Source organism: Chlorocebus sabaeus, chromosome 14 (assembly GCF_047675955.1).
Source record: "Chlorocebus sabaeus isolate Y175 chromosome 14, mChlSab1.0.hap1, whole genome shotgun sequence".
Taxonomy (NCBI): Eukaryota; Metazoa; Chordata; class Mammalia; order Primates; family Cercopithecidae; genus Chlorocebus; species Chlorocebus sabaeus.
In genome coordinates, this window is record NC_132917.1 from 63,912,379 (window position 1) to 64,056,557 (window position 144,179).

A 144,179-nucleotide genomic window follows, 5' to 3' on the forward strand; every position below is an offset into this window, starting at 1 on the left:
ACTCAGACTTTGATCATCAATGCTTTCAAGAAGAAAGATTTTTGATCAAAAGGGGGAAATGATAAAGAAAAGAAACTTAATCTGAGGAATGCAAGTCTCCTTTAAATGATCAGGACCACAGAAGCATTGACATATGATGACAGTCGCATCCCATCTCCCCCCTCCACTGTGCCCTTGAGTTTAGTAATCATTTCATAGTTGCCTGCTGTATGGGCTCTAGACGGAGTGTTTCCAGCAATAGCTATAAATTAATCTTGTAATGCCATATACTGGACACCATAACTCTTACCCTATTGTACAACAGTGTATAGCCAATCACATATCAGTGTTATTTCTGTAAACCAATGAGAATTCCTGACCAAAAACTTTTGTAATTGCCCCCTCTCCTGATTCATCCTTTTTTCTTTAAGACCTTGAGCCTCTCCTTTTCCTCTGGAGCACTTCCTAGTGTTTCCCAGGCTGCAGTCCTCAACTTTGGGCCAAAAAAACTCTCAGCCTATATTAATTTTGCCTCAGTTTCTTTCTTTCGGTTGACAGACTCTTAGTGTCTCCCAGGGGCTCTCCTTCTCTTGCCCTTGAAAAATAGGACCTCATAAATTTAACTGGGCACATCGTCATTCATGATAAAGACTATATTTATCAGCTTCCCTTGTGGCTAGATGTGCCATGGGACTAAGTTATAGTCAATGGATTTAAGTAGAAGTGGCATATGTAACCACCTGATAGATTCGTCTTGCACACTGCCCAGATAGAGCCAATTATAAGACAGGGGAATTGCAATAGAGAAAGAGTTTAATTCACAGTGGTGGCTGAACAGGAGACCAGAGTTTTATTATTATTCAAATCAGCCTCCCTGAAAATTCCAAGGCTAGAATTTTTCAAGGATACTTTGGAGGGCCAGATAATGGGTGCTGCTGATTAGATGGAGGTGCAATCATAGGGATGTGGAAAATAGTTTGCTTTCAGGTGAGACCACAAGACTGCTTGATGGGTTTGCATGGAGCTATTGTGGTCAGAAATGCAAACCTGAAAAGACATCTCAAAAGGCCAATCTTAGGTTCTACAATAATGATGTTTTCCACAGGAATAATTGAGGAAGTTGTAAATCTTGTGACCTCTGGAATAATGGCTGGAAATTGTTTACATAGACAGCTTAGCAGAATTGATGCTCCTCTTATCCTCCTAACCTGGTGGTCTTTTATTAGCTCACAGTTTAGATTTGGGGAGAGGCTATTATCATTTAAGCTATAAACTAAATGTCTCCCAAAATTAGGTTGGCCCAAACCCAGGAATGATTAAGGGTGGTTTGCAGATTAAAGGAAAGATGGGGATTGGTTAGATTAGATCTCTTTTACTGTCGTTAATTTTTTCACTGTTACAATTTTTGCAAAGATGGTTTCATTATCATCTTTATTTCAAAGTTAAACTATAAACTAAATTTCTCCCAAAGTTAGTTTGGCCTGTGCCCAGGAATGAACAAGGGCAGCTTGGAGGTTAAAGGCAAGATGGAGTTGGGTTAGGTCAGATCTCTTTCACTGTCATATTTTCTCACTGTTATAATTTTTGCAAAGGCAGTTTCAGATATGCCCATCTTCTGATACTTCCTCCTGTTGGCTGAATGCAAACAAAATGAATAGAGCTGGAGAAATTGTATTGAACCACGACATGGAAGCCAAACACCAAGGATGGCAAAGAAAGGAGCTAGAAAGAATCTGGATTCCTGACATCATAGACTTCCATTCTAGCCTTATTCATCTACCTGGAATTTTATATAAGAGAGCAACTAACCTCTTTCCTGTTTAAGCAATTCTTACTTGGACTTTTCTGTCATTTGTAGCCAAACACAACTAATATGATAATATTGGGCCAATCTAACTGTCTCACACCCCAATATGGGGAGTTCTAAACGCTGATGATCAAATCATATGACTAAGCAGATCAATTCCAATATCAGGTATGTTCACCAACCTCAACTGGGCCTTCAGTGCTGCATAGCAGTCTCTCCAATTCTCTCTGGTAGCCACTTCAGGCATTTATGTTCCTCAGACTTTTCACTCCTCCTTCTCCCACTTCTCAGCAGTTGACCTCTGCTTATTTCAGAGGGAAGATATAAGAAGTCATTAGATAAGAACTTACCCTTTCAGGCCGGGCGCAGTGGCTCACGGCTGTAATCCCAGCTTTTTGGGATGCTGAGGCAGGCGGATCACGAGGTCAGGAGATCGAGACCATCCTGGCTAACATGGTGAAAACCCATCTCTTCTAAAAAATACAAAAAATTAGCTGGGCGTGGTGGCACGCGCCTGTAGTTCCAGCTACTTGGGGAAAATCATTTGAACCCAGGAAGTGGAAGCTGCACTGAGCCCTCTCTCTCTCCTTTTCTTCCCGACCATAGTCAAACTACTTGACTTTTCTGGGTCCACTTCTTCATCCTTAAGGATCTTCTCAAAACCTCTGAAGTATGGCTTCAGCTTCCGCCACTCCATGAAAATGCTGTCAAGGTTGCCAACTTCCCTTGTAGCTAAATCTACTGTACATTTCTCAGTCCTCAGTTTACTTTGCTCCTCAGTAATGTGACACTGCAAACCATCTCTCCTTAAATGATTCTTGTCTCTTGGCTTCTGTGTCATTGATCTCTTCTGGTTTTCTCTCTCTCCTTTTTTCTGACAGCTCTTACCCTTGGTCTTTGTTATGGGTTTCTTTTCTTTCATCCTACCCCTTAAATGTTAATCTCAGTCTAATCCTAATCACCCCACCCTAATCCTCTTATTATGCAAACGAATTTTCTACTTGGCCGGCGCCATGTTGTCTGCTCCTTACTGTACATGTGGTCAGCAGGGAAAAGGGAAGATGGAGCCACCATGTTGAACATGCCAACCCACAGGTAGCCTTTCCCTACTGGCACAGGTGCCGGCATTCACCTGTGCAAGCTTCCAGTTTGTCTTTGTGTGTCTGCAGCTTTATTTCACAGGCTGCACTCTGTTAGAAAAGAAAATGATGTGGGGGCTGCTTTTCATTAAAAGGAAAACCTTATCGAGGACTTTCTTACCCTCACTATCTGCCTAAATAATTTCTTTTTAACTTCTATATCAAAACTACCATCCATCTAATTGCCCAAGCCAGTCATGGCTCCACTTTCATCTAATCAATCATAAAGCCCTGCCAAGTTTATTTTTACATATGTTATATATGTTTCAGACCCATTCATCTCTCTCCATTCCTACTGCTACTTCCCTTATTCCAGTTCCCCATCATCTCTCACTTGGGCTATTCTGTAACTTTCTCTCTCTCTGCCTCCAGTCTTCCATACCCAGTCTCCACAGTACAGCCACAGTGATCTTTCAAATGTGGAAATTTATTTATTTGAGACAGTTTCACTTTTGTCACCCAGGCTGGAGTGCAGTGGCATGATCTCTGCTCACTGCAACCTCCGTCTCCCAGGTTCAAGTGATTCTCCTACCTCAGACTCCTGAGTAGCTGGGATTACAGGTGCCCACCACCACGTCTGGATAATTTTTGTATTTTTAGTGGAGACAGGGTTTCACCATCTTGGCCAGGCTGGTCTTGAACTCCTGACCTTAGGCGATCCACCCGCCTTGGCTTCCCAAAGTGCTGGGATTACAGATGTGAGCCACCGCGCCTGCCTGAAGCACTGATATTTAATCACACCATTCTCTGATTCCTTATGGCCCATAGGATAAAGCTCAACATCTAGACTTGGCTTACAAAAGCCTGTCGATGTGTCTTCTGCCTGTGTCTTTGGCCTTTTCTTGCCACTCACCTCCTTTTACTCTCCATTTACCCACATTCAATTCCATTTTCTCAAGTATGTACTACTCTCTATTGGTGCTGAGTCACTGCAAAAACTGAGCCATTCCTTCTGCTGGGAATCCTCTTCCCACTTTCCCCACCTGCTACTCTGCCCCCGTCTTTAGCTTCTCCCTTTTCCTTCAAGTCCCTGATTCCTATCATTTCCTTCTACAGCATCTTCTCTGATTTCCAGAGTCTGGTTCAGCACCCCTTCTATGTGCTCCCAAAGGTCTTCTTCCTCTTTTTTAAAATTAATTTTTAATTTTTGTGGGTACACAAAAGGTGTATGGATTTATGGGGTACATGATATACTTTGATACAGGCATGTTAATACGTTATAATCACATCAGGGTAAATGGAGTATCCATCATCTCAAGCATTTATTCTTTGTGTTACAATCCAATTTTGCTCTTTTAGTTATTTTTAAATGTACAATTATTTTTTACTATAGTCACCATGTTGTGCTAGCAAATACTAGGTCTTATTCATTCTTTCTATTTTTTGTACACATTAACCATCCTCCTCACTTCTCCCCCATATCCCCACTATCCTTCCCAGCCTCTGGTAACCATGCTTCTACTATTTCCATGAGTTCAGCTGTTTTAATTTTTAGCTCCCACAAGTAAGTGAGAACATGTAAACTTTGTCTTTCTGTGCCTGGCTTATTTCACTTAACATAATGACTCCAGTTCCATCCATGTTGTTGCAAATGAAAGGAGCTCATTCTTTTTTTGTGGCAGATTAGTACTCCATTGTGTATGGGTACCACATTTTCTTTATCCATTAATCTGTTGGTGGACATGTAGATTGTTTCCAGATCTTGGATATTGTGAACAGTGCTGCAATAAACATGGGAGTGCAGATATCCCTTTAATATACTGATTTCCTTTCTTTTGGGTATATACCCAGCAGTGGGATTACTGGATCGTCTGGTTGTTCTATTTTTAGTTTTTTGAGGAACTTCCAAATTGTTCTCCAAAGATCTTTCCTTCTGCTATAGCACTTACACCATATTGTAATTGCTTATTTACCTTCTACAAGACTGCAGCACTGTAAGGGCAGGGACCATGTCTATTTTATTCATCTTTTTATTTCCAGAGCCTCTCAGCTCAACGTATTTTTACTGAATAAATGAACCCAAAGTAGGTATTCAGTTTTTAATACGTGCTTCACTTTCCTAGTAGATAAACATGTCTGCGTAGTCAGGCAATTAAGAGATATTCTGTGTAACAACCACTCTCATGGTGAGTGAAAAGAAAGAATTCCCCTCTAGACATCTTTAATGTTCTTTTAAAAAATCACTAATTTTAACAGAGCATTGTAAATTGTGATACTCAAGCAGAAAAAAAGATCAAATTAAAATCAGCTCTTGCTTTCCAATTTAAGTTGTCAATAGGCCTCCATGTTTGAGGTTTCCCCAGGAGTCCCACAGGACAAGGAGAGAGAAAAAGGCTTATCACAACTGTCAGTCCAGACTCTTCCTACTTTCCTTCTCCACTCGAGTGGAGTTCCTCTCCTATCCAGTGATCTTAAGGTTGCTAGAAAATTTAAAATAGTTCTTCAACACATGCAGGATGAAGGCTCCAGTTCTAATCTGCTCAAATATTCAATGAATATTTAACTGCAGGCTGACTGTATGCAAGACATCTTATTTTTCATAATCTCCTCAGGTCTCCTGTAAGTATTTTATTCTCTTGGAAAGACCTCCATTTAAGAGAAGGAGACCCTTACTTTATTGACAAAGCCCCCCTAGCCTTTAGGAAGCAGAATAACATCTGATAGTTTAACTTCCAATCATACAAGTACCAATCACACTACTAATTTAAAATACCAAAAAAGAGATTTTGGTGACAGCTAATGGAAAGGTGTCTTGGGTCAACATATAATTAAATTCCAGTACAAATACAAATACAAAAAAAAAAAAAAAAAATTCTGGTATCTTAAATTATCAGATAATTTTGCTCTGAACTGTTTTTCTAATCAGATTATGATGTATTGCATTATTCATACTCTTTTATCCATTCATTCTGGTATATATTAGTCCCAATATATGTTTGCAAGATTGCTGGTCATAGGATAGTTTTTCTTCAGGAGAAAATAATTGGTCAACAAAGGGGATCACATTTTAGATTTATTAACATAATAACTACCTCAAACCCCACTTCAAAAAGAACTGATGATCTGGCATTCCATTAAAAACACAGCATTATCTTCTTGGCACCCATATTAGTTTGCTTAGACACAACACCAGAAAACAAAAAGCAAATGCTGGCATTTCAGAAATGCTGTGTTAGCTGGAAATGAACCATGCAAACAGAAGCACATAAAGAACCTCAAGAGTCAATGTGTTTTTTCCAGCCAGGAAAATAGTGTCACTACCTAAGATTCCCTTTTGTTTAATTATACCTAGTTCTCTAAATAAAGCCTTTCCACCTTTCCACATAAAGGGAAACTTTAAAGAAACAAAGTAACAAAATAGATGTTTTTGAAGTATTTTCACTCAATGAGGTATGAGCTTCTTGTTGCAGACCCTCTCTAGCAGACACTCGGTCCTGTGGTTACAGATGTACTTACAAATCAGGCCAAGGATATCTGGAAATCCAGGTTAATCAGTAGTCCAAAATGTCAGTCATAACAACAATAATGACAAAGTCAAATTAATGTAATATTCTCAGAGTAAAAGTATGTATTTCTCCTTGTTATGTCAATTATTTTGCTCATGTTCCTCTCATTTTGTAGGACATTTCATTGGTCAGCAGGCTTAACTCATCATAATGAAGGAATGAATTAAAAGGTGAAGATCAGCTTTCTATTTTAATTCCCATTATGACAAAACATTTTTGCAGATCAAAAAGATGTTTGAACTAGTGTCACAGATCAACACAGAATTACATTCCAATACAAGCTAATAGGAACAAATTCCTTGGAATTCGTTGTTAGAGAATTTGATATGTTGGATCATTGCTCTGTACTCTGTCCTCCAAACTATATAACCTTTTAAAAGTGTTTCAGCTACAAATAATTTGGATTATCCTTTCCATTAACCATTGAATGATTAAAAAGCTCCTTAGACTGAAGATAACTTTAGGATTCATTTAAGATGCTCCAGCTGGGTGCAGTGGCTCATGCCTGTAATCCCAGTACTTTGGGAGGCCAAGGCAGGTGGATCACCTGAGGTCAGGAGTTCGAGACCAGCCTGACCAACATGGAGAATCCCTGGCTCTACTAAAAATACAAAATTAGCCAGGCATGGTGGTGCATGCCTGTAATCCCAGCTACTTGGGAGGCTAAGGCAGGAGAATCGTTTGAACCTGGGAGGTGGAGATTGTGGTGAGCTGAGATTGTGCCACTGCACTCCAGCCCAGGCAACAAGAGCAAAACTTCGTCTCCAAAAAAAAAAAAAAAGCTCCAATTTTGTTTTATTTCAAAGAGCCTACTGAGCTCCCAAAATAAACAGGCTGTAAATTTGTTAGTCTGAGACCATCTGCTGTTACAAGTCTAATTCCATACATAGGGCCAGCACCAAAGACCCAAGGAACTAAAATAGGGTAGAAGTATTAATTCATTGATGCCAAAGGGTTGAATTACTTTGTTCCCATAGAATGGCCAGGTAATGAGATTCATGACCACAGAGCCAAGGAGTTAAAAATAAAAGTATGTTACAAAAAAATAGGAAATGCTGGCTTCAGTATAACCGAATCCTCTCCGAAGGACAAACTGCTTCTCTTGATATTTTCTAACTCCCCTCACTCAGTCCCTAGTTTATTTACAATGAATAACTGCCCATTGTTACCTACTTTGATAAAGGAACATTTAAGGACTGGTATCTGAGGCCAGACTGGATTAAGGCTTGGACCCATGCCTTATCTGAAGAATTCCTTGTATTTGTGAAATTCCACCCAGACAACATTTTCAATGGTCCTTTTGTATTTAAAGAAGAATTAAAACACTTTGGTAAATAAATATGGCTATAATTGAAGTCAGTAGCAATAATGAAACCATAAAAGCAGCTGCAAAGAAACTCTTGATTGTTAACTCTCAAACTTTAAAAATCCTATAGCATATACCAAAGCAGAAAAACATTCTTTTAATGCTTCTCTGCAAAAGGTTACATCCCAAGAGTCATATCTTTGATTTTAATTTCATCATGACAAGTATCACTTCACAGTTATATTAGCTCTGCAACAAGATACCAACTTTGCATAGTATACTTAATTCAGGGATTCCTGTCACAGTTGAGTTCTTTGAATAAAATCAATGAAAAATAGAATCAACATTTGCATTCATGCAATATGACTAATATAGAAATGACACTAAGAAACATGTTAGAATTCACACACTCAAGTGAACACTGTTTCTTTCAATCTGGTCACCTTGAGAAGCTATACTTATTCCAAAATTTGGAGGGTTTTTTTGGTGGGTGTGTTCATGAGAGAGGAGAGGGAGACAGAGAAAAAGAGGGAGATGGGGCTTGGGGAGAGAGACCAATCTCCAAAAAACTGCTTGTTCTCTCTTCCCAACCCCTGTGCAAAACAACTTTGGAAGACTCACAGTGGGGGATTCCTCCCACTACCCCTCCGCAGCTACCACCTGAGCCCATACTACTTTGGGAGCTCCTAGCTGTAGATATCAGACAGCCTGTGTGAACCTGTCATTCTCTTGTCCCTATATACCTGGTCCAATTCACCTCCTGCCCCTCACGATTCCAGATTTTGATAACTTTGTTTTTTTGTTTTGAGACGGAGTTGCTCTCTTCACCCAGGCTGGAGTGCAGTGGCGCAATCTTAAGGCTCACTGCAACCTCCGACTCCCTGGTTCAAGCGACTCTCCTGCCTCAGCCTCCCAAGTAGCTGGGATTGCAGGCGCCCACCACCATGCCTCGCTAATTTTCGTATTTTTTTGAGATGGTTTCACCATGTTGGCCAGGCTGCTCTTGAACTCCTGAACTTAGGTGATCCCCCCACCCCTGTCTTGGCCTCCCAAAGTGCTGGGATTACAGGCGTGAGTCACTGCACCAGGCCCAAATTTAGACAACTTTATGGTCACTACGGTTCACGTTACTATTGTTCAACTACTTTGTGAATTGAGACAGATTTTTTTGAATTGCTTGATAGTAGAGTAATTTTAACATTTTAATGAGACGTTACCATCTCCATTTCAAATAACTAATTTCCCAAAGGTCATTTGACAAAGAAGTCAATTGAAAGTGAACAGTATCTGAATGCATTGCATTACTGCAGAGGTATGGTATGTAAAACAACTGTCCTAACTCCATAACAAATAGAAGAGTAAAGTAAGATCCTTGTCCCTGAATGAGCACTCATATATTAGCTGAATGTTTTATAATGATTTATATAGCGTACCAAAGGACTGTAAGTGAGTCTACTGGACAACTCTTGATTCTCTTTCCCTGCTTTTGTCTTTCATTTCCAAACTAGGCAGTCTTTAGTTAAATGAAATCTGAAGCAGATCATTCCTTACCTTTGGGGGAATCATTGTTTACATGACAACAAGAGTTGATAGTTTTACTCTGCAGACACTTATAATTTAAAAACAAAAACTTAAAATGCAATGTTCTTACCTCTGCTTCAACAAACAAAACATGGAAATATAACTGAGTCTTGGTGACTCAAGTTTATGCTAATCAAAGTATGAGGATAGACATAGGCATGGAAGTTCTAATACCAGATCTGTCAGTCAGTAATCAGTTCATCTTGGCCTTCATTTCCTCATCTGTAACTTGATATCCAATATCCTCTCTAGTTTATATTTTATAATTTTTATTAATAGTTATGCAGTAATACGACATAATACAACTCCAGGAAATCTTAATTTTCCCTTTAAATATTGGCTGCTTGTTGTGCCTTTCCTCATCAAAATAGGTTCTTAAAAATTTGAATGTCTGGATGACATCCTTTTTGGCTATCATTGATATTTCTTTTTTTTCCAGGGTAATCCTTTTGTTCTATCCTGGCACCATCGATTTTCTTCTTGTTGCCTTGTCAACTTTCCAGTTAGTGCCACTTTTTCTAGTATCTTCGCCTTTTTCCTTCCTGTTTTTCAGCCGATGAAAGCATATTTTCTGATCAAATAAAGAGCTTATACATAACCTTTATTCTTCTATTTTTGTTAATGCTTCTACTCAGTATTAAGTAGCTTAAAGGACCAGAGTTCTCAGTTTTCTCCAATCATCCAATAAATGGTTTTTGAACATGTATCATGTGCCAGAAATCATACTTATTTACCAACTCGCAAAAGAATTCCTTCAATGTGTTCCATCATTGAAATGCGGAAGCAGCAAAATGTGGCGGTTATGTACACACAAATTGCGTGAGACTTCCAAAGTTCAAATTCCAAGTTCCCCATTTAAAAGGCAGGTGAATCTTGGGCAAGTTACTTTGCTATGGCTGGTTTCCATTGTAAAATGGATGTAACAGTTCCTTCCTCACAGGGATGTTTTGATTTTTAAAATATCAGTAATATTCCTAGGAGGGCACATTTAGAATAGTGCTTGACACACAGCAAACACGCACATGTTAGCTGTAAGGAATGCTTGTATGCTGTGGCTTAATATTCACACACATAGCTGAGTTGACAATTTAATGCCAACCTAAAAACTCAGCATTCCTATTGCATCATCTAACACAATGTATGGACGTGGTATTTTACGGTGATTATTAGGAAAACTTTGGATCTTATTACTGTTTTTTTGTTGATAATTATCAAATACAGGCCTATTTCCTTCAGGGAAACTGGACACTAAAATCTGGACTTACAGGTTTAAGAATTCTGTTTTCCATAAGCACTCAAATATTTTTTCAAAAATTTATTTATTTATTTATTTTTTTTTGAGACGGAGTCTTGCTCTGTCGCCCAGGCTGGAGTGCAGTGGCCGGATCTCGGCTCACTGCAAGCTCCGCCTCCCGGGTTTATGCCATTCTCCTGCCTCAGCCTCTTGAGTAGCTGGGACTACAGGTGCCCGCCACCTCGCCCGGCTAGTTTTTTGTATTTTTTAGTAGACACGGGATTTCACTGTGTTAGCCAGGATGGTCTCGATCTCCTGACCTTGTGATCCGCCCGTCTCGACCTCCCAAAGTGCTGGGATTACAGGCTTGAGCCACCGCGCCCGGCCCTTTTTTCAAAAATTTTAAAATCAAAGCACAACCTGTGCTCTGCCACTGCCAAAAAGGATTTGAAGCAGCAAAATATTAAGATTCAAGAAAACTGAAGACCTTTTTTTTTTTTTTAAAGGCAAGAACCAAGGAAAAAGGTATATATGGTGAGGAGGAAGAAAAACTTTATCAGAATACTTTGGCTAAATGAAAGGATTATGGTTGAAAACAAAACTTCATTTCCTTAGAAGGAAGCCAAAGCAAAGAGAGAAACATGAGAGGTGTCCCAACTCTCTTCAATGAAAGGAAATTCAGCATTAATCAGTTTCTAAGCTAGCGTGGGCTATATAGAGAACACTGATCATAATGGTTGAGAACTTTGATAGTAGTTAAAAGTGGAGATGTCCTTCCTTTGCAAATGTCTTGTCTAACAGCTGACTCAGTCTAATACTCAGGACTGAGTTCCTGATTCCTCCACCAGTGCGCCTCATCCCCTAAACAGTTCTTCCTATAATCTCTACTTCAACAAATGGCAGTTCCATCCCTCTAGTTGCTGAGGCTGATTGAGTGGAGTCATCCTTGATCCCTCTTTTGTCTTTCAAACCCTGTAGCTGATCTGCTAGCAAAGGCTGTCAGGTCTGCCTTTAAAACACATTCAGAATCTGATCACTTTTCAAACCACCACCACTGCCACCACCTTATCCAAACCATGGTTTATCTCCAGGATTACTGCAATGCTTTCCCTGATCCCACCTTCAGTGTACTTAGATCCTATTAAAATATGTCACATCAAGTCACTCACCTGCTCAAAACCCTCGTGTCCCAATCTCATTCAGAATTAAAGCCATAAATCCCAGGGGGCTCTCCAAAATCTATTGTCATCCCTATCTCTCACTTCAATTCTGTCATTTTACTTCAACCTTACCTGCTATTCTTCCTTGATTCATACCACTTGGCATCACATGCTTCTTTGCTATTGTAGACATATCCCAGACATGCTATTTCAGGGCCCTTTTAAGGGCCTTGTAGAGCTCTCTGCCTAAATGCCCCTCTAAGTGGCTACTCCCTTCTCTCTTCAGCTCTTTTAGAGCTTTATTCAAATACCACCATCCCAGTGGGGCTTTCCCTGGCCTTCCTGTTTGATATTACAAACACTACTCCTCCTGCCCCAGCATATGACATTTTGCATCTGCATCTCCTCTTTCTGCTTTATTTGCCCCCTCAGCACAGTTCACTATCATATTGTACATATATACATATTTACTTTTACATATATACATATTCACTTTTTCTTGCTCATTTCTATCTTGTCCACTAAAATACAAACACGATGAAGGCAGGGATCTTTTTTTTTTCCTGCTGTATCACCTAGTTTAGGACAGGGCTTCGTGCACAGTGGGTATACAAAAATCTGTTTTAAGAAAGGAGAGGTAAGGCGCAGTGGCTCACGCTTGTAATTCCAGCACTTTAGGAGGCTGAGGTGGGCGGATCACTTGAGTCCAGGAGTTCGAGACCAGCCTGACCAACATGGCAAAACCCCGTCTCTACTAAAAATACAAAAATTAGCCAGGTGTGGTGGTGGTCACCTGTAATCCTAGCTGCTTGGGGAGGCTGAGGCAGGAAGAACTGCTTGAACCCAGGAGGTGGAGGTTGCAGTGAGCCGAGATGACACCACTGCACCCCAGCCTGGGCGACAGAATGAAATTCCGTCTCAAAAAAAATAAAAAAAAATTAAAAAGAGTAGAAAAAATTTGAGGACAAAACATTAAAGAATACTTATACAAGAGTAATTCTGAAAGTGGGGGTGACATAGAGTAACGGAGTTCAGTGATGTAGAGTTTTGCTGTTCTGATTTGCTATAGGTGCTTAGAGAAAAAGAGAATGGAATGGAACATAGGTTTATTAACCAGTGGTCTCTAAAGTGCAGTAGCACAGCAGGGTGTGGTGGCTCACACCTGTAATCCCAGCACTTTGGGAGGCTGAGGCGGGAGGATTGCTTAAGAGCAGGAGTTTGAGACCAGCCTGGGAAATCTAGTGAGACCGCGTCTCTACTGAAGATGAAAAAAATTAGCCAGGAATGGTGGTGTGTATCTGTAGTCCCAGCTACTCAGGAGGTAGAGGTGGAAGAATTGCTTGAGCCTGGGGTGAGCTGTGATCGCACCACTGCAGTCCAGCCTGGGCAACAGAGCAAGACCCTATCTTAAACAAACAAACAAAAAGTGGTAGCACAAGACGATCCACTGCAATGAAGGGCCAAAGTATTAGAATTATGTTGATCTTATAACCTTAGAGACATAACAAGTGGATTTCACCGGTGCCCTCAGTCTGGGTCAGAAGGGAAGAGTGAAGTGGGACACTCAAATGTTAGAAGTAATCCCAGCACTTTGGGAGACCAAGGTGGGCGGATCACAAGGTCAGGAAATTGAGAGCATCCTGGACAACATGGTGAATCCTCGTCTGTACTAAAAATACAAAAATTAGCTGAGCATGGTGGCGCCTGTAGTCCCAGCTACTTGGGAGGCTCAGGCAGGAGAATGGCTTGAACCTGGGAGGCAGAGGTTGCAGTGAGCCGAGATGGCGCCACTACACTCCAGCCTGGCAACATAGCGAGACTCCGACTCAAAAAAAAAAAAAAAAGAAGTAATTACATACTTTATTTATTCCTACCCTGCTTTACGTGTCCTGGAAGACTTTTACATGAGGGAAGTGAGCAAAGAAGGCTGCAAGAGGATAACCTAGCAAAAGAACTCCGATGTCCAAATGGCTGCCCTTCATGTCTTGCTTCATTACCCTACCATGTTAGATAAAGGGAAATTTAATTGCTTGAACAAATTAAGTAGCATTTAAATATGAAGATTACTTTGATAAAAGAGTTAAGCCATAAAGATTATCTTTCTTGAGAGTGATTTCTTGGGGAGACCTAAATACAACTTTTTCTCCTCCTTGGCCAGAATACTGACATTCCCTTAATACAACTGAGTACTTACAAGTAAAAGTGTGCTATTAGGCCATGGCAAAATAACAGATCCAGTATTCAAAATGCTTGAACAGCAAACACCCAACTGATCATTTAAACTGCCTGAGTTTTCAAAACTTGAATGTGACAGAAAATGAGCCAGGTTTTTTCCTGTTAGAAGAAATTGTCTTTACCTGTTAGAAGAAAATGCAGGCAACTTTAGGAAGGGCGTGAAACTTTTACGGTTATGAAGGCACTATTTAAATAGTCTAACATGCAACTTACAGGTGCCAACTCCCTAGCAAGGCTTAACTTAGACAAGTCCTCAATTATTCAACCACTAACAAAGTTTCTTTATTAATAAGAGATGCTTTTCAAAAAGAACCAGAGACTTTAAAGTGTTACATTAAATGCAAACTCTTCATCTGTTTCAACTGAGTATTTTTGGAGTGTGGAATAGAGTTGTCCACATTTTTCACTTCTCGTTAATCATTCTCGATTATGCAAAATGAACTCACAGAGACAAATTCAAATACCTATTTTGAAAAGTATTTACTTAGTTTAAATAAATTAATGGCAAATAAAAATTAAGCTACAATATATAGTCTGAATAGAAATGACTAGAACAAATACAACACAAGACTTGCTTTCTTGCATTAGTCACAAAGCATGTGACAATCTAGAAAACTTCAAAATCAATTATATTTCTTTGAAAAAGGGGTAACAGCAGTTACTGATACATCACAACTAATAAACTTATAATACAAGTTCCTGACATGCATTTCCTGAGTGAACCCAAATGATCATTTTTAAAAACAAGGAAGTTTTGACAGTTGAAGTAAAATAAAATAGTTCACGGCTTCTAAGCAACAAGTTTTGTTTTTTAAAAACCAAAAGAAAATTCAGAACAGTTTTGTAAGAGGATAAATTAAAGCTATGCTAACATATATAAAACTTTGCTACAGTCAATTAAGTATTATACAACTTCTCAAACTAAAGGAAAACAAATCAAAATATTAAAAAAAGATACTGTCTAAAAGTGTACTGGTTTCTACAAGTGTCAAAAACAGATTTGATGTAGTGCAACTGTCTATACTTGTGGTGCCTTTGAAAAAAGGGTGGGAAGGAGGAGAGAGAAGAAACTTGTTCTTGCTTTTGGAAGCAAAAGACATATTGGAATTAGAGAATAAACAGACCATGCAGTGCGTCACTCCACGCTGCAGTCATTGGTGCTCATCTGCCAAGCAAACATTTACTTAAGTCTCACTGTGGCAATCTCCTTAGGATTCAAACCCAGAGTTAAGGCTGGTCTGCTAGAAAGGGGGGCACTATTGTCATTCAACCCTTTAGATCTCTAGATTTCCTTATGCCTGAATAAGGCCAAATACAGAATAATTAATTAAGCATTTCTTTTTCCAAAAGCAAATCAAGTCACTCTCCTTTCTTGCTAATTTATACTTTTTCTTATGGGAATGATTTTTTTCTAGGAACAGTGAACAGATGAACCACAGTTTATATCCAAAAAAATAAACTTGCCAAATGCTGCTGATACTAAAAACAGATTAGTTATCATGGGAGAAAAATAGATAATCTAGATTAAATTGCATATTCAAAGGAGCATATAAAATGTTTCTTAGCATTAAGTTTTTGTTATAGTACTACGCTCGAGAGAAACATTAAGAAAAAATCTTTCCTGATTATCTTTAATGTGGTTAAAAACGAACACCTTTCACACAATGGTAATTAATATGAAATTGGTCTTACAAATTACAAAGTATTCTAATTTACCAAATTCCATATTTAGACTGGGGTGGGGAGAGAGGTTCTCTTGTCCTTCTTCCTAACTTTGCAAATCCTTGAGCTAGGTGTGCTCACTAAGCTACCATTCACACCAAGGGTGTGACACCATCGTTACCATGCTACTCTATCAAGAACATTCTAACGTAAAATAGAAAAAAGTTAATATACATGTTGCTATATTTTACAATGTTTGCAACAAACTGTAAACTAACATAGTTTGAACCAACAGTACCCTCAGTTATACAAAACAATTTCAGCACTGAGGATGGGTGATTCAAAAACACTAAAAGGAAGGCATCAAATTAGACTATGTCTTTTTCTCCTCAAAATATATTTTCAAAACTCAGAATTCAGAATACTGATACTTTCAGTAATTCCTTTGCTTGAGTTTCCCAGATTTTTGCTCAGAAATTGCTATTTATTATAAATGTTTTAAAAAATTCTTCATCTTAATGCAAATGACCAGAGCAGAAAAACTGTGACGTGGACAACAGGTTCGAAAACCCAACTCACTTAGCTTATAAATTTATAATGTAGTCCTGGAGGACAATGGTCTGTTAGTCTAGAGGTCCTTGAAAAATAAGTCTGATGTAGCCTTGTTCACCAGCCAACTGATGTGCACAAAAGGGACAGGCTGCATGAAAAGTATGAGTACCATGAGGAAGCGGGATCTGGGACCAATAGGCAGTTGTCTTTTCTGAACACACATGCCCACAAGGGCTAAACGCATGGGTTGGAGGGCCGGCGTCCACATAAAATCCAGCTTCACATCCAAGCCACAGAGGAACATAGGGACCGACAGACCTACACATAGGACATTCACGATCTTTTCCATCACGTTCTTCTTTGTTTCCCCAGTTATGATAGCCATGTACATGGCCGCAGTTTAGATATACCCATGGTTGTTTTTCATCTACAACATCTTTCCTCTTCATACTAGGAAATGCTAGTGTGTTGAACCCTACAGGGCACTGAGGTCGTGCTGCATTGATTTCCTGTCTTAAAGCCTCCAAATGCTTCACGGTAGGAGTGTGGGAAAGGCCTTCTGCAGTACGCCATAGCAATGTTGCACCACAGAGGTCAATTAACGAGCCATCTTGTAACTGATTGGTTTCAATTTCCACCTAGAGAAGACAAGAGTTGAAAAACATATTCACCACTCTGTTTTGGATTTTTACATAAGCCTTTTGGTTTTAAGTACTCCTTACTCAAGAGACGAGATTTTCTAGGATTTTCACTAAATATTCAAGAAACGGACAGTAGTTACCAAAAAGGTAAGTTTGAAAATCAAGGATAAAATATCAAACATTACCATATTTCTTTTTAGCCTTATGGTAATGACAACTTATGATTAAAACACCTGGCTAATCAATAAGTCTAATATTTTTAATGAGGTAAATATGGTCAAAGATATACAGATGGCTGAAAAGATCAGAGCGCTGTTTAGTTTAAGAAAGCTTAGGTTTTAAAATATATTAACATGATATGACAGAAGAATAAACTTTCAGAGTTTACCAATTTTTTTTTTTTTTTTTTGGAGACAGAGTTTTGCTCTTATTGCCAGGCTGGAGTGCAATGGCGCAATCTCAGCTCACCACAACCTCCACCTCCCATGTTCAAGTGATTCTCCTGCCTCAGCCTCCCGAGTAGCTGGGATTACAGGCATGCGCCACCATGCCCAGCTTATTTTGCATTTTCAGTAGAGACAGGGTTTCTCCATGTGGGTCACGCTGGTCTCAAACTCCTGACCTCAGGTGATCTGTCCGCCTCGGCCTCCCAAAGTGCTGGGATTACAGGTGTGAGCCACCGTGCCCGGCTACTAAATGAAATATTAACATACTGACCTCTAGTATAGAATCTGGTAGTCAGTGTTTGATAGCTTTAGTATTCTGTGTTGGCAATAGATTTAAGAGTTTTCTGGAATGTAGGTAATGCATTCAGTTCAACTCATCCTATGTGTTTATTGTAGCTAATTAAGAAAATACCATTCAGTATTTACCATTTTTCCTCTCTGCTGCGCTGATCTGGTTTCACGCAGGCTAAATACGTTTCCACACACCGATATTTCTCTCCATATTCCAGGCTTGGAGTCTTCTGTGAATCCATTGCGTGGATGCATCACAAGAACACCATTAGTGGTCAAACCATCCATCTGCCCATCTGATGTCTTCCATTTGGCAGCCTTCTCCTAGTAGAAATAATAGAAGTGAGCTTCCAATTACTTGTAATTTGGAATGAAAGCTAGTATAAAAGAAAGCATCATTTAGAAAAAAAGCTTTTTACCCCAAGAAAGATGTTTTTTGATGAGTCAAATCCTGCGGCATAAATCCGTGCTGTAAAGGGAGGATTCCGTTCACATATGATTCTACAGGCAAATCTTGATATAGTACTTTGTACTGACTGCGTATCAGAATTACTTTGACTTCCAGGAACTGTGTCAGTTACTACAAAATCAATGGGGCTTTCAGTCGACCGGCCAATCTGAGGGAAAAAAAGTATCTATAAACCCATTCAAAGAACACAGTGGAAAATCCATTCAAGAAAAGCACAATAAGGAGAAAACATTAGGCCTTTGAAATTTCTAAAGTTGAAGCTTACCATACTTAACGTTGGGGGCATCTATACTCTTGAAAACTAATCAGACTGTCTCTGATGAAGTAATCACTTAGAGCATGGAATTAAATGAGAACTTACAATAATATACGAAACCCTCAGGAAATGAAGAGTTCAGGAACGGCTGAAATTTCTAGATGGCTGCAGATTTTAATTTTAACCCTTTTGGATGGAAATATGTGTATCATGTAGATTTCTTCTCTTTAGAGATATTTAAAGAGATATTCTACCTTATTTAACAGAATATAGTGAACATATATAAGTAAATATTTTAGGATGACTGCAGAACATTACACTATAAATACCATTTACATTAAGCTGAAATGCAGTGATGTCTTCAGGTGCTATAAGAGGTATACAAGACTGCTGCCCCTTATGTCAAGGGTTTACACAGCCTTGCTTTGAGGTCTTATATATACTTCATATATTTTCCTGTTTCTTTTCTGCCAGGTTGTCAGCTATCACTCCTTGTTTTTGGTCAAGCCTGTATCCAGAAACAAGCCCCTCTTTCAACTGGCTACTCTTACTCTGTTATGGTTTGAGAAATCAAATAACCTACTTCAGAGAAAAGTATTTCAAAAGGTTCTGGTGAGAGCCTAAGGGATTCTCTAGGGAGCACAGAAAAGGAATTTCACTGCATCAACTTTGTGGCATTTATTTTATATATATACTCTTCCTGGTTCTTGGGGATATTTCAGAGAGACAAGGCTCCCAGATAAGAGTTCTGGATGGGTGAGGTGTCAGAGATTTCAAAACATCTTCAGAGGTACTAGCTAGTAAATAAGTTAATTGCATTTTGAAAGTTGAAAAGAAAAAAGGAAATCAATGGGTAGATGACAATAGTCACAAGTGTCACAGGGCTTTAAAGCAAACATTTGGAAATTATCAGTTCATGAATGTATTTGTTATAAAGTAGTATCATAAAATTGAAGAATGTGGGTACTGAGAAAAAATACTGACCCTCTACAAAGATAAAGACTCTTACTCTTTACATATTTTAGCCTCAAGTTCCTTGTATCAGCACACTTTCAGATAAACTTCTTTAGTGTTTTTGTCCAACTGTCAAGTATAAAGTCTTTATATTTAGATTGGATAGTTTTGGAGGGAAACTAGTTAACAAATACAAGGTTGGATATTCCTTTTCTTTATTCTTAAAAATAAACATATCTTAAATGGCCTCAGATCTTTGAAACTAAAAATATTTCCCCAAACACAAAGGCTCTTTAAAGGCTAAAAGATACAGGCCAAGGATTGAACTAATATTCAGAATCAACAGAAGTAGCACTTATTTGGAAAGAGACTGTTCCAGAGAGCTAACATTTCAACTTGGTCTTGGAAGAGACTATTTAAGACACTGAAGCAATATTTGTAATGACAATGAGAAGGAAGAAACTTAAGTATCTATAAAGGGAAAAAAAACCCACCATGAATGTGATCATATGCCAAAATCTGATTGTTACTAATTCTACCCCTTTCTAACTGCTATTATTAGCATTAAAAATACAGCTCTTTTGTTACTCTCCCTCACCCTCACGAGAAAACTCAATGGTTCCTTATAGCTTATCCAAAATTTGTATTTATTATTTCTAATAATAGTTAGAAACTGACTCAAGATTTGCCTCCCATCTACCAATCCAGCCAAATTTCCTGCTATTTATGTATATTAGCTACAAGTAGCTTATTCATCAATCTTTTACCACACTGTGTACTACTTCTTTGCCATCTCTTTTGCTAGAATGTTTTTCTACTGGTTGCTGGCAAAAATCCTACTTAACCTGATAAAAAGATCTACATGAAAAGACACCAGTATAAAGTCTCTTCTCCATCTTTCCTCAACACAATCAATGTGCTTAAAATTTAGAGGGTCAGTACAGCGCCTAGACATGTAATCTGCTTGTAATGTCTCCCTTACTTCGTAGTGCCAAACAATGCATAGAGTTGGAGTTGGAACATCTGATGACTTGAACAACAAATGTTCTTGTTCAGTTTACAGGGTAGACAATCCTAGAATGTTTCTAATACAATTCCTCAAAGACTGCCTAGTTTATCAAGGTAGTTTCTGATACATCACAGTCTTTTTGATGCTGAAATGTTTGGATTTTCCAAAGGTATAATACCTGTAGAAAGGACATAATCAGTTTATGATACTGGGAAAAATTCTCTACTTTATGAAAAAGACAAAACTCAAAATGTTAAAACTTATTTAAGGGCCTTCATTAGATGGTGAAGACATTGTTTCAGAATTCAGGATGCCTCGTTTAATTTCAGTTTTGCCCCCAAGTAACTCTATCATCGTTAACTCACAAGATTTCAGTTAACTTAATCTACAAAAGATAAGGGGTAAACAAATAAATATAAGGTACTTTCTGAAGCTAAAATTCTAGCCTGTGACCAAATATCTTGGAGATACACACACACACACACACACATACACACACACACACACACACACACATATTTATCTACATTTTATTAAAGAGACGAAGTCTATGTTGCCCAGGCTGGCCTCAAGCTATTCTCCCACCTCAGCCTCCTGAGTAACTGAGACTACAGGCCTAGTAGCACCTTGACTTTAAAAAAAGCTAAGCTCATTCATTTTCACTGCTTGTCAGTGAAACAAAATGTGAAAAATCATCCTAAAGCTTTGTGTTAGGTTTTTCTTGGATCTAAACATTAATCTTCATTAAAGATGTAATTTATTTTTGGTTAAAGAGAGGAAAACACAAATGCCCACATTCTAATATTAACTAGAGAAAAGAAATTCAGTATCTCATCTCATTAAAAAGGTTGAGCAGAGGGAGTGACTTCAAAGAAATATTTCACTATTGACTGAAATTAAATATATATCCAGGCCTTTTCACTTTTATTTGCCTTGTAAAATAAAGAAAAATGGAAAAGTCCATGTGACAATAATTATAAAAGCAACATTATCAGATAATTTATGTTCTACTTAAGTTTGTTTATAAAAGGCTAAGCTTTGGAGAGCTCAATATTAAGGGAGAAGATCAAAGATTCTATTTACATCTTTGGAATTGACTGTCCTAAAATCTACCAGTTTACAAAAATATCAGCACTGGACCGGTACAAAAAGTAGGAGAAAAATACTTTTATTGCATGAGTAGCACTGACCAAATATGTGCTGAGAAAAAGGTTTGATTTCACACAGATAATAAAATAGTTAGCAAGTGCCTGGATTGTTTATTGCCTAGAGAGGAAGGTGGGAGGTAGTGGTAGAAAAAGTCATACATGTGTGCAGAGTATTTATTGTTTTCTTTTTTTGGATAATAGCTACTATTCACTAAGTGTTTTTACTAAGTACCTGGCACAGCGCTGAGTACTCTACGTGTACTAGATCATTTAAGCCTCTTAACAGTCATAGGGGAGAGTCTATTATCTGCACTTTACAGAGAAGGAAACTGAGGCATATAATGGCTATGTAATATTTACCAGTAATTCTTATTCCGGAGCCTATCTCAACTGTGCTAGACTGACTTCTATTTATGAAGGTTAGCAATCAATCTATATTTTAATAAAATACAATATAAATATATGATAATCCTTTATCTGATCTCAGCAAAACTCACCAATATATTTTTAACTTTTTTGTTTTTAAGAAAAAAAATTTTAGATGTTATAATACCTGAAACATATCGGTGTTGCTGTCATGAGTATATTCAACCACCACAGTCTGGGCCCGAGATAAAGTATATGATATGCTATGCTGGTCCTTGTTGCTTATTGCCTAAGAATGAAAAAGTTAATAGCAAAAATTAGTAGGCAGGTCAATCCAATCAGATAATCTTTTCATTAAAAAAAGGGAAAACTATTTATCAAATACATGACATACTTATATATTTTCCCCCTGAAATCTAGAGAGGTTAATAACTCCTGTCAGTTGTGACAGTAGTTTCTTGGGTTGAATGGGGTATCGAAGAATATTTAGAAGCAGTTACAGAGTAAAAACATAATTTTCTTTTTTTTTTTTTCAAAGATGGAGTCTTGTTCTGTTGCCTAGGCTGGAGTGCAGTGGTGCGATCTCGGTTCACTGCAACCTCCGCCTCCCGGGTTCAAGCGATTCTCCTGCCTCAGCCTCCCAAGCAGCTGGGACTACAGGTGCATACTGCCATGCATGGCTAATATTTTTGTATTTTTAGTAGAGACAGCATTTCACCATGTTGCCCAGGCTGGTCTTGAACTCCTGAGCTAAGGCAATCCGCCCGCCTCAGCCTCCCAAAGTGCTAGGATTACAGGCGTGAGCCACTGAGCCTGGCCCATAATTTTCTTTTATCAAACCACTACACTCCCTTATTAAGTATTTTAAATTATAAAATAATCAAAACCAAATCCCACATAAAAACAGAAAACAACAGTACTACTCTGATAAGAAGAAAATGCAAAATCTTGCAAAATAAGAGGAATCTTATTTTTGAAGTAATTCAGAGAGCTATAAAGTTCACTCACAAGCCAAGTTAACTGGTTTTCTAACCATTTTGTGACTCTACAGATGACAAATGTTTGCCATATGCTGGGTGAGATACAGAAAAATGCATTTGGGATTTGGTCCCAGGAGATAAAAGAAAAAAATTCTTTAAAAAACAAAAGAAACATAGAATGATTAAACATTACCAAAGGAAAGGGATGTAATGCTTATGACTGTATTTCTGACTTATCTCAAACTAAAAACATTGCTAAAAAGAACTTTTCAGTTTTGTTTTCAAGTGTTTTCTATGTATATGAGTTGAAGATAATATCAAAGAAGGGGAAAAATCTAGTCATCACACAAAGGAAGTAGAAATGGGCTGCATAAAAAGAAAACAGACACAAAGACAGAAGAGAATAATTATATACAGCAAAGAAGCTGAATGAAAAAATCCTTCTTAATTAGAAGTTTGGCATCATAAGCTTTTACTTGGTTTCAATTTGCAGCTAATCTGTAATAGATAAAGCCTTAAAACAACAGCTTTAAGATTGTCAAATTTCCAAATATCTACAAACAGAATACAGAAATACACTATTTCCAAATATACAGAGACCACACTAACGACTCAGCTTTATCAAAGCTTAATACTGCCACTTTTGCTTCTGATTTTTTTTTTTTTTTTTTTTTTTTGCGACAGAGTCTCGCTCTGTTGCCTAGGCTGGAGTGCAGTGGCGCTAACTCACTGAAACCTCCGCCTCCCAGGTTCAAGTGATTCTCCTGCCTCAGCCTCCTGAGTAGCTGGGATTAAAGGTGCACGCCACCATGCCCGGCTAATTTTTGTATTTTTAGTAGAGACGGAGTTTTGCCATGTTGGCCATGCTGGTCTCGAACTCCTGACCTCATGATCCGCCCGCCTCGGCCTCCCAAAGTGCTGGGACTACAGGCATGAGCCACTGTGCCTGGCCTGCTTCTGATTTTTTTAAGGAATTAAACTACAGATACGATCGAGGCTGCCTACATGTCCCTCCCAATACCCTTTTCTCCACAGAGGTATCCAACCTCAAGAATGCAGTGTAGATCATTTACATGCATGTTTTACATATTTCTTTCTACACATTTAGGTATTCATAAATACTATATAATTGTTTTATAGGTTTTAAACACACACACACACACACACACACACACACACACACACACACGTTTTAAGAGACCAGGTTTCGCTATGATGCAGAGGCTGAAGTGCACTGGCTATTTATAGGCAGGAAAACGGCACACTACAGCTTTACCCTGTGCTCAAGTGATCTTCCTGCCTCTGCCTCCCAAGGAGCTGGGACTAACAGGCATGTGCCACTGGTTAAACAGCTGACTTTTCAATGAAATAATTACTCAGTATTTTAAAATTAATTCTTAGTGGCTAAAGAGATTTTAAAACATTGGTTTTTTTGTGCTTTGAGATTGTAATCTTTGTTTGTTAGTTATTAAACCTACTCTTAGACTGAGAATAAAAACTATGTCTAGTTAAGTTTGGTTCTCACTGGTCTAGAACGCAGGGTTTTACCAACTCATCCCAGATGACTGCCAGACTAAATGCTTAATTTTCGCCATGACCTCACAAATACATTCCTCCAAAATTTAAAGAGGAAAGAGTCAATCTTTTTTCTTTTTTCTTTTTTTTAATTGAGACAGGGTCCCACTCTGTCACTCAGGCTACAGTGCAGTGGCATGATCTCAGCTCACTGCAGCCTCTGCCTCCTCGGCTCAAGTGATCGTCCCACTTCAGCCTGCCAAGGAGCTGGGACTTCGGGGCATGCCACCACACTTGGCTAATTTTTTGTGTGTTTGGTGAAGATAGAGTTTCACCATGTTGCCCAGGCTGGTCTCGAACTCCTGAGCTCCAGTGATCTGCCCACCTTGGTCTCTCAAGTGCTGGGATTACAGGTGTGAGCTACCGCATCCAGTCAAGGGTCAATCTGATCCCTAAGATTTTTATTGCCTAGTAAAGATGAAAGATGAAAAGGAGATAACAATGAAAACATGAGGGCATGGCAGAGTAAAATAGGAAGAAAAGTACAGAATATGGTATTATAGAGGTAGGGATTAGAAATATTTTCCCTTATAGTGGTTTTCAACCAGAGGTAGTATTAGCTGTCTAAGGGGCATCTGAAAATATTTTGTGCATTTTTTGGCTGTTATGAGGATTTGCAGGCTCAAATGGCATTTTGTGGGTGAAGGACCCCTAAATGTCCTGTAGTACGTGGGAAAGTCCTGAACAATGAAAAAGTGGCACACCCAAAATGTCAAGAGAACTCCTGGGGGAGATACTTAAGAAGCTCCTCAGATTGAATCAATCTGAGGATTACTTCCACCACCTGCTTAGCATATTCCTTCTCTCCAAAGGAGCAAAAAGAAACTGTCCCCTTTCTGCACTAACTGGTTCCCAAATAGTAACAGAGGAGTCCTAGTCAAGGCCTAAGGATTCTTTCACAAATCAAACTGGATATAAAACAAAGCTGAGAAGCCAATTACCTTCAGACACTGAAGCTGTGACCTAAAACCACATCATATGCCAATTTTTCTGTCTCTTGTTTATTTAACTTATAAAGATATGCTTCAGATGGTATAATATTAATGTACATTCTAGGGCTACTTAGCTAAAGATACAGGTACTTCCAGGAGTCAAAGAACTCTTTGTAATTTTTCTTATTTGCTCATTACAATATCAAATTCTTTATAACATAAAGTCTGTGTTATAAAATTGGAAGCAGACAAATTCACAGAAAATATAAAGATGTGAAATTCCCCCTCCTTGTCTGTCGCTCTAGGAAAAGCCCAAGTATCCTGAAATGGTGGTCCAGCTTCTGGAAATTTTGTTAGAAGACGACGACAGGGCTAGAAGCATGAAATAGGCTGGGGGTTGAGAAGTTATATTGTAGATGTAGTTGGATATTGCTTTCATAACTTTGATTCAATTTAATAATTACTGAGGTCTACTTTGTGCAAGGTACTATGCTAAAATATATGAAGTTATAAACCAAAAATGAATACAACCAATACACAGAATCTTAGGTAAAGACTCTTAGTTTGAAAATTACCTCACCCAAACATGCTTCTAATACCTGAATACACATATTATACATCACATTCTTCATCCAGCCCAGGGAGGCTCCTCTAGTAACAGAGTGGGAACTTTCCACTTCTCAGGGCAGACAGCTGCATAATTCTAGGTACTAGATAAAGCCCTGTCCCCTACCCCACCTCTTAATAAAGAAAGAGAATATTTCCTTCTAATTTCCACCCACTGATCCTGGTTTGTCTTTTTTTTTTTTTTTAAGTCCAATTCCCCTTCCATATGGCAGCTTTTCAAATACCATGTCTCCAAAGTCTCTTCTCCAATCCAAACAAAAGGAAATTTCTGAAACAGAAATGTGAGGGGGAATGCTAGAGAATATAAACAACACATAAAAGTCTTTCAATTTCTCCAAGTTAATTTATGTAGCTTTTTTTTTTTTTACCTTTGCAGCCTGAGGAGTACAAGCAATATGCACAGTGCTGGGCTTCACCCCATTTGCCTTAGGTCTTTTAAACAAAGCAAATCTACTTTTCCTCCTTCCTCTATCGCCATTTGGGAGAGACCCATTATACCTGATGGGGGGAAAAAAAGTATAGGTGATCTCTTGCAAGAACTGCACAATTATAAAACAAATGTTTGACTATGCCTTGCAGAATCAATTCCCAATTAATTATCTATTAACACATTATAATTATTTAAAATTCCTTTGAGCAACTGTTGATCTCCATACCAGGTGCCAGTGTGTGAAACAAAATGAGATTCTTTTTCTGGCTTCATTCCAAGTCACAGAGAACCTTTTGGATTATACACAGATTCAAGTTATCTCTATTTTTCTCCTTCCCTCTTTTACAGAAGATAATTAAGAGCTGATTAATGGCATGTCTGACTCCTTATGACTCATTCTGTTTTTTTTAAGGTGAATCGTTTGCATGTGCTAATACAACCTTTAAAAAGTATAGTATGTATTGTTTAAAACACAATCTCCTTTATTTGTGAACCAAACACTTTAAACAGCTGAACTTTTGAAGTAAGGAATTTTTAGACTTGTTAAGTCTTAGCTACCTGAATGTACAAATGCACTCTCATTATATTAGCAGAACTTGTCCAACAGATATGTTTGCTAAGTAGTAAACATACTTTTGTTTTTCAGATCTTATGAACATTTCTCTATAACATGTACACACACACACACACACACACACACACACACACACACACACGTACATCCTAAAGGTAAGCAAGTACTAAACCAATGGAAAAAAGTTAAAAACAAAATAAAAATATTTGGGTGTTTACTATATACCAGGCACTACTGAATGTTATCCCATGCACATTACCTCACTAAATCTACCCTTGCAAAAATTCTACCAGATTGAAATCACTGTCCCCATTTTTACACGTTAGGAAACAGGCTCAGAAGAATTATATTCTGAAGTGACACAGGCAAAGCCAGAATTTGAATTTAAGTATGTTTGTCATGTGTTTATGTCATTCTTTACTGCTTCACTGAGGCATGAGCAGTAGCTTAATAATAATCTTTCCTCATTCACTGTCCACCTCCCCTGCCCCCACCCCCTGATAAATCTTTGGTTTGATGATCTACCATATGTCAATCTAGGTGGAAATGAAGCAGGGAATAGGGACAGTTTTGAGGTTGGAGGAAGAGTGATTATAAAATGGCCTGTAAATGTGGCTGGCAAGGAAGAATGTCTTAAAGCTGAGAAGCGAGTTTACTCAATGACTGCCATATATAGAAACTACACTGACCCTTTACAAAAAAATAAAACACTTTGTATTGGAGAAAGCCCTTGGTAATGTTGCTAGCCTTGCTGTAAGTCCAAAGTACAGCCCCTTAGCTAATAATTATTTTAGCTATTCTAGGCTTTGTGTTGCCACCAGCCCCACTGTCAATTCCTCACTGTCCCTTAACTACTGTCTCCTGAGTTGCATGACTCATCCCACTTCTGGATCTCACTCTTTAGTCCCATATTGCGTTCCTGTAGTTCAAAGCTCTTTTCTAAGTAGCAATAGCATGAAACCTTGTCTAGCTTCACTTCTAGAGGGTTGAGAAGAAAAAGTATTTGCATTTTAGGACACCAAGTACCAGACAGAGACAATTACTGTTGCTAATGATTAACTGAGGAACCTATAGGCTAAGACTGGCAGTTTAAAACCATAAGCTAAATTTTAAACTATTCTTCAAATGACTCTCAAATTTCCTGCTAGAAGAATTTAATCTGGAAAAGTTTTTGGTAGTTAAGAGCTGTTTGTCACTGATACCATTAAAATCTATGTGATTTGAAGTTCTAATACTGAAGTTACTATGCTAAATTTATCATCTTTTAAAGTTTTGTTTCTGAGAAAAGAATTTTAAGTCTCAAAGGGCCTTAGAAGATCTTGTCTAATTGTCATTTTTACAGAGGAGGAAACTAAAGCCCAGGATGGTTCAGTGACTTGCCCAAGGTCACACAGCTAGCAGTGCTGGAACAAGCACTGGATTCTAAGATTCCTAACATCTAGTCAAGCTCAGTAACTCCATATGATTTCCCCAGTTTCTCTAACTCTCTCATCTGAAACAACACATTCTCACTTTAACCTGACTCTCAAACATACTGCAATATCTTGAGTTGCTTTTTAGGCAAAAGCAGAGCAACAGCAGGGGGAAAATAAAATTAGCAATTTTCTTTTTTCTTATTTTTTTTGAGACAGAGTCTCGCTCTGTTGCCCAGGTTGGAGTGCTCGGCTCACTGCAACCTCCTCTTCCTGGGTTCAAGTGATTCTCCTGCCTCAGCCTCCCAAGTAGCTGGGATTACTGACATGCACTACCACGCCCAGTTAATTGTTGTATAAAAAGTAAAGATGGGGTTTCACCATGTTGGCCAGGCTGGTCTCGAACTCCTGACATCAGGTGATCCACCCACCTTGGCCTCCCAAAGTGCTGGGATTACAGGTGTGAACCACTGCACGCAGCCTAAAATGAGCAGTTTTCTAGTTTCTGAGATCTCTAGTTAAGAAAGGCTAATACTGTGTCTCCACTTTGATAGTTACGACAAGTTTAAGTGGAACAAATTGAAATAATTTGGAATAACAGAATCATCTATTCCTCAATCTTCAGGTTCTATTTCTGTGAGTTACATGGATGAAATTACTTTAGGAGCTAAGAAATAGCTAGATTCCTGGGCTTCAGAGGCATTCTGCTGTCACCATATACAACTCCTTTAACCAAAATGTGCAGCACAAAGCAATAACTACCTTAGATGGGCAAAAGAATAAATGAAGACTAACCTACATGAAATGACTTAAAGCAGGCAAGGGAAAGGGAATTTTTGGTAAAATCAGCTGAGACAAAACATGGGATAGGGAAGACAAATGGCATGACTGTGACAGTGGACAAATACACTTTTCATTTCATTTCATTTTTATCTTTTTTTTTTTTTTTCGTGAGACAGAATCTCACTCTGTTGCCCAGGCTGGAGTACAGTGGCGCAATCTCAGCTCACTGCAACCTCTGCCTCCAGGGTTCAAGCAATTCCCCTGCCTCAGCCTCCCAAGTAGCTGGGATTACAGGCACGCGCCACCACGCCCGGATAATTTTTGTGTTTTGCGTAGAGACAGGGTTTCACCATGTTGGCCAGGCTGGTCTTGAATTCCTGGCCTCAGGTAATCTGCCTGCCTTGGCCTCCCAAAATGCTGGGATTACAGGCGTGAGCCACCACGCCCGAACCTTCCATTTCATCTTTAAGAAACTTTGCCCTTTCTGCGCGTAAGGGTGAGACAAAGTTTATGTCATATTTGAGTGCTTTTAAACAATAGCATGAATATGAGAATTAAAAGAGTTTCTTGATTTGGTAACATTACCAATTCCAAAAAAAAGTACTTATAGCCTAGATGCCAAAGTTAGCATATATTATTAAACTGTGTGTCTTATCAAATGGAGAAACCTTACCCTAAGACAATGAGTTCACCATATTTTACTGGTGCTTTAGATGGATGATTTTCTTGATCAGGAGAAAACATGAGCTTGGCTGTCTTTCTCAAATCTTTGTTCACTGGTCAGGAGCCTTGGGACACCTTTTGCATTATTTCCTAGAGGGGAAAAGTTTTCATTAATAATGTGAACAATTCGTTTCAGTTTAAATAAAGATGTTATTTTCCAGCAGTCCTCTTGAACACAATATTATGCAAAGCATCACATGGTATATACATTTTATGGGACATTTTGCCCAATAATGATTATACATTTTACAAAACTGTTTAAATGAGTCAAAAAGGCAAATTTGAAGACTTCCACTTACAGAAGCATACAGCAGATAAAACTTTTCCCTTTCATTTCTGCTAAGGATAACGAAAGACCCTGGATATTATATACAGAACATGAGAAGACTGTGAAAAGTGGAGAGAAGGCAAACTAAGTAAGGGACCTCAGGACCCATGGAATGACACGGTGGTGTAAATTCTCTGGGTTTTCTTTTTGCCTAATATATCCCAGACTTGGAGCTAAAGAAGGCAGCAACCTGGAAATGCCAACTGGCACAGACAAAGCCACAACAAAAGCTTGCTCTCCCTAGCCAAAGAAACAAGAAAGGGACAGCCTGGCAAGACGGAAAACTTTTGACAGTAACTGCTCCACTCTAGCCAAACCCAGTAAACAGTTTTGCCCCACCACCACCCACACCAACGAAAGCTAAGTGAGGAGCCTTGACTTCCAGCTCATAAACCATAGTGAGGAGTTCCAATGCCCTACTGGGGCAAAGTCAAAGTCGGCCAAGTAGGGAGCCAGAATTTTCACCCTGATGGCTGGGCATGCCCCAACACCTATCCCAGTGGTGTCAGCTAGACTTCTACCCCCCACTCACCAAAAACAAGAAGGATCCTCTTCCTGGGGCGTCAGTAGAGGCTGAGTAGGGACCCCTGACTTCTACATCCACCTGGAAGTAATGAGGCACCCCCTATGACCTTGCCAAAGCAATGCCAATAAAAGCCAGTGGAAACAGAAGGTTTAGATAATATCCAGAGTCTAGGAACATAATATGAAAATATCTAGTTTTAACAGAAAATCACTCATCCTAGCAAGAACAATATTTAAAACAATACAAAACATAGGCTGGGTGCAGTGGTTCACACCTGTAATCCCAGCACTTTGGGAGGTCGAAGCAGACGGATCACTTGAGGTTGGGAGTTTGAGACCAGACTGACCAACATGTAGAAACCCTGTCTCTACTAAAAATACAAAATAAGGGGGGGCGCGCCCAAGATGGCCAAATAGGAACAGCTCCAGCCTCCAGATCCCAGCGTGAGCGACACAGAAGATGGGTGATTTCTACATTTTCAACTGAGGTACCGGATTCATCTCACTGGGGTGTGTCGGACACTTGGCGCTGGTCCACGGGCGCAGCCTGACCAGCAAGAGCTGAAGCAGGGCGAGGCATTGCCTCACCTGGGAAGCGCAAGGGGGAAGGGAATTCCTTTTCCTAGCCAAGGGAAATTGAGACACACAACACCTGGAAAATCGGGTAACTCCCACCCTAATACTGCGATTTACCAAGGGTCTTAGGAAACGGCACACCAGGAGATTATATCCCACACCTGGCCCAGAGGGTCCCATGCCCATGGAGTCTCCCTCATTGCTAGCACAGCAGTCTGAGATCTAACTGCAAGGCGGCAGCGAGGCTGGGGGAGGGGCGCCGCCATTGCTGAGGTTTAAGTAGGTAATCAAAGCTGCTGGGAAGCTCGAATTGGGTGGAGTCCATCACAGCTCAAGGAGGCCGACCTGTCTCTGTAGACTCCTCCTCTGGGGACAGGGCATAGCTAAACAAAAAGCAGCAGAAACCTCGGCAGAGGTAAATGCCCCTGTCTGACAACTTTGAAGAGAGCAGTGGATCTCCCAGCATGGAGGCTGAGATCTGAGAAGGGACAGACTGCCTGCTCAAGTGGGTCCCTGACCCCTGAGTAGCCAAACTGGGAGACATCCCCCACTAGGTGCAGACCAACACCTCACACCTCACACAGCGGGATACACCCCTAAGACAAAGCTTCCAGAGCAAGAATCAGACAGTAACACTCGCGGTTCAGCAATATTCTATCTTCTGCAGCCTCTGCTGCTGATACCCAGGCAAACAGGGTCTGGAGTGGACCTCAAGCAAACTCCAACAGACCTACAGCTGAGGGTCCTGACTGTTAGAAGGAAAACTAACAAACAGAAAGGACACCTACACCAAAACCCCATCAGTACATCATCATCATCAAAGACCAAAGGCAGATAAAACCACAAAGATGGGGAAAAAGCAGTGCAGAAAAGCTGAAAATTCAAAAAATCAGAGTACATCTCCCACTCCAAAGGAATGCAGCTCATCGCCAGCAACGGAACAAAGCTGGATGGAGAATGACTTTGACAAGCTGAGAGAAGAAGGCTTCAGTCGATCAAACTTCTCAGAGCTAAAGGAGGAACTACGTAACCAGTGCAAAGAAACTAAAAACCTTGAAAAAAGAATGGATGAATGGATAACTAGAATAATCAATGCAGAGAAGACCTTAAAATAACTGACAGATGAAAACCATAACATGAGAACTACGTGACAAACGCACAAGCTTCAGTAACCGACTTGATCAACTGGAAGAAAGAGTATCAGTGATTGAAGATCAAATGAATGAAATGAAGCGAGAAGAGAAGTGTAAAGAAAAAAGAGTAAAAAGGAATGAACAGAGCCTCCAAGAAGTATGGGATTATGTGAAAAGACCAAATCTACATCTGATTGGAGTGCCTGAAAGTGATGGGGAGAATGGAACCAAGTTGGAAAACACTCTGCAGAATATCATCCAGGAGAACTTCCCCAATCTAGTAAGGCAGGCCAACATTCAAATTCAGGAAATAAAGAGTATGTCACAAAGATACTCCTCAAGAAGAGCAACTCCAAGACATGTAATTGTCAGATTCACCAAAGTTGAAACGAAGGAAAAAATGTTAAGGGCAGCCAGAGAGAAAGGTCGGGTTACACACAAAGGGAAGCCCATCAGACTAACAGCAGATCTCTCGGCAGAAACTCTCCAAGCCAGAAGAGAATGGGGGCCAATATTCAACATTCTTAAAGAAAAGAATTTTAAACCCAGAATTTCATATCCAGCCAAAGTAAGTTTCATAAATGAAGGAGAAATAAAATCCTTTACAGATAAGCAAATGCTGAGAGATTTTGTCACCACCAGGCCTCCTTACAAGAGACCCTGAAGGAAGCACTAAACATGGAAAGGAACGACAGGTACCAGCCATTGCAAAAACATGCCAAAATGTAAAGACCATCGAAGCTAGGAAGAAACTGCATCAACTAATGAGCAAAATAACCAGTTAATATCATAATGGCAGGATCAAGTTCACACATAACAATATTAACCTTAAATGTAAATGGACTAAATGCTCCAATTAAAAGACACAGACTGGCAAATTGGACAGTCAAGACCCATCAGTTTGCTGTATTGAGAAGACCCATTTCACATGCAGAGACACACACAGGCTCAAAGTAAAGGGATGGAGGAAGATCTACCAAGCAAATGGAAAACAAAAAAAGCAGGGGTTGCAATCCTAGTCTCTGATAAAACAGACTTTAAACCATCAAAGATCAAAAGAGACAAAGAAGATCGTTACATAATAGTAAAGGGATCAATTCATCAGGAAGAACTAACTATCCTAAATATATATGCACCCAATACAGGAGCACCCAGATTCATAAAGAAAGTCCTTAGAGACAGAGACTTAGACTCCCATACAATAATAATGGGAGACTTTAACACCCCACTGTCAACATTAGACAGATCAACGAGACAGAAAGTTAACAAGGATATCCAGGAATTGAACTCATCTCTGCAGCAAGCAGACCTAATAGACATCTACAGAACTCTCCACCCCAAATCAACAGAATATACATTCTTCTCAGCACCACATCACACTTATTCCAAAATTGACCACACAGTTGGAAGTAAAGCACTCCTCAGCAAATGAAAAAGAACAGAAATTATAATAAACTGTCCCTCAGACTGCAGTGCAATCAAACTAGAACTCAGGACTAAGAAACTCAATCAAAACCGCTCAACTACATGGAAACTGAACAACCTGCTCCTGAATGACTACTGGGTACATAACGAAATGAAGGCAGAAATAAAGATGTTCTTTGAAACCAATGAGAACAAAGATACAACATACCAGAATCTCTGGGACACATTTAAAGCAGTGTGTAGAGGGAAATTTATAGCACTAAAGGCCCACAAGAGAAAGCAGGAAAGATCTGAAATTGACACCCTAACATCACAATTAAAAGAACTAGAGAAGCAAGAGCAAACACATTCAAAAGCTAGCAGAAGGCAAGAAATAACTAAGATCAGAGCAGAACTGAAGGAGATAGAGACACAAAAAACCCTCCAAAAAATCAATGAATCCAGGAGCTGGTTTTTTGAAAAGATCAACAAAATTGATAGACCGCTAGCAAGACTAATAAAGAAGAAAAGAGAGAAGAATCAAATAGACGCAATAAAAAAATGATAAAGGGGATATCACCACAGACCCCACAGAAATACAAACTACCATCAAAGAATACTATAAACACCTCTACGCAAATAAACTAGAAAACCTAGAAGAAATGGATAATTTCCTGGACACTTACACTCTCCCAAGACTAAACCAGGAAGAAGTTGAATCCCTGAATAGACCAATAGCAGGCTCTGAAATTGAGGTAGTAATTAATAGCCTACCAACCAAAAAAAGTCCAGGACCAGATGGATTCACAGCCGAATCCTACCAGAGGTACCAGAAGGAGTTGCTACTATTCCCTCTGAAACTATTCCAATCAATAGAAAAAGAGAGAATCCTCTCTAACTCATTTTACAAGGCCAACATTATCCTGATACCAAAGCCTGGCAGAGACACAACAAAAAAAGAGAATTTTAGACCAATATCCCTGATGAACATCGATGCAAAAATCCTCAATAAAACACTGGCAAACCGAAGCCAGCAGCACATCAAAAAGCTTATCCACCATGATCAAGTGGGCTTCATCCCTGGGATGCAAGGCTCGTTGAACATATGCAAATCAATAAACGTAATCCAGCATATAAACAGAACCAAAGACAAAAACCACATGATTATCTCAATAGATGTAGAAAAGGCCTTTGACAAAATTCAACAGCCTTTCATGCTAAAAACTCTCAATAAATTCGGTATTGATGGAATGTATCTCAAAATAATAAGAGCTATTTATGACAAACCCACAGTCAATATCATACTGAATGGGCAAAAAACTGGAAGCATTCCCTTTGAAAACTGGCACAAGACAGGGATGCCCTCTCTCAACACTCTTATTCAACATAGTGTTGGAAGTTCTGGCTAGGGCAATCAGGCAAGAGAAAGAAATCAAGGGTATTCAGTTAGGAAAAGAAGAAGTCAAATTGTCCCTGTTTGCAGATGACATGATTGTATATTTACAAAACCCCATCATCTCAGCCCAAAATCTCCTTAAGCTGATAAGAAACTTCAGCAAAGTCTCAGGATACAAAATCAATGTGCAAAAATCACAAGCATTCTTATACACCAATAACAGACTAACAGAGCCAAATCATGAATGAACTCCCATTCACAATAGCTTCAAAGAGAATAAAATACCTAGGAATCCAACTTACAAGGGATGTAAAGGACCTCTTCAAAGAGAACTACAAACCACTGCTCAGTGAAATAAAAGAGGACACAAACAAATGGGAGAACATACCATGCTCATGGATAGGAAGAATCAATATTGTGAAAATGGCCATACTGCCCAAGGTAATTTATAGATTCAATGCCATCCTCATTAAGCTACCAATGACTTTCTTCACAGAATTAGAAAAAAGTGCTTTAAAGTTCATATGGAACCAAAAAAGACCCCGCATTGCCAAGACAATCCTAAGCCAAAAGAACAAAGCTGGAGGCATCACGCTACCTGACTTCAAACTATACTACAAGGCTACAGTAACCAAAACAGCATGGTACTGGTAACAAAACAGAGATATAGACCAATGTAACAGAACAGAGCCCTCAGAAATGATACTACATATCTACAGCCATCTGATCTTTGACAAACCTGACAAAAACAAGAAATGGGGAAAGAATTCCTTATTTAATAAATGGTGCTGGGAAAATTGGCTAGCCATAAGTAGAAAGCTGAAACTGGATCCTTTCCTTACTCCTTATACAAAAATTAATTCATGATGGATTAGAGACTTAAATATTAGACCCCAAACCATAAAAACCCTAGAAGAAAACCTAGGTAATACCATTCAGGACATAGGCATGGGCAAGGACTTCATGTCTAAAACACCAAAAGCAACGGCAACAAAAGCCAAAATTGACAAATGGGATCTCATTAAACTAAAGAGCTTCTGCACAGCAAAAGAATCTACCATCAGAGTGAACAGGCAACCTATAGAATGGGAGAAAATTTTTGCAATCTACTTATCTGACAAAGGGCTAATATCCAGAACCTATAAAGAATTCAATCAAATTTACAAGAAAAAAAAAACCCCATCAAAAAGTGGGCAAAGGATATGAACAGACACTTCTCAAAAGAATACATGCATACAGCCAACAGACACATGAAAAAATGCTCATCATCACTGGCCATCAGAGAAATGCAAATCAAAACCACAATGAGATACCATCTCACATCAGTTAGAATGGCAATCATTAAAAAATCAGGAAACAACAGGTGCTGGAGAGGATGTGGAGAAATAGGAACACTTTTACACTGTTGGTGGGGCTGTAAACTAGTTCAACCATTGTGGAAAACAGTGTGGCGATTCCTCAAGGATCCAGAACTAGAAATACCATTTGACCCTGCTATCCCATTACTGGAGATATACCCAAAGGATTGTAAGTCATGCTGCTATCAAGACACATGCACACGTATGTTTATTGCAGCACTATTCACAATAGCAAAGACTTGGAATCAACCCAAATGTCCAGCAGTGACAGACTGGATTAAGAAAATGTGGCACATATACACCATGAAATACCATGCAGCCATAAAAAAGGATGAGTTCGTGTCCTTTGTAGGGACATGGATGAAGCTGGAAACGATCATTCTCAGTAAACTATCGCAAGAACAGAAAACCAAATACCGCATGTTCTCACTCATAGGTGGGGACTGAACAATGAGATCACTTGGACACAGGAAGGGAATCATCACACACTGGGTCCTATTGTGGTGGTGGCGGGGGAGGGATAGCATTAGGAGATATACCTAATGACGAGTTAATGGGTGCAGTTAATGGGTGCAGATGTAAATGACGAGTTAATGGGTGCAGCACACCAACATGGCACATGTATACATATGTAACAAATCTGCATGTTGTACACAGGTACCCTAGAACTTAAAGTATAAAAAAAAAAAGTGGACATTCTGATTTTATCAACATAGTGATTTTGTTGAAATGAAGACAATAAAAATAAATTTTATGAAACAAACAAAAAATAAATAAATAAAATATAAAAATATAAAATTAGCCTGGCGTGGTGGCACATGCCTGTAATCCCAGCTACTCGGGAGGCTGAGGCAGGAGAATCACTTGAACCCGGGAGGCGGAGGTTGCAGTGAACTGAGATCATGCCACTGCACTCCAGCCTGGGCAATAGAGCGAGACTCCATTTCAAAACAAAAACAGAAACAAAAACAAAAATAATGCAAAAGATAATCAACAGGTGCCAAAACTTAGATGACAGCATTACCTGACAAAGATTTAAAAGCAACTATGATAAAACTGAACAGTGGAAATTACTTGATCTGAACAATAGAGAGAAAACAGGAAAAACAAAATGAAACAAAAAACAAAGCCTTACGGACCTGTGAGACTATAGCAAAATCTAACCTGTGTGTCACTGGACACACATGTCAAAAAGAGAGAAGAAAGAGTCAAGCTGAAAAAGCACTCAAAGAGGCTGGGCACAGTGGCTCATGCCTGTAATTCCAGCACTCTGGGAGCCTGAGACGGGTGGATCACTTGAGGTCAGGAGTTCGAGACCAGCCTGGGCAACATGGTGAAACCCCGTCTCTACTAAAAATATAAAAATGAGCCAGGCGTCGTGGTGTGCCTTCTAGTCCCAGCTACTTGGAAGGTTAAAGGGGGAGTAATTGCTTGAACCTGGGAGAAGGAGGTTGCAGTGAGCCAAAACTGCGCCACTGTACTCCAGCCTGGGCGACAGAGTGAGACTCCGTCTCAAGAAAAAAAAAGAAAGAAAAGAAAATATCCTGGAAGCAGAGAGAGAGAACACTGCATTTATAGGAGAAAAACAATTAGATTGACAGTGGAGTTCTCACCAGAAACCAGAGAACCCAGAAGATAGTGGCATAATATTTTTCAGGTGCTCACAAAAATGGAAGGGAAGTCAAGACATTCTCTGAAGAGGAAAAATTGAGAGAATTTGTTACCAGCAGACTCACTACAAAGAATGGCTAGAGGAAATTAACTAAACAGAAAATGAATAAAATAACCTTAAAATATCAGAGAAGATGTAAAAACATGGTAGCAAAAATATGAGTAAATACAATAAACTTTCCCTGTCTTGAATTTTCTAAATTTTGTCTGACGGTGAAAGTGAAAACTATAATACAGTTAGATGTGGTTCTAAATGTATGTAAAGGAAATAGTACAGAAAGGCTAAGGTGGGAAGAGTACTTGAGGTCAGGAGTTGAAGACCAGCCTGACCAACATGGTGAAACCCCATCTCCACTAAGAAGACAAAAATTAACAGGGCGTGGTGGTGTGTGCCTGTAGTCCCAGCTACTCGGGAGGTTGAGGCAGGAGGATCACTTGAACCTGGCAGGCAGAGGCTTCAGTGAGCCCAGGTCGCACCACTGCACTCCAGCCTGGGTGAGAGAACAAGACTCCATCTCAAAAAAAAAAAAAAAAAAAAAAAATATATATATATATATATATAAAAATTTGACACAAGTATGACAAACAAAAAACACTTCTGATAAGCCAGAAAAATCACTACAATAAATAATCCCCAAAATATTATCATGTCTATTTCATCCTCAGTTGAATGGGATCAAGTATTTCCTGTATTTATTTCTCTCCCTAGTTTCTGACAGACCTGTTACAAAGCAAAACTCCTACTAGCTAGCCCATAAAAGTCTCCTCATTTTATACCTCCACCAACAGGTTTCATAGGAATCTCAGGAATGAAAAAGGTCTACTTGTCTTCTTCTACAGTACAGTGAAATACAGCCTGTGCAGTGGTACTTCTGGTGAGAAGGCAACAGGGAATGTATGTATCCCAATGAATAAGAATATGTCAAAGGAAAAGTCAATGAATAAAACAAATCATTCTGACCCCTACTAATCCCTTGGAAATGACATACACATTTAGACCAGTCATCCACACTAACACACAACTTCTGTCATCAATAAATTCAAAAAATTAAATTATTTTAAAAAAATGCTTCAGAAATATTTTAAGAACATTTCCATCATTCGAATACACTAAAAACACCTCTCGTCTCCCTAGATATCTTTGCTTTTGCTGAAGAGATTTTAATTCATCACAGTATTTAAAAGGTTACAGAAACCAGTATATTGCTATTTCACCATAACTGTGATACATTTGAGTTGTGAGGCAATCAAATTCCTTATTTAGAAAAATAAACTTATGCTAACTAAAACCTTCAATGTAAAAATTGAAGTTTCAAGAACAATTACATCAACCAAAGAATAATTTTGGTTCCATATAATAAGATCTTCCGACATACATGAAATATACTTTAGTATATAAACATGTATTCATGCCCTCTCATTTCCCCTCTAAGAAGCATTTCATTTTAAAAAGTTATACAGAAGCTTAACTACAGGCATTAGCTGTGCTTTTTCTGTTTAGACAATTAAGGAACTGCCATCAAATATGAAACCAATGCTTTGACACATTTCTGACCAAGAACAGCAATAATTAAAAATTTAATAACCATTAAATTTAAATTAATTTTAAATTAAATTTTAATAACGTTGCTTTGTTTTGATTTGAATTCCTATTTAGAGTTACTATTTAAAGGATACAATGGTTTTCTATTTATAGTAGCAAAAATTTCCTTTAAAATAAGCTTACTTATTTAAAGGAGTCAATTTAAATTGTATTAAATAGAATTAGTAAGTGCACAGATACGGCAAACATCTGAAAGTGTAAATGCCTGTATTTGGCTGACATTAGTATATCGCATGGCTAGCAAGTATTAGCCTGTGTTCTAGTTCTTGCTGTCTTTGAACAAAGCAATCTGTTTCCTCATCTCTGAAAACGAAGGGACTAAAGTAGAATAAAGAGAATTTGGGAGCTGGAAAAAATATAAGCAACCATCTGGTCCTGACATAAGAATTTACAAGTAACGTGCATAACACTATAGATTTAGTTCTATTGCCTCTATAGCAAAAGGAACAATTTTTTTTTTTGCTTAGACAAGAAACTAAAAAACAAGAGGAGGGCTGGCATGGCACCCTCCATATACTTTCTAGAGCCCTTGGTCAAATTAGCCAAGAAAAGCAATGTATTTCCAATCAGACACATTCTTACTCTGCTTAGATCCGTTAGAAGGTCTTATCTGGGGTTATTTTCTCAGTGACATCGAAGTTTCAATCACAGGAACACATTCAATCTTGGCTTCTACTTCTGTATTTGATAATCTAAAACCCAAAATAAAACACTTTTGTAGTACCAGTTATTTATATACATAAATGACCCAAGATAAAGTTTTTAAAATTTAAAAATGGCATATAATCAATCAATATACAACTGGCATTATTAAACTGCAAATAAAATGTGCTATGACAGCTATTCCTCCTGGAACCCTTTTTTTTTACGTGTTCTCTGAAGAAAGATTCATGATCTTCCCAAAGGTTTATAGTCTTTAACAAAGTCCAGTACACCTAGACAGTGCTTTCCTACTCACTCTCTTTATATATTCTCTCTATATTTTAAAATCTGAATAAAAGAATTCTTCAAAATGAATTCCTAGGCTGGGCATGGTGGCTCATGCCCGTAATCCCAGCACTTTAGGAGGCCAAGGTGAGAGGATCACTTGAAGCCAGGAGTTCGAGACCAGCCTGCACAACATAGTAAGACTCCTGTCTCTACCAAAGAAAAAAAAAAGTAAAAACAGAAAAAATTAGCCAAATGTAATGGCATGCACCTATAGCCCCAGCTACTCAGAAAGCTGAAGTGGGAGGATCACTTGTGCCCAGGAGTTTGAGGCTGCAGCGAGCTCTGATCCTACAGCCTGGGTGATGGAGAGAAACTGTCTCAAAAAAATAAAAAAAAAAAAATCCTGAAGTAACGTACTTGAGAACTTTAAATGAGTATGTAGATAAAAAACATCCAAATGTTTCAATTACTGGCTCCATTTGTTGGTCTTCAATTAAGTTAGTTTGACCTCATGTATTCAGCCCTATTCCAATGTTATCTAGCACCAAGAACATGAAATAGCACCATTAATTCCACTCAAGACTAGAAGAAATGCTAGAGAAAATCTTCCTAATAAAACTGTCTTCTATTTTGTCTATTACTTTAAAACTCTGCTTGAAAGCATGTTGCTCTCATCAGCAGAAACTAAATTTCCAGAGTTAAAAATTTTTTTTAAATAAATATATTCTGGAATAGTGTTATTTTCTTTGTGGGTGGGGAGAACATGAAAAATAAGTCATAAAATATATATTTATTAGGAATAGTATTATTAATTTGACTGTTAAACATTCTACTCATTTCTTCTTTAAGGGCCAGTGAAATACTATTATTTTCGTATCAAGTTTTCCCAAAGGAAAGACTTTCTATAATATCTTGCACTTTCACCCATAAGAAGAAAAACTGAGAAATCAATCTTTGTCCCTCAACATAACAAATGTTTTCTTTCATTATTTACATCACACACAGCCTTCTGCTTACTACCTACTAAACACAAGTACAAAATTCCTGCCCTAAAAAAAAAAAAAAAAAAGGCAAAACAAATACTAAGCAAGGGACAAAACAAATCTTATGCAGATTGTTTACACAATCTTCTGAGCACTTCTATTTTGGTGGGCAAGTGGGTAGGCATAATGGGGTACTGAGAAAAAAAGGAAAGGAAAATGTTTTAAAACATGAAAATGTTACAACATTTCTTTATGATGAAAAACAATGTGGACTGCATATATTATCTCAGATAAAACAGATTTCCATCTATACTAGAGTTTCCTTGTGGCTGATTTCAAAAACATGACTCAAACAGAAAGAACTGCTTTAGTATGTTTGCGGTGGAACCATTTTATGAAACCAATTCAGCTGATGACTGGAGTTTAATTCACAGCAGTTTCTTGATAAGAGTGAAAATTTAATCACCTTCTTCCTTCTTTTGCAACCAGCAGGAGTAACACACAGCATTTTTACATAAAAGGAAAAATAATGGTGTGCAGTAGTAGTTGGAGGTTACTACTTTCTGCTAGTGTCTTTTAGCTTCTCAACACAGCGGTGGAGGAAGTGAAGTCTATGTTCCCCTTCCCAAGATACAGGACACCACCTGTTCAAATTCCCAGCCTCCTCTCTTAGAGAAGCCAAATAACATGCTGATAGTCTATCACCTACAGGGATAACTTATTTTCATCCGATGGAAAAGCAATTAACATCTTTCCTAGGGACAGTATGTGTTCCTTTAAACTGGGGTTTCTCAACTTAGGCTTTACTGACATTTTTATATTGTGGGGTACTGGCCTGTGCACTGTAGGGGGTTCAGCAGTATCTCTGGCCTTTCTGTTCTACCTAGATGCCGGCAGAACATTCTAGTTGTGACTTTAAAAATGCCTCAACTTCCTATCTCCCCACTACTCACTCCTCCACCTTGTGAGAACCACTGCTCCAATCTTGAAGACAACATACTTTGTTCTTGGGACAGAAATTTCCCCTTTTTCTGGCATACTCCTTGGCACATAGTAAGGTACTTAATGTTTGCTTACTAACATTATACTGATACTGATAATAAAAGGTTATTTATACTAAGACTTGTGTTAGTAAAGGCCATGGCTTTGAAGGTGGGTGTAGTTTCAGTATTTTACTAGAATTTATAAGGGGCTGAGAGTGAGAATGAGAATCTTGCCTTGATGGCAATTAATTATTAATGTTTCCATGCATTTAAAATATTTTAATACTGTGGCTACCTCTCTCAAATGGTTGAGGAAAGCGACTAGAGCTGGAGTGGCCAAGGAAGTAGCTATAAGGCTAGTGCTGGGTAGCCTGCTGTTTAGAGAAAGGCAAATATTTAGAGGCTAGGTAAGTATCTTCTGGACTAAGGGACCCATATTTAGAAAAATTAAAAGCAGGTTTTGGAAAGCATGGGAGAATTCTTTTAGGTCAAAAGAGGGTGTCAATTTGAATCAACCTTGGGGTAAGGTCTATCTTGCACTTGCATAGAATGGTAATTAGCAAAATGCTTTCACAAAAGATTATTTTATTTGGCCCTCATAATAACCCTGTGAATTGGGTAGGAAAGCCTTAACTCTATTTTCCAGATAAGGGAACTGAGTAGGTCAGAAAAGCCAAGTGACTGTTTGAAGGTCAAAGAATTCTGGCAGAGCTAGGACTGAGATCCACATGTTAACTCAACATACATTAACCCATTTAATTTCTATTACAACTATAAAGTACAATCATTTGTCCCCATTTTATAAATGGAGAAACTGAAGCTACCAGAGATAAAGTGGTCCAGGTTTTCTGATGTCATTACTCCACACCCAGACAAGGTAGAATGGGGCTAATTCCTAAACAGACTAAAAGACCCTATTATAGAACCATTTAGAGGACTAGAACGTATTCACGTGTAAAGTAAACCCTAAAAAAGTTATACTTCAGCATAGATTAGTAACAACTATTCAACTATGACTAGTGCTTTTTGAGACTATTTGAACCTTTGCCACTTCCTCAATGTTCACTGTACTTGTCAACCATTTCCTGGTAGTGGCCAACAACAAATATTTCAGTAAATAAAGTGGACTTTGTGTGCTTATTTTAAAAATAAGGACAGAAAGGAACCACCCAAGGGGGGAAAATCAGGGTATTTCACAAACGTAAATTCCTGGTACCACCAGGAAGAAAAACATACACATTAGAAGTGAGTCCAGACAGCTTAGGAACAGACAGGGTCAAGTGCTCCCTGATTGCGGAAGGAGAGCTGTTTACATCGACTTGCAACCTTACCCACAAATAATCACTTAATTCCCCACACCTAGAAAATATATTTTTAAAGACACAACTAAGAACCCAAACAGTTTTATTGTCTCTGCCCATTCTTAGCTTGTATTCAACAATTTTAGATTACCAAAGTTCCTAAAATGATAAAATGCTCCTCAGAAAGCAAGATTAGAAAGTCCTCTAGGTTTAACCATTAAAGTCGCAAATAAAATTCTGCAAAAAGCAGCAAATTCAGTGGGATTTGACAGTTATTTGGAACAAAAACATGGGATAAAAGGATATTCGGGGGAAATCCTATCATTTTCTAAAGTCAGCATCCCACACTGGTAGTCCCTTTTCATAATGGCAAACACTGAATTCTGTCTCTGCGCCAAGCACTGTTCTAAGCACTTTACATGTATTAAGTGATTTAATCTCTGGGACAACCTTATGAGATAGGAACTATTATAACCCACATTTTACAGATAACAAAACTAAGGTTACAAATCAGCACTCTGGAATTGCTGAAACAATTGAGTTTTAAAGTACAGGCACATCTGGTTTTATTGCACTTTGCTTTATTTTATTGTGTTTCACAGATACTGTGTTTTTTACAAATTCAAAGTTTGTGGCAACCCTGCATGGGCAAGACTATTGGTGCCAATTTTCTGACAGCATGTGCTCACTTCATGTCTGTGTCACATTCTGGTAATTCTCTCAGTATTTCAAACTTTTTTCATTATTATTATTATTATTGTATCTGTTATGGTGGTCTGTGATCAGTGATCTTTGATGTTACTGTTGTAACTGGGGGTGTCCTGAATTGTGTCCATATAAGGTGGTAAACTTAATTGATAAATGCTGAGTGGGTTCTGACTGCTCTCCTGACTTTCTCCCATCTCGCTCACTCTCCTTAAACCTCCCTATTTCCTGAGACACAATATTGAAATTATGCCAATTTAATAATCCTACAGTGGCCTCTAACTGTTTAAGTGAAAGGAAGAGTTGCAAGTCTCTCCCCTTAAATCAAAAGTTAGAAATGATGCTTACTGAGGAAGGCACATTGAAAGTTGAGACAGGCTGAAAGCTAGGCCTCTTCTGCCAGTTAGCCAAGCTGTGAATGCAAAGGAAAAGTTCTTGAAGGAAATTAAAAGTGCTACTCCAGTGAACACATGAACGATAAGAAAATGAAACAGCCTTATAACTGATATGGGGAAAGTTTGAGTGGTCTGGATAGAAGATCAAACCAGCCACAACATTCCCTTAAGCCAAAGCTTAATCCAGTGCAAGGCCCTAACTCTCTTCCATTCTATGAAGGCTGAGAGAGGTGAGAAAGCTGCAGAAGAAGAGATGAAGCTAGCAAAGGTTGGTTCATGAAGTTTAAGGAAAGAAGTCACATCTCCACAACACAAAAGTGCAAGGTGAAGGGGCAAGTGCTGATGGAGAAGCTGAAGCAAGTTATCCAGAAGATCTACTAGCTAAGGTCATTGATGAAGATGGCTACACTAAATAAGATATTTTCAATGTTGACAAAATAGCCTTCCTTCTATTGAAGAAGATGCCATCTAGGATGGCAGATAGCATTTCATAGCTAGAGAGAAGTCAATTCCTGGTTTCAAACTTCCAAAGGACAGGCTGAGTCTCTTGTTATGAGTTAATGTAGCTGGTGACTTTAAGCTGAAGCCAATGCTTATTTACCATTCTGAAAGTCCTAGGTCCCTAAGAATGAAGCTAAATCTACTCTGCCTGTCCTCTATAAAGGAAACAACAAAACCTGGAAGACAGCACATCTGTTTACAACATGGTTTACTAAATATTTTAAGCCCACTGTTGAGAACTACTGCTCAGGAGAACATTCCTTTTAAAATACTACTGCTCACTGACAATGCACCTAGTCATCCAAAAACTCTAATGGAAATGTACAAGGAGATGAATGCTTCCTTATATGGAATCTATTCCTGATGAAGATGCTGTGAACAATTTTGAAATGACAGCAAAGGATTTAGAATATTACATAAACTTAGTTGATAAAGCGGTAGCAGAGTTTGAGAGGATTGATTCCAATTTTGAAAGAAGTTCTACTGTGGGTAAAATGCTATGAAACAGCATTGCATGCTACAGAGAATCTTTTGTGAAAGGAAGAAATCAATGTGGGAAACTTCATTGTTGTCTTATTTTAAGAAACTGCCATGGGCATCCCAACTTTTGGCAACCACCACCCTGATCAGTTGCAGCCAGCAAAGATCACAACTTGCTGAAAGCTCAGATGATTGTCAAGCATTTTTTTTTTTTAAGCAATCAAGTATTTTTAATTAAGATATGTACTTTTTTTTTTTTTTTTTTTGAGACAGAATCTTGCTCTGTTGCCCAGGCTGGAGTGCAGTCAGCCTTCTTCCAACTTAAAGGTGTGAGAATTCCATGTTGTACTGGCCCTCCCAAGTCATAGTACTTGCCAGGTCTCATGTCCTTTTTCTGACGTGAAACTGTCAGGGACAGTTGGTACTACACAAGTGTGACCACTCACTGGACTGAGTGATACCTAACCAAAGTGACCTAGCCACACACTGGCAAGAATTTGGCAGAACAATACTTTACGGTGTTTTCTTAAAAATAAAAACAAAAAACACTTGTGACATATAAAGGGCAATTTTACTACTGAATGCTCCTGGTAGTTTTATTAGAAAACACTTTATATATGCAATCATATTACAGCTTCTGAGTTAATACTATATACCAAAATCTTTAAGAATATTTGAACTTATTTCAGTTCTGCCACCTACCCACATCAATCGTACTCTTAAGAGTTTATGAAGGGAAAAGGAATGAGGGCTTGGAGGAAGAATAAAGAACAAGCAGCAGCCATGGGTAATTTTGACACATTTCATTTAAAAAGCTTTAAGAAAAATATAAATCTTGAAAAGCCAGAAAGTCATTTTATTGAATTATCACTAATTATTTCATTACGATTGTGTTTTCTTTAAACTAGAAGAGACACTCATGAAGGACTAAGCCATGACTGTACTTAGGGCCAACTGAGAACTTGGGCCCTTGACAGTCAGGAGGGTCCTTCACAAATTCTCAGATTTACAAACCAGCTCTGTAGCACATGATTTTCTCATCCTATAAAATGAGAACAACGCTTCCCAAACCTCATAGGATTTGTTGTGAGGACTGAATGAAATTCAGTTTGCTTCACTCACTAAATACACTCTTTTTTTTTTCTCTCTTTTTTTATAAACCAACCTCATAGCACAGGACTCAACTTGTGCCTCAGCAAAATTTCAAATGACTACAAGTCAAAGACTTTTGGGTATCTTAAAGCTATTCTCAAAAAAAAAAAAAAAAAAATCAAGCATTTATTAAATACCTACTACGTATTTAGTTGGGCATACAAAGTTCGTCTTAATAAATACTTGGTTGATTTATGGTGATGCTGCCCCATCACTTAATATTTAATTATTTTCTTAGAGATTCATATTTCTCAGTATCTTAAAAAAATGTTTATAATCTGTTCTTTGTAGATAACTTTTGATACCATGCAGAAAGTTCTATTTTTTTTTAACCACTCTTAATATATAATAGACCTGGAAATATAATCAAAGACCTCAAAAAACATTACACTTAGTTTCAAGGTTGAATGCTGTATGAACATTTGATTCTCCATGGGGGGGAACTACATCTAAATCAAACATCTAAATAGAGCATATATTCTCTGCTCTTTTAGAGAAGCTAACTTTAAGTCTTAGTTTCGAAATTTCATTATAAGCTTCATTCAAAAGGAATGAAAACAGAAAAATGTAGTTGAAAAATCAAATTACAAATAAGTCTCTAATACTGTAGTAAAGTCGACTACTAAGAGAGAAATCGTTATTAAAAGATGACAATTATTACTACTCTAATGAACAAAAGTTTCATCTTACGAGAGTTCTAATTTTCTCTTTGGGTCATGAAAAGTTTTCAAAAGTAGCATCTAATCTTTTCTTAACCAAATCACAATGTTTTCCCAATAATTTTTTTTTGGGACGGAGTGTCGCTCTGTCACCCAGGCTGGAGTGGAGTGGCATGATCTCTCTCGGCTCACTGCAACCTCTGCCTCCAGGGTTCAAGCGATTCTCCTGCCTCAGCCTCCTGAGTAGCTGGGTCTACAGGTGCTTGCCACCACGTCCAGCTAATTTTTTGTATTTTTAATACAGAAGGGGTTTCACTGTGTTAGCCAGGATGGTCTCGATCTCCTGACCTCGTGATCTGCCTACCTTAGCCTCCCAAAGTGCTGGGATTACAGGTATGAGCCACCATGCCCAGCCCCTTTGTTTAAACAGAGTGAATATTTTAAATCACTCAATATGGTATTCCTATTTAGCCCTTTTCATTAGCAAAACAATAAATACATACAGCTGGGATATTTCTATGAATTCCCTCTTTATCCACTCTTGACTATTGTTATGCTAGCACATTAAAAATACCCCAATTAGGTAAATTATTATGATCAACTTTCTTTCCAAAATTACAACTTTTCTCTTGTCACTAACTTAACATCCATTTTATACCTACACAAGAGAATGAATACTTTCTCCTCACAAACAGATTAGAAAATTGGATCCAAAACAATCATACATTACTGAGCAGCATGTCTGTATTCTAGAAGTCAGATTAAGCTTTTCATGAATTTCCTATAGAAAGAAAAACATTTTCAATTACACTTTTTCTTCTGGTGAAAATAAAATGTTTCAAAAAAGAACACTGCTGGGAAACTAATTATTCATTTTTTAGCGGAAAGAGTCCCCCTCATCAATCATTAGACCTAAAATTATTAAATCTCTTCCAACCATATCAGAGGAAGAACAAACAGAATATTCAGGTAGAAACATTACTTAAAATCTCTATAAAGCATGACTGTCAATATTTTTAACAAATTCTTCATAATTTTTCCCACCTTATAATATTTAAATATTAAATTGTAGTTGTCCCAAAGGTCTAGATCTCTTTTTTAGAAGATCTTGGGAAAAGATTTATGGCTGAAAAACTATGCTTCTGAATAAGTTGTCCACAGCTAATTAAAGTACAATGACAGCATCACCATTCTGGCTACGAAATAACATAATTCTCAAATTTGTAACAATGAACAACATTAAGTTCTAAAACATGGTTTTTTTGTTTTTTTTTTTTAACCCTAAGTACTGTAGCTTGGATTGCAAAAATATTAAAAACGAACAGCTTTCAGTTCTCTGTTGACCAATAATCAACAGGCAATAGACACCTGTAGTGATATTTCTTAGGCTTTCTTTAAGACTGATGAGAGATGAGATTCATAGTGTAAATATTCTCTAAGAACACAAAAGCCTTAGACCTTGAGATTTACTTAACTCCTTCCCTAAGATGGAAGGAAATTTAATCCATACAACATACTTCCTAAAACTGAATATGAAAAAATAAATGTGAAAAGTTAAATAGAAAAGATCTGATGAATTATGCTTCAAATCATTCCTTTTGCAAGCTTACTTTTAACCTGAAGCATTGACAATGTGACACTTAAAATGAAGCCACAGAACACCTATCTCTATTTCATCATTATCACCACACACTATAAAGACAACCTTCTCACGGAAAAATAAAATCCAGATAGCATTAAAGCATCTGCCAGTTACAGTTGGAACTACACACTGAATAGCTGGCTGTCTGCTCACGGTTTTTTCACTTAAGCACCTCATAATGTGTGTGGGTGGGCCTATGCTACGCAAAATAGGTAAACACTACAAAATTCTAGATTCCACTGACCGAAGTGACAATTCACTTCTCCCTCACCTCCTCCCTAAGGAAGTCTGTGCCCCAAAAGGGAAGAAATGGAAGAGGAAGCACAGAGCAATTTTTAACACAGGCTTAATATCAAGTTATAGAGTAAGGTACTTCCAGAAAGAGTATTGATATTCCATTTCTTAAAAAGCAGCCTGAATTAACTATATATTCTATAAATGTCAGAAGTATAACTATAATATTGAAGCGCCTTTTCATACTAGTAAACCTATTTTTACAGATTTAGTATAGTACTCAATTCGTTAAGTGACACTACATTTAAAAAAACACAAAAATCAATACAATTCATATGTAAAGAAGGTGGCCCCTTTAGTACTATTAAGTGAAACTGATTTTTGTGGTCTGGTTATAAAATACTATATTATCTCAGGCATAAAAACAGGTGAACATTCAATCACATTTTCAATTGATCACACTTGTTTATTTCCAGCTTTATTCTTTACAACTTTAAAATAAATTAGATACATTTGATGCTCATGAATATGGAGAAACTACAGCAGTACCCAGAGGTAAGCTGGGATTGGACAAGCTTAATCAAATTGCTATGGAAAGCACCAACTTACTGACATGTGCTGTTCTCAGATTATCCCACTTGTAAATTCCATTCTAGAAAGTACTGCCTGCCACTCCAAATTTCCCCACACGCTGTCTCAGGAAAAGAACTGTGTTTTCTTATGGTGAATGGTTACACACAGGGCTTGTCTAATCCTCCAAATAGTCAAAGGCGAACCTGATTAATTACATTTAGGATTATTTAAAAGAATACTAAAATTAAGTCACAATAGTAAATGCTTTTCATACTTGTTCAATAATTTGCCCATGCAAATCACTGATAATCTCCACCCATTAAAGTTCAACTTCAGTCTAGATGCTTGACATTCTTTTAATAAAGTTCTTTAGCAGCCCTCAAGTGTTCAACCCTATTGTAAAAAGTTACTAGTTATCACAGCAGAGCCCTAAAATTAGTATTGAAACCCACAGTTCTGAGCCACCTAAGTAAATGGCTATCTAGACAATTTTAGCCTTAATTCAATTACGCTATACTGAATAATACATGCTAATAAAACCTGACTGGAGACTCAGTAAGTGTCCTTGGTGACCTTAATTGGAATCATTCAAAGTCCCACCTATAAATACATTGATCTTTTTTTAAAAAAGTAGTATAAAAATACTTTTGGTAGCCCTAAGTTTATCTGCAAAGCCTTCTTACAATGTGTCCACAGGACAACAGTTCTGTTTCACAGTAGGGCTATCATTTTTAAGAGAACATCACTATAACAGTACGTAGTAACTTAATGCCTTGGCACAAAATGAACCACCCTCTATCACACAGCTACAAGTTTACTTCTGTTGCTTCCCAGCGTTCTGTAGCTGTCACATCCCCTGAAGCAGTTCTGTAAATCTGTTTAATGTTTCGTTTGCTCCTTGTGCTGGCAGCAGGCCCACTTAGGTTACAGCGAAATAAATCTGCACAGATAGGCTGCTTATATCCATTGTTGATACCTGTTCAGTCTAGGAAACTGCAAAAATGATTAGGGCATATTCTAGGGTTTGTTATTTGATGATCCTGCCTTGTCATGTGATTCTGGGCTGATGAGATTGCTCAAGAAGCCGGACATGACAAACTTTATACTCATACTAAATAGAATGTAGTTGCAGCTGACTCTCAATGCCTCATACTTGATTCCATAACAAAACCTGAGGTCCTGTCATTCTTTGAACCAACATACCAACTCTCTTAACTTTGGAAGCATATCTCCTGTTTAACCCTAGGGAAACCAAGATATCAATAGTTCTTATATCATCATTACTATCTTGATGATTAAAAACAGAGCACTGAGAGTATAAAAATTCCTTATGTCTTTAAAGATCTGTGTTTATATCAAATAATCTCTTGAGGAAATACATTTTTTTCTTAAAAAGTTCTAAGAAGACATTAAAGATAAAATCTCCATATTTTCTAAGTATCATAATGAGCTGGCCAGGTGCCGTGGCCCGCGTCTGTAATCCCAGCACTTTGGAAGGCCAAGGCAGGTGGATCACCTGAGGTCAGGAGTTCGAGACCAGCCTGGCCAACATGGAGAAATCCTGTCTCTACTAAAAATATAAAATTAGCGAGGCATGGTGGCGCATGCCTGTAATCCCAGCTACTCAGGAGGCTAAAGCAGAATAGCTTGAACCTGGGAGGCGGAGGTTGTGGTGAGCCGAGATCGCGCCATGGCACTCCAGCCTGGGCAATAAGAGCAAAACTCTATCTCCAAAAAAAAAAAAAAAGAGTATTATAATGAGCTACTTTTATAATGGAATAAATAATCAAAGAAAAAAGGGTTAGAATTAAATTTCCAAACTTTTCAAAATTACATTTTTTTAAAAGAGAACTTTCTTTTTACTTCTCATATACCCTTTATTTACAATGATGTTTAATTAATAACATCATGGAGGCCAATTGATACAAAAACAAAACATAACCAAAACCTGAAGTAGTGTTCTTGGTTGGAATCAAAGTTACCAAACTTTGGCAAATGAACCTGAATCTCAATGACCTTTCCCCTACTCTTCCACATCCTGCTTGGCTTACAAAAGTTTTAAACTTCCTTATTTTCCTCTACAATGTCTGAACCTCTAGCAATTATCTCAGTTGAGCTCAGGAAAACGATAAACTTTGGTACTCTGAAACTTAAAAAAAAATAACTCCAGAAAAAAAACTGAACAAAACAAAGTGTACTTACCTCACAATTTCTAGGCCTTTTCAGAGGTTTCTTTTCTTACTAGGTTTGTTTCACCCGGAGATAAAATGACCTCTGAGAACGTCCTTCTTCTTTAATGATCTCTCAATACTTCCAAGAAGGCAATCAAGGACTCATTCCTCACAGTCCCTTTACCTCTAGCCACACCCTCAGCAGGTGCATAAATTATTTCTTCCTTTAGTTCCACTCCACAGGTGACTCTTAGGTCACGTTCCTCCACCTCACAGTGCAAATTCACGCAGATGGCATTTGCTATTCTACAGTACATTTGTACTGAGTATCGACACATGTCCAGTTTTTTACTTATCAAATCCATCTAACTCCAATCCTTTCGCGAAAATGTACATTAGGCCTAAGATTTTTCAACAAGGTTTAAGAAGAAAAATAATCATGGTGTGACTGCATTATATAATTACATTTTAAAGCTGGAAAGAACCTTAAAGAATATACTGTGCAATTTGTTCAGTTTTCCTTCCAATTTCATTTTATAATAGATGAGAAAAATCTGTATTCAGAGAGGGTAAGTTATTTAATGACAGTCATAGGGCTAAGTAGTGCAGCTAGCTAACTGATCTTGGGACTCCTATGTTAGAGTCTGTTTCATTAATTTTGGAGGCAATACCACAAGCACTAAAGAACAGGGCAGTCAGCCAATAAGTAACTCCTACCTTGTACTGTGTATTATTACAGGAGATGGCCAAGTGTTCAACTTTAGCTCCACTCTTTTCTATATGTTGTTATAACTGTATACCACAAAGAAAAAGCCGAAAATGAGATACAAATTTAATGACAGGCATACCATGAAGATTTGTTTCTTTTTGCTCACCAGATAGAGCACTGCCTCCCTAAATTGGCTGTTCATACTCTGGCTTTGTGGGCTTTGTTTACCTGGCAGTCTCCTTAAACAAACAAAATAAAACTAGGTATCAAAAGTATTGCCATAGGTAACCCACATAATGAGAAAAATTATTTGCAAATCATATATCTGATAAGGTACTTATATCTAGAATATCTAAAGATGTCTCATAACTCAATAAAATATAAATGAAATTAAAAATTGGTAAAGGATCCACTTATTTCTCCAAAGAAGATATACAAATAGCCAATATGTACATAAAAAGATGCTCATTAGCCATTAGGGAAATACAAATCAAACCCACAATGACCACTTCAAACCCATGGCTATTATCAAAAGGTCAGATAATGACAAATATTGGTAAGGATGTGGAAAAGCTGGAGTCCTGAATCATGGCTAGTGGGAAAGTAAAATGGTGTAGTTACTTTGGAAAACAGTCTGGCAGTTCCTCTAGATTAAACATTAAGTTATCATGTGACTCAGGAATTCAATTCCTAGGTATATACCCAGGAGAAATGAAGACCTATGGCCACACACAGACTGTGCATTAATGTTCATAGCAGCATTATTCATAATAGCCCCAAAGTAGAAACAACCCAAATGTCCATCAATGGTTGGATAAACAAAATGTGGTATATCCATACAATGGAATATTATTTTGCAATAAAAGGGAATGAACTACTGATATATACTACAACATGGATGAATCTGGAAAACATTCTGCTAAGTCAAAGAAGTCAGTCACAAAGGATCACATATTGTATAATTCCATTTATATGAAATGTGCAGAACAGGCAAATCCAGAGACAGAAAGAAAGTAGATTAGTGGTTGCCTGGGAGGGGAAAGGAAGGGGACAGAATAGGAAATTGGGGAATGATAGCTAAAGATTATGAGATTTGTTTTCTGGATGATGAAAAATGTTCTAAAATTGATTGTGCTGCACAACTCTAAGACTATACTAAAAACCACTAAAGTGTACCCTTTAAGTGTTTACATAAACGGCATGAAAATTATACCTCAATAAAGTGGTTACAAGAAATAAGCAAATAAAGCTCTAGCACATTAAAAATAAAACCCTGCTATGGACTCAAGGTTCACTGGATGCTGGCACATACCTCTGAAATTCAAATATATTCCTGATCTTATGCAACTTTATAACCTACATAAATTTTAAAAACTCTAAATACTGTTAACTCCTACTTCTTGGCCAGAGAAACTGAGGGAAACTAATCATTTGAACATTCTACAAGATAAGTTTTCACAAGCAGAACTGAAAACTTTCCCAAATGAACTGCTTTTTGTGCCAGAAATTATGAAATTGACACTTAGGTTTGGAATTTTAAATCTCATAATCTGTTGCAGATTAGCTTTAATCATAAACATGTGCTTTTTTGTTTATGTTTTTGCTGATAATCTCGCATCATGTTCAATGAGTGTTCTCTCTGACATCAACCACCAACTCTCCAATTCTGACACCGACTAGGCATCCAACAAATCAACTCAATTCTGACATTATCATCTACCTGGAGTTAGCGTCAGATCTCACAAGTTAAAGGGCTCATGCCACAAGACTCCCCTAAGTTCAGATGGCAATCAAAAGTCCCAAAAACCTGACTTCTAACCAACTAGCTGTAAATTGAGGGTTCCCACAACCCCCTCCTCAGGTTCCATAATTTACTGGTACAGCTCACAGAAGAACAAGAAAACACTTCTTTTATGTTTACTGGTTTATTACAAAGAATGCAACCCAGGAACAGCCAAATGGAAGAGATGCACAGGGCAAGGGCAAGGTATGTGCGGGGGAGGGTGGGTAGGGTAGGGAAGTGAAGCTTCCATGCCCTCTCCAGGAATGCCACCCTCCCAGCAACTTGATGTGTTCACCAATCGAAAAACTCAATCTCCAGGCCTCTGTCCCTTTCCCAGTGGTCACTGGGTGAGGACAAAAGTCCCAACCCTCTTAATTTCTTGGTCCTTCTGGTGACCAGCCCCATCCTGAGGCCATCTCAGGACCCCATCCTAAGTTACCTTTCTATTATGATCAGAGAGGGGGTTGTTATAAATAATAAAAGACATCCTATCACTCAAAAAATTCTAAGCGTTATAGGAACTCTGTGCCAGGAAGACCACGTGGTAGAAAGACCAAACAGATTTTTGTATCATACCACAGCAACAGCATCAAAGAAAGTTGAATATTCAAATGCATTGCTCAATATAATCCCATGACCAATATAGTTTCACTTGATTCCTCTGAGGACAAAGACATTACCAAACCAACAGATCTGGTATTTAATCCAATGACTGGCATTTAATGTAAATATCTAATGTTTTAATTAATTACCTAGCCTGTCCCTCTAGCTAGCTAACAATCCTATTTGGTTAAATAGCTAAAAGTCAAAATTTTCTAATAACTAATATGTCTAGGTTACCAGATGATGATATCCCTCCACCATAGAAGTACCTAGGTTAGTACAGGTTGAACAACCCTAATCTGAAACTGCAAAATGCTCCAAAATCTGAAATTTTTGAGCAACACATGACATCATAAGTGGAAAATTCCACATGTAAGTACTTAACACAAACTTTCACGCACAAAATAAATAAAAATATTGTATAAAACTGTCTTCAAGCTAAGTGTATATGAAACATAAATGAATTTTATGGGTCCCATCCCCAAGATATCTCATAATATATATGCAAATATTCCAAAATCTAAAACACTTCTGGTCCCAAGGATCTGGTTAAGGGATATTAAACCTATACTCTCCACAAAATGCTCATTAATGATTTCTTCTATTAATAACCATTGTGAGCTTTCTTTGCAGTTTAATTAGTTTTGATGTTGGAGCAGTTTTTAAACCAAGGGCTGTGGTCTCCCTATTTTTTTTTTTTTTTTTTTTTTGAGACGGAGTCTCACTCTGTTGCCAGGCTGGAGTGCAGTCGCGCAATCTCAGATCCCTGCAACCCCCATCTCCCGGGTTCAAGTGATTCTCCTGCCTCAGCCTCCCAAGTAGCTGGGACTACAGGCATGCGCCACCACGTCCAGCTAATTTTTTATGTTTAGTAGAGACGGGCTTTCACCATGTTGGCCAGGATGCTCACGATCTCCTGACCTCGTGATCTGTTTGCCTTGGCCTCCCAAAGTGCTAGAATTACAGGTGTGAGCCACCGCGCCCGGCGGGTCTCCCTACTTTTAATTTAGTGCATCTAGAGTCACCAACAATACAATTACTAAGTCAACAAATATTACTGAGCATTCAGTCTAAGGTCAGAAGTTATGGGAGTATTCAAACTAATGCAAAAGGTATGGCTCCCTATACCAAACATTTGTTTACTTATATTTACTAAAAAAGGGTGTAAATCAAATCAGTATAGAACAGATACCATATTAACGCAAAAGACCATAAATACTGTAAGACTTCAAAGAAAAGTGTTACTACTTAGGAGGAAGAAGAACAAGAGGAAGCTTCATAGAACGAGAGGTATTTGATTTGGACCTTGAGAGACAGACCAGACTTTGATAAGTGGAAAGAAAACCAGTTTAGGTGGAAGAAACAATCGCATGACAATAAAAAAGACAAGGGGGAAAAAGTATATTGTGTTCTCAGGAAAGAGTAAGTCAGGTTCAATGGAGTTTGCTTAGGAAACAAATGAAAAGTTTGTAGAAATCATGAACCACGGCTTTGTAAGCTCAGTGATTGTCAGGAAGTGCTGAATCAATGTTTAATAGCTGAGTGAGACGCATCTGGAAAGGTAAAGAAGTGCCTGTAATAGTGGGCCTTAAGAATCAGGATAGAGACTGAACTTTATCCTAGAGTTAATGAAAACCCTTTAAACTTAGGTTTCAGAAAGGGGAAGAAAACACCCATGTATATAGTAGGTACTAGGAACTGTCACATGTTAATCTTTACAATTGTCCTATGACAAATGAGGAAATTAGACTAAATAATTTGTTCAAGGTCATTTAGAAACTAAGTGGCTAGAGCTGAGATCTACATTTAAGCATGTGTTCTTTCTACCATTCCATACTGCATGAATAAATAAATCAACCAACCAACCAGTGGCAGAAGTCTGGAAACAATGTTTAGGACAGAAATAATGTACTATGACAAATTTAAATTTTTAGTCTGTTTATTATTACATTATAGTAACTTACTTTTTTTGGACAAATTTGAGTGGAATACTGAAATAGTGTGACCCAAAACATAGGCTGTGTAACCCACATAAAATTCACTTTTGCAACTCTTGGGAAGTCATCTCAAATAGAGTTACCTTTCAGAACAGATTAACTGATAGATGAGAGGTCAATCTAAAGGTGGAGAGAGAAAGATGTGCCATATATATTAAGATAAGACAGACGAGGAAAGCTATAAATTGGAAGCCACAAAAGACACCCACAGCCTGGTTGTCTTTCTAGTTACTGATTCTCATTTGTCTTTGTAATTTTTTATTGTTTATTTGTGAAAATCTATGTTGATGAATACAGGAGGCTCATGTGGCCTCCCTCAGTATTTGCATATATTATGGTTTAATTTCTCCCAGGAGAAAGGCTCTTTCCCTAAGGAAGGCAGGAGATCCTTGGAATCACCACACAGAGATGAGTTTGCACCCATCCTTTTTCTCTGGGTAAATGGATCAAGAACAGATCAGTAATGTGGCTCTCTCCTCAAGTAAAATGGGTTGCATGAAAATGTCTAGAATGCAATTATGTTAAAGAAGAAGCTGTATATAAAGCTGGAGGATGCTTATTAAACTATGTAAAACTAGCCCGGACAAAATTAATCAGAAGGAATCTCTACAGATGTTAGATATGGTCTTCCTATTTTTAGATACTGAGAACAAGTACAAATTAGATCAAGTATGAGTTTACTTAGAGATGGGGGGGAGAAGGGGAAGGTGGATTGGAACAAACCCGAAAAAATTATTCAATTACGATTTTTAATATCTGTGTAACAAAATATAAAATCTTACTTGAAAAAATTCAGTTTGGTGTAAACGAAAAGTATGACAATTATTAACTCCTCTTTACATCTGCAAAGAAAAATCTTCTTTTTTTTTTTTTTTTTTTGAGATGGAGTCTTGCTCTGTCCCCCAGGCTGGAGTGCAGTGGCGCGATCTCGGCTCACTGCAAGCTCCCCCTCCTGGGTTTACGCCATTCTCCTGCCTCAGCCTCCCCAGTAGCTGGGACTACAGGCGCCGCCACCTCGCCTGGCTAGTTTTTTTTTTTGTATTTTTTAGTAGAGACGGGTTTCACCGTGTTAGCCAGGATGGTCTCGATCTCCTGACCTCGTGATCCGCCTGTCTGGGCCTCCCAAAGTGCTGGGATTACAGGCTTGAGCTACCGCGCCCGGCGAAAAATCTCTTTATACTCTTAGAAAGATAGATAGACTACCAAGACCAGAAAAAACATTCCCTTAACACATATTAATTTGCAAAAGTCCCGGCTGTTATATAACACTTTTGCTAATATTTATTAAACAACAATAAAATAAACGAGAATGAAGGCACAAGACCTATTAAATTCCAAGCCATTAAGAGTTTATTTGAGGCCGAGCAAGGTGGCTCACACCTGTAATCCCAGCACTTTGGGAGGCCTAGGCAGGAGGATTGCTTGAGCACAGGAGTTTGAAGCCAGCCTGGCCAACAGAGTGAGTCCTTGTCTCTACAAAAAATTTAAAATTTCGCCGGGCGCGGTGGCTCACGCCTATAATCCCAGCACTTTGGGAGGCCGAGGCGGGCGGATCACAAGGTCAGGAGATCGAGACCATCCTGGCAAACACGGTGAAACCCCGTCTCTACTAAAAAATACAAAAAATTAGCCAGGTGCGGTGGCGGGCGCCTGTAGTCCCAGGTGCTCAGGAGGCTGAGGCAGGAGAATGGCGTGAACCCGGGAGGCGGAGCTTGCAGTGAGCCAAGATCAGGCCACTGCACTCCAGTCTGGACCACAGAGCCAGACTCCGTCTCAAAAAAAAAAAAAATTTAAAATTTCAGACAGGCATGATTCTGTACGAAACGTGTTGGGCTACCATGCTTTAGTAGATCATAACATCACAGTTACATGTTGAGTGAGGTTTTCTTATTTTTTAAGTTTATTTTATTTTTCCTCACACTATCAGGGAGAAGAGTAAGAAGAGTAAAGTTTTTAACATTGATGAATATGGCTTGAATTTGAAGCGGGTATCTTCTGGGAACTTTTGTTATGTTAAAAATATATTCATTTAATGCTGTTTTACCTTTTCCCCAGCCCTCTATTACCAACAAAGACCTTGACTGTGATAACTGCAACTTTGCTAACTATAGTTCTTTTCTTTGTTGTCAAAGGATTACTGTACTTGAAATTGGAACTAACTTGGAAAATCTAGGTGGTTGTCTCAACTGACCCCTGAAAGTTGAAATTTAGTTCCCCTTTAATCACACTGTTAGGACTGACCACTAGACAGGACTATCTTTTCCTTTTTTCAAATCAGCTCTCCACCTTAGTTATCTACTCTTTCTCCAATCAGCCATCTCAGATGAAAACAGACTCCCTCCCATTCATAATTTAGTCCAAGTCCTTCTTTCTGAAAAGAAGGAATTCTCCTAAATCAAGTTCCCTTTCAGGCAATTTCAGCTCAGGCCAACATTTAGTAGATTAAAAAATATATCAACTAGTCTTCTTCACACCCAAAACTGAGAACCTATTTGTATCAAAACTGAGATTCAAAGGTGTGTACAAGGGGAAGGAGGAGTGGTACAGTTTTAAAGCCTGGAAAAATAATTCTGCTTTACACCCTGGTATTTCTAAAATTCAGGTTAGTTCAGTAAACATTTATGGAGTGCCTACTATGGTTCAGATTTTGTGCTAAGAGACTAATAAGAAATGTTCCTATCTCAAAAGGAGCTAATGGAGTTAGAAATAACACTTTTACCTTCTAGAATTTTCCAATATTTTCTATTTTTAATCATGTAATAATAATAGTATTAAAAGTAAATAACATTACACATGATATAATTCTCTGCTTTTGAACTAAGTGATTAGAATTGCAAATGTGCTTCTTAAATATACTATATACATTCTAATTGCCAGAAATATTTCTTTCTCCCCACATCCCACCCCAAAGTAGATTCTTTTCTTTCTTACAGTACCTTGAAAATCCCTAAAATTTTACATTTCTGACCAGAGTTACAGACTGAGTCAGACTAATGTGACATCCACTAGGTTTTTAAAAAATTCTTATTTTGCTTCTACTGTTATCTTTGTCCTAATTATGCCACCTGCCTTTACTGGAGTTTACTGTGAAGTATATGACACTAAGTTTAAATTTCTACACATATCTATGAATTTCATGCAGCTTTAAATTCTCAGCAAGGATCTCCTCTATTAATATTTTCACATAGTAACATTTGTCAAAACTCTTGGGTTTTACGTAAGTTAACATGATTATTTTTTCACAACAGAAATTCAAATGAGATCCTAATCAACATATTGCTTCTTCTTTAAAGACCTTGACATAGACATAAAATTGCTGACATCTGGACCTATTAAGTTTGGTGGGTTTTTTTGTTGCTGTTTTGTTTTACCTTTCACCGTGGAAAATTTGGTCTATCACCATCACAATGTTTACTGAGCCAACTATCTACAAGGACAAATAGCAAAGCTTCTTATTCATTCCAGCTAAATCAATTAGGCTATTCATACACTTACTGAACATTTGCCAAAGTGCCACCCTTTTTTAGTATCAATAAAAAGCAATCTTGTAATAAAGGTTTATTTTGTTTTGGAAAAAAGCTAGGGTTCTCAAATTCACTGCATTACTGTGCAACTCTTGCTTCCCTTGCCTTCAACATTGTGTGGGCGGAGGAAAGAAACCAAGATATTCAGAACAAAATGTGAAGTCAAGAGAAATTTTTAGACAGCAATAAGTTGTGAAAATAACTTAAACTTATTGTCAGAACAATCTTTTGTACAGAAACATAAATGGAGGCATTTTAATATACCCCTGGCATTCAATGAAAAAATATGAGGCTCAGAATACCATAAACCCATATATTCTATTTGTTTAAACTAATTGGGCTCTTTTATATATAACTCAAACTGCAATTACAACCATATTCAAACAAGTTTTGTCTAATTCCTCTTAATACCTTTTCAAAAAGAGGACTTTATTTAAAGACAAATTCTTACTAATTCATGAAATATATTATTCCTTTTCTGTGATTATGAAATGTTCTTCAGTACATATTTAGACTATTAAGTTTTCTAAGACCATTCATTTAAAGTTACACTGTATCTTCAAAAGCCCACTTTAAACAAACCATCCTATTATTTATAAAACACACTAAGACTTATGTAAACACCAAACAAATACATACACTGCTGATTCTAGAATATGTATAATAGAATATAGTCTACAATTGCTTGTATTGCTGATCCACATAAAGTCACAGGAATTTCTTATATGATAGAAGATTAAAGTAACACTTTTTAAGGCAATGCATGTACTATTAAGTTTTCATGCAAATCACTGATTACCTCTCCAGAGACACAACATAATTTTTGTTAGAAATGATTCTCAACTCTAGTATATACTACAAAAAATTATTGTGGTGGCTACAGTAGAAAGCTTCTCACTTGATGTGTACCAATAAGCTACGTGACTTTTGATTTTGAAATTTCTAATCATGTGTCTTTTGAATTCACCATAATTCCAGATTCTTCCCAACTTCCCCCCCGCAAGCAATTTAAAGTGACATGGTTATTCCTCTCTCTATCACATATATCAAAAAAAGAATTTCTTTTGAGATAGGGTCTGGCTATATTGCCCGGGCGAGTCTGAAACTCCTGGGTTACTCCCATTTTTGCCACTCGAGTAGCTGGGACTACAGGCACATGCCACTATGCTATGTTCATAATCAGACATTTTTGACAAAAATGAAACTAAATATGTAATAAATACTCAGCAAATAAGTGTTGTTAATGTTACCACTATTCACTTGTAAAAACTTCTAATAATATTTCAAGGCCCATTTGATGTTCTTTTCCCAGTCTGAAAGTTTTTCCTTATACCCTAAACTGGGTATAATCTTATTTGAGCTCCCATAGTTTATCTGCAATTCCTTTATGGGCCTTACCCAGTTTTCTATTATAGTTACATATGACCTTGTGCTATCTTCTATTAAAGCTGAACACTCCTCCAAGGGAGAAACTGTCTTGCTCATTTTGCAGCACTTAATATTGAAGAAATAAAGGAAAAGACATTAAAAATAGTTTGCTAAATTAGATCTTATGAAGTCTTCATTTTAATTTGGTGCATAAAAAGGCATAAATATTTCTATAAAATTTATTCAAGAAATTTAGAAGAAAAAAATAAAATTTCCTAGAGACTATAGAATGTTACAGCCTTTGGGGAATAGATGTGCTTATTCATATACACAGTAATATAACAGAGGAAATAGAAGAAGCTATATAAATGATATTAGAGGCCATATTATTTTTTATTTCATTTCATACTTTGGGTATTAAAAAGGAAGAGTAAAACACAATGGGCAACTTATATTCCTTTTTGGTAAGAACTGGGTTTTCATTTTCAGACTAAAATCAGTTCTAGAAATCAACATGTAAAGACCCTGTTAGTGTCCTTCACAACCCTTTACTCCTCTCTCTCCTTGAGGCCCTGAGTATCTAGGAGAGAATCTTCGTTTTCATGGTTCTTTATGAATTTCTTGGCCCAAAAGCATGGTCTGCTTAAGACATTAACAAACTAGCTATCAACAAATTTCATTACTAAAGCTAACAGGAAAATCAATAATAAGATGTTATATTAAACTTGTTAAAGTAGTGCCAAATTTTAAAATTCTGATACATTCTTAAAGCTCTCAGGGTCAAAAAGTTCTAGTAATTCATATATATATAGAGAGAGAGCTTTAAAACAGCAATGTAGAAGGAAACTCATATAAATCCCAAATTAGTACTAAATACTAAATAAGAAGGAAAAAAAAGAAAGAAAAACATGAACGTGTCTTTCCTAGTTGAGTGCTACCCCTTAAAATAGAAAAGGCACTATCAAGCATTATGGGCATGTTTCCTGCTGCCCAACAAATATTCCTCCTTTCTCTCATATAATGGTATCTTCATTTCCTTTTTGGAGGAAACCCCTCTTTTATTCTCAGTTTATATATATCTGGAGTTGACTATACCCTCAAACTTGATGGTTGGACATATGGCTCAGTCTCAAAAATCAGAGCTTCACAGTCTCCTGGCCACAAGGGAGTGGGCCAGTCAGAGCCAATGAAATGCACTGAGACTTTTGCTGGGACTTTTAAGAAAGATGGTCACTCTTTCCAGCTACACATGACACTGGGTGGATTTAGGTGCTAAGGGAACTGAAGCTATCTTGCGCTCATGTACAGATGGATCAGAAAGCCAACACCAAGAAAGCAGCACTAAGAAATGTACAGAAATTAAGTCTTGAAGACATCATGAGAGCCTTGGATGGAGCCATTCTTTAAGCCACACCTATCCTGAACCAATGTACACAAATCAATACATTTCCCTTTTCCCTTTCAAGTCTGTTTGAGTTGTTTCTGTCACAATAGAGTGTCTTAACTGACACAACAACTATTTCAAGTATGTTTGTTTCCCCAAAAGTAAATACACTGGGTCACAGAATCCAGTTTCAAAACCAAGGTAAAAACAGACTTTTCTTCATAGATGATTCTGGTTTTTCAAATCTGCCCTCTTCTCAAAGACTATTAGATATTTGTATCTTTTGTCTTTATACCGTCTTAATACAAAGGAAATTCTTTTGCCACAAACGAATAAAACATTAACAATGGAAAAAAGAAATTAGTAAGTAATGGGGAATGAGGTGGGGGAGAGAGCAAATCATCTATAGAAACTTTAAATAGTAATCAGATGTGCTTTTTATTTTTACTAAAGGCCTAAATGAGTGTCACAGTCTAAAGCTTGTAAAATTAAGCAGATTCAACTATATACAGCATCTAATACAAAGACATCAAAATACTAAAATCAAAGTTTCTATTCAAAAAGCAGCTGATAAAAATTAAAATTCACAGAAAAACTAAAAACAGACAAATCACTACACAATTTCAAAAGAGGTACCAGTTAATCATATTCATAAAAATTCTTGATTTTAAGCACACTATGTAGTTACAACATGATAATGAGCGCCAGTCATTCTGAAAATGTTTAGCAAAAGAAGATTTAACAGACCAAGTAAATCACGACAACTAAAGTCATTATATAGTAATGTAAAATTAGTACTTCCACTTTCTAGGGATTTTGGTGACTGTTAACAAGAAATGGAGAAAAGCAAACATGAAATAAAATAGAATTAAATATATATTCTTATATTTCTCAGATCGTATTAAAGTGAGCTTTTACCTGCATATTTTAGAAATTCTACATTTTAAGTACCACACGTAACTGCTAGAATGAATTTTATTACTCCTATGATCACAATGAGACCATTAATATGGAGGCTGTATGCAAGAGGATAAGATAAATTATTACTACTTGAGATGAAGTAAAATAGAATGGTTAAGGGAGTTCTGGAGTCAGACTGCCTATGTCCAACTCCTGGCAGTATCTTTTAATAGCTGTGAAACTTGGACCAACTTCACTGAGTCTCAGTTTCCTAACCTGTAAGACTAAGATAATAAATAACAGTAACTAACACATATGCAGTGCTTATTATAATAAATGACAGGCATTTTTCAAAGAGCTTTTTAAAAATCATTTAATTCCTAAAAATGTTCTTAGGAAATAAGTTATATTATCATCTATTTTATATAGGAGGAAACTGAGGCTCAGACCAGTCCAGTAAATTGCCCGTGGTCAAACAACTAGTAAGGGCTGACATCTGGGATTGAAACCTCAGAAATTTTGGTTAATACTTGCAATCATTTACCCTATTACCTTTTAATATAATATTACCTACCTCAAAGGATTGTTATGGGACATTAAACAAATGTCTAGTACACTATAGTAGGTCAATAAAGGTTTCCTGTTAGAGTTTTTCTGACAGTAAATTCCTACTGAATTACCTGACTATTTCTATTATCAATTATTTAGAAATGATTACTTCAGTACAGAAACTATTTTCTGCTAAAGAGAATTTTTTTGGGAAAGGGACAATGATGGAAATTAATTTCTATTAAGGGTAATAAATCACTTTGAAGACTTGTATAGTGTGGTATTCTTGAGGCTCCCATAGGTTTGATCCGGGGCATGGAAATGGGAGGTACTTTTGAGGCATCCATGGGGAGAGTTAGAAACAAATATAGAGTTATCCCTTAGTATCTGCAGACTTTTCTCCAATACCCAAATCTGCAGATTTCCAAGACTTTTCTCCAATACCCAAATCTGCAGATGCTCAAATCCCTTATATAAAATGGCATAGTATTTGCATACATCCTCTGGTATACTTTAAATTATCTCTGGATTACTTATAACAGCAGTCCCATTCTTTATGGCACCAGGGACCAGTTTCATGGAAGACAATTTTTCCACCGATGGGGGTTAGGAGTGAGTGGTTGTGGGGGAATGGTTTCAGGATGAAACTGTTCCACCTTAGATCATCAGGCATTAGTTAGATTCTCATAAGGAGTGCCCAACCTAGATCCCTCGCACTTCCCAACAGGGTTCACACTCCTGTGAGATCTAATGCCCTGCTGATCTAACAGGAGGTGGAGCTCAGGCAGTAATGCGTGCTCATCCACCACTCGACTCCTCTGTGCGGCCTGGTTCCTAATACGCCACAGACAGGTACAGGTCAATGCCCTGGGGATGGGGACCCCTGACTTATAATACCTAATAAAATGTAAGTGCTATGAAAATAGTTGTTATACTGTACTTTTTATTTGTATTATTTTATTGTTATATTGGTATTTTTTACTGTATTTGTTTTCCAAATATTTTTGACCCATGGTTGGTTCAATCCTCAGATGCAGATCCCATGGATATGGAAGGCCAAAGGCAGAAACAACAGGATCCTAACCGGCATGTACTGATTGAAACAGTAATCTCTCTCTTTTTTGTTTTTTTTTTTTTTTTTTACATTGAGACGGAGTCTCAGTCCATTACCCAGACTGGAGTGCAGTGGTACCATCTCGGCTCACTGCAACCTCCACCTCCTGGGTTCAAGTAATTCTCTTGCCTCAGCCTCCCGAGTAGCTGGGATTACAGGCACACACCATCACGCTCAACTAATGTTTGTATTTTTAGTAGAGACGGGGTTTCACCATGTTGGCCAGGCTGGGCTCAAACTTCTGACCTCAAATAATCCACCCACCTCGGCCTCCCAAAGTGCTGGGATTACAGGCGTGAGCCACTGTGCCCAGGCAGAAACAGTAATCTCTACCAGTATTGAAGGAGGCAGAACAGATATGGAAAGAAAACAGAGGTCTTTTTCACTATGGAAAGTTTGAAGAATTTTAGTTAATATGTCTAATAAGCAGTTGAAAATTTAAGTTGGCACACAGAGAAAGGTCCTGAATTGGCGACAGATCTTTCCCACTCTTTTTTGTCTTTCTACTAGAACAAGTCAGGATGCCAGTAGGAATAAAAAAAAAAATAGCTTCCAATTCTTGAGTACCTACTTTATGCTTGACATTGTGCTGATAACTTTATATATTATCTCTATTCCTTTCAACAACCTTACCAGGAAGACACAGGTTGAGCATCCCTAATCTAAAAATCTGAAATCCAAAATGCTACAACACCTGAAACTTTTTAAGTGCTAACACGATTCTCAAAGGAAATGCTCTTCCAAGTATAATGCAAATATTCCACAATCTGAAAAAATCTGAAATCCAAAACACTTTTTTGCCCCAAGTATTTTGGATAAGGAATTTAGTAAGTCCTGGTGAGGCTTGTACTCAGAACTTTGAGATTAAGTAAACTGAGTCAACTATCCAAAGCAACAGAGCTACCAATTAGTGGGGGAGGCATCCGAATAAAGTTTTCTTCTTATTAAAGCCTCTTTCTATTATACTACCTTAGCTTTAACTTGAATGACCACCTACGTCAAGTTCATTCTGGAAAGGGAAAAACAACAAAACTAATGGAGCTCTCAGACTGAGAAAATAGGGAATGAGTCTAGGAATATGTGGCTTCAAAAAGTACAAGTTTAATAGTGATACAAAAGAGCTGGAGAAAAAGAAGTGGACTTATAATTTAAAGACCCTTTAAACCCGAAGGAGCCTTGGAAATGGCCCAGTACTTTTATAAGTGTGGTCCATGGTCTATAGCAGTAGCACACCCAGAAGCCTGCTAAAAATGAAGAATCTCAAGCCCCAGTCATACTTACTGAATTAGCATATGCATTATAATATGATCCTTAGGTAATTTATACAATACATTAATGAAAAACACTGGCCTGATACCATTACAATAGATGAAGACACTAACCAGGTTAAAAAAACAGTTTGCAAAGCTAGAACTCAGGCCTCTTTATTTCTCAGTCTAGGATTCCTATGTCTTCATTATGTGCCCTCCAGACAAATACATCACTTCAAATTTCACTAACCTGAGGTCTGTGCCACAAACATTTAGAACTTAAAATGAGTTTCCATCAAATTAGGACTAAAAGTTTTTATTTGTTACCATTTCATTTGGAATTTTAAGTACCCCCATGAGTTTTCTTCAATCATTTGTTTTTAACATCACTAAATGAAACATAAACATGCTATCCCTGACTACAAAGAATTCTTAAGCTCAAACAGTAAGTTTCACTTCACTGAACACTCAATGTGAAAAGACAGTATAGAAGACAGAGACTTTCCATAGGCAAATTATTTAAAGTCATAGAATCCTGGAGCTGGAAGAGACCCGATATAACTGAGATGATAAAGAGATTTCATCAGAATGGCAATTATATATATAGTTTCTGACAGTGCTGTATCAAAAAGTTATCTGAAGCTGGTTTGGGATACAGATACAGATACAGCTAGCAGCTGTATCTGCGATGGGTTGGTTCCAAAGAGGGTGTGAGTTCTGGAGTTACTGACCTTGTAAAGATAAGGAAACTCAGGCTCAAAGAGGTTAAATGATATATATAAAGTCACATATTGAGAAGATGAACCAGAACTCCAGGTCCCCTAACTTCTGATACAGCGGTTTTTATCCTGTATCATATTGCCTGTCCTATTTATTCAATAAAGAATATAAAATCCTTTTCATGTAATAGATAATAAAAACCAAACCAATTAGAAATTAACAGGGAATAAACACCTCAGATGGTTTTATAGGCATTATAGGATTCACAATCCTATAATAAGGACATACATGGAAGTACATTAAAAGATTTAAAACGAAGCCCACAACCTATAGATTGTATCATTGTGATCAATGAATGATCTCTGACTCAGACTGCTGACATTCTCCCTTCATGGAGAGTTTTTCCATATGACAATTCTTCTTTAGAGTTTATCCATGATGACTCAGGGTACCTAGATGGTACGAAGGAGCCTTCAATTTAAGGAGTAGGAGGAAAATGAGGGTGCCTACTGAATCATTAGCAGCCTACTCAGTTCTGAAACTCAGCAAATCCTTTTGGAAGCCATTTTAAAGTCAGCTTTAGGAGACAAATTTTGGCTAAAGCCTTAAAAGACTGGTCCTTAAGAGCTGAACTATATGCAAATAAATAATGTTATTTCTAAAAGAGACACAACCAAAAGGCTTTAGCAAAATCTGATCTTCTTTTTGTTGAATAAATGTCAGTGATGAATTTTTTAAAATGTCTGCTCTCAATGAAGTTACAGATCTGCTCAATGTTAAACAGTTTAAGAGCCCCTGCTCAAAATTCATCCTAGTTCCTTTGAGGAACAGACAGGGTTAGTTCAGAGACTGAATCATCCTATTTTAAATGAAAATAACAGTAAAGCAGTAAGTATATTTAAAAAGCTTTTTGATACATAAGGTATGTCTATAGGACTAGTTTCTAATTAGAAGCAGCCACTACTTTACAAAAGATACATATTTAACACATTTTCTCATGAATGATGAACTTAACTAGTTTTGTAATTTGGATGTTTTGATCCTTTAATGGTGAATTTAAAGAATGACAGTGAGAAACAATTCAAAGAAAAATCCATCATGTTAATTGTAGTCTAAAATTAAAGCCAATCAGCTTTTAGTGCTTCCAGTACATGCAGTTCATTAAATCTGAAATAAACCCAGAGGAACATGAAGTACTATGGATAGTATCTGCCAAGAACCAGAAATTCAACATTAAGGTTTTGAAGAATCAACAAAGCACTTTCAATTGTTTTCACTTATTGTTAAAAAATAAAATTAAACTGTGCCTTCTAAAGACTAAGCCAAATGATATGTTGAACACTACAATGAGTTACTAGAAAAATATTAGGGCCAGTCACTTCATACTTCATTCTTGTGGAAGGAAGAAGTTATAACCTTCTTTACCACATTACTTATCTTTTTATCTTTTCCTCTTGACTGTCAAATAGAAGCTCAACAGAAGTACAGTCTCCCTCTAAGGTCATATATGATTATTATTACAGTAATGATGAAGTCCCCAATTGTTTGACATTTTTGGAAAAGACAACAAACATCAAGAGCTGAAAATAGCTTTTGAAATTCCACTATTACTATCAAACTTTGCTAATTTAGGTATGTAGGTTCTGGATGGATGCAGGATTAACTCAATGAGTATGAGTTTAAACTCCCTGTTTCCTACTGTTTCCTACATTACTGAGTTTAAAAAGTATTGCATCCTACAGTTCACGTAGTTATCTCTTAGTGTCTGATGAGAGATCTTCACAACGGCACACAACAGAAATAGACAAGGAAAGTTTAAGATTAAATATGGCACAAATAGGAAAAGTATTGTACTTGCCATCCACAGGTTTCTACTTTATACCCCTAATTCATTCCAAGTCTACTTTATAAGTATAAAAATGGTAGACAAACATCGAAAACGCTGTTGAAGAACAATAGGCATGACTAAAGCTGGCAAAGGATGATAAAGAGAGCTATTGGCAGAGTAATGAATAGATGAAAGTGAGACAGGCAGGAAATGAGAAGTATCTTGCAATGCACAAGCTGAGAAGAATCATCTTGAACCTGTTGCTGTAAAAATCTACAAAGCTTAAATAATAGACTGAATTTTCAAATAATTTCTCAATTATTATTACTCATTACTATTTCCAAAATTAAGTATAGATTTTATCATGGTCATAAGGTTTAAGTCAACATGAAATGTAAGATGTCCTTTAGCAAAGCAACTTCTCTTCAAACAAAAGTTGTATTATTACTTCTATTCTCTACTTAATTTACAAATTTGAGCCTTAGCTCATTAGGTCACAGACACTTATGCACATCCAACTTAAGAGAATTTTCCATAGTCATATTTACTGTTTTGTGAGATCGAATTTTTTCCTTTCCTTCCTTCTCTTCCTGACTTCCCTCTCTTTCTCTTCCATCATAAGTTACTCATTTATTCCACAAAAATGGAAATGAAAAACAGATTCATGATCCTACCAGTAAATCAACAGCCTGAATGAAAGCTATTTCTAAAATAAGTCACACTTCAGTATGGTCATCATCACAGAACTTCAAAGATCGTTATGAAAAACCACTGCCACTTTTTTTTTTTTTAGATTAATCAAAGGTTTTAAAGGACTTTCAGAGTTAATGGAAAGCCCAGGAATTAAATATGGGCTCAGTTGTTCCATGTTAACAGACTAGTGTTTAAAATACATTAAATAATCTGGTCCAGCAGCTCAGTCCTGATAGTATGTGCAGTATACAGTAAGAGAGTCTGGCTGTCTATCTCTACATACACATGCATATATACATCTACATACACTACAGGGACAAAAACTCTGAGTGAATTAAAGAACTAGATTCCTAACAATTTACTGAAAAATGTTTAAAATAGGCAGTTTTGTTAAAGTATTCCTTACACAGTTATATACTTATATTCTTAGTGGTCACTATGTAATTTACTACATGGTAAAAGTTCATAAATTCTACTTCATGGCATTAAATTTTAAATATGATTGGTTAAAAATACAAATGAGGCTGGGCGCAGTGGCTCACGCCTATAATTCCAGCACTCTGGGAGGCCAAGGCGGTGGATCACGAGGTCAGGAGATCGAGCCCATCCTGGCCAACATGGTGAAACCCCGTCCCTACTAAAATACAAAAAATTAGCCGGGCGTAGTGGTGTGCGCCTATAATTTCAGCTACTTGGGAGGCTGAGCAGAGGAATCACTTGAACTCGGGAGGTGGAGGTTGCAGTGAGCCGAGATTGCGCTACTGCACTCCAGCCTGGTGACAGAGCAAGACTCTGTCTCAAAAACAAAACAAAACAGAACAAAAAAACAAATGAAAATGTTGTGCTCCCCCACCACTGGACATAAATAACAAGAAAAAGAATGGCTTTCTTGACTCAGTATTATCAGGAGAGTAAAAATCACTGAAATGTTTAGTTTCTCAGGTTGGAAAAACTGTACCTCTAAAGAATGAACTAGTATGGTAATTGTTCAAAGTAGTAATCCTACATGTATATTGTCCTGAGAGTAGATTTTTACAATCCATATTTATTGACGTTTTTGGGGGCATTTAAACATTTAAATGAGATCCAATTTTTTCTATGCCTTTATTAATAAAGATTAAAAGCAGTTCTTTAAGGTAAATCAGAATGTTTTCAAAACAACTACTAATCTGAGAAATGAAGCATGAATATAAGAAGACTTAAGAGCCAGATTCATCTCTTAACACTAACATGTGATAGTCTTTTAGTTTCCCAAGTATATGCCATAGCGACAAGAGTTAAACAATTTCACTGCGTTTTAAATACCATCCCTTTAGTCTTGAATGCAGAAATGAAACTTACCTGAAATGACTGTTTTGAATACTTAGTATTAAGAATGGTATATGATCTTGTATGTGTGTATATGTGTGTGTGTATTTTGTGAGACCTTAAATATCCAAATGAGTATGGTGCCTTCCATACTAGTCTTTCTCAGAAGTTATATACCCTTATTCCAAATGATGCTACAATTGTCCACAACATTATTAAAATTCCTTTTTGGTCTACGGGTGATTCTGACTTTTACAAACAATAACTGCCTTCTCAGACTGGATCTGATTTTCAGAAAGAGCCTCAAGTTACTTTCCATTTTCTTTCTGTCAAGATCCTCTGTGAGTCATTATCTGATAAATAACATGAAATATCACATGGCCAATCACCCCACTTTTCCTTAAAAACAAGGAGCAAATACAAAGTAATGAGCTATTTTCACGTGTGGCTCTTAAGCTGGCTTAGAAAACAACAACAAAAATTTCTAAAAGTCTTGAGTGATGCTAGTATTGTTAAGTGTACAGCTTCCACGGTGACTATTCTAAAGTAGAAGACTTATTTTAGATAAGTGTATAAAATATTTTTACTTTAAAGCAAGATGAACAACCAGCCCTACACAATGTAAGTCTTCTCTAACCTTCCTTTCCCATGCTGATGCTGATTTTATGTATTCATGCTCACCCTGATTTAGTGATCTAGTTACACTAGTTTTTTGTTGTTGTTGTTGTTGTTGTTGTTGTTGTTTGAGCGGAGTCTCGCTCATCGCCCAGGCTGAAGTGCAGTGGTGTGATCTCGGCTTACTGCAAGCTCTGCCTCCCGGGTTCACGCCATTCTCCTGCCTCAGCCTCCCGAGTAGCTGGGACTACAGGTGCCTGCCACCATGCCCGGCTAATTTTTTGTATTTTTGGTAGAGATGGGGTTTCACTGTGTTAGCCAGGATGGTCTGGATCTCCTAACACCGTGATCCGCCTGCCTCGGCCTCCCAAAGTGCTGGGATTACAGGCGTGAGCCACTGCGCCCAGCCGTTTTTTTTTTTTTTTTTTTTTAGACAGGATCTGGCTATGTTGCTCAGGCTGGTCTGGAACTCCTGGGCTCAAGTGATCCTCCCACCTCAGCCTCTTGAGTAGCTGGGACTACAGGTGCAAGTCACTATGCCTGGCTCACCCTTGTCTTCTTGTAGTTTCTTGCAGTTGTAGGCATGCTGCCATCTCAGGGCTACTGTACTTACTATTCCCTCTGTGTATAATGTCTTGCTCCAAAAAGTGACGTGCAAGGCTTGCTCTGCTACCTCCTTCAGGTCATTATTCACTTTCTCAACTATTTATCATCTTCTCAATGAAGTCTTTTCTGACTACCCTTTAAAACTGCATCTTGGCCGGGCATGGTGGCTCACGCCTGTAATCCCAGCATTTTGGGAGGCCGAGGTGGGTGATCAACTGAGGTCAGGAGTTTGAGACCAGTCTGGTCAACATGGTGAAACCCTGTCTCTACTAAAAATACGAAACTCTGTTGGGTGTGGTGGCGTACGCCTGTAATCCCAGCTACTCAGGAGGCTGAAGTAGGAGAATCACTTGAACCCAGGAAACGGAGGTTGCAGTGAGCTGAAATCACACCACTGCACTCCAGCCTGGGCGACAAGAGCAAAACTCCATCTCAGAAACAAAAAACAAAAAACTGCATCCCCCTCCCAAACACATACTCAAATCCCATTTATTCTCCCTTCCCCTTCCCTGCTTTATTTTCCTGTTTGTATGTAAAACTGTTTATTAGGGGAAATTTCAAACATACACAAAACTAAAGAGGAAGTAAGAAACCTCATGTATCCATAGAGCATCTACCTTCAGCAATTTTCAATATATGGCCAATCTTGTTTCATCTATGTTCCTCTCCCTTTCAATATTTTGAAGTAAAAACCCACACATCATATTTTAAATTGTAAACACTTTATTATATATCTCTAAAAGAACACTTAAAAAAAATACATTCTCACACCTGAAAAAATGGACAAATCCTTTTCATTAAATATCCAGAGTCTAAATCTCCCCAATTTTGAATAAACGTCTTTTTACAGTTAGTTTGCTCAAAGCGGGATATAACTAAGGTTCATACATTGCATTTGGTGGATAAGCCTCTTAAGTCTCTTTTAATCTTATAGTTCTCCCTCCCTCTCTTATTTCTTGCTATTAACTTTTTGAAGAAACCAGATCATTTTTCTTTTATTTTTTTATTTTTTTGAGGCAGGGTCTCGCTCTGTTGCCTAGGCTGGAGTGCAGTGGAGCAATCATGGTTCAAGGCAGCCTCAACCTCCCAGGTTTAAGTGATCTTCCCACCTCAGCTTTCTGAGTAGTTGAGACAGTGTACAGTTCATTTTTTTAAAAATTTCTTTGTAGAGACAGGGTCTCACCACGTTGCCCAGGCTGATCTTGAACTCCTGGACAAGAGGCATCTTCCCACCTCCGCCTCTCAAAATGCTAGGATTACAGGTGTGACCCACTGCGTCCAGCCATTTTTCTTAAAACGCAATGTATTTTACTTATTTTATGGTTTGTGTCTTGTTATTAGAATGTAAACACCATGAAGGCAGAGATTTTAGTCTGTGAGGTATCAGCGTCTAGACCTGTGACATGTAAAAGGTATCAATAAATATTGAATGTATTTGGCATCCATGCCAAAAGTCCACTGCTCACCAACAGCAGAAATTGCTAATCACAGTAGTCTTTTCTCTTAAGTTTGAATAAGGACTCCCAGTTTTCTAAACATGGCACTCTAGGCAGCCACCACTAAACAATCAGATTTGGTACCCCAAATGAAATTTATTTGCTGTACCTGCTTTATCCCCTTCAAAAGTGTACGGTCTCTAAAACAGATTTCATTGCACCTTGGATGTTGAAATTTTAGCATGATAAATTACTGTGTTTCTTGTCAACTACATTTAAACATTTCTTAGCTTATTTTAGACAGTTTAGGGGAAAAAGAAAACTGTAGCCAAAAAAATAATAGAAAAAGAAACTGTAGAAGATGGTGGGAACCCGGGGGTATTACATATTTTTAGAATTAGCAACATCCCAAGAGACTCATAAAATAAAAATTAGCAACAAATTTTCTGAAAAGGAAGTAAATTACATGTGTGTTGAATTAATTTTTAAAAAATCTACATGAACAGTCAAGATTAACTGGAGGATGAAGACAGATGTCAGGATTTTCCCATTTATAGGCATCAGCAACACATTCTATTTTTCTGCAACTGGTATTTTGAGGTGTAAACGTATTACAGGGGTGATACTAGAGTACTATGCAGAACCTCAGTTCTCTGAAGTGGAGTTTATGTGGCAAAAAGAATCTAAAACATCTGGTACAACATTCTGAAAAAATTGTCAATTCTTTTAAGAGTCATTTACAATTCATTTCTGTTAAACTACCAGATGAAGCTCTCTTTCTCTAGGCTTATTTCTGAAGGTAACTATGCTAATTGAAAGACTCCAATCAGATGTTTATGTTTTGATTACTTTTTTCTATCAAAAAAGAAAAAAATTAGAAATTCCCTGACATCCATTCAAGAAACACTGTGCTTTCTCTTTATTACCTGCAAATTCATTAAACAACAAAAAGTATTTAGGACCTACTAAACATAGTATGTTAGGCAGTTATTTTCAACCTTTGAAGGAAAAATAGAAGTGATCTATTCAAGACAATTTGAAAAAAAAAAAAAAAAAAAAAACAAAGCTAGTGGCAGAACTTGAAATCATATCCAGATATTTCAATGACCAGTATTTCTTGTCTTGAGGTTCCCACACATTAGTCTAGGGAAATATTCTATGGCACAGGTCACACTTAAACTAAGAAAATATAATAAGCACTCCCCTCCCCCACTACCACAAGTGTAAAAAAACTCCAAGAACCCAAATCCCTTGAAAGAATGACTTCCATTTACTTTGCTTGTGTAATATATTCAGAGGGAATCTGGAAAAGATGGCTAGAAATCTATAAACAGAAAGTGCTAAGTGGAATTCACTGTTTATAGACTTCAACTAGAATTTTGTCCCTTATATATGAATATTGCCAGGAAACTTTATATTGTATTATTTAAAAACATCTTCATCAGGTTTTCTTCACTTTGTTGATTTTCTTCCTTTTTCCACTGGCTTTTAAATCTGCTTTACTCTCCTCAAAGACATAAATGTAACTTTTAGAATAACAGGACTTTTTTTCCCCCAAAAGGAGCACCTAAAGCCACCTCAGTGCCATCATATATTAGTCATTAGGAAATTTTAATATATACAGTTAAATATATTTGTATAATAAAATCATCCATAAAATCCTTTCTAATCTAATAAATACTAGGATAGGTCTACATTGGTGTATTATGGTAAAATGTACACATATATGTTAGTTTTCAATTCTAAGTCTTTGGCTTAAAATCTTTATCAGCTGTAGAAGCTTCTGCCTAAAAACATTAGTTGTCTATGAAGCATAATGACTATCTATAGTCCTTATCACCTGACCTACTAGAAAACCATAACGAATCATATTCTGAAATGATAGAACTCTTAAAGTGACATTCTGACAACCCAGAAGAGTCTGAAGCTAAATCAAACGGAAACATCCTTTGGCTTCCTCTTTGAAACTTGCCTCAATGGCATTTGGCAGTACTAGACTAGCTTCCTACCCCGTACTTTTCAGTCATTTCCTTTAAGGGGTCTCAAAGAAATTATAAAACCTGCAAAGCCAGACTTCGCCAGTCAACACTAACTTCTGCCTGCGGACTCCAGTGACTGAGCCAAGACAGTGTTAGTAGCTTCCTTAAAGTACAAATGTCCCCGGTAAATCTGGCTTGAAAATACCACAGAAAAAGTTCAACATAACCAACTGCAAGAACATTTAAATGTCAATCTTAAGGAAAGGATGGATTCTCTCCCCCTACAAACTCCACTGAGGCAAATTTCCAGCTTGCTTTTTAGAAGTAAATAAATACCACTACTACTACATTACAGCACTTCTACCATGCCAATAAAAAGCTAGGTGATAGTTTCCTCTTTAAAACCTGTAAATTCACTAGATGAGACATTATAACTACTTCACTACATGCAACTTTCCATACATATAATTGTTCTACTTTCCAATTATTTATGTTAAACTCAAGATCTCTTTTAACATACTATAGAAAGGGAACAGGTTAGAAGGCTCTGGGAAAAAAAAAAAAAATAACGAACATCTCACTTTCATTTTCTGATGCAACCACCAAAATCTAAAATGTAATGACAACCACAAAATACAAAATTAAATGTAAGAGAATTTAGAGTAAGTGAAACTATTCACTGTTACTACAGTTCTGATCATTATTTACCTGAGGAAAGAGCTAGTAGAAGTGATGCTTGATTTAAATTTTTGGTACTTTCCAGTTTGGTACCGAAGAAATAAAAACTCACAAAATAAATAAGGTCCTCAGAGTTAAAGATTTTTATCCAGAACAGGTTGTTGATATAAATAAAGGAATTCATATGCTGTATTTGTACAGTAAGAACAATGTTTTGAGACATGTAAATCTGATCACTCATTAAATATTTTCTGTTGGCTATAAAGAAGATGCATCGTAAACTGAAACAGAACTGAACAAAGTGAACCTTTTCCACAACTAAAAAATTTTAAATTCACTCTATTAAGCAAACTGAATAAAAAATTCATTTCTCCTTAAGTGTGAGAGTAATACATATTCAACACAGTAAAGGACAATGCGATTTCTGAAACAAAAGATCATGTGCAAAGAAAACAAAGTAACATTTTGCAGAGTAAGAAAAAGTAAAGAGCCTGTGAACCGAAACAGATGACCTTTTCTTATCTATAAAGTATAAAGCTTCAGTTTTTAGCACAACCAGCATCTTACGAATAAAGTTCTCAATAATATTTGTTGATATACTGTTTGATGACTAAACGACAGGAATATTGTTGGTGATGTTAAAACCAAGGCACATTTCCTTCTGTGTAGTGATTAAAATCTGTTAAATGTACATTTTTAAAAAACCTATGACCTCTGTCCCATTCTTGCTGTCTTGCCTCTAAGAGACCTACACGTACAAAAATAAAAGTAGATGGTGACGTGACTTTATGATTTACATTAATTTCCCTACTCGAAGCATTTCTCAGTAAGTCTTTAAAGGTTTTAAGATTCAAACACTATGTAAGAAGAATTATGGTTTGAACTACTTAACAATTACCTAGATATCTTTTGGACTTCAGATAACCTGTAAGTAAAATGAGCATCTTTAACTTTTCCACGGGGCATTTGAGAACGGGTTCTTCCTCATAAACTCTTTCATATCCTCAGATACCAGGCGCGGTAAAAGATCAAGCGTATCCATCAGAGAGCTTTTCACGACCTCAGTTTACCCACTTAGGGAAACGGGCGTATTAACTTGTTTCCTAGGGGACCCAGGGGTGAAATTAATTAGCGTGTTTAAAATGCTCTGAGATCCGAAGATGAAAGGAAATGTGAAAGACGCGCAGAGATGATGACAACAATCATAACAATAAAAAGAATGACTAACTTGGAAGTCTGCGTTATGTAAGGGAGGAAAAGAAGTTATCAGATCCGCACAAACAAAAGGGAAACCCACCGCCCCTTTTGTTTCTCCCATTTCCCTCTCCTACCCGCCACCCGCAGAGCTCCCCTCTCGCAGCCCGAGCGCACGGCCAGCCAGGCGCCGGGCTCGGAGTTGGCCGCCGCGCGCCCGGCTCCCGGGCGGAGGGGGAGGCCGCACAGGGCCGGTTCCTGACAAAGGCGCTTCCTCCTGCCAGGGCGCGGGATGGAGGCGCCGCAAACTCCGCTCCCCGCCGCCGCGGGGGCGCGCAGGCGGGCGGGGAGAGCTGGCTGGCTGGCCGCCGGAGAAGCCGCCGAGGAAGTTGCGCGCTCGCCCTCCCCGCGCCCCTCGGCGGCCCCGCCGCCATCCATCCCGCGGCGCCCCGCGGCCACACTTACCGGACAATTGCTGGTGGCCGGGATCCCAGCGCGGCCCCTGAGACCCGAGGCGAGAGGGTGAAGTGTTGTGCGCGGGGAGCACGAGCAGACAGCCCGCCGTTCCGCCGATGCCCTCCGCGCCAGCCAGCCGAGCCCAGCGAGGGGAAGTTGACCACGAAGTCGAGCGCTGAAGAGCCGCGGAAGCAGGGAGAGGCGTTGGGGCTGCTTTGTAGTGCACTCCCGGAGGGCTGGGGACCAATTCGACCGCGCCGCGGGGCTGCCGCTGCTGCTGCTACTGCTGCTGCTGGTGGAGGAGGCGGCGGCGCCCCCCGACGGTCCCTCCGCCTCACACCGCCTCTGGTTCACTGACATACACTCCCAGGGAAGGGAGGGGTCTAACCGGAGGGCGGGGCCTGAGGGAGGGGACGGGGCAGGGCCACAGCGGAAGGCGGTGTCGTCGCGCCGAGAAGGCTCTTGGGAATTGTAGTTCTCCGGCTGAAGAAAAAAGGGATTCATTGTTGTCCAGCACCCGACCAGGCTCGCTCTGCACTGAGCATGCTCGAGGGCGAGGTTTGGGCCGCCCCCTCCCACCGTTACCATGGTCACCGACACACTTAGCGAACGTGTTCAGTGCCGCTGTTGGCTGAACAACGGCGGTCTTGTATTCTGGTGTTGTTGGGGATCCACCCCTTAGCCGGTCCTTCCTACTTCGCTCCACCCCGAACTCCTAGCCTCACCAGTCATAAGTGTCCAGTGAGATCTGACTTCCTCCCGATATTTCAGTCTTCCCTGCTGCCTAATTTATCTTCCACAAACCCTAAATCACGAATACCACTGTCCCTCATTTCCCTCAATTGAATCTTCTCTGTCTAAATTCAATTTTCTTTACCTAAGGCTTGTCGAAATGTAGTTGTTTCCAGTAATTGAACAATTAGGTTATAAAACTTACGAATATCACCACTATCAAAATCCCGTAATTACTTTGCTCAGTTAATCACATCTAACTTTAAGATTAGCAAAGTACAGGATTAAGATCCCTATATTTTACTTGATTACTATAAAAGAATCGGGTTTGTTCATTTTAAGGCCTACAATTTTTAAGACATACAGATTTCATAAAGTATACGTTCAAAAGACAAGTTGAAAATTGTTTATGTGTATTGGCCAACTTTAGTTTGGTAATAAGAGAAGTCTGAACCAAGGTATGAGTATGTTGTTGGGCTGGTCAGCTAAGTCTACACCCATCTTGGGCACCCAGGTGTGGATAGGTGGTAGGGAGGAGGGTGGAGAAAGGCAGGACACATTACTGGCTCTCCAGAGAGCTAAAGGCAACGCGTCCTGAGCTCTTTTGTTTTCCTTCTCCACCTAGCTAGAACCCCACACCCTGGAAGAAAAAGATGAATGCTTAGGAATCAGACGAACTTTTGGAGCAGGTTTTCAAACAGAGAGTCTCAAGATCAGGAATCCTTATATCTACAGACTACATAATTATACACTCATTCAAAAAATGCTTGTTGAGTGTCTACTTGTGCTAGGCACTGTATTGAGCCCCAGAAATAGAGATTCAAAAATGTAAAAGAAACATTCTTATTTTCAAAGTGCTTACTATGCAAAGGAGGAGACAGGTAAATAGACTTAATATGAGAAATACTACAATAGGAAAGTGCACGGCTACCCCTAGATGTGGGCAAAATCAGGAAATGCTTCAAAGATCACTTGAGATAACTAGGAATTAGCATGTTTGTGTATTTTGGTAGGGGAGGAGGAGAAGAGAGGTGGGTGAGAGCATTGAGGGTGGTGTTTGGAAGAGCAGCAAGTGCAAAGACCTAGAGGTGTGAGACCCAAATGTATTTTGGTTCAGCAAATAGTTGCATTGCTGACAGTAGAATGGAGTTGGAGTGGCAAGAGGAGACACTGAAAAAGGTAAGGGAGACGGCTTAGGTAATGAAGAATCTTGCGCAATATGCTAAGAAACATGGACCTTTTTGTGGAAACAATGGGAAGCCACACAAGGATTATAAGCAGACGAAATTTTGATAAGATATGCATTTTAGACAGATCATTCTATGGAGTGTGGCATGTATGGGACCTGTTACAGTATTACAGGAGAAAAAAACCATGAGAGACTGAGCTAAGGCAAGGCAGTGGCAGAAGAGAAAACTGAGGGTAATCAGACACTATTCAGGGGATAGAATATAGAACATAGTGACTAATTGCCTATGTGTGGGGTGAAGGGAAAAGGAAAGTTATGAATTATTATGCTTGTGGTTGAAAGCAGCGGAAAACCCAGCTCTAACTGGCTTAACCAATAAAGGAGATTCAGTGAACCATCTAGCTAGAAAGTTCAGGAAAAAGGCAGGCTGTAGGGATGACGGATTCAACAACTCAGAGATGTCATTAAAGGCACTTTTTTGCCTCATTTTAATTGTTTTTTCTTCTTTAGTATGAGCTTTATTGTCAAATGACGGTTGCCAACAACTCATATAGTTTTAAGTTTTGCTATTTAGGTCCAAGAAGAAATAAGAAAAAGAATCACTTTTGGAAGCTCTTTTGTAAAGGAAAGAAAACTACTTTCCCAGAAGCCTCAAGGATTTAGTCACATGTACCTACATAAACCAAAAATGGCTGCCAGGAGATGGCACAAGGATAATTATCTTAGAATGAAGACAAGTGCGTACCCGTAGAGCCACAGAAGTCAGCTTCTACCAAAGCTGTGGTGACGAGGTACAAATATCTCAGTGAAAATTGAGCTGTTTACCCAGAAAAAGAAGCATGGAGCCTAAGAAGTGGACCACAGTGTCTACTACAAGGAAGAAGCCAGGGATGGATCCCAGATTTTTGGATTGTGTGCTTATGGGCTAGTGGTCAGTTATGTACATGACTCTTGTGCCCTGGAGACAGATATGGGCAGCAGAAGATATACTTGGAATATACCATCATATAAATGGCTGTTGAAATTATGGCAACGGATGAGATCACCCATGGAAAGTATGCACAGCAGAAAAAGAGGAGTCAATAATAGAGAACAGTGCTTAGAGAACATCAGCACTTAAGGTGTAGGCAGGAAGATCATGAAAATGCCTGGGAAGTAGCAAGACAACTAGGACATACAAAGAAACAGGAAAGTAATCTACCACCAGGAGGAGAGTCAGTCAACATAAAGCCACAAATGACAGAGATGATAGAATTAGCAGTCAACAATGTTAAAACAGTTATGATAAATATGCTCAGTATGCTGAAAGAGAGAAATCAAAGATATAAAAAATGGAATTTCTAGAAGTTAAAATGACAACTTCTGAAATAATTTCACTGGATGGGATTAACACTCAGAGGCAGATTAGGCACAGAGCAAATTAGACACTCAAAAGAAAAGATTAGTGTACTTGAAGAGATAGCAGTAGAATCTAGCCAAAAGAAAGCACACAAAGAAAAAAAAATGAAAAAATAACCCCCAAAACAAAGTCTCAGTGAGCTATGGGATAATACCAAGTGCTCTAATATTTGTGTAATTGGAGTTCCAGATGAGAGATGGGTCAGAGGGGTGACAGAAAAATTATTTGAAGTAATATAGCTGAAAATATTTTCACGTTTGATGAAAATTATAAACCCACAGATTCAAGAAGCTCAATGACCCCTAAGCAGAGTAAACACACACTCCCAAAAACCACTGTAAAAGACTTCACTGTTAAATTGTTGAAAACCAACAATAAGAAAATATTAAAAGCAGCCAGAGAAAAAAGGCAGATTCTGTATAGAGGAATAAACACAAAACATCAGTAGACTTCTAATCAGAAGCTGTGCAAGTCAGAAGACCATGAAAAGGCATTTCCAAAGTGCTGAAAAAAATACCTGCCTGGCATGGTGGCTCATGCCTATCATCCCTGAACTTTGGGAGGCCGAGGCGGGTGAATCCCTTGAGCTTAGGAGTTTAAGACCAGCCTGGCCAACGTGGCAAAACTCCGTCTCTACGAAAAAATACAAAAATTAGCTGGGCGTGGTGGCGTACGCCAGTAGTCCCAACTACTCCAGAGGCTGAAGTGGGAAGATTGCTTGAGCCCAGAAGGTGGAGGCTGCAGTGAGCTGTGAACGCGCCACTGCACTCCAGCCTACGTGACAGAGCAAGCCCTTGTCTCAAAACAAACAAACAAAACACCGTGACACATAGAATCCTATAGTTAGAGAAAATAATCTTTCAAAAATGAAGTTTAAGACAACAAAAGCTGTGAGGATGTCACCAGTAGAACTGCACTGCAAGAAATGTTAAAGTCGCTTCTTGGTAACTTGGATTTATATTAAAGAATGAAGAGTGCCAGAAATGGTAAATATATGAGTAATTATGAAAAACTTCTCTCCCTGACTTAAATTTTTTTAAAAAAGATAACTGACTTTAAAATAAAAATGACAAGACTGTATTATCAGGTTCATAATTAAAGATTTCTGTCAGCATTTATATATAAGGGACAAAATTCTAGCTGAAGTCTTTAAACATGTAAAGTTTGATAATAATAGCTTAAAGGATGGAAGGAGGAAGTGGAAATGTACAGAGAGGTCTTATATTACACACGAAGTATTATACTATTATTTGAAGGTAAATTGTGGTGAGTTAAAAATGCATAATCTAAACCTTAGAGCAGTCATCAAAAATGCAAAAGAACAGATGTGGCTAATAAGTGAATAGTGAAGATAACATGAAATCTTAAAAATAAAAAGCTTGAATGGAGAAGCAGAAATATGGAAGAAATCTGTGTCCCTAATGACCGTGGAACTGACATATCAGCTCTGGACTCTACCTCCTGACTTCTTTTAAGTGGGAAACAAACTTGTTTTATTTTTTAAATTTTTTTAAATTAAAAAAATAGAGACAGGGTCTTGCTATATTGCCCAGGCCGGTCTTGAACTCCTGGGCCCAAGCAATCCTCCCACTTTAGCCTCCCAAAGTCCTGGGATTACAGGCGTGAGCCACCATACCCAGCCAAGAAACAAACTTCTATCTTGTATAAAGACATTGCTATTTTGTACTGTGTTATGTATAGCTGAACCTAATCCGACTCACAAGCCTATAGAAGTTTCATGAAATAGAGCGTATTTCTCAGAATCAGGTAATCCACGTGTGGCCAGCAATTTCAACATAGTTCTGAGGTTCCTATATTTGTCACTAAAATTCCAGGCATACAGCATCTTTTGTATGGATATCATTTACTATTAGTTTAATTAGTTTTTCCTGAAGGAGAAAACACATGTAAAGTGCTTAGCCCAGCCTTGGAATGCAGCAGATGCTCAGTCAATATGTAGTACTTTGAAACCAAACCACGGTAATAAGGTAGATGGCCCACAGGTTAGACATATGTTCGGGTTTGTTCTCCAAAGTCAGGTATAAAAAATCATGGTGACATTCACATATATCAAAATCTGTAGATTCCTTTGTGAAATTGTGACTTTACCTCCACCATACATTCTGTACATTTCTTCAGAATCTACAGTCTTTTGAATTCAGGACAGTTCAGTCATGGAAAATGAGTGCACCTACAATTACCATATTCTCAGTCTACATATCTAGTTAAACACTTAAATTTCTTTCACCAAAGGGGCTATCCTTTTGTTGCTTATCTGCAGTTTCCAATTTGGTATATTCAGATATCTAGTCACTTCAGTAAGAAAGTGAATCCTGGGAGACTAAGGTTTTTTGGATCTCTTAAATTCTAAGAAGTTTTTGATCTGTGGACATTGCTCAGTAAACTTCAAGTTTCCTGTACCATCTGACTATATCAAAATCAACTAGAACTGTGTTTCTACTCTTTCCTCAAACAAACATGAAAACAGTGTTTGGGACATGAACATAAGGAAAAATCACAATATTGATGTCATTTCTAAAACAACATGAAATAAATATAATTTGCTAGTAAATGAGGAAGAGGAAATTAGATACACGTCTTTTCTTATAACTTGAAGAAACTGCTGCAAACTTAGTTTCCTCCTTTCACTGCAAATATTTCATCCACTTCAAATGAACATATCTTCCCATGTTTAGTCCAAATTTCTCATAGTTTATACTAACCCTAGACTGCCTATTGGACTCTTACTGACATTCTTGGGATTTGAGAGTGATAACGTTGTGTGTGTGCGTGTGTGTGTGTGTAATATTCAGATTATAGGTAGGCTATCTCTCAGAATTCTTACCTCCAATATTTCTCCCAAAAATAAAATTATTCTCTCCTAATGTCCTCAAAGTCTCCAAATAGCTCATAGTCAACATAGAACATGTTCCTATTTTAAACCTGTGAATGGCACATAATTTGAAGGCCTGGGCTTTCACTCAAAAGATTTGTAGGCCCCAAATGCTGGCTCTGACATTTTAGATATATTTGGAAAATGTCAAAGACAAGCCAGTTAAAATTTCAATGTTTTAAAGGAGTCTGCTTGTACACCAAAGAATACAGCCTATAAATTCTTAGTATTAGTACAATCAACATATACACAAGCAGTTATTTCGGAATTTTAAATAATACTGTGAATTGAGAGAAGTGGAAAACCCATAAGAGAAGATTTAGATTGTATTTGCATCCCTAAAATAGATATATTTGCTGATAGACTAATTACTTAAATTTTTGTATCTCAAATTTCATGTATTCTTTCATAGAATACTTACTGAGCACAGACTATGGTGCCAGACTATGGATACAAAGATTAATTAGTCTTGGTCCTAAGCTTTTTTAAAATTTTTTTATTTTTCCCCCGAGATGGAATCTTGCTCTGTCACCCAGGCTGGAGTGCAGTGGCGCAATCTCACTCACTGCAAACTCCTCCTCCCGGGTTCAAGCAATTCTCCTGCCTCAGCCTCCCAAGTAGCTGGAATTACAGGTGCCCACCGCTGAGCCCAGCTAATTTTTGTATTTTTGGTAGAGATGGAGTTTCACCATGTTGGCCGGTCTGGTCTCGAACTCCTGACCTTGTGATCCACCTGCCTCAGCCTCCCAAAGTGTTGGGATTACAGGCGTGAGCCACCACGCCCAGCTGGTCCTAAGCTTTTTTATGTCTGGGAAAGGGGAAATGCAGAGAAGGGAATAATCAATTTTACATGAGAATAAAGTCAGAAAAACATTTCACAGAGGAGGTGGCAACTGAGCTGAATCCTAAAAAATGAGTAGGTGCTCACAAGCTGAACAAAGACATTTCAGCAGAGCTTGCGATGTTAAAAAAGACATGGGAAGAGCGAAGTAACAGCCCATTTAAAGAACTACAAGCAGTTCAGTATGGCCAGATCATAGGGTGTGACATGGGCCAGGTCAGGAAGTTTCTGAGACCAGATCATAAAAGTCTTATATGCCATGTCATGACAAAGAGTTTGGCAATGAAAAACTGTTGAAAGATTTTAAGCAGAGGAGAGATATAAAATCATACTAGTATTTGACAGAGTGACTAGCTAAGAGAATATGCAGTAATGCAGGTGAGAGATGATGGACAAACCAAGTAAGTGTGGGAAATCAAAAGAAGGGGGAGATACCAATGATGTTTCAAGAGACAAAATGAATAGTGCTTGATATGTTGATTGGGTGTAAGAGGTGAAAGAAAGAGAAAGGAAGGATCATGTGGAGGTTTCTGGTCATGTAGCTGGGCATTATATATTATAGTTATTCATTAGTATAGAGTAGAAGCAACTTTTTATTGCTTTTTACAGTCAATACTTATCTATATTCATGCATTTACAGTCTTACCAACATTTTATTTTCTGTTGGCTTCGTTTTAGTAAGTATGCAGTGTCTCATTTTAGTTTTATTTATTTATTTATTTATTTATTTATTTATTTATTTATTTATTGGAAACAGGGTTCTGCTCTCTGCCCAGGCTGGAGTGAAGTGTCTTCCCAAGCTCAAGCAATCCTCTCACTTCAGCCTCCTGAGTAGCTGGGACCACAGACTTGTGCTACTATGCATAGATAAGATTTTTAAATTTTTTGTAGAGACAGGGTCTCCCTATGTTGCCCAGCCTGGTCTCAAACTCCTGGGCTCAACCGATCCTCCCACCTTGGCCTCCCAAAGTGTTGGGATGAGCTACTGTGCCCATCCCCAACATTGTAGTTTTAATTTACATTTCCTTGATGGTGCATGCAACTGAGTAAATTTTTATAAGAATATTGGCCATTTGGAAATCCTGTCTTCGAAGAGGCTGTTTAAGTTAAATTTTGCCCATTTTAAAATTATATAGTCTTTCTTTTTTTTCTTATTGATTTACAGGTGTTCTTTATATATACTAGTTACCAGTCATCATTCATCAAATATGTGTATGTGTATGCATGTGTGTGTGTGTGTGTGTGTGTGTGTGTATATATATATACATATATGTAATATTTTCTCCTACCTGGACTAGTTTTTATGTAATCTCAACTTGGGATTCTCTTACCACAAAGGCAATGGGAATTTAGACCCTACACTCATCAGTTATGCAACTTTGGGTTTAGATTGCTCCCAGGAGAATATTTTTTCTTCTAGAGCTCAGGGCAGACAACAAACTGCTTGGTACTTGTCCAGTCTGATAGACTAAGTTTTCTGGCTCCTTTTCACCGACCATATAACTTTGATAGGACTTTATGTCCTGGAATTAGCAGAAATCCCAGTGGTAGCCCCTGCACTGCAGATGCAAGAGCACATGTCTTGTCCCTATGCGGGCATTAAAACCCTGGCTACTAGCTGCCAGGGCATATATTCAGCCTTCTGACTTGAATCTTTCCCTACCCCCCACGATACCATCCCCAGCTTTTTTTTTTTTTTCTTACAACGGGAATTTTTCTTTCTCTCAAGCTTGGTTATGTATTTCACTGTTGTTTTAGTGGTTATATTTACCCAACATTTCTACATATTCGTATCAGAAAAGGTGGCTTCCATTAGCTCAGTCTGCCACGATGTAGGAACCTATTTTCCATTCATTTTTGAAAATTATTTCAGACACTTTGCCATAACTACCTACATTACTCTTTTTCTAAAAGTATTTCAGGGATACTTGTAAGAACACATCTGACTTTCTAAAATTCTACTTTATTCATGTTTAAGTAGAAAAGAAACATACTGTTGGTTAGGCATCCCCATCTCCAGATTTGTAATGTAGAATCTTATCACATTGTTAGAGAATCCTGGAGATCTGGAACAGGGTCAGGAGATAGCTTAGGGTAACAACTATATTTAAATTTGGTAAATTAAAAGAATAATAAACTCATTAAAAGAATATAAACTCATAAAGCTCAGTTTAATTCTCCCTATTTCATCCCTCCAGCTGGGTGCCCACATAACCCAATCCTTTCTTGTAAGTTTCCTCTAGTTCTCCAAGTTACTTTAGAAACTAAAGTGGCAAGTGATGCCCTAAATGCCTCAGTTTTTGTTTTAAATCTCTTTATAGACCTGAGTACAGGAATCCTGGATTTTGCTAATTAAACTTTCCTATTTGAGTTCTGCCTTTTTGGAGACTGATTCCTCAGAACTAGCTTTCCCGAGTGGTACTGCTTTTAATATTTTGTCACATAATCCCCCCCAAGCAGTTTCATGCTTTGCCTTAATTATCCTGTGTCTCCTCCTGCTCCTCCAGCCTCCATAGTTACCTCTCAGGGATATTTCTTCACGACTCCACCCCACTGCATCAACGTACAAAGCACCCAGGCTCCAGCCTCCTGTCCTGAGTCACCCCATGCCCCCTTCTAGTGTTACCAGCTCAGGCTCCTGCCCTGCGTCTTGTCTCTTCTCAGATAAAATCAGTATCATGTAGTATTAGCATAAGTGCAATTCCATCCATTTGGCTAGACTTAGCCAGCCTGGAGATTTTCAGCTGATGGGAGGTTTTTTTTTTTAATGCACAATTTAAAAATCTTTTTGTTATAGAAACTTCCAAAACACACAGAAGGAGAAAGAATAATCTAATGAACCCATGTACCCATCATCCAACTGCAATAGTTTCAATTCTTTGTCAATCTTGTTTTATCTCTACCTCCACCACACCCACTGGTTTATTTTGATACAAATCCCAGATGCCCTAAAATTTATTTTGTATTTCCATATGTGATTCTAAAAAGGGGGATATCTTTTTTTAAAAGCATAAGCACAATAACTCCATCACACCTAAAAGTAAAAACCCCAAATATTTTCTCAATATTCTCAAATATCCAGTTTTTAAAAATTGAGATCCAAATAAAGAATATGCATGACATTGGTTGATGTATCTCTTATGTCTCTCTTTTTTAAAAAACCTTTGCATTATGGAAAGTTTCAAACATATACAAGGCAAACAGAGTAATATATGTACTCTATATCTAGCTTCAACAATGATCAATTGTCTATAACTCTTATATCATCTATACCTTCACCTACTCCCCAACTCAATTGTTATTTTTAACAGTTCTTTTGAGGTAACATGTATTAGTTGTACAGCTTTGACAAATGAATATACCAGTGTAACCCACAACGCTATCATGAACACAGGACATTTTCATCTCTCCAGAAGGTTGTCTTGTGTCTCTTACTCTTTCAGAGGCAACCAGTGTTTTGATTTTGTTTAACCTTAGATTAGTGACTGTTCCACAACTTTATACTCTTTTACATCCAGCTTCTTCTCACTATAATATCTGTGAGATTTATTCATGTTGTTGGATTAGTTTGTTTCTTTTCATTGCTATCACTACTAAAATATATTTATTCTGTTGAGCTTATTTACACATGTATTTTCTCTATAAGGCACATTGCAGCCTTTTTGGGATTAGGGACCTTAGGCAGCACTTTATCACTATGCTTGAGGGTCATTTTAAACAGTGAAATCACCAAGAAAAAGCAAAAAATATGGCACTAAATAGACTGCAAAAAATATGTTTATTTATAGTATGAGAGCTGAAACAAGTGGGTAGAGAGCACGACCTCATCTGAGAACATATGCATCAGGTGACTCAATATTTGGCCACTCTGTGAGTGTTCATGAAAGACCACACCAGTATTGATTTTGAGGTTATGAATACCTTTTAGCGATCAGGCAAATTCACGAATACTGAATTCATTAATGATGAGTAGCAACTGTGCATATGTGTATCGGCATATGTACAGATGGTCCCTGACTTATGATGGCTTAACACATGATTTTTTAACGTTATGGTGGTGTGAAAGCTATACACATTCAGTAGAGACTGTACTTCGAATTTAATGTCAACAAGTGTCTCTGCCCCAGTGCCTTCTACCAATGATTCTCCAGCCTCATTAGAAGAGAGAGAAATTGATGACCCTGTTGATGTAGCATCCTCATCATCCAGCAACTAATTTTAGTTCAATACTTCAAACATTCTTGAGGCCCAGTGTTCTTTCAGCTGTGTGTGTTAATGGTGAGTACTCATACAACCATTCTGTTTTTTACTTTCAGTATAGTATTCAACAAATCACATGAGATAGTCAACACTTCATTACAAAACAGACTTTGTGTTAGATGATTTTGCCCCACTGTAGGCTAATGTAAGTGTTCTGGGCACAATTAAAGTAGGCTAGGCTAAGCTATGATGTTTAGTACATTAGGTGTACTAAATGCATTTTTGACCTGCATTTTCAAATTACAGTGGGTTTATCAGGACATAACCCCTTGTAAGTCAAGAAGTATCTGTACATATGTATAGTTATAAAACAAGGTTATCATCTATTTCTATTGTCTTGAACTTTGGAAACTAAAAAGAAGAATAAGCTTCCTACCTTCAGAAAACTTGATGGGACTATATTCCAGGAGACTTGAGCTTGATGGGGTATCCTGCCCCAAAATATGTGTGGATGTAAGGGTAACCATAACTCATTGTGAGATGAGAAAATATAAATAAATTGGGTTTTAGATATGCTAACATTTCTACTAACAAAGATTCCTGCCAAAGTGAGAAAAAAATATATAGAGATAGGAATGACATGTGTTCTAGAAAGAGAAATATAAAAGTGTTTAAAAACCTGATTTGAAAGAAAGAGGAGACTGATAGTTGTATACTCAATAAAGATAAAGGATGCAGTTCTAAGGTATTTCAATGAATGGAAAATGAGAGACATGCCTAATGCAGATGTCAGGTGACTGCAAGAATCAGTTTTACCTGGGAGCTGAGAGGTAGAGGTGGGGCGCAAACAGAAATGACTTTGCCTCACCAATAAAAGGGAAAATAGTCCTGACCGGGACTTGAAGGTATATGAATGGGAAGCCCTAGTAAGAACAGACCAAGTAATTCCAGAATATGGGTAAAGGAAATTGTCTCAACCTGGTTGTGTACCTTAGAGAACAATTTATTAAGAATCTGAAGAATTAATTTATCAACATCAAATTTGTATTAAAAAATCTAATTATCTGTGATTTACATTTGAAAATAGATTTTATGCCCCCCAAGATCTTTATAAATTGTAGTCATGTATTTTTGCTCTGTATTTGACTTACTAAGCAAGAGCTGGACTGAAGAACATTATCAGGGATACTACAAGAAATGCATAAGATGAAGGTCATATTCTCCAAATATTAGCATCACAATTACCTTTTCCAATCTCTAACCTTTACTACTATTCTCTTTGACGATGACAACAGAAAATAAGTCACCAGACTTTTGTTCCACTCTCACCCTTAAAATTTCCCTGTAGCTCAGATATCTAACCTAAGATACTTCTTGGAGTCAAGTCATAGAGCTATTCTAGCACTATCTTAGGATCCTTGACCACAATACTTACATCTCTGTGCTGACAGATTCCAGTCTCCTTCCCAACCTCAAACCATAATTCCTATAAAGCTCTCCTATCATCCCCACTCCTAAGACACTCTTACACTCCTAAGATGCTCTTATAACAGCATGCCCTAAGCCATAGCCTGGGTCTTCCTTTGTTTATTGGATATTTTGCTTGCACTCACTGGTTTCTATCTGGATATAAGAATTTCAAAGACTGTACAGAGACAGTTTAAAAAGTCCCTTGATATGGGGGGAGAAAAGGTATTAAAAAACCCACCAGTATATATTTTTAAAGAAAGCAACTTGGCTAATCAGATTATCATCACTATGATGTATACCTACATTTTAGTTTCTCACTGATCAGACTTAATATTTAGGAAATTTGTGAGAAGTAATTTGTTTATCTTAGAAGACTAGACGTCCAAGAAAGCCCTGTCATTCAGAAGTAGTTTTACTGATTGATAAGAATAAAACAGAATTCAGTGAAAAACTTGTTTTGTTCATAAAAGTAGTAGGATTGATATAAAATAAGAAAAACTAAGCCCTTTCATAATTTCAGGTTTAGCTTGAAGTTTTGTTTATTCAATTTCTAAATTTCATTCTTCTATTACAATCATATATTACCATTTATGACATTATTTTACTATCTTGAGCAATTTGTTGCTATTTATTCCTTAACCGTAACTACCTACCCTCATCTTTTACTCTCCATTTCCAAATTCCTACAGATTATTCAACTGGAGTATTAGACTGGGCTAGGGGTCGCAGACCATTGTTAGTTGATACTTAATAATAAAATCAGAACGTGTCAAATTACTCTGAAGACAGGTCCCCATGTACAGCTTTGAGAGGTAACAGGGGCCAGATTAGTGATTATGTGTAATGTTAAGATTTGGGAACGGTGTTTAGCTGGCAGTCATTATTGCGTCTCACCTTTCCCCTTGGAAAAGTGTCTGCTATGTTGCAATCACTGAGCAAATGCCAAATGCCTTCTGGGAAGGTCTGATACTGCCAAGAATTCCCTCACCCCAAGCTGTCTTCCATTGTGTGGGAAAGTTTTATAATTTCTAGTCTCTAGCATGCTACACCTAAATCCTGGCCAACCAGCCCTAACAAATGTGTGGTTCAAGCAGTCCCTTAGATTGCTTGGGTAACTAAAAACGTCCAGGGAACAAAAGAGAATGACAGCACAGATACATATGCTTATGTGTGACTTTTGACACAACAGAGAGAAAAAAATGCCATTAGAATTCTACTAATGTTGGAATCAGTAGTCATATTATGTCTTGATAAATAAGCATAAAAAGGAACTGTAGAAACCTTGTTCTATAGGTATAGAGCAGTGAAACTGATACAAAATAAGAAAATAAGCCCTTTTGTAATTTGAGGTTCAGTTAAAACATTTGTTTATTCAATTTCTAGATTTCATTGTTCAATTAGAACCATGAATATATAACATTTATGAAATAATTTTGCTATCCTAAACAAGTTGTTGCTATTCATTACTCAACAATAGCTATTTACCCTCATCTTTTAGTCTCCATTTCCAAATTCCAACAGATTATTCAGCTACAGGATTAGACTGGGCTAGTAGTTTGAAGATAAATAGGTGATAATTGACACAAGGAAATGGAATACATAATGTAAATATTTGACATTTTATTGGATTATGAAATGAGTTAGGTGTTAAGATTTATAAATATCACGGCTTTACTGATAACATGGTGAACTGTGGACTTGGCTATTGATATGGTCGGCTATCCGTGAATAAAAGGCAAACATTTGTACATGGGAACACTGGCAAATTGGTTGGCTTAGAATGAAACTGCAAATCTGTCTTTATAAGTGGAACAGAAAAAAATGGAGTCCAATCATATAGTAAGAAAAAAAGGAAAAGCAGCCAGGAATGGTGGCTCACGCCTGTAATCCCAGCACTTTGGGAGGCCAAGGTGGAAGGATCGTTTGAGCCTAGGAGTTCCAGATCAGCCTGGGCAATGTGGTGAGACTCTGCCTCTAAAAAAAAAGAAAAAAAAAATTAACTGGGTGTGGTGGCACATGCCCATAGTCCCAGCTAGTTGGGAGTCTGAGGTGGGGGGATTGCTGGAGCCTGGGAGGTCAAGGCTGCAGTGAGCCATGATCACGCCACTGCACTCCCACTTGGGCAACAGAGGGAAACTGTCTCAAAACAAAACAAAACAAAAAGGAAAAGAAAGAAAAAAAGGCTATCTCGCAGTTCTATGTGGTAAAAATCCCAATTACCTTGAGATCTTTATCCAGCAATCACAATAGGACTCACTAATCCAGAAGTCAAAGTAAAACCTCTGAGCTGCTTTAAAAAAAAAAAAAAAGGAAAGAAAAGGTTTAAAAAGCTATATACTGAAGCTCAGAAACGTGATTAATAGAAAAATTTATTATGTTTAAATTCATTTAAATAAACCTGATTATTTCATTCCTTAGGCCATAGGAGATTAGAAACAACAAAAATTTTCCATTCATTATAGATTCTAACATCTATTGTGTGTTAACTACATGTGAGGGATAATTCCACAAGCAACTGATTTAATCGTCTGAGGTAAGTATTATGACTCCTCACATTTTACAAATGAGAAAACTGAGGTGGAGAGAGGTTGATTAATTTGGCCAAGATCATAGAGTAGAAAGTAGTAGAGTCAGGATTCAAACACAAGTTTTCTACTGATGTCTACACTTTCAGGTGCTACTGGCAAACAGCAGGGGCTACGGACACAACAATGAACAGGGCAGTGGAGGTTCCTGTTTTCACAGTCGAGAAGCAACAGGGAACAGTAAGAGAACCATGGCTGAGCGCAGTGGCTCACGCCAACAATCACAACACTTTGGGAGGCCAAGGCAGGTGGATCACAAGGTCAGGAGTTCAAGACCAGCCTGGTCAGAATGGCGACGCCTGTAGTCCCAGCTACTCGGGAGGCTGAGGCAGGAGAATTGCTTGAACCTGGCAGGCAGTGAGCCGAGATTGCGCCACTGCACTCCAGCCTGAGCGACAGAGTGAGACATTGTCTCAAAAAAAAAAAAAAAACAAAAGAGAACCCTGAACTGGCAGGAGCAAGAACTGTGACAAGCAGAACAATAGGGATGGGAGCTGAAGATTAGGGAGCACTGGACTCTTTACAGTTATCTTGTTTACTCTTTACAACCATTCTGCAAGTTACCATCATCATTGTTTAGATGAAGAAATTGAGGCTTTAAAAAGTCAAATACATTTCCCCAAATTGCACAATTAGTAAACAGTGGACATGGAGTTTGAATCCAGGTCTGTTTGACACCAAAGCTTAATTTTTTCTCACTATACCTCACTGCTGTAACAAAAAACTACCAGCACAGGTGCTTAAAAAACATTTCAGTCTGGGCCACTCTGTATAGAAGGAAACAGTCCTGAACATACTATGCTAGTCATTGAGGGCTTTATTGAATGCATAAATGGTTGAATATAAAAATGGCACTATAATGAATGTGTAAAATTAAGACTCTAGTAATTGAGAAACAACTGCATTCTGTTGATTAGTGTCTGTTTAAGAAAACAGAGTAATGTATGATATATTTTTAAAGTCTAAAAATAGATATGGTTAAAATAAAACTAATTTGTGGATTTAAAGGAATGAGTTTCAAGTACCTAGAAAATTCTTCTATGTGGAATATCTATTTTCTAATGATACCAGATAAAGTTTTCAATATAGGGAAATAGTACAAACAGACATATTAAATAAAGGTTTATGCTATTTTGTGTTAACCTTTATTTAATAAAATAAGTAAAGGGCCCACTGAAAACGAAAGGGCCAAATAACCTTTATTTAATAAAATAAATAAAGGCCCAATAAAAAATAGTCCCTCCTCGTTTCATGTTTTCCTAGAAAAAATAAAAAATAAAACAACGGTAGTCTCAACCCTTTAATACCAACTTAGATTATGTGTTAATGATGAATCATATAGTATTTTTAAATGTTTCTACAAATTATAAGAAATTATAATTTGTCAGGAATTCGAACTATTAGAATGGTGAAATAATTGGATTTTCCCCTGCAGTATACTTTGGTGAGAAAAAAAGGACATGAGATGTTCTTCAGAAAACCTCTAAACTTAAAATTCAGGTATTCAGCCAAGTAAACAAATCATTTACTTAAAAGAACAATATATATTTTACGTCTTTAATGCATGTTTAACTCCGTTTCCTACACTTTCCCCATCTATATTACTGTATTGATGATCGGTGCCATAATGATAATCATGATATACATTCTGTCCTCTAAGCTATAAAAGAACAAAAAGATAAACTACATTCATTGCAATTGGGGAATAACATATTTGATTTATATATATATATACACACACATATATGTATATATTTTTGAGACGGAGTCTCTGTCACCAGGCTCGAGTGCAGGGCGCCATCTCCGCTCACTGCAACTTCCGACTCCCTGGTTCAAGCGATTCTGCTGCCTCAGCCTCCCGAGTAGCTGGCATATAGGCACGCGCCACCACACCCAGCTAATTTTTGTATTTTTCGTAGAGACGGGGTTTCACCATGTTGGCCAAAATGGTCTCGATCTCCTGACCTCGTGATCTGCCCACCTCAGCCTCCTAAAGTGCTGGGATTACTGGTGTGAGTCACAGCACCTGGCCTTGGTTTCTATATTTTAAAATTAGTCAATTATTGCTTATCTGGTGGCTTTCAGATAACTCAAATATTAATTATTAATTCTTTAGATTTTTTTTTTTTTTTTTGAGTTGGAGTCTCGCTCTGTCACCCAGGCTGGAGTGCAGTGGTGCAATCTTGGCTCACTGCAACCTCTACCTCCCAGGTTCAAGTGATTATCCTGCCTCAGCCTCCCGAGTACCTGGGATTATAGGCATGTGCCACCACTCCTGGCTAATTTTTAAAATATTTTTAGTAGAGATGGGGTCTCACCATGTTAGCCAGGATGGTCTTGATCTCCTGACCTTGTGATCCACCCACCTTGGCCTCCCAGAGTGCTGGAATTAAAAAAAATTTTTGGAAAGTTTTCCTAGAAATATAAGAAAATCATGTTTTCATTGACTGCACAGTTACTTGTATTGACTTCCATTGACTTTAAAGTACTATGTCCTGCTTAGGAATTTGACATATTTTTAATGAAAAAAAAATTTTTTTTTTCTTTTTGAAACGGAGTCTCATTCTGTCACCCAGGCTGGAGTGCAGTGGACTGATATTGGCTCACTGCAACCTCCACCTCCTCGGTTCAAGCAATCTCTCACCTCAGCCTCTCCAGTAGCTGAGGATACAGGCGGGAGACATCACGCCTGGCTAATTTTTATATTTTTAGTAGAGATGGGATTTCACCACATTGACCAGACTGGTCCTGAACTCCTGACCTCAGGTGATCCACCTGCCTCAGTATCCCAAAGTGTTGGAATTACAGGTATGAGCCACTGTGCATGGCCAAAAAGTTTTAACAATTTAAAAATAGTAAGAATTCTTCAATTGGTTAATGATCATAGACAGACAACATTCAAACAAACAAAATACCATTTGATACTGAATAGTTTTAACATTTTAATTGTATTGCAAGAAAACTTTGTGTTGGAGATAATTACTTAATTTAGATCCGAATATATGTGCACCGGAAAGTGGCATTTTATGTTGATTACAAAAATGTATTTTTAATTTAGATCCGAATATATGTGCACCGGAAAGTGGCATTTTATGTTGATTACAAAAATGTATTTAGGCAATAGGCTTAGTTTTGACCAAGCCTATTTGCTAATTTTGGGAAGTTTTTTTAATAAAAAATCAAAGAAGTGAGTGTAGTTTAAAATACAAGATAAAGAAAAACATTATTTTCCTCCTAGGCACTTTTCTGGTGGATGGATGGAGGATACATAGCTACAACTACTTCTTCCAGATTTTTCAAGACAGTTCAAATTTTAATATTCCATTTTGAAACCATATTAAACCATTCACTTTCATTTTTGTTTCAAAATGTTTGGACACCACGGGGGGTAACAGTCTGACAATTTTAGGAAAATCTTACTTTTACTTTGATTCCAAATGTATTATCAGAGAGTTTCCAAAGGTGGGTTCCAAAAAATTTACAATATTTAAGTAACAAAGAGTAATTGACTTTGGATAGGGCTTCTCATTGGCTTTAGAAATTTTATGAGATATGGTCTGGGTTTATAAAACCATAGAGAGACCTATTTTTGAAGCTTCATTGTGCCAGAACTACTTAGAAAATTCTTTCTTCCAACTTAAGACTTCATATAGCACATATATACTGATTAATTTGTAAATTAGAAAAAGTTTACCACCTATTACTAGGACAGTATTTCACAATGTAGTATATACTTCTCTTTTTAAAAACATTTACTATAATCCTTCCTCCCTCCCTCCCTCCCTCCTTCCTTCCTTCCTTTCTTTTTCTTTCTTTCTCTCTCTCTCTCTCTCTTTCTTTCTTTCTTTCTTTCTCTCTTTCCTTCCTTCCTTCCTTCTTTCTCTTTCTTTCTTTCTTTCTTTCTTTCTTTCTTTCTTTCTTTCTTTCTTTCTTTCTTTCTTTCTTTCTTTCTTTCTCTTTTCTTTCTTTCTCTTTCTTTCTTTACTTCTTTCTTTATTTCTCTTTCTCTCTCTCTCTCTCTCCCCTTCCTTCCTTCCTTCCTTCCTTCCTTCCTTCCTTCCTTCCTTCCTTCCTTCCTTCCTTCCTTCCTTCTTTCTCTCTCTCTTTCTCTCTTTCTTTTTCTTTCTTTCTTTCAACAGTCTCACTCTGTTACCTGGTCTGGAGTGCAGTGGCGCAATCTCGGTTCACTGCAACCTCTGCTTCCTGTGTTCAAGCTATTCTCCAGCCTCAGCCTCCTGAGTAGCTGGGATTACAAGCATGTGCCACCACAACCAGCTAATTTTTGTATTTATAGTAGAGATGGGGTTTCACCATGTTGGCCAGGCTGATCTCGAACTATTAATCTCAGATGATTCACCCACCTCGGCCTCCCAAAGTGCTGAGATTGTAGGCGTAGGTCACTGCACACAGCCTATAATTATATTTTCTAAGAAATTATTTAGGCCAGGCCTGGTGGCTCATACCTGTAACCCCAGCACTTTGGGAGGCTGAGGTGGGCAGAGTGGTTGAGCCTAGGAGTTCGAGACCAACCTGGGCAACTTGGCAAAACCCCATCTCTACAATAAATGAATAAATAAATAAATGAAACAAAAGTGAGCTTGGTGTGGTGGCATGTGCTTGTAGTCCTAGCTACTTGGGAGGCTACGGTGGGAGGATTGCTTGAGCCCAGGAGGTGAAGGATGGAGTGAGCTGAGATCATGCCACTGCACACCAGCCTGGGTGACAGAATGAGGTCCTGTCTCCAAAAAAAAAAAAAAAAAAAAAAAGAAAGGAAGAAAGAAAAAGAAAATAATTATTTAAATATTGAATCAGTATGACAGGGCTTGTCAAAGCAACAGTTAAGTAATTGGCCTAGAATATTACTTTGCACATCTTGATGAAGTTCAGATAGTAGACTCATTAAAAGAACATAATGTGTTGTTTTCTACTCCTTTAAAGAAAAGGAAGCATTTTAGCAGTAATGGTGTAAATACAGGACATCCCTATTTCTTGCTTATTAAAGAAAATGTTGAAAGGAGACCTTATCTTCACTTGTTTGACATCCTTTTAGAAAAGATCAGTCATTTAATTTCCTTTCTTTTTGTTCTTACAACTTTTAATTGGTTCATATGTTTTAGACCTCAGAGGACAATGCCATCTTTCATTTTTAATGTGGCATATCCCTAATATCCTAATGCCTATTCGTTGGGTACAATATGGGTAGCTCCTAAAACATACTTGCTTTTGTGTAATACTTGGGTTGCATACATGTTGTGGCGGTTGTGACATACTTCTTATATATAAAATCAGGATTTTAAAATTTGTTCTCTGGGATTAATGTATATGGTTGTGCAGATTATGTGTATATTAGTATCATTATTATGGACTCATATTATGACTCTGAAGGTTTCTTTTAATGATGAGATCATACATGTATCTGAGATGGGATTCTAGAGGTTGCCACAGAAAACCCAACACTCAATTCATGTAAGGGCTCTGAAATTGAGAGCATTTCTGTTTGTATTTGATTTCCTGGTCTTGTATCTTTATATAACTAAGAAATTATGCAAATTCATTTAACCATAACCAACAGCCAAATCTTCCACAGGCACTTTGAGTGTATGTGCATGTTCATGAGTAGATATGTTAAGGATTCCTATATTTGTAATTTCTAAACTTTTATGTCTAGACAGAAGAAAATACAGTGCAGTATTTGAGCATTATTTTTCATATGTGTGATGATAATTTGCAGGGACCATTTAGACAGACCTAAAATATGTGAATTAGATGTGGTGCTTCTAAAGAAACTCCTTCCCACTTTTTCACTCTGGAAAAAATAATTTACTCTTTTGTTTATTTTTTTCTTTGACTCAAAGGATTCCATGTTTTGTATATATTTTTCTTGTAGGTATTTTAAATAATATACCATAAAAATAACACACAGCAAATTCAAATTTAATTAGAAAGATATTTAACTAAGAATGCCACGTTTTGGCCAGGTGCAGTGGCTCATGCCTGTAATCCCAGCACTTTGGGAGGCTGAGGTTGGCAGATCACGAGGTCAAGAGATCCACACCATCCTGGCCAACGTGGAGAAACCCCGTCTCTGCTAAAAATACAAAAATTAGCTGGGTGTGGTGGCAGGCGCCTGTAGTCCCAGTTACTCAGGAAGCTGAGGCAGGAGAATCGCTTGACCCTGGGAGGCGGAGGTTGCAGCGAGCTGAGATAGTGCCATTGCACTCCAGCCTGGGAGACAGAGTGAGACTCCATTAAAAAAAAAAAAAATGCCATATTTACACAGTATTCTTCTCTTGAAATTTGATAGTGAGCTTCAAAATTCATAAATTTCTTTTCCTTTTCTTGAATAAAACATCATCTAACATGTAATTGGAAAATAAAAACTTACCTATTGCAATGGAAGCAATGATAACATTGTTCATTGTATTCATTGTACGTGAAGCACTACATTATGTTATTGATCAATTTTATCTTTAAATGACTTGTGTGGGCCATTATCGGGGCTTAAAACAGTCACAATGAACTGGATATTGTTTTTAAACTTAAAGAGAGCATTCGTGGTTTCCTAAATATTCCCAATTTAAGTTCATCTAGGCAGAGCAAGACCTTTTGCCAGTGTTTACGATCATGCTTCTATTATGTCATCCTACCTCCCTCAGTGTTCACTAGAAAGGGATTCAGAGGCAGCTCTCAAGGCCCTGTTTCAACATCATTTTGTCTTGCTCAGCCCACAGTTCTGCATCTCTCTTTGCTGTACCTTTAATATCTCCCTCGCCACTGGCTGTCTCCCAAAAATGCACCCCTTGACCCTCCCCCCTTCTCTAGCTATTAGTCTGTTTCTCCTTCTCTTCCTATTCAAGTTTCTTGAGAGGGGGCTACATTCAGTCCTTGCATTTTCTTATCTCTCTTTCATTTCTTTAGTATCTCTCTCTTATTGTACTAAAATATACATAAAACTTTCCATCGTAACTGTTTTTAAGTGTACAGTTATGTGGTGTTAAGTACATTCACACTGTTCTGCAACCATCACCACAATCCATTTCCAGAACTTTTTCATCTTCCCAAATGGAAACCCTCTACTCATTAAACAATAACTTTCTATTCTGCCTCTACCTAGCCTCTGGCAACCACCATTCTACTTTCTGTCTCTATGAGTTTGAAAAGTTTCAGTGCCTCTTGTAAGTGGAATCGTATAGCTTGTCGTTTTGTGACTGGCTTGTTTCACTTAGCAGAATGTCTTCAAGGTTCATCTGTGTTTTCTTTATTCTCTGTTATGACCTGTCTTCTCCATGTCATTGAAACATTCCTTGCCAAGGTCACTCATGACCCTCTACTTCCTCAATATTCTGGAAAATTGTCTTCCTTTTTCTTTTAGTGGTATTTAACTGCACTTGGTACTTTTTGATACTCTCTCTTCTTTTCACTTCTTATTTTCCTCTTTTGATTTTCTACCTACATTTCTAGCAATTTTTTGTACATTTCTAGCACTTTTGTGGACTCCTCTCTACCTTAAACATTGTTTTTCTCCTATGTCTCTGTACACTCAAAAGTATATATTCCTTCAATGATCTCATGTATTCCCGTGGCTTCCACCTACCACTTATGTATTGACTCTGACTTTTCATCCAACTCTTATTTCTCTCCTGAGCTTTACAAAAAGGGTGGCTGGAGAGCTTTACATGAAAGTTCCACAGACAAGGTGTTCAAAACTGAACTTACCGTCTTTCCCTCCAGATTTGTATCAACAAATAGTTGGAACCAACCTGAGTCATTCTTAAGTCTAAGTTTTCCTACCCATAACATGCAGTTGATTTTTTAGGTTTTCTTGATTTTACCCACTTAATGTCCCTTCAATCTGTCCTCTTCTATCCATCCATTCTCACTATTACTGCTACTTGTCAGCTCAAGTATTATTCTTTTTTTCTGGGCTTACTGTCACAGTCTCCTAATGAGTCTGCTTCTCTTCCTTCAGTTTTATCCCCATGGAACGAAATCCCCACTTGCTGCCAGAATGATCTTTCTACAAAGCAAATCCAATTATGTCACTTTCTGAATAGTTTTTGAATGCCTCCCCTTTGCCGTCAGGAAAAAAATCCAAATCTCTTAGCAGAACATGCCATGGTTCTGCAGGACCTGGCCTCCACTCACCTCTTCAACCTCAGCATTTGCTACTTTCCTTTATGCATTACGTGCTTCTGCACACGTAATAAACCTCCCTGGACACACTCTCTTCAGACCCACCATATCTTTGTATGCGGCATTCTCCTGGACAACTCCTACCAGTTCTTTAGGACTCAGCTCCAAGGCCGTCTTCTCCAGGAAATATTCCTTGGAAGTGGGTATAGTGGATGCTATGGTGTGCTGCTTGCATTTCTCTATCTCCTCGGGACTGAAGCACAGATATCAGTAACTGCTGGGAGTGTTGGTAATGGATAGATCTTGGCAACACTTAGTTCTAGAGATTGCCCTTGTTTGAAGCGAGCTTAAGATCATGCTTTCCTTCCTAGAGCCAGCCCAGGAAAGACTACAATGATTAGTTGATTCAGAAGTTTATACTTTTATAAGCCTGGTCCCATTGCTCCAGTGGGGACAACTCTGTAGGCCATTGTAGCTCCATAATTCTCCCAAAGAAGGGCTGAGGACTTTGTGGCAACTACATCATAATCCCACTTCTCCTTTTGCCCAGTTCAGCTGTTTTCACTTCACCCTATAGGTGCTAATTCTGAAAGCAAGCCTCCTGCACACAAACATCCCTCTGAGTCTTTTTCCCAGGGAACTGAAGAGCAGCACTGGGTTAGGACTCTTAATACCACTTGCCTACTCTTATCACAGCTCTTAACCCCCACCCCTATCATAATTGTCTGTCTGTTTCTCTTCTCACAGCTCTTACCCCCGACCCGTATAATAATTGTCTGTCTGTTTACTTGTTGGTCTATGCCTAACTATATTGAGCAAACTAGAGAACAGGGATTTCAATCTTGTCTTTTTATCCTTATTTCCTTTTTACCCTGACTCATTAAATCTGTTTGAATAAATAAAAGCATAAATGAATGCATGAGAGATTTCTATCTTCAAAAGCTTTGGGGGCTTTCCTAAAATCAGCTCAGCCCTTCCTGAACATTATTTCTTTTTGGAATAGCCCCGGAAAATCTGGGTCATCTCTCCTAGGGTGTATTTTAGGTTTGTTGCTTTTCATGCTTCATGAAATTATGAGAAGCATGGATTTGGAGGTCTGGATTTAGAAACCTGAGTTGAATTCTTGGAGCACCATGTACTAACTGTGTGATTTTGGCCAAATCATATAACTTCTTCATGTTTCAGTTTAATTACCTGAAAAACAGCACTATCTAGCCCACAGATGCTGCTTGGTGGTAAATAAATGAGATAATATCTGTGTAAAGTGATGGCACATAGCAGACACTCAGTAAATTTTAGCTTCCTTCCTCTTTTTCTTCTTTTTAGATTGAATTTACCCAACTGTAATAACTTGCAAAGAAATAAATTATAGTAGTTTGGTCCTACTGAGATGATCTCAATAGCTCTCATAATCTTTCTTTTCCCCCACATGGCAGAAATCCATCATTCTCTGCTACTATTCTTATTTTAGAAGAAAAAAAAAAAAAAAAAACAGCTGAAATCATCTACTCAACAATGCAAGTCCCTGCTTGCTATAAATTTTATTTATCATGAGGCATCAAATCTGCCAGTGGCAAGAGGTGTGTGTCTAGGTGTGCCTCAGAGTGAATCAACGGCAAATAAATCACATGAATGTAATACTACCTGATGGGTTTCACTGATGTGTAGGAGGAGCTAAAATGATTAACATAAGGTCACAATGAAGGGTTAAAGGGATGGTAGCAAGTTATCCCACTGATTCACCCATATATCCAGTTTTCTTCTTCTCAGTACTTGGAAAATCACATTTCTTAGTTCCTTTGCAATTGGGTGAACCCTATAATGAGCTCCAGGCAATTGGTTGGGAGTAGAAGTAATATATCACATGTAGGAAGAAGTTTTTAAGAGCCAGTGATCAGTTCCCAGCTAGAAACGGTCTGTGATATTGAAGGATATAAACCCTAGACACTGTCCCAGACTTGGGGCAGATTTTTCTGCAAAAAGGAAATAACCTTTTGTTGTGTTAAACTCTGAAATATTCATGTTACTTATTACCACCACAAAAGTAGGCACTTCTAACTCATGCATTGGGTTCAGGAGAACTCAGGAAAATCTGAATAAATCATATATCTCAGGAAAAACAGGAAACACAGCCAGCTGTCTTAGAAAATAGAGCTGGAAGGTTATTTAGGATTATTGTTGATTTACTGCTCCACCACTAAAATAACTTATCTTCTCCCTTTAGATCATCTCCTTTCTGTGTCTACTTCTGCTTCCACTTCCAATTGCCAGTTGTCTTTTTTTGCATCATTGTATTTTACATATCTTGCAAATAGATACAACCCAGTAAGTACAACTTGGATACTGAATCAGAAAGTGCTCTTGAATCAGACTACTTCATAGGCTACTGGGGAGCCTAAAATGCACTTTCAGGTACCTTCCTCTGGTCCAATTAGCAACAACATGGAGTTGGGTCCTGAAATACAAAACATGGCCATGTATCCTTGAGGAAATCTTGGGGCCTCTTCCTCCTAACAGGAGCTGTGGCTTGGAGTCCTGTTAGACAGGAGCTGTCACTATGGTAGGCACCATATTGGCCTGTTCAGTAAACTGGGATACAGACTTTTCAGGTCAGCGAAAGAGAGGCTATTATTCTATCACTGTGACTGCTGGGCCTAGAACTGGTTATACAAATGTCTCGGTATTGACCTGGAAATTGGCCGGTGGCTTCTGGGTTGGGACAAAATTTTTGTTGAACTGAGAAGTCTTCCTAGATGAGACAGGAACTGGACCCTAGGTCAAATGCAGATTTCTTGCCTTTTGGATACTTCTTGGTCGTAAACTAAATAGTCAACTTTGAGAAATGTTTTTGGTTGATAATACGTACAACAGGCAATAGTTTTTTCTTAGGACAATGTAATAATCAGTGACTTAACATTGTTTTGATGTTAAAATATAATATATGGACTATTTCACTTTACCTTGGGCATTTGGTTAACTCATAAATGTGAAATTAGAGCTTCCCTTTGTTCTTAATGTCACCATCCTAGTGGCTATTGTCTCTTTATGAATATATATATATTTTTAATGTAAAGTAGTCTGTGTTTGGTGTATATTTATTTATTTACCTTCTTAAAATGCTTACTACCATTTTAAACTCCACTCCTCAACCTCATCCTTTCTTGTTTAACCTTCTTTTGAGGCACCTTTTACATTTTCCAAAGTACTCCATTGTTCTCTCAAATGGCTTCAGTGCCCCGATTGATCTGCATCTAATTCTCAGTCAAAACTATTGCTGCCTCTGAAGTTATCTCCATTAGGGGGTTAACAGCAAATAAGCCAATTAAATGACTATACACTGAGCTACAGGTTTCGGAAGTTGTGTGTGTGTATATATATATATTTATATTTTTTTATTTTTATTTTTTAAATCAGAGATATCTTCCTAACAGTCTTTAAATTATAACAGGTCATTCCTGATTCCTTTTAACAGTACAAACAGGATGGTGGTCTCCAACACTAACTCTTGGTTGGAGGTAGTGGTACAGAATAGGGATGGTGGACTTAATATGTTTTGGGAAACCATGACCATAATTCATATACTTTAAGAGACTATTATTTATAAAACTCATCTGTATTGCAGGGCTGCTAAGCTGTGAAAAATGTGTGTCAAAAATTCTACTGAAATATGATACAGTTATACACCACATAACAATATTTTGGTCAACAACAGGCTGCATATATGATGGTGGTCCCATAAGATTATAATGTCATATTTTTACTGTATCATTTCTATGTTTAGATACACAAATACTTACCATGGTATTACAATTGCCTCCAGTATTCAGTAGGCTGTAGCATGCTGTACAGGTTTGTAGCCTAGGAGCAATAGGCTATCCCATATGGCCGAGGTGCATAGTAAGCTATACCATCTAGTTTTGTGTAAGCACACTCTATGATGTTCACACAATGACAAAATTGCCTGACGATGTATTTCTCAGAAGGTATTCGGGTTGTTAAACAACATATGACTGTACATGGGTTGATGCACTATGGGGACGGAGCAGTGCAGGAGTAGAATGAGGGCTGAGCTTTCACTGAGACCAGGTTTGACTTCCAACCCTGCCCTTAATTAGCTGTGTAACCTTGGGCAAAGCATTTAACCTCTCTGAGTCCAAGGGTTTTCATCCGAAAAGTGGAGATAATAATGGCTATGAGCTTATTAGATGTTTCACCGAAGATATTGTACATGAAAAGCTCCTGACACACAGCAGATGCCCAGTGGGTATTAGCTGAATTTGAATCTACCTCCTTTTAAGTACCCTTTACACTTCAGGAAAGAGACTCTTGTCCTATTAAGGAGATTGATAGAGGACTAGAAAGAACTCTGTGGTTGGGAGAGAAAAAATCTTAGCCTTGACTGCCCGACCTCCTTTATACTATTATTGCCTTGATAACAATTTGCTTGTTATTGAGTTCCTACATTTTGTCAGGTACTAGGGATAAAAAGATGAATAAGATATATGGCCTCCATGGATCACAGAGTCAAGTAGGGAAAGAAAAAGCGTAAGAAAATAAGACGTGTTAAACTATTACTCTGAAAAAATGTGCAAACTTTTTCATTAAACAATTTTTTAAAGGTAGATTCCCAATAGCAGCTATGATTTGTAAAATGTTGTAGAAACATGGACAATTTAAAGTAAACGCTATCACAAAGCAAACTGCCTTCAACTTTTCCCTCTTGTTAGAGTTAATTTTGACTTTGGCATGAGGACACATTTTGTTTTTCTTCTGCTCACACAGTGCATCTGTTACCTTCTCTGTCAGGCAAGTATAGAAAGTAAATCATCAGGCAAGAAACAGTAAGCACACATCTAAAATCTGAAGCAAAATTGGTAGGGATAATTTTAGCTCTACCTGCATATGGAATAATGTAACTATAGAACTTTTCGTTTTTCTGGTGAGGCAGCATGGTACAGTAGGGAAAATACAGGCTGAGGAATCAGAATATAATCTAAATTTTGGCTTTACTAGTTTTGCGGGCAAATCACTTAACCTCACTGAGCCTCAGTTTTCTCATTTGTAAAAACGAGTGATAATACTTATGAGATTATAGTAACAATTATAATATGTCTATACATAATAGACCTTTAATAAATATTATTATTCAAACCCTAGAACACAAAAGAAAATAATTTCTCAACCCTTAGATAATTGTACAAAGTACTCAAATGCCTCATTATAAATTAAGTGTATATTGGAGGCAGAATTTGACCTGATCATTTTAAGCAGGAACTAAAATAGTCTTAACTTGGGATGCCTATGCCTACTGGGACAAAGTCATTACAAGCTATAAATGTCTAGCTGGAGTAGTAAACCCTGAAAACCAGGATGGGAACAGGTTGGAGCTTCATGGAATGTGGAATGCCCAAACCTGGTCCATAACACAAAATCGGAGTCTGCAGTCTTCTGGGGCTAAATATTGGGCCAAAATAGAATGTCTGAGTAGAGGTGTATAATAGTTTTGTCTTTAGTGTTCAATGTTGAACCCCTTTCTTAATTGGTAGCTGTAGGGTCCACTTTCCATCACTAAAGTGCAAGGCCAGTGACTCAATTTCCATATTCGTGGCAATAAGCACATGCCATGTGATCTAGACCACTAAAAACTCTAGACTGGAGAAGTGAGGCCTAGAAATAACTCATTTTGGCAGAAGTGACAGTGGCAGCAGCATCCAGTGTCTAGTGACAACAGTGTCCACGGGGCTTCCAGTGTCATTTCTATGTCTTGTGGAGGTAGGGGAGAGGTTGTCATTGGTAGCAGTCCAATGTACCCTGACTAGACGTGTAGATTTGACTGTTCTGATCTCTTAATCTCTCTTGGTTCTGGCTCATTTCTTGCAGCTGGTTCTTCAGGCTTCTCATCAATTCTAGGAGCTACCTATCAGTCTGCCAATAGATTGCTTATCTGCTTAAGATAAAGTCCATTTCAGTTGTCTGCATCCAAGAATCTTGACTACTGTAGGGCAAATGGAAGAATCACAGTGTGGGGCAAATCTGAGGTCAAAGCTGTCAGAGACTTGAAGAGGAGGTAAAGGAGGGGAGCTCAGTAAATATGTTGACAGTCCAGAAGAAAATGTGTAGATAATATCCATTTGAGATTGAGGCCTTGCCTTGACAAACCACTTCTTGTCTTGAAGACACACTCTTCAACCCAGCTTCTCACAGAAACCAAAATCTCAGCTGATGGCAGAAGGCTGGAACCAGAGTGAGAAGGTTGGTTGCAACAAAGGGTAAAATGCTTCCTTAGGGGATAACCCAAGGCAGCTAAAATACCCAGACCCATTGCTATGGTAATCTACTCACATAATAATTACAGGTTATTTGCATATCTGGATTCCCTTTCATAGGCAGGGGATGGTGTGAAGTCAGTGCTAAAGCAGCAGCAAGTGGCTGTCATGTGTCATCTCTGCCCCAAGTGGTTCTGAAATTGGTTTAAAGCTTGAGGAGCCTTCATTCTTTTTGGGATAGAGGATAAGAATCCTAACAGAACTCACCCCCAGCCATCACTAGTCAGAGAGCGAGCCTTCTGGCAGAGTAGGGTAGTGAAAGGCATGGGCTCCAGCAGCAGTAACCTGAGCCATGTCTGAGGTGACAGAGAAGAAAATAAACCAGAAGGCCAGAATCTGGGAGGACTGAGAACCGGTAGGAAAAGAGGGTGGGAAGGTGTTTATGCAGTAAGACAAAGGTTGAAAGTATTAGTGCTCTATGGGCACAGTGACATGTGATGATGGCTGAGGGAGTGGGCTTGAGGGTGATTCTCCAGGCCCAGCCCCAGATGTCTCAGGGAACTAACATTGCCTCTTCTGATTTACAGTGATAATAAATAATTAACAATTATTTGTTATAATTTATATAATATAATGATATGTTACATATATCACTTTATTATAAAAATATATTTATATATTATAAAATATGTAGTTATAGATAATAGTATATATTACTATTATAGTTATAGATAGTAGAATATATTATCTATAACTATATATTTAGTTATATATGTTGCATATATAATATAATAATCAAAATTTGTCACTATATTATTTATAATAAAAATTTAAAAAATCCAATTTTTGCCTTCTGATACCATTCTGAACCTGGAATAGCCTCTTAAGGGGCAAAACTCATTGCCATTTAGTGAAGTAAATGTAGATGAGAGTCTTTTAAAATATATATTGAGCCAGGCCTGCCCTACCCAAGCCTTTTAAATAATATATTGAGCCAGGCCTGCCCTACCCGACCCCATCTTGGGACAGGAAGAAGGTAACCCACTGTAAGAGCAAGTTTGGTGTCCCCTTCTCCCTCTATAGCTTGATCCCTTGGTCAGGGACTGTAGCATCTTGGAGCTTCAAGGAGAGACAAGGCCTTAAGGAGAGAAGGGGCATTTTGGGACAAGATTGTCATATCTTCTATCACTGTCCTCTGATAAAACCTGCTCTAGCATGCTCTTGCCAAAAGCAAACTGACCAGTGCTTAAAATGCAAGTCAGGAGCAGGGCATGAGCAGTCATGCAGGATGACAGTGGGTGAGATGATCTATCCTTAAATCAGGCATAAAGTCCTCTTGCCTCCATGCATATCAGGACATCTGAGGAGCACTTCCTGTACCCTGGGCAGGATATTTTAAAAGTTAGCTGCCTCAAAGTAGAAAATAAAACTCAACAAGATTTTATCTTGTTTTTAATTTCGATGTCTCCCTGGCAGCTGTAATATTATACATAGTAAATATCTAGGTTAAACCAAATAGTCACATGGGAAAATGATATTTCACACCTCTATTTTGGAATTATGTGCAAAATTTGCCACATCTCTCTTGTTGAATAATATAGAGTTAAATTGATAACTACCCCAGTTGAACATGATGATCTATAATTAAGTTATTAGCTGTTGTTCTGTTGCATAAAAACATTTTATTTCTCAACTCAGGGGTAAAATCTATAGTAAAGATTGTGCTTTGCAAGTCGTTATTTATCACTGGCTTATGTAAGGTTGTAAAAAACAGATTAAAAATGGCCAAAAAAAAAGAGTGAATACTTAGAGAAATTACTAGGTCTTCTGTTAAAAAAAACAAACAAAAAAAAACAAAAAAACCCCAAAAAACCCCACTTTTATGAAAAGTTAGATTTAGTTCCTAATAGAAGAGTAAAACAAAAAGAAACTTGCTTCCTCCACACCTGAGCTCTGCAGTCCTGTGGCATATATTATCCATGCTTAAAATTCCCCTCTTTGTGCTAAAGCATTGTCAGAGCAAGTAGAGCTGGCAATGTACTATCCTACCTCCCTTTATTTTTTATTCCTCTTCACTTTTCTCCAACTCCCCATTGCTTATCATCTAGTCCTCCCTCCTGCCTTCTCTATCCTCTTTGCCTTTTTGTTTTCTGCTTCTTTCCTCTTTCTCTATAGGCTTTGGGCTTTCTCTCTTTTCTTTCTTCCTTATCTCCTTCTTACTCCTCTCTCCTTCAGACAATGCTGCTTTGTAGTTATGAAGAGCATGGGCTCTGGAAGCTGATTAAGGCTTCCAATGTGGGTTCTGCCATTCAAACTTGGGTAAGCTACTTCATCTTAAACATTTGTATCAATCAGGGTTCAACCAGAGAAACAGAGATGCTACTATGGGAGGCACTGGGGAGGAGAGGGTCTGAAGGGGGAGCTGGAAGATCAGAGGGGCCACCCATCAGTTCACCTGAGAAGGCAGACACGCCCAGCTGCTGAAATAGGACTGTGAATAGGGAGCTGGTGGAGACATCTATGGGGGGCTGTTGCCGCAGAAGGTTCACATTCAAGTATAAGGTGGCACTGCAATTAATCAGCAGTGCCAGAGGCCCCCCAAAATGGCAGGATGTAGAGTGGAGGAGAGCAGACAGCTAGAGCCCACTGGCACCTCTATGTCCGCCCACTGCTGTATCGAACGATGATGATCTTCAGAGAGTAATGGCTGCTGCTTTACTTCTGTCTTCCAAATCTCCTGCAAATTCTACTTTTGGCAAAATCAACCCCAGAATCATATGGGGGAGAGGATTCTGGAGAACCAAGATCTAGCTTAACTGATTGGAGGAGTAAAAATCACCACGTGAATCATTTAAAAAATTTGGTTATTCAGAGTTCATAGCTCATGGGGATGTTGTGGAAAGTAAATGAAATTTAATACATGCAAAGAAAGCACTAATCACAGTCTGACACATAGTAAGCACCCAATAAATGTTGTCAGTTATGCTTTGCTTTCAATCCATTTCCTCTCATTATACTCTTCTACCTAAGCACAATTACCAAATTTATCAATGTCCATTGCCAAATTTATCAGATACATTGGTATGTATCATCGGTGTTCAGGATAATTAGTGAATGATTGTGGGATGTGTAACAATAAAATAGATATTTATTGAATACTTAGTAGGTAACATACAATATACTTTTACATGCTTTAGCACACATGATACTTATAGCAATCTTGTGACCATCATCATTCACATTAAAACATGAGGAAACTGAAGTAGAGAGATTATTTACTTGCCCCCAAATTACACAGGATTAAACACAGTGCCAGTTTACACTGGAGTAATGTAAACCCACCATTTCAAATAATCTGTTCCCATTAAGAATAGGAATACCTCCTGTAGGAAGATTATCTTCAGAAATACAGCACCTTCAAAACTTACAACAGATCTTTTTTATTGTTATAGTTCCTTTTTTGTTGTTATAGTTTCACACAAAATTTGGGCAAATTATAAATCTTCCTTGTATGGTTTGCAATAAGACCAGTGGTCAGAAAGAACTTGGTATGAGGCAGTGTTTGACAAAGTAGCCTTGCTCAAGCCAACAAAAAGTAGAAGTAGTTGGGAAGAGAGATGGAGAAAAGCTGAAGAAAGGTTAAAGTTGGCTTATAACTGGATACAATTTTACAACCTAAAACATGAAAAACTTGCTCCAAATAGACTCCTAGGCCCCTTTAAAGCATGGCCTGTGACTTTTACTGGAACAAAAAGTTCCTTAAATTAATTACAGCCAGTAGTTCTCTTACCCTAGCCCTAAGCTCGAGTTGTCTCCTAAAGCAGAAACTCCAAATTGGCAGCTCTACAGATTGTAGAGTGGGCTTGTGCAATCTTTTAAAACTTAGGGAAAAAAAAAGAAAATCTAAATGTTTTCAGATGGGGCTTATCACAGTTTCTAATCATCTCTCCTTATCTCTCTCTGAGCCTTCCTTCACTTATTGATGCTACATGCCTCAATCTAGAAGGCATGTGAGCTTCCAACTCCTACAGTCATGATTTCTAGGACAGATTTCAAAAGGATTGGCTGGTCCTGAATTTCCACATGGAAATCAACAGAGACAAGGGGCATGAACCTTCCCAATTCTGTTTCTACTCATCTGACCCCTTCCCTCTCAGCTCATTCCTTAAAGTTCTTTATGGATAAACTTGTTGTGTGGAATTCTGACAACTGCTAGGTTTACCCTCAGTTGGTATAAGGCAGTGTTTGACAAAGTAGCCTTGCTCAAGCCAACAAAAAGTAGAAGTAGTTGGAAGCAAGACCTGAATTGCTCAAAAAACCAAGTGATGAAACCATACAATTTCACCTTTGTCAAATGTTACATACATTTTGTAAGTGAAAAATCCTGAGACATAAAGGCTAAGCACTGACAGAGTGAAACAGAAAACTTAAAACTTGTTCATAAGTAGGCACAGGTGCAATCTCTAAAAATACACTTGAAAAAGGGTTAATTGTGTGCTTATCAATTTGTAGGGCTTGAAGTTTTAAAGTGTGGTATTAGGGAAATATTTGATTTCCTAGAGTTTGGAACACATGTGGTATGAAAACTTGAAGGTACCATATGATAAATCATAATGTTTTAGCTATGTTGACAAGCAAAAGCTGGATTTGGTATTTTATGATAAAGACTGACAAAAATTTGTGGCATAATTTAAAACACCTGGGTGTAGTTAGGTATCCATAGATTTATTGAATAGAATCTTCCTTTTTTATAAAGATATGGAGATAAATGGCATTATAGAGTCTAGATCGCTAAAAGGAGACATAAAATCTTGCTCTTTATAACAGAAACCTCGTAGGAATTTACATTTGTAAATTTCTCCTGGTGTGCTCAGTTTCCTGGTATGTGTACCTGAATCTGAGCATCTGCCCCATTCCTTTATATCTTCACCGTTCTCTTATGCTTTTTCTGAAACTTATATAATTAAAGATGCTTTTGCTTGTATAGGTATTTAAATCAAATTATTGCTTTAAATTAAGTATAAATGTTATAATTTTGTTTTCCTAACTCCTCGCAATGTTCTGATTTTTGCTTTCACAAACAAAATACTTGTTTACAGTTTACAGAATGAGATGACTGTAAATAGAGTCTTCAATTTTAAAAAAAAGCTTAATTGTTGAAATTAAAGGATCTCACCAAACATATTGAATATTATTCATTTGGAAAACTATATCAATTTACACATAATTACAATTCCAGAATATGTGCAATCATGCACTTAACATAATTAGGGAAATTAATACAAATCCCAATTCCTCATACACTAATGATGGCTTCTAGAGCACATTATATCTTTCCCATTTTTATCCAAGGGATAGTGCATAGAGGCCTGGCCTGTGTAAAAAATGCACTTTTAGAAAAGTATATATTCCCAATTTCAAGGATTCTTTTGAGTACTCAGGAAAGCATATAAAACTATATATAGACCCCTACAAATCAAAGTAGACAAATTATTTGTTATATATTTTAAAAGAAAAGGAGGTGAAATATTTGGCTTAAGCTCAGTCATCAAGGGGGAATAGTTTTAGAGGAAAGAGGTTTAAGTTGCACAATTAATATTATCAAAGGCACCAATAATAATGATCTGACTGATTTTGGAAAAATAATGCTGTCTTTGGGCTAGAATTTTAGAATTGCTTGAGTTGTGCTAGTAGAATTTTCTACAACAATGGAAATGCTGCATATTGTGCACTGCCAAATATAGTAGTGAACAGCAATGTGTGACTATTGAGCATCTGAAATGTGGCTAGTGCAACTGAGGAAGTGGATTTTTAGTTTTACTAATTTTAATTAATTTAAGGGTAAATTTAAATACTCACATATGGCTAGTGGCTACTGTATTGAACAGTGCAGTTCTAAAGTGTTATTGATAAAAACTGCAAAATTTCTGTAATTTACTCACTTATTCATGGACATATTTATACATATTTTTACATTCGTTTATTAATTCTACAAATATTTATTGATGGCCTTCTTTGTTCCAGGCATGGACAATATAATGGTGAGCAAAACTGACCAAGGCCCTACTCTCATGGGATTTATATAGTCTCATGGAATACATGGATACCAATCAAATAATCACACAGCTGGTAGAAATTAGAAGAACTGAAGGTTGTAAGATTATCCTGTGTAGTGATTTCTGTGAGGAAGTCCAGGCTTTGCAACCTCTTTAAAGTCTTCTGATTGTCCACCAGGAAATGACCTCTGACCTGAGATCTAAAAGATGTTTGGCTCTACCAAATGGATGGATTTTATCAGTTGACACTACAGAGATCAAACAAGGTTGGTAGGAACAAATTTAGATAATTATCATACTGACTACATATGTAAGCAAAACAACTGTTTCTCCGTAGAAAGAAGAATATCAGGAGCATCGTGGCTTAGAATTATTAAAGCTGTCAAAACAGAAAGTTGAACTGATCACAGTATAGCCAGGGAGTTTCCAAGTCATTTTGACTCACAGTGTGTAAGGCAGAGGTGCCCTTAAGAGCTTCCTTCTCTGTTATTGAAATAAGGTATAGAAAACACATATATGCACACACACATCACACACATACTCACCCACACACAGCTGGGTGTAATTAAGAGGAAAGTAGTCAGATGAATTGCATTTTCTTAAAGAAATATTTTGAGATGTTCTTGGAAAAATATATCCCTACTGAATAGCTAGGTTTCTGACATAGACAAAATATGTCTTTTGCAAACATGCCATAAAAAAACAGTGCTGATCTCTTCCATTTGGATATTTCCCAGTGCCTTAGGGTTACCCAGGGAAGTAGTTGATCTGAAGGTTTAGGAAACAAAGTTGTCCAAAATGATCATAAATAGGGATTGAAATCTAGTTTGCATGTAGAATTCCAATCCCGCTGGAAGTTCTAGCTGATAATCTTAACCGTGAAATGATAAATGATAATTTGAAAATAATTATGCACTTTCAAATGAGAAGCCACTGAAGTACCGCAATACAGAATTAAAGTAGCATGTGACACTCCAATTTTGCCTGCTGTAATTTTAATTTGGGGTTGGAGTCAGAGTGGCACAGCCTCCTCAAAACATCCTGATGCTAGTAACATATCTAGGCAGAATATCTAAGACAGATATACTCTCTCATCTTCAAAAGTGTGCAAAAAGTATTTTGAGTACCTCCCCCACTGTAATATTTCATGAATCGGCCCAGTTTTTATGGAATGCTGCCAGGTGGCTGAACTGTATCCTTCACCCTTTCTTCTCCCTTCTTGGTAGGCCTGAGAGTATGTGAATTAAGTGACATGCATAATAACTATAACAAAATTATATTGCATTCAATAGAAATCACTACATAACACACCTGAATATTCTGGGGGTTTGTGCTACACAGAGCCAGTGAGAACTCTTGGGTCGATGCAGTATTGAATGCTTTTGTCTCACCTACATGAGACAGATTGATACCCTGTTGTTCCCTGGGCCTATGTGTAAAATCTCCATCCCATCACAGAGTGCATTCACACACACTCCAATGCTCCGTGAGTCCACGTCTGCAGATCCCCTGAAGCCTCTGAACGTTATCGATTGTACTGAATTAAATTTTCTTTCAAACATACACAAATTGTTTTCATTAGGATATGTGCCCAGTCCTTGCCCAGAGGTAGGCATTGCTACTAGGCAAGTCCCTGGGTTATTATCCTGTGTTCACCCTTTCTGACTTGTGGCTTTACATTAAAGAGATCTTGTTGAGTAGGCTCGTGTGTATGGAAGGGGAGACAGGGAGAGTCAGTTCATTTCACTCTGGTGGTCACTAATGTCCCTCCAGGCCCAAACCATTATCATACATTCTGTAGCCACTTACATGTGTATGTGTAAATGACTTGTGGAAGTCCTACAGGTAAGTTAGCTTGGGCAACATTTTAACTTTTTATAATGCAAAATTTCAAACATATCCTAAAGCAGACACACTAGTGTAATGAAGTTCTATGTACTGCCATCACTCAGCTTTCACATGATCAACTTATGGTCAGTCCTATTTCATTTACAGCACCACCTGTTCACCCCTTTCTGTATTACACAGCAAGTCTTCACTTAACTTCATCCATAGGTTCTTGGAAACTGAGAAACAATGTGTAAGAAAACCAATTTTGTCATAGGGTAATTGATATATAAACAAGAGTTACATCCCTAAAAATAGAACTACCATTCCAGTCAGCAATTCCACTACTGGGTATATTCCCAAAGGGAATAAATCATTACATCAAAAAGATACCGGCATTCACTTGTTTATTGTAGCACTATTCACAATAGCAAACATAGGGAATCAACAATGGAGGACTGGATAAAGATGAGGTGTATATACACCATGGAATACTCAGTTATAAAGAAAGAATGAAGTCATGTCTTTTGCAGCAACGTGGATAGAACTGGAGGCCATTATCCTCAGTGAAATAACTCAGACACAGAAGGTCATATACCCCCGTTCTCATTTGCATGTGGAAGCTAAACAGTGGGTGCACATGAACACACAGAGTGGAATAACAAACACTGGAGACCCCAAAATGTCAGAGGGTGGCAGAGGGGTGAGGGTTGAAAATGTACTAAGAGCCCAGACTTCACCACTATGCAATATATACGTGTAAGAAATCTGCACCTGTACCCCCTAAATGTATAAAAATAACACTTTTAAAAAAGAGTTAAGTTTCTATGGCATATTTCTGGTCACAGAAACATCACCAGACTTATAAATAAAGACCCTAAACACTTCTAATATTAAACACTGAAATAAACGTGAGCTATCCGTACATTTAAGGAAGATTAATAGAAACAAGGTAACTACCCAATTTTGGTGAATCACTGAGTGATGGTAGTCACAGAGGTAGTAGGTTAAATCAAAGAATAAATGTTTGCAAAGCACAAATCGTAAGGAGCATCTTCTCCCACCAATACGGTTCAAAATCAAACAAGGACAAATCTGGCAGGCTTGCTAAGTGCTTTTGTGCTGCATCATTTGTTGCTGTGCATTTGTGTGACTGTTGAACTCTTTTCAGATTCTTGTTTTATAATAACTTGTATTCATTCATTCATTTTCCAACCTGCATATTCCAGTTCAGGTGGCTGGAGCCTATGTCAGCACCTCAGAGCACAGAGAAGGAAACCAGCCCTGGACAGGACACCATCCCATCGTAGAGTGCATTCACACACACTCCAATACTCATTCACATGGGGACCATTTAGATGCACCCGTTCACCTGATGTGCACATCTTGGGATGTGGGAGGAAACTGAAGTAGGAGTACCCAGAGAAAACCCATGCAGACATGGGGAGAACACACAAACGCCACACAGACAGGGGCCCTGGCACGGAGTCCATTTTGTTTCTCATCAACGTTGTAACAATGTTGAACGAAACGACATTATCTGGGGACCTGCTGCATTTTAAAACAAATTCATGAATAGTTTGCACTTGGATGAAGCAGTTAATAGAGGAGGCCATTTTCCCCCAAAGCCTTCTTTGATCCTTTGCTCCTCAGTAGGAAGTAACGGCCACCCTTGAGACTCCCCAGCATTTTCTCCCTATTTTTCTTCTAGCACCTACTGTCTCTTGCCTGGAATTATAGGTCTTTTTGTATATCTCTCTTTCCTACTGAACCCTAAGCTCCTTGAAGGCAGGCTCCATGACTAAGTCATACAGCATTCAATAAATATTTATTGAATGAAGGAAAGAATGTATAAAGATGGGTTACAATGATTGAAATCCAAATTTAGATCAAGACAGATCCATACCCAGCGCTGGGAATCTCTTTATTCTGTAATTTGATCTGGCTTCTGTTTATAGATCTTAATTAAGTACAGACTTTGAGTTTCTTCCAAATGCCAATAAAACCTTTAGGCAAAATATGTTTATCTCGAACTGAATGAAGAAAGAACTAAATATGGCAGAAGATATATTTGTTATTTATGATAATATAAAAGAAGCAGTTTCATGTAGCTATGTATTAAAGGACACAAACTTGAAAATGGAAATCTATATTTTTGCATGAAATAGTGAAAGAAATTTGGAAAGGATGAACTTCCATGTGAAAATAAACTTTAGGGTCAGGTAGACCTGGCTGCAAATTCCAGCCCTGTCACTTTGCTATATGACCTTGAGTAGGTTACTCAGCCTCTCTGATCCTTGCTTTCCTAATCCATAAAAATGGGAAGAATTTTTCCTTGCTTCTCAGGATTGCGAAGAATTAAATGAGGTAGCATATGTGAGATCTCCCAGCACTGTCTCTCATGGAAAGTTGGTCCTCCCATGTGTTGGTAATAATTCTAACCACCACTTATTCAGAGCTTACTATGTGCTGGCACTGGATTAAGCAGGATACAAGTATTATTTTAATTAGTCCTCACAGTAACTTTGAGGATGGTGTTAATATTTTCATTTTGCTCATGAGGAAACTGAGGTCTAGAAAATTAAGTAACTTGCTCAAGGTCACACAGCTAGTTAGAGCTAGGGCTCTAACTAGAAGATTTGATCCCGAGTCTTTATGACATGGAAGTGGAATTCTTTGTTCCTACTGTGCTGCCTAACTTTCTTTCATTATAATTTCTTTGAAACTGGCTGGCAGGGTGGCTCTCACATCTGTAATCCCAGCACTTGGGAGGCTGAGACGAGTGGATTGCCTGAGCTCAGGAGTTTGAGACCAGCCTGGGCAACATGGCGAGACCCTGTCTCTATTTAAAAAAATTTTTTTTTGTTGTTGAAACTTTGCATAGAAAAGGACTTAAAACTTTAGGGAAAATGTCTTTCAATCACTCACTGCTGTTGCAATCATTTAAAATAGAATCTGAGAAATATACAACTTAGAGTAATTGGGAGCTTTTGAAAGTGGGAGAGTAAATAGTAGAGGAATGAACATTTGAAGACCATACACATTTTTATTTTGAATACTTATAGGAATAGTGATCTGGTAGAAAATTAATACATTTAATCAAGGCATGCAGAATGTACAGAGACTTTTTTGGTAACACTTATTCCAGTGATGTAGTAGGAAAATATTCCTAAAGGCACAACTCAACTTCCAGCAGACATCTATAGAAATAGCAGCATCAAAAATGTATACAATTTATAAAATTTGGAAAATTTTCTGAAGATCTTAAGTAAAAAATTTAATATTAGTAAAGTTTTAGAAAGTATTTAGAAAATTTAATATTAGTAAAGTTTTTAGTTAAGTTTTTTAGAATAAATATAGGTGTTTGGGCCGGGCACGGTGGCTCACGCCTGTAATCCCAGCACTTTGGGAGGCCGAGCCGGGCGGATCACAAGGTCAGGAGATCGAGACCATGGTGAAACCCCGTCTCTACTAAAAATAGAAAAAATTAGCCGGGCGCAGTGGCGGGCGCCTGTAGTCCCAGCTATTCGGGAGGCTGAGGCAGGAGAATGGCGTGAACCCGGAAGGCGGAGTTTGCAGTGAGCCGAGATTGCGCCACTGCACTCCAGCCTGGGCGACAGAGCGAGACTCCATCTCAAAAAAAAAAAAAAAAAAAAAATAGGTGTTTGTTGGATTACATGAAGGATGAGGCATAAAATGCCCAACATATCCAGTCATTCAGAATCTGAGGCAGTATCCAGGGCTTAATTAGGAGTTCTGGCATTTCCTAAATCTATTCGTTCCATTAGTTATCCCAACACAAATGTCTAGAAAAGCGTCTACTAAAATATTCAGGTTGATTATTGGAAGCTGTCATTACTGTTCTCTTTGAATGAAACCATTTAAAGGATTTGTTCCAGAAAATGCAATCTAGCCAGGAACTCTGTCTTTAAGGTGGGACTGGCATGGCTAGTCCCTACAAGCTTCCATGATCCAAGTACAGATTTACTGTAGTAAAGAAAAATCTGAGTCAAATGTCTGAAGAACAGGGTGTGATTTAGCTAAAAGTGCCAATTTTGTTACAGCATGTTTGGAAAAGTTGCCCCCGAACCGGCTGTCATGAGTATTTCTTACATTAAAATAATTCCCACTGAACTTTTTGAAAGTAAATAGCTGGTATCCAAGAATCTCCCAAAATAAGCCATTGGAAAGTCTCATGAGGACAGGAATCTTTGTCTCTGGCTCTCACCATAAACCCGTGTTGACTGTGAAATGAGACGGAAATTATCCCTGCCACAGTTCAGCCATACCAGGAGTCTGGCTTTGTGTTTGTTCTTACATTTGAAAGCTTTCCCTTAACAAACTCTCAAATTTCTGGATGTTATATGAAACATTCTTCAAATAAGTTTTGGATAATAACCTTGATATGATCCAAGTTGTATGCGGCAAATATAAACCTGCTCCAATATTATTATTGCATCTCCTAAAACTCCCCATGGATTTGAACTCTAGCAGAGATAAAGCAGACCCCAAGATGGTCTCAACTAGACAAATGTTGAATAGAACAATTGCTGCCTCCAGTTGCTCTTGACACAAGTATTTGGTGGGGTGGGGAGGAGGACAGGGTGTTGTTTGCTACTCATAGACAGGCTCTTTTCGTTTTTATTCTGCAGACAATGATAACTAATTAATACTGCAGGGCCCTCAAGGTAGGACACATGGGTCAGGTCCTCTGTACCTGGACTTCTAATCATCTCAGATAAGGAGAAAGAGGAAGGAGCAGTAGCCACCTGCCTTTAATAGATTTGTTGCTTGGTTTTCTGGCAGGGCTCTGCCAGTCCACTTTGGCTTGGGTGTGGGGTGGGCAACTTCTCACCAAGAGGTCCTCAGGAAGAGAAAGTCTTGGGAGGAGGGGCAGCATGATAGATGAACCATGGGGTTGAAAAATCCAAATATGTTCATCCTTGGTCTCATCTTTAATGTAAGCAGTTGAGAAATTAAGTTGCTCCCGCTGTGTTAGAGTGCCTCAGTTACCCCAAATTTAACCATCAGCAGAGAGCACATGTACATCCTAGGGGCTGCTGCTAGCAGCAGAAGATAATGCTTTTGCATACATTTCTAAGCACAGTGTGAAATGAGTCCCTAGTGGGAGGAAGCATGACCAATGAGTATCAGATGTTCAGGCTTTCTGTGTGACTCCAGCCAGGGGCAGGGCTGCGGGTAGGTTAAGACAGGGTTTAGGGAAAGAAAGGAATTTGAAGGCAACCAGAGTTCCAGCTTAACCAACCCCACAGTATAAAATGCAAAAAGAGGCAAGTGGGAAGGAGGATGAGTGGGAGGCAGTGGGATAAAAGAGTGGGGGTTGGAGGGTGGGGAAGATCTTTCCAAGCCATATATGAGAGCTCTTGTTAACTGGCCTGACCACTCACCAGCAGGGTGACCTTGGGCATGTTACTTAACTTTTCTGGGCCTCACTTTCCTCATTTGTAAAATGAGGATGATGAGTGTACCTAGGTCATCAGATTCTTAATGAAGTCCAAATGAATACATGTAAAATATTCAGGTCTGTGCCTGGCAAATGGTAAGTGCTCAATAAACATTAGCCCTTAGTATCTGTGGCTCAGGCTTGCTTTTATGGTGTGGTTTCATTAGTTTACCTACAGTTTGTACTAAGAGAGGGCTCTTTTGGAACATGCAGAGAGTGTTTTGGAATACCCAGAGAGGCTCTAGTGGGTATTACTTCATAGTTTGAATAAAATGTATACTTGTTCAGGGAAAACTTGGAGATCCTTAAGAAATGTCTTTAAGAAGGATTACACCTGCCACTGAGTGTGAATTATTTAATTTAGTGTTCCAAATAAAAGAAAAAAAGACTTTCCTTACATATGTATTCACTTCATAATATAATAGGACACTTAGGGTCTCCCTCTCTGGTTTACTCAAAAATAAAAAGGCAATTAAAGAACTTCACAAAACATTCAGTTTCAAAAAAACAAAACAAAACAAAACAAAAACACTGAGGCTGTGCATTTCTTGAGAGCATATCCTTTCTTCTGCAGGAATGTTTTCTCATTAGATCTCAGTTCAGGCTGCATCTGGGGGTTGGGAGGGTGCTGGTTTGAAACAGACCTCTCTGTACAAATCTACAAAGAGATATGATTTTGAAACCCACCAGAGGGAGAAAGATGGTATGAACTTCCAAATTACTACATGGTCAAGAACCCATAGGACCTGAAATTTGACATGTGATCAAGGCCAGCACAGGCTTTTGAGAAACACAGACAAAAGTTATTGTAAAGGTGATACATTAACTTCAGTAAGAGGAGGGCAATACTGTTTAAAAATTTTTTTTTGAGGCCGGGCGCGGTGGCTCAAGCCTGTAATCCCAGCACTTTGGGAGGCCGAGACGGGCGGATCACGAGGTCAGGAGATCGAGACCATCCTGGCTAACACGGTGAAACCCCGTCTCTACTAAAAATACAAAAAACTAGCCGGGCGAGGCGGCAGGCGCCTGTAGTCCCAGTTACTCGGGAGGCTGAGACAGGAGAATGGCGGGAACCCGGGAGGTGGAGCTTGCAGTGAGCTGAGATCCGGCCACTGTACTCCAGCCTGGGCGGCAGACCGAGACTCCGTCTCAAAAAAAAAAAAAAAAAAAAAAAAAAAAAATTTTTTTTTGGATTATTTAAATCATAAGGGAGTGAGGACTTACTCCCTTATGAGATAGCTAAGAGTAACCTTAAATGTTAAACATTTAAGGCTAATTGAGATAGCTAAGCTTAACCTGTTTAGGGCTAATCTTAGGTATCTCCTTGCCAGAGCAGTCAAAACAGTTGGTACAAGGTCAATTTAGATATAAACCAGAAATAGCATGGAGGCATAATTATTATATCGAAAATACAAATCACAGCAAACACATTTTTCTAGAGACTCAGTTATGGTTTTGGCCAGGAAAAGAATCTTTGGTGTATTTTCACTAGAGTGGGGTAACCTAGGGGCGGGACTAGTACTGAAGTTACTGGAAAGTCACTATTATTTGGTGTTTCTTCCAAAGTCTATCATTAATATGTCTCTGACAGAAATTAACTCTGCAAAAACCACTGTGGATAATCTGGGTTTTAATCTAGGGTTTTGCAAGTTCATACACCTGGCAGTGGCCTAAGGCACAGAAGGACCAAACTGAAGTGGGTTGTTACTAAATTGTTTGCATTCAACCTTAGTTTTCTTCTTATTAAAAATGTTTTCAGGGCAAATAATTGCTAATGCTTCATAAATAGAAAAAAAAATAAAATTACACATCAAATTGCTGTAGTTCATAAGGAAGGAGAGAATTAAAAAGAAAAAGAAGTTGAACTCTATCATCTGAAAATTTAGGGTCAGAACCTGGGAGCTCAGATCTTGTGCATCAGTTCATAAGGAAGGAGAGAATTAAAAAGAAGTTGAACTCTGTCATCTGAAAGTTTAGGGTCAGAACCTGGGAGCTTGGATCTTGCGCATCAGTGACAGTGTGATCCTGAATAGATAAGTTAGCTTCCCTACATAGGAAGCTGAGTAAGTAACAATCTTTCTGTTACACATTAGGAATACTTTGTGAACATTACTACTGTGTTTACACAACACAAAATAAAGTGATTGCTGATTATTTGGTTTAGGTGATCAGTGAAGTTGGCCGAATCAGCCAAGATAAGCCTGAGACTCATTGTCCTTGACTTGTCTGCCTTGATTACTTACATGGGTCTTAATTAGCCAGTGGATTGCAGATTTCCTTTCACTTTGTGCTCAGCAAATTTGATGGCAGAGTTGTTTTCCTCCTTGGTGGAAATGAGCAATATTTATATTGCTGAGGTCTAAACGACAATTTTTAAAGATGATTAAAAAACTAGAGAGTGGGAAATTTTAGTTTACTGAACCTCTGCTTTCTTTTTCCTTTCTCCCAAAAGGTGGCTCCTCATGTCCTTTGGTCACCTGTTTCGCTTCTAAACCAATGACTCTCAAATTTGAGGGACGATCAGACTCACCTGAAGGCTGGGCCCCACTCCTAGAGTTTCTGATTCAGCGGGTCTGGGGTGGGACCTGAGAATTTGCATTTCTGACAAGCTCCCAGTGATGCCGCTGCTGCTGCTGTTCCAGGCACCACAGTTTAAGACCCACAGAGGGAACTGGCCTCCTGTCAGTTTCTGAATTGCCCCGGTGGCTGGGGATCCACCCACAGCCTTCGTCCCTGCCTTGGGCTCTTTCTTCCTTCACTGCCTATCTCCACTTGGATCCCAGGCTTCTCTGGGAGCTCCCAGCTGGGAGCTAACGTACAGGAGGCCTAATTCCACCCACCCCCTCAAATACATAACTTATATGTTTTTAAACGAAAGGATAGAGAACAAGAGGGAATTACAAGCAGGAGTGAATAATGTGAAACTGAAGCTAAATATAATTGCTCTGAAACACTGTTTCTCAACCTTTTTTTTTTCCTTATGTCGCTTCCCCCAAAGAAGACCTTTAGACATTTTTTTTTTCCTAATTGCACTCCACCCCAACCTTTACTCCGCTCATGAAATTTAAACTTCACAGATACACTGTATATTTGCTTATTTGCTCTGGCCATTTGGAGGGCCACAATCCATTATAATATCTAAGATTTTGTTCATCCACCAAGAACCAATATTTGCCCCCTTGGAGATGATAACATTCCTACTGACAAATGCATTTTCTAGTAAAGCAAGGTAAAGTCAGTAAACAATGGAAACTGTTCATGGGTTCCTCTGTAGGCACACTGCCCTTCTCAACCTTGCTCCAGCGTTACCAAGGCTTCTCTTGTCTCCTCCGAGAATGGTTTATTCTTCAATTTTCTTAGTGCTGCTTCTCTGCAGCTCTCCTTTTCAGAAAAACCCCATCCCATTCTTTTACCCTCAGGCCTAGAAAGTGATAGAAAGGGGAACAATAAAGCCACTTAAGAGATCTACAACTCTCCGTTTTCCTTCTTAGTTCCTTACCAACTGACTTCACGGGTGAAACTCTGCCAAAGGGGGATATTATATTAGAATCGGTACCAGACGCTTCCCTCCTTTTGTCTGACCAGGTAGTCTCAAGATACCACAACAGCATTTCCCAAGGTCTGAGTTACTCAATCAATAATAACCCCACGGGGACTTTGTCAGGATAGTCAGTGGGAAGCTCCAACCCTTCAGGAAAGGTCCCCTCAAGGTTTCTTCACTGCTGAGATGTGCAGAAGTTTCTCATTCTCCCTGCAAGCTTTGGATGGGTGAATATGAGAACATCTCCTTCACCTCCCTCTCCCCACCCACCCCTTCCTCCCCACACACAGACACCACAAACACACACATGCAAGCATGCACAAAGAAAAAGCAATAATTCTCAGAGACTGAATAATCTAAATTCAGGGCAAGAAACCTTTTTTTTCTTCTAAATACAACTGGGAATATTTGTCCAAATTCCAGTGCCCACAAGGGAGATAGACTTTTACATTTTTTATGTAGAACACTTTCAGTTCCTTTCTCCTGTTGCCAGATAATACCCTAACTCCTGCTGTGAGAAGCCCATTAGAACATCTTGCCAAACAACAGAACTCTCTACCCCAACTAGAACTAGAGCTAGAAATTAGAGCTTTTTCTTCACTTGGCGTCATTATTTCCTTTATTGAGCTCTAAAGTAGAAGAGGAAGCTTAGGCCTTGTCAGCCTCCTGCCCACAGTAAACACCTGGAGAGATAATGGCAGGTGGTGTGCCAGAAAAGTATTGTGCTGCCAGTCACATTTTTTTAAAATGGAAGTCTGTTTCATTGGGATGGGATATGTACTTTTGTGCCTCTTCTAAATGGAAAAATGGAATAAATATCACTTAATTCACTGGATAAGATCTTATATCTAGCACAGTTGATGGATTACCAGCCAAGACTCAAAAGAGGCAGATGGCAAATGCTTGGGCCGAAAACCATATCTCTAGCAGATCGGAAATGGTGGCTCTATTACAATAGCATCGGCCATGTTAGTGACTCCTACTTCCAGGCCTGGGAAAGATGTTAGAGGTATCCTAATTGAGGCTGCTCGTCTATACTGAGGAGTGACCCAGAGGGGCACAACCTGATTTGTCTAGGGTCAGCCAGGTGAAATGGAAAAGAGCCAGAGCTCAAAACTAAGATCTTCTGATTCCTACCTGGATTCCTTCCTTCCTTCCTCCCTTCCTCCCTCCCTCCCTCCCTCCCTCCCTCCCTCCCTCCCTCCCTTCCTTCCTTCCTTCCTTCCTTCCTTCCTTCCTTCCTTCCTTCCTTCCTTCCTCTCTCTCTCTCTCTGTGTCTCTCTATCTCTCACAGGTCTTGTTTGCTCTGTTGCTCAGGCTGGAGTGCAGTGGTGAGATCTCAGCCCTCTGCAACCTCTGCCTCTTGGGCTCAAGCGATCCTCCCACCTCAGCCTCCCAAGTAGCTGGGACTACAGGCGCACACCACTATGCTTGGCTAATTTTTTCTTTATTTTTTGTAGAGATGGGTTGCCCAGGCTGCTGGATGGTTCTTTTTACCACACCAGGACACTTCCTGCATTTCCTTCTTCCTTTGTTTTAAAGTCAGGATTATGGTTTCTTCACAGATATTACTGATATATGTTAAATCTACAACAGAAAACCTGAAAGGTTTGTCTGGGTTTAGGCTCCAATTTCCTGAAGAATTAAAAGGAGCAGGATGACCTTTTTGGCTTATGAATCAGAGTGGAGATAGGAGAGACCAAGAAGGAGACCCAGCGGTTTAGGACAGCTTTCCTATGTTTTCAAGAGCCTCAGAGCAAGAACCCCAAAACATCTTCCTATGGCTGCCACATGACCAACATGGAAACTAAATAAGGAAAAAAGGAAGCCAGGGGTGCGGGCAGGACAGATTTCCCTTTCCTTCTCGAGTTCCTCATCTAGCATGTGAAACTCTACAAGCAAGATTCAATGACATCAGCATCTTTGGTGAAAAAGTAGACAGAAGTGGAGGGGTTACAAGAGAGGAATTAGAGACCTTGACTTGCCTGACGAATGCAACATGGGCATCCCACAGCTTACTTAGTGGAAGCACCATCTGAAGATGGCCTCAAGTACAGGATTGGAGCCCAGATTAAGCTGTAACATGACCTAATTCAAATTAAAAAAATAGTAAGCTTTGATTATGTGCCAGGGAAGTGTTGTAGGAAATAGACAAATATGACATGGATTCTGATTTCAAGGGGTTTATTATTATCTAGGAGAGAGAGAGAGCTGTACACAAACTACTAAGATGCAAGACAGAATGTGACTGTGCTATTAAAAAAGTTAAAAACAAAGTTCTCTGGGAGCCTGAGGCTATGGTTGCAAATGAGCTCTCAGCCAGTATCCAGTGCATCTGGGCCACCTTCAGATGTTAGAGAAGGCAGAAGTGAAGGGCCCATGCTAGGGAGTAGGTGGAAGTAGTTGGGGGATTTGGTGATAGAGAGGTTTTCCGTTGGCTGAAGAAGCAACTACTTCTAACTAGTCATTTGTGATCATTGAGGTCAATTTTCAATTTTAGTTTATGTATTTGCATTCCTAATTTTGGTGAAATCCCTCTTCCTGCTCACAAATTTGTGCTTGTAAATGACCAGTTGCTCTTTTCACTTGGGCAGTTAAGCAACAAAAGGATTGCATGTGCAAATTCAGGGGTTTAGAGACAAACACAACGGTGTTAGTGGTTGCGTAACCCCAAATCGGGAAATGGAAAAACTAAGAGACAACTGTGAAAATCATTACTAATGTTTTCTTTCTGAACTATCAAGAATAGATGGGGTAGAAAATTTCCTTAGACAAAGGACATGGTGATTTTCTTTTCTTCTGTTTTTTGAGATGGAGTTTTGCTCTTGTTGCCCAGGCTGGAGTGCAATGGCACAATCTCAGCTCACCGCAACCTCTGCCTCCTGGGTTCAAGCGATTCTCCTGCCTCAGCCTCCCAAGTAACTGGGATTACAGGTGTGCACCACCACGCCTGGCTAATTTTGTATTTTTAGTAGAGACAGGGTTTCTCCATGTTGGTCAGGCTGGTCTCAAACTCCTGACCTCCCGGTGATCCTCCAGCCTCGGCCTCCAAAAGTGCTGGGATTACAGGCGTGAGCCACTGCGCCCGGCCAGGACATGGTGATTTTCTAAGTCGCTTATGCCTTGTTATTTGAGTCAGTAGGGTCAACATTAAAAATGAAAGAATACAACAACAACAAAAACCCAAATCACAAGATCTGGAATATTTTTGGCCATTCCATTTCAGTATAAATGGGTCTAGAAATAAAGCCTAGGCACACCCCGGATAGCGAGTTTGAGGTTTTGCATGGCAGAGATGGCCAATGATTCACCAAAACTTTACCCTCCTCTTTCCGTAGCGGAGTTGTTGCTGGGAGGTGGCTTCTAAGATGGAGGCTACATTTTTTAGCATGTCGTACCTTCCTGACTCCTTGCATCCAGGTGGTCATTGATAAAATGTGACAGAAGATGTGCGTGTCTCTTTTTCTAGGCCCAGACTTTTAAGAAGTGGGTGGGGGCATCTTCATTTTCTTTTCCCCATCTGCTGGCTGGATGCAGATGGGTGGAACCACAAGATGGAAATAGCCTGGGTTTTTTTTGTTTGTTTGTTTGTTTTTGCTTTGTTTTTTATTTTTTGTTTTTTGTTTTGAGACGGAGTCTTGCTCTGTCGCCCAGGCTGGAGTGCAGTGGCGCGATCTCGGATCACTGCAAGCTCCGCCTCCCGGGTTCACGCCATTCTCCAGCCTCAGCCTCCGGAGTAACTGGGACTACAGGCGCCAGCCACCACGCCCGGCTGATTTTTTGTATTTTTGGTAGAGACGGGGTTTCACCGTGTTAGGCAGGATGGTCTCCATTTCCTGATCTCGTGATCCGCCCACCTCGGCCTTAGCCGGGGTTTTTTTAATAATCACACGGAGGAAAGGTGCCTATAAACCAGGCGCACTTGCATTGAAGTATTATATGAGTGAGAAACAAAATTCTATTTTTAAGTAAATTGTATCTGCTACCTGTAGAGCTACAGGGGTCTTCTGTGGTGAGCTTCTCTGGAGGAAGAGCATCCTTCCTGTCCACTGATGTTGGGCTTGGCCATCTGACCTTCTTTGGCTAGTGGACTGTGAGCAGACATGATGTAGACTACATTCCAGCAGAAGCTTCAGGAGCTATTGAATGACTCCACGATGATTCTTTCTCCTGTTCTCAGAACAGCATTTAACCTGGATCCCAGACACAGAAGGGGCATTTAGGCTGGATACCCAGATGAAGAAGACAAGTGGAGCAGAGGAGCAACTGACACGTAGCCAACATATTCCATAGCGAAACATAAACCTTTGCGGTTGATATGAGGATTGCTTGTCACTGGAGAATAACTTAGCAAAAGCTGACCGACGGATTGTGCTAAACCACTGACATTTTAAATAGTTATCTAGGCTAGCATTTGGTGTTACCCTACCAAACTGGAAGGATTGAGTGTGTGGCAAACTGGGGAGTGGGTAACAGTGAACAAGATACCATAAAACATTTTTGTTTTAAAGTAAAATTAGATGCAAAATACTCTAATGGAATTAAAAGTCATAGTAAACCAGCCTAAGCAACATGGCGAGATCCTGTCTCTAAAAAAAATACAAAAAAATTAGCCAAGTGTAGTGGCATGCACCTGTAATCCCAGGTACTCAGGAGGATGAGGTGGGAGGATCACTTGAGCCCAGGAGGTTGAGGCTACAGCGAGCCCTGATTGTGCTACTGCACTCCAGTCTGGGTGATAAAGTGTGACCCTGTCTCAAAAAAGTTATTAAATATTAATTGACAAATCACAACCTGGTAAAACTGCAGACCAATAAATTCATTTTCAAACACAAATTGAATAATGCATCATTAAGGTAGTGGACCACTCTCTGGCTCCACGGAGCTATCTGACTTCTGCCAATTGAAAGTTCTTGGCAGAATCTGAAGAGGTGGGTGGATTGATGCCTAAAGATAGAGATGATCCTATAAAGATTCCTCTGTTTCTGCAACCCCAGTACAACCTGACTCTGCCCATAACCCCCTTCATGGAATGTCACAGGAGAAGCATACCAGAAGGGTGCACATAGGCTGACACAACAAAGTAGTCTTTAAACTTGTCATTTTTGCAAGAGACTGAACCCTTCACAGGGACTAACTACTGAAGAAAAGGGCTGGGTCACTTTGGAGCTCAAGGACACTTGGAGATGGCATACCTTGTGAATGTCTGGAGATGGGATGTGGGAAGGGGTAGAAAGAAAAGCTTGTGATGGAACCAAAGTGATACAACTGCCCAGAGGCCCTAATCAGCTAATACCTGGGGATCTTGGGCAGGTTACTCTTATCCCTCACTTGATCAACAGGATAGTTATGAATAAGAGATGAGTAATTTAAAAAAATAATTTAAAAATGTTGTCATAAGAAAAAAAAAATGAAAATATGCTCCAGTAGATTGAAAAAAAGTCTGTCGTATTTTTTTTTTCTTTATTTCATTATGATCAGGGAATTTATTTCCACAAACAGTAAGTTTATAAAAAATAGTGAAGACATAAAAACAGTTATTCATAAGCTAGAGAATAATAAGGTCCTTGGTGATGTCTGATTGAGTTGCAGAAGGCATGAGGTTGCCACCAACAGCTCAGTCACCTCCATGCTCTCCACCACAGGAATGTGGGATAAGGGGGTCTTGTCATTCGAGGTGCTACCCAGCTCTTTTAAAAGTCGGGTTGGCTCTGTCACATCATACTCTGGCTGTGGTTTCACTTGAGTGACACTGTCACTTCATTCAACATATTCCATTTGGCAAATATCTTCCATTTTTACCCTAGTGACAATCTTCTACAATTACTTAACATGGCAGCCTCTTTGCGATGTTAATGGATATTTTCTAAACAGGAAAGGTGGATGGTGACAAGGACCTGGCTTAGCTCCTCACTGCACATCATATCACATCCCATTTTGGCTGATCATCAAAAACACTCCCAAACCACGCCATCAGCTCCAAACTTTATTTGAAGCAATTTATGTGGAAAGTTAACTATATTATTATGAGACTAGTCTTAATTTCTTCCTTGTTTCATTATGAAATTAAATGTGTGAAAATTAGGAGGTTAGTGTATCATGGGAGTTGAAACTGTGGCAGCAGTATGTAAAGTCTATGTCTGGGAATGGTTGAGGCCAAGAGTCAGACCGTGCAATGATTAGTATTGCGGACTTCAGAGAATAAAACGGATATAAAGAGAACTAGGCCGCCAGGCACAGTGGCTGACTCCTATAATCCCAGCACTTTGGGAGGCCAAGGCAGGTGGATACTTGAGGTCAGGAATTCGAGACCAGCCTGGCCAACATGGTGAAATCCTGTTTCTTCTAAAGAAAACCACAAAAATTAGCCAGGCGAGGTGGCAGGTGTCTGTAAGTACAACTACTCAGGAGGCTGAGGCACGAAAATCATTTGAGGCTGAGGCACGAAAACTGCTTGAACTTGGGAGGTGGAGGTTGCAGTGAGCCTAGATTGCTACTGCACTCCAACCTGGGCAATAGAGCGAGACTCTGTCTAAAAAAAGAAAACAAAAGATAACTAGGCAATAACTTTTGCCCCTTTCTTTCAGTTCTTTCACCTGTAAGGCAGTTAGTAAAGTCCATTTAGTTACTACCAAACATACATTTAAAAGTGTTAAACTACAGTCAAAGATTTTATTCTTTTAAAATGCATTGAAATGTTTTAAAATACAGCAAAAGATTTATTTATTTATTTATTTATTTATTATTTAATTTTGAGACGGAGTCTCGCTCTGTCGCCCAGGCTGGAGTGCAGTGGCATGATCTCAGCTCACTGCAAGCTCCGCCTCCCGAGTTCATGCCATTCTCCTGCCTCAGCCTTCCGAGTAGCTGGGACTACAGGCACCCACCACCGCGCCCGGCTAATTTTTTGTATTTTTAGTAGAGACGGGGTTTCACCATGGTCTCGATCTCCTGACCTTGTGATCTGCCCGCCTCAGCCTCCCAAAGAGCCACCACGCCCGGCCAGATTTATTTTTTTTTAAATACCAAATATTGGTGTCAACATAGCACAATTATTGTAATTCAAACTTCGTATTTTGTTGGAAATGTTTTCGCATTTATATTACTACTATGTACTTCCAGACTGACCTTTCTCTTTTCCTAGAAGAGCAAATTGGAGTTAGAGGTGAGGGAAGTAGCAGAACAGGATGCTATAAAATTGATGAACAGCCTGTAGGGACACAAGAAACTAAATATTGATCTTTGTTCTTTCAGTGAGAACTCTTGTGTTTCTAAGGGTGTCATTACAGCCATGGCGGTATTGGTTCATCTGATCTGCTGTTCAGCTGTGGTTGCTCTCAGCATTGAAAGGACGCTTTGTTCATGGGGTCAGCTGACGACCAGGGAGTTTTCTAAAGTAAGACTTATAGTGAGAAAATTCCTCTCTATGTGTTATGTGAGATATTTGGGGTATGTAGGACTGTGAGGCAAGGAATACAGTTTGCTTTTAAAAATGACACAACTAAAAAAGATGGCACAGCTTATACATTCAAATTAGTGTTATTCTTCCAGGAATCATATTGGGAGACATGAACTTATCCTAGTAAAGACACCATTTTGCAAAGCATTTTGGAACTCTTAGAGTTGCCTTCAGAACCAAGGTTAGGGTCTGTGGACCCCTTGGGACTAAATACTTAGTGTTTTACTTCAATTTTTAGCCACGACACAGAAGATTGATTATTTATTTTTCTCCCTTCTAGATTTAACTCCAAATAACTTGGGATATTTAAAAAAATTAAATCTATTCATTTACTCATTCATCCATTGATTCATTTTTTCAATAAGTACTCATTGAATGCCCCTGCATGTCAGGCTCTGTGTTAGAAGTTGAGGATTCGGTGATGCATAAGACAGAAACAGTTCCTGCTCTCTTGGAGCTGGTATAATAGGTAAGACAGACCAAAACCACCCCCACCACAACAGCTAACAAACAAATTAATAAAACACTTCAGAGTTGGAATAAGAGCTATGAAGGAACAGATAAGGGACTGAGCTAGAGAAATAACAAGAAGAGAAAGGTAGGCTGGGTTGGAGTGGGAATAGTGACATTTAAGCACAAATTCAGTCTTAAAGGAGGTATCTTTGCCACCATTGGGAGTATTTCCATGAATAAACTTTAATTTCGAAGGACAAATTTCTCCACTGTGTAGATATCTTTCTTTCTTTGCAATTAAGAAGTTCTCTGTGGGGTGACTTTTTTTTTTTTTTTTTTTTTTTTTTTTAAGATGGAGTCTCTCTCTGTTGCCCTGGCTGGAGTGCAGTGGCGCTATGTTGACTCACTGCAAGCGCCACCTCCTGGGTTCACACCAGTCTCCTGCCTCAGCCTCCCGAGTAGCTGGGACTACAGGTGCCTGCCACCGCGCCCAGCTAAATTTTTGTATTTTTACTAGAGATGGGGTTTCACTGTGTTAGCCAGAATGGTCTGGATCTCCTGACCTCATGATCCACCCGCCTCGGCCTCCCAAAGTGCTGGGATTACAGGTGTGAGCCACTGCGCCCGACCTGGGGTGACATTTTGAGGCTATGTGAATTTCCTGTTTTCTGACAACATTTTAATGCCAAAAGATTTACCCAGTTTCATAGCTACTAAGTCACAGAACCATGACTGTGATAGGAAGCTATATCTCCTATTCTCCGTCTCATGTACTTCCACCTGGCCACACTTGTCCCATTCATGGTACATGGACATTTCAGGAGAGGTTTGGAGAAGTCAGGGTGCTAAGAAAATCTAGGTGCTATTTAGACCTTTATAGTTTATTAAGTGAATTGAATAAGAAAAGTTTCATTAGAAGTTCTCATTTTGTGGGAAATAATTAGATTTCCCTTGATGTGGCTAAGGAATAAATGGCAATACTACTAGATAAGTAAATTATTGCTATTGTTACTCAAAAGAAACAGATGTATGACCAAGTTTCCTGCCCCCAAATATTCTTAAACAAGCTTGGATCCTGTGTTCCTCTGCCCTTTGTCACTTTGATTGCCAGTGTAGATTTACTGGACAGAGACTCTACGCTGGGCATGAGTAAAAATATCTTTCTGTAGAATCACTAACCATAACTTTATATCACGTGGATTAATGTTCACTTTTTTTTTTAACCAGGCTGGACGTGGTGGCTCAAGCCTGTAATCCCAGCACTTTGGGAGGCCAAGGTGGGCGGATCACTTGAGATCAGATCGAGACCAGCCTGACCAACTTGGTGAAACCCTGTCTCTAATAAAAATTTTAAAAATTAGTTGGGCGTGGTAGTGTGCGCCTGTAGTCCCAGCTTCTCAGGAGGCTGAGGCACGAGAATTGCTTGAACCTGGAGGGTAGACGTTGCAGTGAGCCGAGATCGTGCCATTGCGCTCCAGCCTGGGTGACAGAGCAAGACCTTGTCAAAAAAACAAAAGAAAAACCACACACACACGGTGGTGGCTTTTATGTGAATCAAATTCCTTTTACTGAGTCTTTCTAACCCTTAGGAGCTGTCCCAAAGACTTCCTGTGTCAATGTAGTCTGTGGGGTAATTGAATTAGGATAATAGGGTTGAAACATTTCATAATTTAATGAGTTTGTGGATTTCTTATTCCCAGAATTAAAAAGAACCTCTATGAATGGCAAATTTAGTAATTATCAAACTGAACAGAATTTGACTCTATTTAACCAACTGGGACACACTCTGTAGATAACAGCATGATCTAGTATTTATGAAGAGCCTATTCCCCCTGCTCCTACCCTTAGACACCAGAAATTCATTAAATGTAAAGCCTTACATAATTCTGTAAATAAACTCACTTATCTGGAATGTTCCTAGCCTCTAAATTAGGTGTTAAAGAAGTGATATCATTCTTTTGGGACAGGCCTTTGGCTTTCCCTAAAATGTAGTGGCTAGGTATGGCCCAGAACACAAACTGACTACAGTTTGATGGAATTTAATGAATAACAACAACAACAATAATAAAATGCCAAGTCCCCTTAGTGTGAGAGCAATAAACAATTGAACTCTTGGGAGAGAGATGAAAATAGGATCTAGTCCTTAAGTGGCCTACGGCCTAGCAGATTCCTTCTGGCCTTAGGTTACATACATTTGGGTTGATTTGGATTAGAAACATGGAAGTACACATTTTGCCTTTAATTACAAATTTTTTTTCAGTAGTACTCTTGCTAAATGTCCAAAGAAATATAGAGCTAGACAATAATAATAGCTTACATTCATGTCTCAAGTGTTTTACATGGATATCTTTTAACCCTCACAAATAACCCTAGAAGGGATACTATTATTATTTTCCCCTTTGAAAGATGAAGAAACTGGGATCCAGATATGCTAGGCAACGTCCTGTGGAATAATCTGGCTGCAAACTCAAACAAACAGAATGACTGCAGAGTCTGAGATGATAAGGACAAGTGATACCATCTCCCAAACTCTGCTGCCTCTCCACTAAGGGGTAGCAGATTGATAGCAAGACTTTTTCATAGGAGGATCACTAAGTGTTTTGCTTGAATGTAATGATAACTTCCCCCAGCAATCCTGTGTGGTTTATAGTTTTGTTTTGTTTTTGAGACAGAATCTCTCTGTCACCCAGGCTGGAGTGCAGTGGCGCGATCTTGGCTCACTGCAACCTCCACCTCCCATGTTCAAGCGATTCTTCTGCCTCAGCCTCCCAAGTAGCTGGGATTAAAGGCATGCTCCACCATGCCCAGCTATTTTTTTGTATTTTTAGTAGAGATGGACAACCTCCGTGTCCCAAGTTCAAGGGATTCTTATACCTCAGCCTCCTGAGTAGCTGGGATTACAGGTGTGAGCCACTGTGCCCTGCCTGATGTGGTTTAAAAACCAAGAACTGGGCTGGATGCAGTGGCTCATGCCTGTAATCCCAGCACTTTGGGAAGCCAAGGTGGGTGGATCACTTGAGGTCAGGAGTTTGAGACCAGCCTAGCCAACATGATGAAATCCCACCTCTACAAAAATACAAAAAAAAAAAAATTAGCTGGGCATGGTGGTGAGCACCTGTAATCCCAGCTTCTTGGGAGGCTGAGGCAGGATAGTTGCTTGAACACAGGAGGCGGAGGTAGTGAGCCAAGATTGCACACTGCACTCCAGCCTGGGTAACAAAGTGAGACTCCGTCTAGAAACAAAACAAAACAAACCAACAAAAAACAAAACCAAGAACTGACTAGAGGTCCATCAAATGGAAAAATGATTTGTGTTAAGGCACTCCTTGCAAAACTGGCAGATAGGGGCAGAAAGAGAAGAGGCTCTTACCTTTACTTCTGGGACTTCACCAATGGCCAGTGCTCTTCTGAACTCCACATAGTGAATGACAAATAGCATTCTTTCCAGTCAGTGTGCTCATTTGCTACTCCTTCTATATTTCTCCCTAGGGGCTAACATTCCTGGCAAAAAAAAAATTAAACCAGGATCATAGCCATAGAAACCAGATTATAAAATTGCTTCCTATCTGAATTCATATTCTAGCCTTTCTTTAGTACTTTCACATCCCAGACTGATAGAATGATCTTTTTTATGACTCATGGATATATTTTACTTTGCCATTTTTATCCTCTTTACTTTGAGGCAGAAGATCAGATGATGAAGAAGATTCACCCTGTAGTGCTACATAAGATTTTATTTTACCCTAACATGTGGACTATGGACCTAAAACAAGAAATATGTTCAGCTTAGTATTATGTATAAGAAATACTTTTTAAAGTTTTATAGAAACGTAATCCAATGATAAAATATATTCATTTAAAAAGCATTTGTTGAATTCTTTCTAGGTGTCAAGCACTGTAGTAGATTCTGAAGATACAACAATAAATAAAACATCATTCCTGCCCTCAAGACACTTACACTCTTATGTGTAACATTGTGTGACCATCTGTCTGGGCCTTCCTAAGACAGTCTTAGTTTACACCTGTTTTCCCAATATAAGTATAAATAGCACCCCCTTTCACTCTCAAGTGTTCCTTTTTAGATGATAAATTATATATACCCTAGTAATAATATTTCCCACTAGATGATGTTTTTAAAATACTTGTAATTCTTGGATATAAATAAAAAGTACAAACAGCAAAGGACCAAAAATGTACTTGACACTCTGTCTTCATTTTGAAATCACTATTTCTGTCACTGAGTGTCAGTTTAAGTCAGTTCATTGGGAAAATGTGAACTTGGTTCACATTATTTTTGTTGTGGTGTTACATTATTTTACAAAATGCAACTGCTGTCCAATCTCTATAGGAAGGAAGAAATGAATGGCTAGAAAACTTAAGAAGATGAGAGAATACTGCAATAAATGGAGATCATAGTATGTATCATATCATATACTCAACTCCAGTTTTGGTACAGGCCAAAGGTGAATAGGGCACAGAGGTCTTTAAAGGCAAGAGCGGTGTCAGGTAGAGCAGCCAAAGCAATGATTGAAGGCAGTTGTTGTCAAGGACCTCTGATCTTAAAATTCAACGTGGCATGTGGCTTTCCCTCAGACTCTGGTTTCTACTCCATTTCTAAAGACACTCAACTCAATGGTTTTTAAAACTATCCGTGATGTTCTTTTGTGAAAGGTTGGTGTTTGCAGAACTTCTCATTACACATCATTCTGTGTACTGTTGTCTGAATATGTATACGTATGTATTTTGATATTGAAGACAGACTATTTTTAGTTTCCTTTGGATATGTTTGGAGAAACTCCTAACTGTTGCTATGCTGCTATGGAAACGGTATCCACGTATACTGACATGTTTACAATGATTAAAACACTATAAACTTTCCAGGGCAAAGGCAAACAGCTTACTTCTATCAAAGTTGCTCCATGCTTTCCTTTTTTTTATTAGTTTATTTATTACTCTCAGCCCCATGTTGGAATCTGTTTCATCTGTGCCTGCATTAAAGATTTTTTTTTTTTTTCCTGACATGCATATTCATTTAATTGATTTCACATTCACAACTATAGTGGCGCTGAAAGCCAGTGAAAAATTTTCCCCGAAATAAAAAATATTCCTTGTTAGGAATTAAGAATTGAATACCTGCTAGTTTTCCAGATGAAAAATGGAAAGAATACTTCTTGAGAGTATGTTGACAATCTATCTAGAATTTTCAAGTGTAGGAGACTTTGAAAGTAGCTTAAATGTAATGATTGTAATTATTATTTGTGTATTCAGAATGAATTTAAGGAGTATTCTAATTGCTAGGAAATATGCAAACCTAAAAAGGAGGTTTATTGCTTTTCTTCGAGCATAGGAAAAATTAGGTGGCTGAGAATCTTTACAATTTTTGGAGAAAAGAATCTTAACAAAGCCACAGGAATGAAAGTGAATAAGAACTTGTTTGTTTGAAGACATCAGAAAAGTGTTTTTTGTCAGGGCTGTTTTCTAGGAGTCAAAAAATATTTGAAAGTAGAATCTATAATTGTGACTCATACAGCAGTGGGTCCTGATTACATAAAAAGGCACACACGCTCTAGTAGAGCGTATTTTTTAATAGAATTTTAAACCCAGAGTACTTTCTCCTTTAAAATATCTTTTCCAAAATTTGATACCTATTTTGCATAAGTATACAGTAAAACAAATTTAGGCTGTCATGATGGAGTCTACTTTCCTCTCTCTTTTGAAATGGTCATTTTAAGTCACACGTAAAAAACAAAACAAAACACCAAATAGAAGTTCTATGGGAATGGAAATGATTCACGGAGAGCTGGTTGCAGCAGGGAACTGGGCCTCGCTTGCATCTGGAGATCAGGACTGTGTACAGCCAGTACTTCCCCTTGACCCAGGCGCCTTTCCAGCAGTGTTTATATGCTTTCTCTGCTTCAGCTGATCAGATGATATTCCATTCTAAGCCTTTCATGGGACAATGTTTATGTGCTTTTTTTCTTCTTCTACTCTGTGGAGAGGATTCCTCCCTGCCTCTTGGAGCCTAGCAGCACTAAGAAATGTCATCCTAAGGTCACATTTAGATGAAAACCCAGTAAAACCTGATGGAATTGCTACAGCAAGTGACTGTGAGGGACACTCACAGTATGATGACTGTGGCTTGCTAGTCTAACATGGGGACAGGAGTGAGGGTGTGTCACAGGAGGTCCTAACGGGGAGGCAAATCTGCTTTAGCAGCAGCTCATGTCAAGAGGCTGGGTGTTGCGGCATTAATTCTCCTGGTTGGGAGCCTGGGGAGGGGGGGTGTCAAGTGGCTCTGGCAACTGGACCCCTTCGGGATTACCCTCAGGATCACGATGAAAAGGGGGAAGTCAGGCGGGAGCAGCAGCACGGTTTATGCAGAGAGCACCCCAGGCAGCCACGAACTGGCTTGCTCCGTTCAGATTTCTCTTACCCAGCAGTTTTCCGTTTCTGTTCTGTGGTCTCTGAGGGAATTTCCCAAATTAACCTTCACTAAGCTTTCCTGAGGGACTGTTTTTCAGGGCTGGTGGGGGAATTTCCCCCTTTTGACCACACTGTTGCCGGGAGACTTACTGCGCTCTTCATCTGGGGATTTTCTCACTGGCATTTTGCTACTTCCTGTTTCCCAAGAGTCTCTGCTGTCTGGGAACTGAAGAGTTACCAAGAGAAGGGGAAAAACAGCCTTTGGGAAAAAGGGGAGGAGGGTGTATTTAATACAGTGTTGCTTTTCTTCCCCTCCTTTAGTTCTTTGCTATAGTAACATTGGATTTGAAAATCAGGCCCAGGGAGCTTGCTGAGAGCTTTGGATTGATTACTCTAAAAGTTCCACAGGAACTTGAGTTTTACGGTGTAATTACAAATCACATAAGTGATTGGTTTATTAGAATATCCTTCCTCTATTTGGGATGGATAGAAACTCCTGTGTTAAACCACTAAAGAAATCATTACTCCTTTTACTTAGTGAAAATGCACTACCACTTGTTGAATGCTTCCTGTGTGTCAGCCATGGCACTGGGGCTTTGCATACATTTCTTATTTGATAGGGGCAACAACCTGGAGGAGTAGGGCTTATTCGGACTCGTTTAATAGATGAGCAAACCAAGCCTCGAAGAGGCTCTGAGAGGTTAACTGACAACCACATTTTCCTGGCTGGTATTAAGCAAAGCTCCAATTCTGTGGGTTCCCAAAGCCTATGCTCATATTTACTCAGCTATAAATTTGCATTGAATTGGGGATTTGTTTCATGGGTCTTTTAGGTGCTATTATCAGGAAAGCAGTGAGAAAGACCCCAAGAAGAAGCAGATCCCCAAAACCAGGGGTGAAAATATTTTAGGGAGCAGTATTGATAGTCCTTGGCTTAACCCTGTGCACCTGCCAGGCCCTTTTGCCATGTCACCTGGAAAAAGCTGCTGATTGAAAGGTGACAGGAATAAATATATAAAAGAAGCTTCAATTGAACCAATTCATTAGTTCTTTCTCTTAGAGAACGTTTACACTTAACCACTGCTGTCACCTTGCTACTTCCTACCTTAGCTTTGTACATTTTATCAAGGGTATTAGAAAATTCCCCTGGGGACAGGTCCCAGAATCCCTCTGACCCTGCTCTGTGGAAGTCGACATCTAGAGAAAACAATGTTCTGGAATTGCCCTACCTCCTTGACTGTTGATGCTCTTAAGCCAGATGAGTGTCTGTGCATGCATGTGTGCACATGTATCTGTGTTCTTGTGGTATGAGGTTCTTAGGGGGATGAATTATTAGCCACAGTAGACCTTTGCAAAGTTCTCCAAGTATTAAATATTTTCACTTCCACTGGAGGAGTGACCAGCATATACGAGGGTGTTGGAAGCAGCATGGGGAGTGACGTGGAAGTTCCTGAGGAAAGGGGGTGCAAAACATGCATTGGTGCCCCTTGCTTCCTGCACACTTTGCAACAGCTCTTCCTCTCCAGGGTCTGTCTAGGAGGGCTCCTAGCTGTATCGTCTTCATCCACATAGTGAACTCTGATAAGCACCAAATGTTGAGAGTTTACTAGTTGCCTAATAGTTTACCTGCATTGACTTAACTTGATCCTCACCCATGAAGATAGGCAAAATGATTCCCTTTAAAACAAAACAAAACAAAACAAAACGAAAACAGTGAGAAGACCAAGGCCCTGGAGGGTTAAAATGGCCCAAACCTACCTAACTAGTAAGTCAAGGGGTTGAGATTCAAATATTTGTCAGTCTGATTCATAGTTGGAGCTTTATTAGGGCCAGGGGTAGGTGAATGGAGTAAATCTTATTTATTTTTTAATCACTAGGAAACTATATCATAGCCTTGAAGTTGCAAATATACGGGCTATGTTATTTCAAATAATCAGGTGGTAGAAAGAGAGCAAGATCCTAATCAGCACAATGCCCAGGCCAGGGAAGGAACGTGGCGTGACCTAGAGGCCCCTGGCTTGACCAAAAGTGGTATTTGGAAAAAGGGGTGCTGACCCTCTTTTGTACTAAAGGGGACATGGTTTTCTTATCTTCACTGTTTCCAAGGCATCTTCTTAGTGGTGGCTCTGCAACTAGAGAGGGCTAAACAAGCAATGCCAGGTTTAGGCTTTCATCCCACGCTCTTTGAGAAAAAAACAAGTCTTCCCAAATCTAGTACTTTACAACGCTTTGTGATTAAGCAGCCACGAATCTGTCTTTCAGTGTTTATGCCCAGTCACTGGTACACATTATAAGCAAAATCCCTTTTCCCTTCAAAGCAGAGTGTCACTGCCTTTTCCACTATTCTCCTGCAGAAGAGCAGGGGAAGGAAGCGCCAGGGTCCATCATGGAGGTGGGAGAAAAGTTCTGCTTCCCATGCCCAGTGTGATGTGTGCCTCTCATGTACCACTTGGGGTCCAGGCTGAAAGATGTAATGTGCGAGAACCTTGAGAAAAACACAGCTGTGTCTTGGTGGCAAGAAAGGCACTTCCATCAGGAGTCTGTCCAAGTTCTAATCCTTACCCTTCTCTCCAAGTGCCACATCTTAATCAATTTCAGACCCTTGAATGTTGTCCCTGCTCGTTTTGTGCTGCTATAACAGAATACCTGAGACTGGGTAATTTATAAAGAACAAGTTTCTTTCAGTTCTGGAGGCTGAGAAGTACAAGGTCAGGGGCCTGCACCTGGCAAGAGCCTGTGTGCTGTGTTATCCTATGGCAGAAGGCAGAAGAGCAGGACAGTATGAGAAGGAGAGAGGGTGAGGAAGGGGGCCTGTCTCACTCCTCAATGCTGTTGGGTAGGGGATTAAGTTTCCAGCACATGAACTTTGTGGGACACGTTCAAACCATAACAAACATAAAAATCAAACCAAGCCATGCAAAAATACCCCGAAAATATGTTTTATTTTCAAATTAGAAATGACATCATGTAGGTTTCTTCATGGCCTGTGGAAAATGGTGTGGTGGCACCTCCTGGTACGTGGTAGTTTGGCAACAAACAGAATTACCCTCTTCAAATTCTATCAGACACAGGCAGATGAGGGGGATTTTCTAGTCCATTGCTACCTGTGTACCAAGAACAGCTGGTTCAGAGGGCTCTGGCTTGGTATGATAAGGCAATCCATACAGTTGAAACAAGCTCTTACTGCATGAAATATGGGCTCTAGAAAAATCTTGTACTACTACTGACTCAAAATTTACTTATTTATTTATTTGAGACAGATTTTCACTCTGTCACCCAGGCTGAAGTTCAGTGGCACCCTCTTGGCTCACTTCAACCTCTGCCTCCTGAGTTCAAGCAAGTCTCCTGCCTCAGCCTCCCGAGTAGCTGGGACGACAGACACCTGCCACCATGCCCAGCTAATTTTTGTATTTTTAGTAGTGTCGGGGTTTCACCATGTTGTCCAGGCTGGTCTCGAACTCCTGACCTCAAATGATCTGCCTGCCTGGGCCTCCCAAAATGCTGGAATTACAAGCGTGAGCCACCGTGCCCGGCCTCTAACCCAAAATTTATCATCACTTCCTTCCATTTCTATTCCTATGGATTAAAATGTAAAATGGAGCCAAATGTCCAGTGCCAAGTTAACATATTACTTGAACTTAATACAATTCTTGATTTCTTCATTCCTTAATTTTTCTTAAAAGACAAAATATTTCATTCTTTTAAATAGTTCTTGTTCTTACCCTTGATGGTCATGGGCAAAGATTCTTATTTTCCAGCAGATGAGAGGGAACCCTTTATATTTTTGATCATGGATATGGTTTATGTGCTCATCCACACTCTTGCTCCCTATATCCATCAACTCTTTGACTTTGTTGTTGCAGGTGCATTGGGTTGTCTGGTCCTGGAACTTCTCCAATTTGCAGGTCACCAGGGCCTGAGGATGCAGATCTCCCTGCACTACTTTTTCTGCTGCATGGAGGCATTGTTGCCCCCACGGTAGCTGGTGCTACGCGGGAGCAAAAGGCCCTGCATTCTCCTCATGTTCCGTCTTTCTGCCACTTCCTAGACCCAACCCTGTGCAGTGCCCATCTC

At 38.6% G+C, this 144,179-nt stretch overlaps 1 protein-coding gene across 2 annotated transcripts; it reads right to left on the minus strand.

Moving 5' to 3' along the window:
* Positions 1 to 14,408: 14,408 nt before the first annotated feature.
* PELI1 (pellino E3 ubiquitin protein ligase 1) lies at positions 14,409 to 79,529 on the minus strand. 2 transcript variants are annotated; one of them, XM_038007029.2, is made up of 8 exons: positions 79,184 to 79,486; positions 40,354 to 40,463; positions 29,728 to 29,867; positions 26,224 to 26,353; positions 21,929 to 22,030; positions 17,959 to 18,156; positions 17,675 to 17,863; positions 14,409 to 16,799 (listed from the first exon to the last, which is right to left on the minus strand). In XM_038007029.2, exons 3-8 carry the CDS (start codon positions 29,796 to 29,798, stop codon positions 16,233 to 16,235), a joined length of 1,257 nt encoding a protein of 418 aa, XP_037862957.1. In that variant the 5' UTR covers positions 29,799 to 29,867; positions 40,354 to 40,463; positions 79,184 to 79,486; the 3' UTR covers positions 14,409 to 16,232. The 2 variants fall into 2 exon arrangements, with proteins under 2 accessions (XP_037862957.1, XP_007968641.1); XM_007970450.3 differs by lacking the exon at positions 40,354 to 40,463 and having other exon boundaries at positions 79,184 to 79,529.
* Positions 79,530 to 144,179: the final 64,650 nt, after the last annotated feature.

Coding starts and splice junctions, on each gene's coding strand:
- PELI1 (XM_007970450.3), bottom strand. CDS start 29,798: ATGTTTTCTCCTGATCAAGAAAATCATCCATCTAAAGCACCAGTAAAA. Junction 26,354..29,727: donor GGTGAACTCATTGTCTTAGG/GTAAGGTTTCTC, acceptor TCCCCCCATCAG/GTATAATGGGTCTCTCCCAA. Junction 18,157..21,928: donor GCAACACCGATATGTTTCAG/GTATTATAACAT, acceptor TTTTTCCCTCAG/ATTGGCCGGTCGACTGAAAG.